Source organism: Triticum aestivum, chromosome 1D (genome assembly GCF_018294505.1).
Source record: "Triticum aestivum cultivar Chinese Spring chromosome 1D, IWGSC CS RefSeq v2.1, whole genome shotgun sequence".
NCBI classification, from domain to species: domain Eukaryota; kingdom Viridiplantae; phylum Streptophyta; class Magnoliopsida; order Poales; family Poaceae; genus Triticum; species Triticum aestivum.
Genome location: NC_057796.1, coordinates 162,721,301 through 162,865,479, shown reverse-complemented (window position 1 = coordinate 162,865,479; position 144,179 = coordinate 162,721,301). Strand labels below are relative to the sequence as shown.

General features: G+C 45.9%; 3 protein-coding genes across 3 annotated transcripts; 2 read left to right on the top strand and 1 right to left on the bottom strand.

Annotated features, from left to right (window-relative positions):
• The first annotated feature begins 33,007 nt into the window (after window positions 1–33,007).
• Window positions 33,008–51,832, top strand: LOC123180842 (probable prolyl 4-hydroxylase 7). The gene is made up of 7 exons (XM_044593000.1): window positions 33,008–33,268; window positions 33,360–33,417; window positions 33,515–33,619; window positions 50,541–50,598; window positions 50,690–50,865; window positions 50,971–51,031; window positions 51,241–51,832. The coding sequence occupies exons 1-7, from the start codon at window positions 33,138–33,140 to the stop codon at window positions 51,540–51,542; spliced, it is 891 nt and encodes a 296-aa protein (XP_044448935.1). The 5' UTR covers window positions 33,008–33,137; the 3' UTR covers window positions 51,543–51,832.
• Window positions 51,833–52,181: 349 nt separating this feature from the next.
• LOC123158264 (glycerol-3-phosphate acyltransferase RAM2) lies at window positions 52,182–55,645 on the bottom strand. The gene is made up of 2 exons (XM_044576325.1): window positions 54,758–55,645; window positions 52,182–53,213 (listed from the first exon to the last, which is right to left on the bottom strand). Exons 1-2 carry the CDS (start codon window positions 55,643–55,645, stop codon window positions 52,329–52,331), a joined length of 1,773 nt encoding a protein of 590 aa, XP_044432260.1. The 3' UTR covers window positions 52,182–52,328.
• An 8,874-nt stretch (window positions 55,646–64,519) lies between these two features.
• On the top strand, window positions 64,520–91,235 carry LOC123158253 (proline-rich protein 36). Its single transcript, XM_044576319.1, has 8 exons — window positions 64,520–65,027; window positions 87,220–87,284; window positions 87,733–88,167; window positions 89,408–89,479; window positions 89,573–89,631; window positions 89,830–90,143; window positions 90,238–90,377; window positions 90,925–91,235. Exons 1-6 carry the CDS (start codon window positions 64,520–64,522, stop codon window positions 89,861–89,863), a joined length of 1,173 nt encoding a protein of 390 aa, XP_044432254.1. The 3' UTR covers window positions 89,864–90,143; window positions 90,238–90,377; window positions 90,925–91,235.
• The last annotated feature ends 52,944 nt before the right edge of the window (window positions 91,236–144,179 follow it).

Sequence of the window (144,179 nt, the reverse complement as noted above, 5' to 3'; positions counted from 1 at the left end):
AAAACACATATCATGTGGTGAATAAAAATATAGCTGCAAGTAAAGTTACCGATGGAAGTAGACGAAAGAGGGGATGCCTTCCGGGGCATCCCCAAGCTTTGGCTTTTTGGTGTCCTTAAATTATCTTGGGGTGCCATGGGCATCCCCAAGCTTAGGCTCTTGCCACTCCTTGTTCCATAATCCATCAAATCTTTTACCCAAAACTTGAAAACTTCACAACACAAAACTTAGCAGAAAATCTCGTGAGCTCCGTTAGCGAAAGAAAACAAAACACCACTTCAAGGTACTGTAATGAACTCATTATTTATTTATATTGGTGTTAAACCTACTGTATTCCAACTTCTCTATGGTTTATAAACTCTTTTACTAGCCATAGATTCATCAAAATAAGCAAACAACACACGAAAAACAGAATCTGTCACAAACAGAACAGTCTGTAGTAATCTGTAACTAACGCAAACTTCTGGAACTCAAAAAAATCTACCAAAATAGGACGACCTAGACAATTTATTTTATTGATCATCAGCAACTGGAATCAATATTTTATCACGTTATGGTGATTTTTAACAATTGTTTTCGTGAACAGAAAGTTTCTGGAATTTTCAGCAAGATCAAATAACTCTCATCCAAGAAGATCCTATAGGTTTAACTTGGCACAAACACTAATTAAAACATAAAAACAAATCTAACCAGAGGCTAGAACAAATATTTATTCCTAAACAGAAGCAAAGAGCAAAAACCTAAAATAAAATTGGGTTGCCTCCCAACAAGCGCTATCGTTTAACGCCCCTAGCTAGGCATAAGAGCAAGGATAGATCTAGGTATTGCCATCTTTGGTGGGCAATCCATAAGTGTCTCTCATAATAGATTAATAAGGCAATTTAATTTTTCTTTCTAGGGAAGTGTTCCATGTCGTTCCTTAATGGAAATTGGAATCTAATATTCCCTTCCTTCATATCAATAATTGCACCAATCGTTCTAAGGAAAGGTCTACCAAGAATAATAGGACATGAAGGATTGCAATCTATATCAAGAACAATAAAATCTACAGGCACATAATTCCTATTTGCAACAATAAGAACATCATTAATTCTTCCCATTGGTTTCTTGATAGTGGAATCCACAAGGTGCATGTTTAAAGAGCAATCATCAAATTCGCGGAACCCTAACAAATCGCACAAAGTTTTGGAATCATGGAAACACTAGCACCCAAATCACACAAAGCATAGCATTCATGATCTTTAATTTTAATTTTAATAGTAGTTTCCCACTCATCATAAAGTTTTCTAGGGATAGAAACTTCCAACTCAAGTTTTTCTTCATAAGATTGCATCAAAGCATCAACGATATGTTTAGTAAAAGCTTTATTTTGGCTATAATCATGAGGAGAATTTAGCACGGATTGCAACAAGGAAATACAATCTATCAAAGAGCAATTATCATAATTAAATTCCTTGAAATCCAAAATAGTGGGTTCATTGATATCTAAAGTTTTGACCTCTTCAATCCCACTTTTACAAATTTTAGCATCAAGATCTAAAAACTCCGAATTTTTGGAATGCCTTCTAGGTAAAGGTAGCTCATATTCAGTCCCATCATTATCAAGATTCATATCGCAAAACAAAGATTTAATAGGAGACACATCAATAACTTTTAGATCTTCATCTTTATTCTCATAGAATTTTTCTGGTTTAGCGGCCATCTTATTAACTAAGGTGTCCTGCTTATCCGAGATTTCAGCAATTAGTTTCTCAAGATGAGCAATCTGAGATTTCAAACCATAAAATTCTTTAGACATATCATCGAGCTCTTTATTCATATATCCCATAAATCCTTTTTGTTCTTTAAGCTCATTTCTAAAGAAATTATTATGCTCAAATTGTAAAGTCATAAAGTTTCTGACATTGTTTTCAATCTCCTCTATCCTTTTAAGGTGAAGATCACCGAATCTAGGTGGAGACATCGTGACAAGCAAGCAATCCAACACACAAGCAAACAAGAAGCAAGCGAAAAAGAGGGCGAACGGAAAGAGAGGGCGAATAAAACGGCAAGGGTGAAGTGGGGGAGAGGAAAACGAGAGGCAAATGGCAAATAATGTAATGCGAGGGATAAGGGTTTGTGATGGGTACTTCGTATGTCTTGACTTGTGCGTAGACTCCCCGGCAACGGCGCCAGAAATCCTTCTTGCTACCTCTTGAGCACTGCGTTGGTTTTCCCTTGAAGAGGAAAGGGTGATGCAGTAAAGTAGCGTAAGTATTTCCCTCAGTTTTTGAGAACCAAGGTATCAATCCAGTAGGAGACCACGCTCGAGTCCCACGCACCTACACAAACAAATAAGAACCTCGCAACCAACGCGATAAAGGGGTTGTCAATCCCTTCACGGCCACTTACGAGAGTGAGATCTGATAGATATGATAAAGTAATATTTTTGGTATTTTTATAGTAAAAAGTAATAAAGATGCAAAGTAAAATAAACGGCAATGGAAATAGCTAAGTGTTGGAAGATTAATATGATGGAAAATAGACCCGGGGGCCATAGGTTTCACTAGTGGCTTCTCTCAAGAGCATAAGTATTATGGTGGGTGAACAAATTACTGTCGAGCAATTGATAGAATTGAGCATAGTTATGAGAATATCTAGGTATGATCATGTATATAGGGATAAACTCATTCTGCATCTACTACTATTACTCCACACATCGACCGCTATCCAGCATGCATCTAGAGTATTAAGTTCATAAGAACAGAGTAATGCTTTAAGTAAGATGACATGATGTAGAGGGATAAACTCATGCAATATGATATAAACCCCATCTTTTTATCCTCGATGGCAACAATACAATACGTGCCTTGCTGCCCCTGCTGTCACTGGGAAAGGACACCGCAAGATTGAATCCAAAGCTAAGCACTTCTCCCATTGCAAGAAAGATCAATCTAGTAGGCCAAACCAAAGTGATAATTCGAAGAGACTTGCAAAGATAACCAATCATGCATAAAAGAATTCAGAGGAGATTCAAATATTGTTCATAGATAAACTTGATCATAAACCCACAATTCATCGGTCTCAACAAACACACCGCAAAAGAAGATTACATCGAATAGATCCCCACGAGAATCGTGGAGAACTTTGTATTGAGATCCTGGAGAGAAGAAGCCATCTAGCTAATAACTATGGACCCGAAGGTCTGAGGTAAACTACTCACACATCATCGGAGAGGCTACGGTGTTGATGTAGAAGCCCTCCATGATCAATGCCCCCTCCGGCAGGACGCCGGAAAAGGCCCCAAGATGGGATCTCACGGGTACAGAAGGTTGCGGCGGTGGAATTAGGTTTTCGTGGATGCCTCTGATGGTTTGGGGGTACGTAGGTATATATAGGAGGAAGAAGTACGTCGGTGGAGCAACATGGGCCCCATGAGGGTGGAGGGCGCGCCTGGGGGGTAGGCGCGCCCCCTACCTCGTGCTCTCCTCGTTGCTTTCTTTACGTGGACTCCAAGTCCTCTGGATCACGTTTGTTTCGAAAATCACGTTCCCGAAGGTTTCATTCCGTTTGGACTTTGTTTGATATTCTTTTTCTGCGAAACACTGAAATAGGCAAAAAATAGCAATTTGGGCTAGGCCTCCGGTTAATAGGTTAGTCCCAGAAATAATATAAAAGCTTATAATAAAGCCCATTAAACATCCAAAACAGAATATAATATAGCATGGAACAATAAAAAACTATAGATACGTTGGAGGCGTATCAAGGGTCTCTAGAGACAGCCTAACTGAAGTATTTCGAATTACATGGTCCTAGCCCAATATAAGGTGAAGCAACACCTATAATAGCCTCTCGTCGAAATTTATGAAGTACCATCTTGTATATTTCGTCCAAGCCTTAACGCACTCATTATGGTGGCTTGAAAGTCCTAAAACCATCACTTGAAACTCCGTTCTTGTTCCCTTGCGCATGCCATCATCTCCATGCTTGATCTTGCTCCAATGTTTGTCCTTCTTGTCCAAGCTAGGCCCTTCATTTGTAAGCAAAATAAATGTATTCAATTTAGGCAGCATCATCTTCTCATGAACATTAGAATCGTTACCAAGAAATGAAATTACCTGATAATCTAATTGGTGTGCGTGAGCTCTAGTAATAGGTCCAATATATGTAGCTGTAGGGATTGTAGGTGTAACTGTAGTTTTTATGTCCTCGTCAAGGTGGAACCCTAAATCAAAGAGGAACTCAAGAAGAGCTCTCAAATATACAAGATCCAATCACACATATGCTAAATCCACATACACAAAGAGGAGATGCAAGGATCCAAAGTCAACACAAGAGGATACATAGGGTAACTAGTTCATCCCAATCCTTGAAGGAGAGATGTCTTGAATCCTAGAAGGATCTTCCCATGAAGGGGCCTTGAATCCACTTGGGGGATCTTCTCACATGGAGGTCTTGAACTCCATGGGAGCGGTATGTGGATGAGCAAAGCTCTATCTCAAATGAGCTCTAACCTTTGCTAACCCTAGCTAGTAGGAGGTGGGGGTCCTTATATAGTAGTCCACGAGATAGAAGGGGAGAAGAGGGGATACATGGCCTCTTGGCCGGTTTAGGCATACACAGGTGCCGGATGTACCGGCTGGGGGGCGGATGCCCGCGGCTCCCGTCGGGCCGGATGTCTGGCCTGGAGATGGTCTAGGCTCGGGTGCTCCCTGTTGACATCAGGCCGGATTTCTGGGCTTGGGCCAGATGTCTGGGGCCATCGGGTCAGATGTCCCGTGCGGGGCCGGATGTCCGGGCCCTATAGCTCTTCAGCTGCTCTTAGGCTGCAACCTCCAGGCGCTGGATGTCCGGGCCAAGGGTCGGATGTCCGGCCGTTGTAGACTTGCAGTTGTTCCTCTCGTCGTGCTCCTTCATTCGTGTACTTGTGGACTTTGTCCGTGATTGCGAGCATCTCCGAGAGGGTCGTCTTGGTACTTAAGCACACATAGCATTTTGGATTGAGGTAGTAGCCATAGCTCACGTGGATCATACATAAGCTGATTAAGGAGAGATGTCACCTCGGTCTCGATAGTTCTTGCACGTGCTTGTGTCATCAGCCCACTTGGCACTTAGGGAGACGAAGGTGGATCCATGGGGATGACCGTAGGATGCTCCGCGTGATCCACGTGAGGGTCGTCTTAGGGAGACGAAGGTGGATCCATGGTTTTCAAAGACATGGCAAGTATTATTATTTCAACCATGGCGAGTTTTGTATGTGTATACATGACATGTTATTTTGCCTTTTTTGATATAATCATGACATGATATTTTTTCTGATGTTTTTGCCATGGGCAGCTAAGTTTTGTCCTACATCTATATGTGTAGTCATCATTGCCAAAAAAAATCCTTTTTTTGCTATCCCACCTTAAGAGCATCAACAATGCGGGGCGCTAAGGGTAGGCGCCAGGATTACTATCCTCCCCGATTGGAAGTTGGGCTGGCTAATCCTGGCGTCAAGCCCGGCATCGACGCAAACTCTGGCCGCGAGCGCTTAACCTTTTTTTCCTTCCGATGAGTTAGAACATGCGTCCAACGACCAATTTTACAGCTGGGTCAGTGGTTAGCTAGCGCCTATAGTTAGCGGCCAGCGTTGTGTTAGCGAACGCCTCATGATTTTTCAATTTATGAAAGTTATTTTATTTTCCTAAGCGCCTATCTAAGCGCTTTGCATTGAAGATGCCCTAAGTTTTGTAACACATGACATGACATGAAAAAAAATTATAGATGTTTCTGCCATGTACATCTTAATTTGTATTATATCTATGTTCTTTACACGACAAATTTACTTTGCTTTCTATCTATAAACTAGCCATGGCAAATTTCTGATGTTTCTACCATGGGCACATTTAATAGTTCTACTGCATTTTTAATAACTATTTCTTCATGGAAAATTATTGCATTTGACCATGGCAAATTTTATTGTATTAACCATGGCATTTCAACTTGTTGCTACCATGGCAATCTGTTTTTTTAACTTAGCATGTCGATTTTTGCCATGTCATTTTTTTAATAATGTGTACATAATTGCCTTGATTTAACAAAAACATAGGAAAGTGAATTTTATTATCTAGATCATCGTATTTTTGTTTTCAATGGCATGGCAATTATATTATTTCAACCATGGAAATTTTTCTATGTGTGACTTCTATGTTCTGACAGAGAAAATATAGCACATGAAAATTTTATTATAAGATAATGGCAAATTTTATTATCTAGATCATAGTAATTTGATTTGATTTAATTTTTAAGTGGCACCACGTTTTAATTATTCTGATGGTGGCACTTTTATGTGTGCGATTCTTATCTTCGCGACAAAGAAAATATATAGCATGACCATGTGACATTTTTTTTGAAAAAACTCAGACTTTATTCATTTGTAATAAGTAGTACATCGTTTGTGAGGATCATTACAATTTCATTTAAAGGCTCCTCAAACCAATCAGAAGTCAAAGAAAATCTAGCTAATCTAGCAAGCTCATGAGCTACTTTATTTACTTCCCTATTACAGTGCTCAAATCTAGCAATAACGAAATCACAAGCATAATGAAAACAATCATCAAAGATTGTTGCCGCCGCACCCGCCGATTGTCCTCCATCATTCATAGTATCAATCACCTCCAAATTATCTGAATTTATAATAAGGCGATTGCATCCCGACCGTTGCGCCAGTGTTAGACCGAATTTTAGAGCTAAAGCTTCCGCCATCAACACATCTGCGCAAAAATCTATTTTCTCATTCCCTCCAGCTATGAACCTGCCTTTGTCGTCTCGAAGGACCGCTCCCATGACCATGTGACATTGTACAACACGTGACACAGAAATTTAGGGAAATTTGTTTCATTAGTTACTTATGGCTTCTTATTAAGACAAATAATGCCAAATTTGTTACGTGCTCTTGTGTTCACTTTTTTATATATCTTTTGCCACGGATCAGGGCAATTTGGTTTGTGTATAACATGTGTATGATGGCATTTCTTGTTGGGTTCTTAAGAAAATATAGGTAAATTTTGTGTTTGAAACACAAAATTTTGTTTTCATAAACTTTTTGTGTTTTCCCGCATTTTGCTTGTTTTCTCAGACAATACCATGTCAAATTTCTAGAGTATGTTTTTATATTGTACTATAGCAAATGTATTTTCTTCTACATTGTCTTTTTTGTATCACAAATTACCTTTTTTTATGACAGTGAACCGCTCTATCGCCTTCCCCTCCCTCCCGCGACGCTCCCGCGGGCGTCCGGGGAGCCAACCCTACCGTCGCCGCCGGCCCCCTCCTCTACTCCCTCCTCCATCATCGCCGCCGGGGGGTGCGAGCGGGCGAAACCCGCTCGTCGCTGGCGGCGGCGGGTCTCTCTCGTCTCCGCGCACGGGTGATGCGGCGCAGGCCGGATGCGGCGCTCGGCGCGGCAGCTCGTGGCGCTCCGCCGTGGGCCGGCGACGGTGCGTGACGGTGATGCGACGGGCGGCGCGGAGGTGGTGCGGGCTGGAGGCTGGTGGTGGCAGCGGCGTGCCCAGATCCGCCTCTGGCGCCGCGGGTCACGGGCGACCTGGGTCGTGGTCGGCCTCCCCTGCCGTGGCTCATGGGCCGGGGGTGGCAGCGGGTGGATGCATACGCCGTTGCCCGGCCAGGCCCTTGCGGCTGGTCGGCGACGCATGGCGGGGGAGACTCCCCTGGTGGCCATCCATGGACACGACAGCGAGGGCTTTGCTTCCTCCTCTCCGGCGACGGGCTGCTGCGGTGGTCTCGCACGGGGCCGGACCGGTGGCGGGATGGGACAAAACTGATGGTTATGGGGGGCTGGTTGGAGGGACGGGGGATTGATGTCTACTACGCAACTTTATTCTTGTAGACACGTGTTGGGCCTCCAAGCGCAGAGTTTTGTAGGACAGTAGCAATTTTCCCTCAAGTGGATGACCTAAGGTTTATCAATCCATGAGAGGTGTAGGATGAAGATGGTCTCTCTCAAACGACCCTGCAACCAAATACAAGAAATCTCTTGTGTCCCCAACACACCCAATACAATGGCAAATTGTATAGGTGCACTAGTTCGGCGAAGAGATGGTGATAAAAGTGTAATATGGATGGTAGAAATATATTTTTATAATCTGAATAAATAAAAACAGCAAGGTAGCAAATAGTAAACGGGAATAAAAACGGTATTGCAATGCTTGAAAATGAGGCCTAGGGTCCGTACTTTCGCTAGTGCAATCTCTCAACAATGCTAATATAATTGGATCATATAACCACCCCTCAAAGTGCGATGAATAATCACTCCAAAGTTCCTATCTAGCGGAGAATATAAGAATAAATCGTTTGTAGGGTACGAAACCACCTCAAAGCTATTCTTTCCGATCAATCTATCCTAGAGTTCGTACTAAAATAACAACAAGCTATTCTTTTCGATCGATCTAACCAAGAGTTCGTACTAAAATAACACCAAAGCAAATTCAGATTCATAATACTCAATCCGACACAGAGAACTTCAAAGAGTGCCCCAAGATTTCTACCGGAGAAACAAAGACAAGAACATGCATCAACCCCTATGCGTAGATTACCCCAATGCACCCGGGTATCCGCGAGTTGAGTGCCAAAACATATATCAAGTGAATCAATACGATACCCCATTGTCACCACGAGTATTCATATGCAAGACATATATCAAGTGCTCTCAAATCAATAAAAGTATTCAATCCGATAACAACGAAATCTCAAAGGGAAAAACTCAATTCATCACAACAAGATAGAGAGGGGAAAACACCATATGATTCGACTATATTAACAAGGCCCGCAATACATCAAGATCGTGACATCTCAAGAACACGCAAGAGAGAGGGAGAGAGAGATTAATCACATAGCTACTGGTACAAACCCTCGTCCCCGAGGGTGGACTACTCCCTCCTCATCGTGGTGGCCGTCGGGATGATGAAGATGGCCACCGAAGATGATTCCCTCCTTTGGCAGGGTGCCGGAATGGGGTCTAGATTGGTTTTCGGTGGCTACAGAGGCCTGTGGCAGCGGAACTTCTGATATAGGTTAACCCTGAGGGTTTCTGGAATATTTGGGAATTCATAGGGTAAAGAGGGGGTGCGGGAGGCCACCGAGGTGGGCACAACCCACCCAGGCGCGCCCTGGTGGGTTGTGCCCCCTTCGGGGCACTCCCCAGGTGCTCCTCTGGTCCATTGGTGGTCTTCTGGTCCATAAAAAATCCACAAAAAGTTTTGCGGTGTTTGGACTCCGTTTGATATTGATTTCCTGCGATGTAAAAAACAAGCAACAACAACTGGCACTGGGCACTAGGTCAATAGGTTAGTCCCAAAAATAATATAAAGTTGCTATAAAATGATTGTAAAACATTCAACAATGATAATAAAACAGCATGAATGCTTCATAAATTATAGATACGTTGGAGATGTATCAGCATCCCCAAGCTTAATTCCTACTCGTCCTCGAGTAGGTAAATGATAAAAGAAATAATTTATGAAGTGTGAATGCTAGCAAAGTGCATAAGTTTGATCAGTGATGGTTTCAATCACTTTTCCTAGCATCATAACAGCAATTATTTCTAATAAAACTTCTCATGTTATAGTAGCAACCAATTCACATGTTAAGGTTCAAACAATGAATTATCTTGAAACTGAACAACCTATGTTCTCAGTCACCAAGCAATTGTAATTCAACTTATTCAACAGAGTTTAAGTAAGAGCTCCACATACTCAACCATCATATAGTCTTCTATGATTGCTAACACTCACCACATACACATGAGCAAAACGTTTCAACAGGACACATATAAAGATAGGGGCTTATAATTTCGCCTCCTAACGTATTCACCTCAAGGATGATGTCAACAATAATAACTCTGCTACCCATATCCAACTGGATATATGTGCCTAGATCTTTCCTCACCACATGATGCTTGCCAAAAGAGAAAAATAAAAAGGAATAGAGAGAAAAACTTTGACTCTTTACATAAAAGTAAAAGATAGGCCCTTCGTAGAGGGAAGCAGAGGTTGCCATGCGCTTATTTGTTTGTATGCTCAACCCCTTAGTGCAAAAGAACGTCACATTATATTGCCCCTTATGATAGCAACCTTTATTATGCAATCCGTCGCTTTTATTCTCTGCCATCACAAGTTCGTACAACGCTCAATTTTCTCTTACACCAAATGAGATAACACTTTTAGAAGCAATATTTATTACCTTATTGCATCGATGACAACTTAACTGAAGGATCTTATTCAATCCTTAGGTAGGTATGGTGGACTCTTGAAAATAAGATTTGGGTTTAAGAGTTTTTGGATGCACAAGTAGTATCTCTACTTGGTGCGGAATTTTTGGCTAGCAAAGATGGGGGGCAAGCACCACATGTTGAAGGATCTATGACAATATAACTTCTATGTGAATATGAACAAACATAAACCATTACGTTGTCTTCCTTGTCCAACGTCAATAATTTTGGCATATAATATTTTGATGGGGGCTCACAATCACAAAAGATTTCCAAGATAGTGTATTTGCATGCGAAAGTTCTCTTCCTTATACTAACTATTCGTGAATTGCTTGTATGACCAATATTGTGATTGTCAAGCCTCAAAAGATTTCACTTTCTAAACCCAATGTGAATCTAACACTAGGCATGATATGATTTCAACTTCATGACATTCAATTTATTCAACAATTTACTCATAGGATATAAGTGAAGCACAAGAGTAAATGACAAGCTACTCCAAAAAGATATAAGTGAAGATCATGAGCATAATATTCCTTTCTCTCAAATTAATTTAAGTGAAGAAAGAGAGAATTTCTTCAAAAATACTAAAGCACACCGTGCTAAAAAAGAAATAAGTGAAGCACTAGAGCAATTCCATAGAAAAGAGCTTCGTTGACGGGATGTGAATGCCGCTTACTTAGCCTCCCTGGCAACTATTTGAGGACTCTATTTTATTTAAAAACTTTCAGATCTAAGTACTTTATTAAAACAGCAAGCAAAACAAAATAAAATGACAATCCAAGGATAGCACACATCATGTGAAGAAGCAAAAACTTAGGCTCAACCGACTAACTGATAATTGTTGAAGAAAAAAGGTGGGATACCTGCCGGGGCATCCCCAAGCTTAGATGCTTGAGACTTCTTGAAATATTATCTTGGGATGCCTTGGTCATCCCCAAGCTTGAGATTTTGTGTCTCCTTAATTCCTCTCATATCACAGTTCTCCTAAATCTCAAAAGCTTCATCCACACAAAACTCAACAAGAACTCGTGAGATAAGTTAGTATAAACCAATGCAAAAACCTTATCATTCTCTACTGTAGCAAATCACTAAAATTATAATTCAACATTGCATACTAAATGCCTCTGCATATTTAATACTCCTATCCTCAAATAGAATCATTAAACAAGCAAACATATGCAAACATAACAGCAATCTGCCAAAACAGTACAGTCTGTAAAGAATGCAAGAGTATCAATACTTATTCAACTTCAAAAAAATTGGAAATTTTACCACACTGTAGAAAATTTATCAGATCTTATTTTGCAAAAAAATTCAAAATTTTATTACATTCTGACTTTTCTAGGGAATTTTTGCAACATGGATAAACTTTCTGTTTTGAAACAACAACTCATATACTTGCAAGATAAGCATGGTAAAGGCTATCCTTGACACTTTTATTGAAATAAAAGATGCAAAACATTATTCTAAATAACAGCAAGCAAATTCTAAAAAAATAAATTGATGCTCCAAGCAAAACACATGTCATGTGACGAATAAAAACATAGCTCCAAGTGCGGTTACCGATAATGTTGGAGACGAAAGAGGGGATGCCTTCCGGGGCATCCCCAAGCTTAGTTACTTGGATCTTCCTTGAATATCACCTTGGGGTGCCTTGGGCATCCCCAAGCTTAGGGTCTTTTCACTCCTTATTCTCCTCATATCGACATCTCACCCAAAACTTGAAAACTTCAATCACACAAAACTTAACGGAACTTCGTGAGATAGGTTAGTATGATAAAGAGCAAACCATTTCACTTTGGTACTGTCAAAGACAAGATTCATAATTGTTTCCACACAATGCCTAATGTAGCATATAATTTCCACAATTTATATTGAGCAATGTAAGCCGTAGAAACTAGAAAACAAGCAAACTATGCATTTAAAACAGAATTTGTCAAAAGCAGAACAGTCTGTAATGATCTGGATAACTACCATACTTCTGCTACTCATGAGAATTATTTTCGTGAGTGCAAAAGTTTCTGTTTTTCAGCAAGATCAAATCAACTATCACCCAACATGATCCCAAAGGCTTTACTTGGCACTTTATTGAAACAAAAGCAGTAAAACATGATCAATACAGTAGCATAATCATGTGAACACAAAAACAGTAAGTAAAAGTGTTTGGTTGTCTCCCAACAAGCGCTTTTCTTTAATGCCTTTTAGCTAGGCATGGTGAGTTCAATGATGCTCGCATAAAAGATAAGAATTGAAACATAACAAGAGCATCATGAATCACATGAAAAGCACATTTAAGTCTAACCCACTTCCTATGCATAGGGATTTTGTGAGCAAACAACTTATGGGAACAAGAATCAACTAGCATAGGAAGGCAAAACAAGCATAACTTCAAGATTTTTAACACATAGAGGGGAAACTTGATATTATTGCAACTCCTACAAGCATATGTTCCTCCCTCATAATAATTTTCAGTAGCATAATGAAGAAATTCAACAATATAACCATCACATAAAGCATTCTTTTCATGACACAAAAGCATAGAAAACTTATTACTCTCCACATAAGCAAATTTATTCCCATCAATAGTGGTGGGAGCAAACTCAACTAAATAACTATCATGTGATTGAAAATTAAAATCATGGTGACTGGTTTCATGGTTATCATTATTCAATATAGCATAAATGTCATCACCATAATCATCATAGATAGCAACTTTGTTGTCATAATCAATTGCAACCTCTTCCAAAATAGTGGATTCATCATTAAATAAAGTCATGGCCTCTCCGAATCCACTTTCATCAATATAATCATCATAAATAGGAGGCATGTAATCATCATAATAAATTTTCTCATCAAAACTTGGGGGGACTAAAAATATCATATTCATCAAAATATAGCATCCCCACGCTTATGGCTTTGCATATCATTAGCATCATGGATATTCAAAGAATTCATACTAATAACATTGCAATCATGCTCATCATTCAAATACTTTGTGTTGGAAATATGCCCTAGAGGCAATAATAAATGGTTATTATTATATTTCTTTGTTCATGATAATTGTCTATTGTTCATGCTATAATTGTAATGTCCGGAAATCGTAATACATGTGTGAATACATAGACCACAACGTGTCCCTAGTAGGCCTCTAGTTGACTAGCTCATTGATCAACAGATAGTCATGGTTTCCTGACTATGGACATTGGATGTCATTGATAACGGGATCACATCATTAGGAGAATGATGTGATGGACAAGACCCAATCCTAAGCATAGCATAAAAGATCGTGTAGTTTCGTTTGCTAGAGCTTTTCAAATGTCAAGTATCTTTTCCTTAGACCATGAGATCGTGCAACTCCCGGATACCGTAGGAGTGCTTTGGGTGTGCCAAAGTCACAACGTAACTGGGTGACTATAAAGGTGCACTACGGGTATCTCCGAAAGTGTCTGTTGGGTTGGCACGGATCGAGACTGGGATTTGTCACTCCGTGTGACGGAGAGGTATCTCTGGGCCCACTCGGTAATGCATCATCATAATGAGCTCTATGTGACTAAGGCGTTAGTCACGGGATCATGCATTGCGGTACGAGTAAAGAGACTTGCCGGTAACGAGATTGAACAAGGTATTGGGATACCGACGATCGAATCTCGGGCAAGTAACATACCGATTGACAAAGGGAATTGCATACGGGATTGATTGAATCCTCGACACCGTGGTTCATCCGATGGGATCATCGTGGAACATGTGGGAGCCAACATGGGTATCCAGATCCCGCTGTTGGTTATTGACCGGAGAAACGTCTCGGTCATGTCTGCATGTCTCCCGAACCCGTAGGGTCTACACACTTAAGGTTCGGTGACGCTAGGGTTGTAGAGATATGTGTATGCGGAAACCCGAAAGTTGTTCGGAGTCCCGGATGAGATCCCGGACGTCACGAGAGGTTCCGGAATGGTCCGGAGGTGAAGAATTATATATAGGAAGTCAAGTTTCGGCCACCGGGAAAGTTTCGGGGGTTACGAGTATTATACCGGGACCACCGGAAGGGTCACGGGGGTCCACCGGGTGGGGCCACCCATCCCGGAGGGCCCCGTGGGCTGAAGTGGGAAGGGAACCAGCCCCTAGTGGGCTGGGCGCCCCCCCATGGGCCTCCCCCCATGCGCCTAGGGTTGGGAACCCTAGGGTGGGAGGGCTTCCCACTTGCCTTGGGGGGCAAGGCACCCCCCTTGGCCGCCGCCCCACCCTAGATGGGATCCCTGGCCGGCGCCCCCCCTCCCAGGGGGCCTATATAAAGGGGGGGAGGGAGGGCAGTAGCACAACAGCCTTGGGCGCCTCCCTCCTCCCCTGCTACACCTCTCCGTCTCGCAGAAGCTCGGCGAAGCCCTGTCGAGACCCGCTACATCCACCACCACGCCGTCGTGCTGCTGGATCTCCATCAACCTCTCCTTCCCCCTTGCTGGATCAAGAAGGAGGAGACGTCGCTGCACCGTACGTGTGTTGAACGCGGAGGTGCCGTCCGTTCGGCACTCGGTCATCGGTGATTTGGATCACGGCGAGTACGACTCCGTCATCCACGTTCATTGGAACGCTTCTGCTCGCGATCTACAAGGGTATGTAGATGCACTCCTTTCCCCTCGTTGCTAGTACACTCCATAGATGCTTCTTGGTGAGCATAGGAAAATTTTAAAATTATGCTACGATTCCCAACAGTGGCATCATGAGCCAGGCCTATGCGTAGTTACTATGCACGAGTAGAACACAAAGCAGTTGTGGGCGTTGATGTTGCCAATTCTTCTTGCCGCTACTAGTCGTTTCTTGTTTCGGCGGCATTGTAGGATGAAGCGGCCCGGACCGACCTTACACGTACGCTTACGTGAGACAGGTTCCACCGACTGACATGCACTAGTTGCATAAGGTGGCTAGCGGGTGTCTGTCTCTCCTACTTTAGTCGGAACGGATTCGATGAAAAGGGTCCTTATGAAGGGTAAATAGAAATTGGCAAATCATGTTGTGGTCATACGTAGGTAAGAAACGTTCTTGCTAGAAACCTACAAACCACGTAAAAACTTGCAACAACAATTAGAGGACGTCTAACTTGTTTTTGCAGCAAGTGCTATGTGATGTGATATGGCCAGAAGATGTGATGAATGATATATGTGATGTATGAGATTGATCATATTCTTGTAATAGGAATCACGACTTGCATGTCGATGAGTATGACAACCGGCAGGAGCCATAGGAGTTGTCTTTATTATTTTGTATGACCTGCGTGTCATTGAATAACGCCATGTAAATTACTTTACTTTGTTGCTAAACGCGTTAGCCATAGAAGTAGAAGTAATCGTTGGCGTGATGGCTTCATGAAGACACAATGATGGAGATCATGGTGTCATGCCGGTGACGAAGATGATCATGGTACCCCGAAGATGGAGATCAAAGGAGCATAATGATATTGGCCATATCATGTCACTATTTGATTGCATGTGATGTTTATCATGTTTTTGCATCTTATTTGCTTAGAACGACGGTAGTAAGTAAGATGATCCCTTATGATAATTTCAAGAAAAGTGTTCCCCCTAACTGTGCACCGTTGCGAAGGTTCGTTGTTTCGAAGCACCACGTGATGATCGGGTGTGATAGATTCTAACGTTCGAATAGAACGGGTGTTGACGAGCCTAGCATGTACAGACATGGCCTCGGAACACACGCAATACACTTAGGTTGACTTGACGAGCCTAGCATGTACAGACATGGCTTCGGAACACGGAGGACCGAAAGGTCGAGCATGAGTCGTATAGAAGATACGATCAACATGGAGATGTTCACCGATCTTGACTAGTCCGTCTCACGTGATGATCGGACACGGCCTAGTTAAATTCGGATCATGTTTCACTTAGATGACTAGAGGGATGTCTATCTGAGTGGGAGTTCATTAAATAATTTGATTAGATGAACTTAATTATCATGAACTTAGTCTAAAATCTTTACACTATGTCTTGTAGATCAAATGGCCAATGTTGTCCTCAATTTCAACGCGTTCCTAGAGAAAACCAAGCTGAAAGATGATGGCAGCAACTATACGGACTGGGTCCGGAACCTGAGGATCATCCTCATGGTAGCCAAGAAAGATTATGTCTTAGAAGCACCGCTAGGTGAAGCACCAATCCCTGAGAACCAAGACGTTATGAACGCTTGGCAGCAGCGTGCTGATGATTACTCCCTCGTTTAGTGCGGCATGCTTTACAGCTTAGAACCGGGTCTCCAAAAGCGTTTTGAGAAACATGGAGCATATGAGATGTTCGAGGAGCTGAAATTGGTTTTCCAAGCTCATGCCCGGGTCGAGAGATATGATGTCTCCGACAAGTTCTTCAGCTGTAAAATGGAGGAGAATAGTTCTGTTAGTGAGCACATACTCAGAATGTCTGGGTTGCACAACCGCTTGTCTCAGCTGGGAGTTAATCTCCCGGATGACGCGGTCATTGACAGAATCCTCCAGTCGCTTCCACCAAGCTACAAGAGCTTTGTGATGAACTTCAATATGCAGGGGATGGAAAAGACCATTCCTGAGGTATATTCAATGCTGAAATCAGCTGAGGTAGAGATCAGAAAAGAACATCAAGTGTTGATGGTGAATAAAACCACTAAGTTCAAAAGGGCAAGGGTAAGAAGAATTTCAAGAAGGACGGCAAGGGAGTTGCCGCGCCCGGTAAACCAGTTACTGGGAAGAAGTCAAAGAATGGACCCAAGCCCGAGACTGAGTGCTTTTATTGCAAGGGAAGTGGTCACTGGAAGCGGAACTGCCCCAAATACTTAGCGGACAAGAAGAAGGCCGGCAACACCAAAGGTATATGTGATATACATGTAATTGATGTGTACCTTACCAGTACTCGTAGTAGCTCCTGGGTATTTGATACCGGTGCGGTTGCTCATATTTGTAACTCAAAACAGGAACTACGGAATAAACGGAGACTGGCGAAGGACGAGGTGACGATGCGCGTCGGGAATGGTTCCAAGGTCGATGTGATCGCCGTCGGCACGCTACCTCTGCATCTACCCACGGGATTAGTTTTAAACCTCAATAATTGTTATTTAGTGCCAGCTTTGAGCATGAACATTGTAGCTGGATCTCGTTTAATTCGAGATGGCTACTCATTTAAATCCGAGAATAATGGTTGTTCTATTTATTTGAGAGATATGTTTTATGGTCATGCCCCGCAGGTCAATGGTTTATTTTTGATGAATCTCGAACGTGATGTTACACATGTTCATAGTGTGAATACCAAAAGATGTAAAGTTGATAACGATAGTCCCACATACTTGTGGCACTGCCGCCTTGGTCACATTGGTGTCAAGCGCATGAAGAAGCTCCATGCAGATGGACTTTTGGAGTCTCTTGATCATGAATCATTTGACATGTGCGAACCATGCCTCATGGGTAAGATGACCAAGACTCCGTTCTCCGGAACAATGGAGCGAGCAACCAACTTATTGGAAATCATACATACCGATGTGTGCGGTCCAATGAGTGTAGAGGCTCGCGGAGGATATCGTTATGTTCTCACTCTCACTGATGACTTAAGTACATATGGGTATGTCTACCTAATGAAACACAAGTCTGAAACCTTTGAAAAGTTCAAGGAATTTCAGAGTGAAGTTGAGAATCAACGTGACAGGAAAATAAAATTCTTACGATCAGATCGTGGTGGAGAATATTTAAGTCACGAGTTTGGTGCACACTTAAGGAAATGTGGAATAGTTTCACAACTCACGCCGCCTGGAACACCTCAGAAAACGGTGTGTCCGAACGTCGTAATCGCACTCTATTGGATATGGTGCGATCTATGATGTCTCTTACTGATTTACCGCTCTCATTTTGGGGCTATGCTTTAGAGACTGCCGCATTCACTTTAAATAGGGCTCCGTCGAAATCCGTTGAGACGACACCGTATGAATTATGGTTTGGGAAGAAACCTAAGCTGTCGTTTCTAAAAGTTTGGGGATGCGATGCTTATGTCAAGAAACTTCAACCTGAAAAGCTCGAACCCAAGTCGGAAAAATGCGTCTTCATAGGATACCCCAAGGAAACTATTGGGTATACCTTCTACCTCAGATCCGAAGGCAAGATCTTCGTTGCCAAGAACGGGTCCTTTCTGGAGAAGGAGTTTCTCTCGAAAAAATTGAGTGGGAGGAAAGTGGAACTTGATGAGGTGATAGTCACCCCTTCCGAACCGGAAAGTAGCGCAGCGCGGGAAGATGTTCCTGTGGTGCCTACACCGACTGGGGAGGAAGTTAATGATGATGATCATGAAGCTTCGGATCAAGTTGCTACTGAACTTCATAGGTCCACAAGGACACGTTCCGCACCAGAGTGGTACGGCAACCCTGTCCTGGAAATCATATTGTTAGACAACGGTGAACCTTCAAACTATGAAGAAGCGATGGCGGGCCCGGATTCCGACAAATGGCTAGAAGCCATGAAATCTGAGTTAGGATCCATGTATGAAAACGAAGTATGGACTTTGACTGACTTGCCCGATGATCGGCGAGCCATAGAAAACAAATGGATCTTTAAGAAGAAGACGGACGCGGATGGTAATGTGACCATCTACAAAGCTCGACTGGTCGCTAAGGGTTATCGACAAGTTCAAGGGGTTGACTACGATGAGACTTTCTCACCCGTAGCGAAGCTGAAGTCCGTCTGAATCATGTTAGCAATTGTCGCATACTATGATTATGAGATATGGCAGATGGACGTCAAAACGGCATTCCTTAACGGCTTCCTTAAGGAAGAGTTGTATATGATGCAGCCGGAAGGTTTTGTCGATCCTAAGGATGCTAACAAAGTATGCAAGCTCCAGCGCTCAATCTATGGGTTGGTGCAAGCATCTCGGAGTTGGAACATTCGCTTTGATGAGATGATCAAAGCGTTTGGGTTTACACAGACTTATGGAGAAGCCTGTGTTTACAAGAAAGTGAGTGGGAGCTCTGTAGCATTTCTCATATTATATGTGGATGACATATTGTTGATGGGAAATGATATAGAATTCTTGGAAAGTATAAAGGCCTATTTGAATAAGTGTTTTTCAATGAAGGACCTTGGAGAAGCTGCTTATATATTAGGCATCAAGATCTATAGAGATAGATCGAGACGCCTCATTGGTCTTTCACAGAGTACATACCTTGACAAGATATTGAAGAAGTTCAATATGGATCAGTCCAAGAAGGGGTTCTTGCCTGTATTGCAAGGTGTGCAATTGAGCAAGGCTCAATGCCCGACCACGGCAGAAGATATAGAAAAGATGAGTGTCATCCCCTATGCCTCGGCCATAGGGTCTATTATGTATGCCATGCTGTGTACCAGACCTGATGTAAACCTTGCCGTAAGTTTGGTAGGAAGGTACCAAAGTAATCCCGGCATGGAACACTGGACAGCGGTCAAGAATATCCTGAAGTACCTGAAGAGGACTAAGGATATGTTTCTCGTTTATGGAGGTGACGAAGAGCTCGTCGTAAAGGGTTACGTCGACGCTAGCTTTGACACAGATCTGGATGACTCGAAGTCACAGACCGGATACGTGTATATTTTGAATGGAGGAGCAGTAAGCTGGTGCAGTTGCAAGCAAAGCGTCGTGGCGGGATCTACATGTGAAGCGGAGTACATGGCAGCCTCGGAGGCAGCACAGGAAGCAGTCTGGATGAAGGAGTTCATTACCGACCTAGGGGTGATTCCCAATGCGTCGGGCCCGATGACTCTCTTTTGTGACAACACTGGAGCTATTGCCCTTGCGAAGGAGCCCAGGTTTCACAGGAAGACCAGGCATATCAAGCGTCACTTCAACTCCATTCGTGAAAGTGTTCAAAATGGAGACATAGATATTTGTAAAGTACATACGGACATGAATGTAGCAGATCCGTTGACTAAACCTCTCCCTAGAGCAAAACATGATCAACACCAGGACGCAATGGGTGTTCGATTCATCACAATGTAACTAGATTATTGACTCTAGTGCAAGTGGGAGACTATTGGAAATATGCCCTAGAGGCAATAATAAATGGTTATTATTATATTTCTTTGTTCATGATAATTGTCTATTGTTCATGCTAAAATTGTACTGTCCGGAAATCATAATACATGTGTGAATACATAGACCACAACGTGTCCCTAGTAGGCCTCTAGTTGACTAGCTCGTTGATCAATAGATAGTCATGGTTTCCTGACTATGGACATTGGATGTCATTGATAACGGGATCACATCATTAGGAGAATGATGTGATGGACAAGACCCAATCCTAAGCATAGCATAAAAGATCGTGTAGTTTCGTTTGCTAGAGCTTTTCAAATGTCAAGTATCTTTTCCTTAGACCATGAGATCGTGCAACTCCCGGATACCGTAGGAGTGCTTTGGGTGTGCCAAAGTCACAACGTAACTGGGTGACTATAAAGGTGCACTACGGGTATCTCCGAAAGTGTCTGTTGGGTTGGCACGGATCGAGACTGGGATTTGTCACTCCGTGTGACGGAGAGGTATCTCTGGGCCCACTCGGTAATGCATCATCATAATGAGATCTATGTGACTAAGGCGTTAGTCACGGGATCATGCATTGCGGTACGAGTAAAGAGACTTGCCGGTAACGAGATTGAACAAGGTATTGGGATACCGACGATCGAATCTCGGGCAAGTAACATACCGATTGACAAAGGGAATTGCATACGGGATTGATTGAATCCTCGACACCGTGGTTCATCCGATGGGATCATCGTGGAACATGTGGGAGCCAACATGGGTATCCAGATCCCGCTGTTGGTTATTGACCGGAGAAACGTCTCGGTCATGTCTGCATGTCTCCCGAACCCGTAGGGTCTACACACTTAAGGTTCGGTGACGCTAGGGTTGTAGAGATATGTGTATGCGGAAACTCGAAAGTTGTTCGGAGTCCCGGATGAGATCCCGGACGTCACGAGAGGTTCCGGAATGGTCCGGAGGTGAAGAATTATATATAGGAAGTCAAGTTTCGGCCACCGGGAAAGTTTCGGGGGTTACCGGTATTGTACCGGGACCACCGGAAGGGTCACGGGGGTCCACCGGGTGGGGCCACCCATCCCGGAGGGCCCCGTGGGCTGAAGTGGGAAGGGAACCAGCCCCTAGTTGGCTGGGCGCCCCCCATGGGCCTCCCCCCATGCGCCTAGGGTTGGGAACCCTAGGGTGGGGGGGGCTTCCCACTTGCCTTGGGGGGCAAGGCACCCCCCTTGGCCGCCGCCCCACCCTAGATGGGATCCCTCGCCGGCGCCCGCCCTCCCAGGGGGCCTATATAAAGGGGGGGAGGGAGGGCAGTAGCACAACAGCCTTGGGCGCCTCCCTCCTCCCCTGCTACACCTCTCCGTCTCGCAGAAGCTCGGCGAAGCCCTGCCGAGACCCGCTACATCCACCACCACGCCGTCGTGCTGCTGGATCTCCATCAACCTCTCCTTCCCCCTTGCTGAATCAAGAAGGAGGAGACGTTGCTGCACCGTACGTGTGTTGAACACGGAGGTGCCGTCCGTTCGGCACTCGGTCATCGGTGATTTGGATCACGGCGAGTACGACTCCGTCATCCACGTTCATTGGAACGCTTCCGCTCGCGATCTACAAGGGTATGTAGATGCACTCCTTTCCCCTCGTTGCTAGTACACTCCATAGATGCTTCTTGGTGAGCGTAGGAAAATTTTAAAATTATGCTACGATTCCCAACACTTTGTGCCAAACATTTTATTGACTTCTTCTTCTAACAATTGAGCACAATTTTTCGATCCCTCATTTTCAAGAAAGATATTATAAAGATGATCAATAATATGATGCAACCTCAATTCCATTTTTATGTAGTTTTCTTTTATAAACAAAACTAGTGATAAAACAAGAAACTAAAAAGATTCAATTGCAAGATCTAAAGATATACCTTCAAGCACTCACCTCCCGGCAACAGCGCTAGAAAAGAGCTTCATGTCTACTACTCAACTTTATTCTTGTAGACACGTGTTGGGCCTCCAAGCGCAGAGTTTTGTAGGACAGTAGCAATTTTCCCTCAAGTGGATGACCTAAGGTTTATCAATTCGTGAGAGGTGTAGGATGAATATGGTCTCTCTCAAACGACCCTGCAACCAAATACAAAAAACTCTTGTGTCCCCAACACACCCAATACAATGGCAAATTGTATAGGTGCACTAGTTCGGCGAAGAGATGGTGATAAAAGTGTAATATGGATGGTAGAAATATATTTTTATAATCTGAATAAATAAAAACAGCAAGGTAGAAAATAGTAAACGGGCACAAAAATGGTATTGCAATGCTTGAAAATGAGGCCTAGGGTCCGTACTTTCGCTAGTGCAATCTCTCAACAATGCTAATATAATTGGATCATATAACCACCCCTCAAAGTGTGATGAAGAATCACTCCAATGTTCCTATCTAGCGGAGAACATAAGAATAAATTGTTTGTAGGGTACGAAACCACCTCAAAGCTATTCTTTCCGATCAATCTATCCTATAGTTCGTACTAAAATAACAATAAGCTATTCTTTTCGATCGATCTAACCAAGAGTTCGTACTAAAATAACACCAAAGCAAATTCAGATTCATAATACTCAATCCGACACAAAGAACTTCAAAGAGTGCCCCAAGATTTCTACCGGAGAAACAAAGACAAGAACGTGCATCAACCCCTATGTGTAGATTACCCCAATGCTACCTCGGGAATTCGCGAGTTGAGTGCCAAAACATATATCAAGTGAATCAATACGATACCCCATTGTCACCACGAGTATTCATATGCAAGACATATATCAAGTGCTCTCAAATCCATAAAAGTATTCAATTCGATAACAACGAAATCTCAAAGGGAAAAATTCAATTCATCACAACAAGATAGAGAGGGGAAAACACCATATGATCCGACTATATTAACAACGCCCGCAATACATCAAGATCGTGGCATCTCAAGAACATGAGAGAGAGAGAGAGAGATTAAACACATAGCTACTGGTACAAACTCTCAGCCCCGAGGGTGGACTACTCCCTCCTCATCGTGGTGGCCGCCGGGATGATGAAGATGGCCACCGGAGATGATTCCCACCTTCGGCAGGGTGCCAGAACAGGGTCTAGATTGGTTTTCAGTGGCTACAGAGGCCTGCGTTGGTGGAACTTCTGATCTAGGTTAACCCTGAGGGTTTTTGGAATATTTGAGAATTTATAGGGTAAAGAGTGTTGGGTAACGTAGGAGAAATTCAAAATTTTCTACGCATCACCAAGATCAATCTATGGAGTACTCTAGCAACGAGGGGAAGGGGAGTGAATCTACATACCATTGTAGATCGCGATGCGGAAGCGTTGCAAGAACGCGTATGAAGGAGTCGTACTCGTAGCGATTCAGATCACGGTTGATTCCGATCTAAGCACCGAAGAACGGTGCCTCCGCGTTCAACACACGTGCAGCCCGGTGACGTCTCCCACGCCTTGATCCAGCAAGGAGAGAGGGAGAGGTTGGGGAAGACTCCATCCAGCAGCAGCACAACGGCGTGGTGGTGATGGAGGAGCGTGGCAATCCCGCAGGGCTTCGCCAAGCACCGCGGGAGAGGAGGAGGAAGAGGGATAGGGCTGCGCCAAGAGAGAGAGGTTCTCGTGCGTTGGGCTGCCCCTTTGCCTCCGCTATATATAGGGGGAGAGGGAGGGTTGCGCCCCCACCTAGGGTTCCCTCCCCAGGCGTGGCGGCAGCCCCCAAACCCATCTAGGGTGCGGCCAAGGGGAGGAGAGGGGGGCGCCACTAGGGTGGGCCTTAAGGCCCATCTGGACCTAGGGTTTGCCCCCTCCCACTCTCCCATGTTCCTTGGGCCTTGGTGGGGGGGCGCACCAGCCCACCTGGGGCTGGTCCCCTCCCACACTTGGCCCACGCAGCCTTCTGGGGCTGGTGGCCCCACTTGGTGGACCCCCGGGACCCTCCCGGTGGTCCCGGTACATTACCGATAACACCCGAAACTTTTCCGGTGACCAAAACAGGACTTCCCATATATAAATCTTTACCTCCGGACCATTCCGGAACTCCTCGTGACGTCCAGGATCTCATCCGGGACTCCGAACAACATTCGGTAACCACGTACATACTTTCCCTATAACCCTAGCGTCATCGAACCTTAAGTGTGTAGACCCTACGGGTTCGGGAACCATGCAGACATGACCGAGACGCTCTCCGGCCAATAACCAACAGCGGGATCTGGATACCCATGTTGGCTCCCACATGTTCCACGATGATCTCATCGGATGAACCACGATGTCGGGGATTCAATCAATCCCGTATATAATTCCCTTTGTCTATCGGTATGTTACTTGCCCGAGATTCGATCGTCGGTATCCCGATACCTTGTTCAATCTCGTTACCGGCAAGTCTCTTTACTCGTTCCGTAACTCACATCATCCCGTGATCAACTCCTTGGTCACATTGTGCATATTATGATGATGTCCTACCGAGTGGGCCCAGAGATACCTCTCCGTTTACACGGAGTGACAAATCCCAGTCTCGATTCGTGCCAACCCAACAGACACTTTCAGAGATACCTGTAGTGCACCTTTATAGCCACCCAGTTACGTTGTGACATTTGGTACACCCAAAGCATTCCTACGGTATCCGGGAGTTTCACAATCTCATGGTCTAAGGAAATGATACTTGACATTAGAAAAGCTCTGAGCAAACGAACTACACGATCTTGTGCTAGGCTTAGGATTGGGTCTTGTCCATCACATCATTCTCCTAATGATGTGATCCCGTTATCAACGACATCCAATGTCCATGGTCAGGAAACCGTAACCATCTATTGATCAACGAGCTAGTCAACTAGAGGCTTACTAGGGACATGGTGTTGTCTATGTATCCACACATGTATCTGAGTTTCCTATCAATACAATTCTAGCATGGATAATAAACGATTATCATGAACAAGGAAATATAATAATAACCTATTTATTATGGCCTCTAGGGCATATTTCCAACAGTCTCCCACTTGCACTAGAGTCAATAATCTAGTCCACATCACCATGTGATTAACACTCATAGGTCACATCACCATGTAACCAACATCCAAAGAGTTTACTAGAGTCAACAATCTAGTTCACATCACTATGTGATTAACACTCAATGAGTTCTGGTTTGATCATGTTATGCTTGTGAGAGAGGTTATTAGTCAACGGGTCTGAACCTTTCAGATCCGTGTGTGCTTTACGAATGTCATCTTGTGGATGCTACCACACGCTACTTGGAGCCATTTCAAATAATTGCTCTACTATACGAATCCGGTGTACTACTCAGAGTCATTCGGATTAGTGTCAAAGTTCGCATCGACGTAACCCTTTACGACGAACTCCTTTTCACCTCCATAATCGAGAAAATTCCTTAGTCCACTAGATACTAAGGATAAGTTTGACCGCTGTCATGTGATCCATTCCCGGATCACTATTGTACCCCTTGTCCAACTCATGGCAAGGCACACTTCATGTGCGGTACACAGCATAGCATACTGTAGAGCCTACGTCTAAAGCATAGGGGACGACCTTCGTCCTTTCTCTCTCTTCTGCTGTGGTCAGGTCTTGAGTCTTACTCAATACTCACACCTTGTAACACATCCAGGAACTCCTTCTTTGCTGATCTATTTTGAACTCTTTCAAAATCATGTCAAGGTGTGCATTCTTTGAAAGTATCATCGGGCGTCTTGATCTATCTCTATAGATCTTGATGCCCAATATGTAAGAAGCTTTTATCCAGGTCTTCCTTTGAAAAACTCCTTTCAAACAAGCCTTTATGCTTTCCAGAAATTTTACATCATTTCGGATCAACAATATGTCATTCACATATACTTATCAGAAATGTTGTAGCGCTCCCACTCACTTTATTGTAAATACAAGTTTCTAACAAACTTTGTATAAACCCAAAAACTTTGATCACTCCATCAAAGCGTATATTCTGACTCCGAGATGCTTGCTCTAGTCCATGGAAGGATCGCTGGAGCTAGCATACCTTTTAGCATCCTTAGGATCGACAAAACCCTTCTGATTGTATCACATACAACCTTTCCTTACGAAAACTGGTAAGGAAACTTGTTTTGACATCCATCTGCCAGATTTCATAAATGCAGCTAATGCTAACATGATTCCGACGGACTTAAGCATCGCTACGGATGAGAAAATCTCATCGTAGTCAACTCCTTGAACTTGTGAAAATACTCTTTGCCACAAGTCGAGCTTCATAGACGGTAACATTACCGTTCACGTCCGTCTTCTTCTTAAAGATCCATTTATCTCGGATTTCATGGCTTCTAACCATTTGTCGGAATATGGGCCCACCATCGCTTCTCCATAGCTCGTAGGTTCAGTATTGTCCAACAACATGATATCTCAAATAGGATCACGTACCACTCTGAAGTAGCACACATCCTCGTCGTCCTACGAGGTTTGGTAGTGACTTGATCCGAAGTTTCATGATCACTATCATAAGCTTCCACTTCAATTGGTGTAGGTGCCACAGGAACAACTTCCTGTGCCCTGCTACACACTAGTTGAAGTGACGGTTCAATAACCTTATCAAGTCTCCACCATCCTCCCACTCAATTCTTTCGAGAGAAACTTTTCCTCGAGAAAGGACCCGTTTCTAGAAGCAATTACTTTTGCTTCCAGATCTGAAATAGGAGGTATACCCAACTGTTTTTGGGTATTCTATGAAGACGCATTTATCCGCTTTGGGTTCGAGCTTATCAGCCTGAAACCTTTTCACATAAGCATCGCAGCCCCAAACTTTTATGAAACGACAACTTAGGTTTCTCTAAACGGTGTCGTCTCAACGGAATTGCGTGGTGCCCCTTTTAAAGTGAATGCGGTTGTCTCTAAAGCCTAACCCATAAACGATAGTGGTAATTCGATAAGAGACATCATGGTGTGCACCATATCCAATAGGGTGCAGTTATGATGTTCGGACACACCATCACACTGTGATGTTCCAGGCGGTATTAATTGTGAAACACTTTCCACAATGTCTTAATTGTGTGCTAAACTCGTAACTCAGATACTCATCTCTATGATCATATCACAGACATTTTATCCTCTTGTCACGACGATCTTCAACTTCACTCTGAAATTACTTAAACCTTTCAATAATTCAGACTTGTGTTTCATCAAGTAAATACACTCATCATCTGCTCAAATCATCTGTGAAGTAAGAACATAATGATATCCACTGCATGCCTCAGCACTCATTGGACTGCATACATCAAAATGTATTACTTCCAACAAGTTGCTCTCTTGTTCCATCTTACTGAAAACGAGGCCTTTCAGTCATCTTGCCCATGTGGTATGATTTGCATGTCTCAGGTGATTCAAAATCAAGTGAGTCCAAACGATCCAATTCATCACAACAAGATAGAGAGGGGAAAACACCATATGATCCGACTATATTAACAAGGCCCGCAATACATCAAGATCGTGACATCTCAAGAACACGAGAGAGAGAGAGAGAGAGATTAAACACATAGCTACTGGTACAAACCCTCAGCCCCGAGGGTGGACTACTCCCTCCTCATTGTGGTGGCCGCCGGGATGATGAAGATGGCCACCGGAGATGATTCCCACCTTCGGCAGGGTGCCAGAACAGGGTCTAGATTGGTTTTCGGTGGCTACAGAGGCCTGCGTCGGTGGAACTTCTGATCTAGGTTAACCCTGAGGGTTTTTGGAATATTTGAGAATTTATAGGGTAAAGAGTGTTGGGTAACGTAGCAGAAATTCAAAATTTTCTACGCATCACCAAGATCAATCTATGGAGTACTCTAGCAACGAGGGGAAGGGGAGTGAATCTACATACCATTGTAGATCGCGATGCGGAAGTGTTGCAAGAACGCGGATGAAGGAGTCGTACTCGTAGCGATTCAGATCGCGGTTGATTCCGATCTAAGCACCGAAGAACGGTGCCTCCGCGTTCAACACACGTGCAGCCCGGTGACGTCTCCCACGCCTTGATCCAACAAGGAGAGAGGGAGAGGTTGGGGAAGACTCCATCCAGCAGCAGCACGACGGCGTGGTGGTGATGGAGGAGCGTGGCAATCCCGCAGGGCTTCGCCAAGCACCGCGGGAGAGGAGGAGGAAGAGGGATAGGGCTGCGCCAAGAGAGAGAGGTTCTCGTGCGTTGGGCTGCCCCTTTGCCTCCGCTATATATAGGGGGAGAGGGAGGGCTGCGCCCCCACCTAGGGTTCCCTACCCAGGGGTGGCGGCAGCCCCCAACCCATCTAGGGTGCGGCCAAGGGGAGGAGAGGGGGGGCGCCACTAGGGTGGGCCTTAAGGCCCATCTGGACCTAGGGTTTGCCCCCTCCCACTCTCCCATGCGCCTTGGGCCTTGGTGGGGGGGCGCACCAGCCCACCTGGGGCTGGTCCCCTCCCACACTTGGCCCACGCAGCCTTCTGGGGCTGGTGGCCCCACTTGGTGGACCCCCGGGACCCTCCCGGTGGTCCCGGTACATTACCGATAACACCCGAAACTTTTCTGGTGACCAAAATAGGACTTCCCATATATAAATCTTTACCTCCGGACCATTCCGGAACTCCTCGTGACGTCCGGGATCTCATCCGGGACTCCGAACAACATTCGGTAACCACGTACATACTTTCCCTATAACCCTAGCGTCATCGAACCTTAAGTGTGTAGACCCTACGGGTTCGGGAACCATGCAGACATGACCGAGACGCTCTCCGGCCAATAACCAACAGCGGGATCTGGATACCCATGTTGGCTCCCACATGTTCCACGATGATCTCATCGGATGAACCACGATGTCGGGGATTCAATCAATCCCGTATACAATTCCCTTTGTCTATCGGTATGTTACTTGCCCGAGATCCGATCGTCGGTATCCCGATACCTTGTTCAATCTCGTTACCGGCAAGTCTCTTTACTCGTTCCGTAACTCACATCATCCCGTGATCAACTCCTTGGTCACATTGTGCACATTATGATGATGTCCTACCGAGTGGGCCCAGAGATACCTCTCCGTTTACACGGAGTGACAAATCCCAGTCTCGATTCGTGCCAACCCAACAGACACTTTCGGAGATACCTGTAGTGCACCTTTATAGCCACCCAGTTACGTTGTGACGTTTGGTACACCCAAAGCATTCCTACGGTATCCGGGAGTTGCACAATCTCATGGTCTAAGGAAATGATACTTGACATTAGAAAAGCTCTGAGCAAACGAACTACACGATCTTGTGCTAGGCTTAGGATTGGGTCTTGTCCATCACATCATTCTCCTAATGATGTGATCCCGTTATCAACGACATTCAATGTCCATGGTCAGGAAACCGTAACCATCTATTGATCAACGAGCTAGTCAACTAGAGGCTTACTAGGGACATGGTGTTGTCTATGTATCCACACATGTATCTGAGTTTCCTATCAATACAATTCTAGCATGGATAATAAACGATTATCATGAACAAGGAAATATAATAATAACCTATTTATTATTGCCTCTAGGGCATATTTCCAACAAAGAGGGGGTGCGGGAGGCCACCGAGGTGGGCACAAGCCACCTGGGCCCCCAGGCACGCCCTGGTGGGTTGTGCCCCCTCGGGGCACCCCCAGGTGTTGCTCTGGCCCATTGGTGGTCTTCTGGTCCATAAAAAATCCACAAAAAGTTTTGCGGTGTTTGGACTCCGTTTGATATTGATTTCCCGCGATGTAAAAAACAAGCAAAAAACAACAACTGGCACTGGGCACTGGGTCAATAGGTTAGTCCCAAAAATGATATAAAGTTGCTATAAAATGATTGTAAAACATCCAACAATGATAATAAAACAGCATGAATACTTCATAGATTATAGATACGTTGGAGACGTATCAGGGCTGTGCCGCCGAGGTGCCCATCGCTAGCACAAGGTTGTTGCCTGTCGTGGCCATGGGCCACTCCTCCCCCTCCCTCCTTCCCCTTCCTCGTTTGTTCTCGGTTCCAGCGTTGCTTGAGGCGGGGTGGTTGGCCGGCGGTCTCTAAGGCGGTTGGGGGCGGATTTGTTTAAAGTCACGGCCTTTGGTGCTCCTCGGAGTGGTCTGGATGCAGGGTGGCGACTCTGGCGGTGGGATGCGCGCTGCTCGTGGGCTGACCGCGCGGCTCGGGTGCGGGTGGGCAGCCCTGGTCGCTTGGGCGGCATGGGTACGGGTGATTGGCGGAGTGGGGTTGCAATGGAGGGGTAGGAGCACCAGGGTTCACCACTTGCCCAGTCCCGATACTGACCAACGAAGGAGGCGTCCATGGACGTCGTTCTCCTCCTTGTAGGCCCCGTCGTGGTGCTCCGACCTCTTTCGTGCCACTTCGGGTAAAAGCCTGATCTTCAGGATCAGACGGTGACAGTTTCCTACGGTCGTATCCTTCCTGAAGGCATCGTCTTGGAGTCCCCGCTCCGACCGTGTCCGTCTACCGCTCCTCGGTGGATTGCTCATCTTCATGGTGGTCTTCGGCTTATCATTAGGGTGCTTGGTCGTCGTTGGGGTGGTGTTTTCGGTGCTTGGCATCTTTAATCTCGCTTTGGGTGTGTGCGTTGAGTGCCGTGATGGAGTGCGTTTGTATCTTCTTGCTTGAATGTTGTGGTGATGGTTGCTTTATATATAAAGAGTGGGGAAACCCTTTTTCGTCAATAACCATTTTATGATGTTTTTCAAGGAAATCAGCTAATTGGGTCGCGTCAAAATCTGGCTGTAGTGAACGTGTGGAGAACAAATTTTTGTTCGGATATTGGCGCTCAAGCTTGAGTCAACGAAGTCGGCATAGACGTTTTCTTAGTCGATAGGAACATCTCCTCTCACTGAATGTATATTGTCGGAAGTCCTGAAATAAATCCAAGAAAATGCGACCACCAATGCAAGCCTAGGACTTGAACTCTGATAAATTTGTTCTACCACAATAAACCTAACCATCCGAGCTACTCTAAGTTCGAACCCACATATATTTTACTAGTACTAGTAGACATAGACTAAGAGTCGAGGGTTCAATTCCGACTAAGTCCAGTGCCTCTTTGATTCGCAGGATTCTAAAAATATAAAAATAGGAAACATATAGGATTGGAGTGTCATATCACTTAAATTCAATAGAATTAGCAAGGACTGTTTGATGCCACACACACAAAGAAAAAAGAATTGTAAACAAAGTTGTAGTGGATGTTAGATTTCCTATGAGATATAATACAAAAGATTACAAAGGATTTTTTATTGAATCCAATCCTAAGAATTAAAGGATGGACGTAGGAAAAAATTTATAATAATTTCAATTCTCCTAAAATCCTATAAGGCGTGTTTGGTTGGGGGTAATTAGAACTAGGGAATGAGAATTAAAGGGTACGAGACTTTAAATCTATTGTTTGGTTAGAGGAAATGGGAATTCATAAGGGAATAGTTATGGGACTTGAGACTCCAACTCTCCCACCGTTTTTTGACAGGAATCTTAACCCTTTATCATAACTTTTCGTTAGTTTCCCTTGTCTAGTTCCTGATCAATTCCCATGAACCAAACAAGGGAATACAATTTCTATTCAAATTCTCCCATATAATTCCTATCATGTGTCAAACAGAGGCTGAAAATAAAATGGCTCACCCCATGTTTAATCTCAATACAAATCCCTATTTTAAACTTGCACTTCCCTTCCCAAATATTGCCAAACACGTTGATAGAGTTTCTTTGAATCAATCAAAGAGATTAATTAATTCAAAGAGCTAAACTAGAACATCTCCATTAGAAGATGCAAATCTGAAGATGAAAAGGAGATGTAAAAATTTACATCTCCAAAAAGTGATTTTTACATCTTCGAAAAATAAGCAACTTTAACAGATGATGTATATTGGAGATGTAAACGAGCAACCCCAATAGATGATGCAAAATGGAGATGTAAAAACCAGTGGGCGGCGGCCGAATCAGGGCGGTGGTTGTGGGGACGGCGGCAGCGCGACGCAATTTGGGGCAGCAGCATTGAGCCGGCGAAGGTTGTGCGTGGGGGGCGGTGGAGGAGCACCGGAGGGGCGGCTGGGTGAATCGGGATGGCGGCGACGCGAATCGGGGCGCCGGAGTAGCGGTGGAGGAGCGACGATTCGAAGCGGAGGAGCGGTGTAGGAGCATCGGAGGAGTGTCGGAGGGGCGGCGGGAGCTCGGCGCTGCGGCCGGCCGGCTTCGCATGGCGGGAAGAACGATGGAGGCGGGCGGCCGTCGGGGTGGGCGGCGTGGCGCGCCTCCCCTACCTCCGACGGTGGGTTGAGGTTAGGAACAAGCCCAGCCCGTCCACGGCCGCGCCGTGGAAGCCATTAAGGCAGCCGGACCTCCGGTGAAGCTTCGATTCGAAGCGGTGGCCGAAATCGAATCGGCGGCTCCGGGGGACAGTCGGTGCTACTTCGGCGAGGCAGGTGGCGGGGGACAGGCGGGCGAAGTCAGAGGTGGGCGAGCCTGCGGCGGCGGCCTCAATTTTGGGCGAAATCGGACAACGACGGAGTTAGACGGGTGGCGGGCGAGGAGCGATCACACGGAAGCTAACTGAAGGCAGTTTGGTGGTTGGCGCGCAGCTGTCTTTTTTACATCTTCGATGGGTAAAGATGTATATTTGCATCACGAAGTGTTATATTTTACGTATTCGAAAAGCGGAGATATAATTTTTTTATCTACATCATCTATTAGAGAAGGGTTTTTGGCCTCGAAAATGCAAAAAATAGTTATTTTTGCATCTACATTTCTGTTGGAGATGCTGCTGGATGTTTGGAATAGACTTCACTCATCCACGAGCTGCCCTAGCACCACGGGCTCCCGGTCTTCATCTCTGACTCCTCCCTCCCGTCCTCCCCTCCATCTCGCCGGGCCATGGCTCGTCTCCTCCTCGTCGTCCTAGCGCTTCACCTCACCGCTGCCAGAGCCTTCGCCGCGTCAAGCGTCGGCGGCCGTAACGGCGACTTCGACCCCTCCCGCGTCGTCCAGCTCTCGTGGCACCCCAGGTGAGGATCTGATCTTCCTTGCTTCACCTCCCTCTGAGCCTACGCAACGTACAACTCTGATGGCTGCCTCTTTTGTGCGCGTGGCCGCTAGAGCGTTCCTGCACAAGGGGTTCCTCTCGGACGCGGAGTGCGACCACATGATCGAGCTGGTGAGTATGGCCGCCCCTCGATCTCGTTGTCTCGAGGGAGATTTTTCCTTTTTGGCTGGATAATGGTTGATTGATTCGGCTCTTGCGTGGTCTGTAGGCGAAGGACAAGCTTGAGAAGTCGATGGTGGCGGACAATGAGTCGGGAAAGAGCGTCCAGAGCGAAGTGCGGACCAGCTCCGGCATGTTTCTTGAGAAGAGGCAGGTCAGCACGAATGGACCTTGTGATTTCTTTGTTCTTGCTAATCTTTCGCAGATTTTATTGCTTGGGGGCTTGATAGGTGCCTACTTTGGATTTGATTTATATCACGATCTCGATACACAAGCGAAATTAATACAATTGTTATAGAATTATTCAGATACATAACAAATACATCTTTTTTTGTTTCTTCTGACAAACTTGAAGTTTAAATTTAAAGGGCATTAGCTCCACTGAAAGTGACATCATTAATCCTCCCTGGAAAGTTTCAAGTTGATTTGATGTCTTACTGAAGTCGTGTTGTTGCACTGAATGTTTCATTTCTTATTTGTTGTGAATGCATCTTTTGTCAAATGTTGGCTGAGCTATAGTCTAGAAAGCACAAACATTTCCCTTGTAGGACTGTATGCAAAGTTTGCCACTTTACTGATTATTAGTGATTACTACTTTATTGACTTCATTTGTATACACATCTGAGATATGGATTGTGGATGACCATTAGCAGATTTGCCATAATATGATCTACAAAGTGGATGACAAACTTCAGTTTTGATTGGATGGCTGATGCTTCTTATCCTTGGTATATCATGTATTTTATTGAAGGTGGTCGTTCCCTCAGCAGAGTGTGTCCCTAAAGTCCATTTTATATTATTGTTTTTCATTAGAAATGTGATATAGGCCCAAGCCTAGGAGTGGCCCGATCTTCAACAATTGGAGGTGGATTTCCGGAAGAACACGAGGGAAATCACAAGGAACACAAGATAAACTAGCACAGATCAACACACATGTTGCAACACAAGATACACATGGATAAATAGTTGATCCAAATCATCCACAAGAGAGAGATGGAACAAGCTAGGGTTCTTCCCCTAAGTCCTAAGACATGGAGGTCTTGAATTCAAAGTTGTCACCGATGAATTAAGCTTATGTGTCATACTTGAGGCTTTGGGAGAGAGTGATTGAGCATCATTTGAGAAGAAAAACGAACATCACAAAAAACCAATTTGGTTTTATGCTAGGGAGACCGGTTATAGATGCCATTTTCCTCCTACTACGCCAGCTTATGGAAAGTTATAGGGAGCGAAAGAAGAATCTTTGTGGTTTTCATCGATTTGAAGAGGGCATATGAAAAGATACCAAGGACAGTTATTTGGTGGGCGATAGAGAAACATAAAGTACCAAGAAAGTACATCACCTCATCAAGGATATGTACGATAATGTTGTGACAAGCGTTTGGGCAGGTGATAGTGAGACCGATACCTTCCCAATTACGATAGGACTGCATCAAGGATCGTCCTTGAGTCCATATTATTTTGCCTTAGTGATGGACGAGGTCACCCATGATATACAAGGAGATATCCTTGGTACATGTTCTTTGTTGATGATGTGATGTAGTCCTAGTTGACGAGACTAGATTGAGTGTCAATAGGAAAATCGAGTTGTGGAGACGGACTTTAGAGTCCAAGGGGTCTAAGCTTTACTAGGACCAAGACCGAGTATATGAGGTGTGACTTTTGCGGTGTTAGGTGCGAGCATGGAGAGTTAGTTTAGGACATATAGTGCCTAAGAGGGACACCTTCCGATATTTGGGATCAATGCCACAAAGGAACGGTGGTATTGATGATGATGTTAGCCATAGAATCAAAGCAGGGTAGATGAAGTAGCGGGAGGCATCTACCATCCTCTATGACTAGAAGGTCCACCAGAAGCTCAAAGGCAAGTTCTGTAGGACGGTGATCAGACTTGTGATGCTATATGGAGCGAAGTGTTGGCCTAAAAAGAGAGAACACATCCAACAAATGAGTGTCACTGAGATCACATGCTAAGGTGGATGCGTGGCATTACAATAAAGCATCAAATTAGAACTAGGCAATACAAGGTAAGGTAGGGGTGGCACTGATTGAAGAGAAGCTTGTCCAACACCCTCTAAGGTGGTTTGGACATATCCAACGGAGGCCTGTAGAAGCACTGGTGAATAGCAGTATTCTAAAGAAAAGCGAAAAATTGGGAGGGGTAGGGGACGACCAAAGTTGTCTTGGGAGGAGGCAGTAAAAGGAAATTGAAGGACTGGTATGTACCCAGATATTTGGCTCTTGATAGGACTGCATGGAACGTAGCAATCAATGTACTCGAACCTTAATTTCCTTTCCTTCACTTTGCTTACTTGTACTTGTTCACTTCTTTTTGGGTTCTTGTAGGTTTCTGTTGGGTTTCATCTCTAGCCTACCCCAACTTTGCTTGGGACAAAAGGCGTTTGTTGAGTCATATTGCCCGAGCTTTAATAGTGGTCATTCTCAAGCTTGCAACTGCGATTGTTTAAAACTTACTAGATGAACGGAACGTCCAGTATTGCTAATATGTGTGCGCATAACCACATGTGACGGAGCTTCCTTTCTGCGCCAAAGATCTTGTTAGACCTAGTTTTGTATAAGTTAGTAGGACCAATAGGGGCAACTCCAACGTGGATTACAAAAACAGACCTCACCAAATGTCTGCGGACTTGTCTGCCGACAGGTATAGGGGCGGGTGCCATCCAACCGTAGGCACCAAATGTCCGCCCCATTCCAAATGGATCTTTAAGAAATAGACGACTCATGCTAAACTGGATGATTTTGTTAAATTTTGTTATATTACAACAAAAATGGACAAAATTTAACAAAGTTTCAACTAAACCGAATGACAATTTAACTAAACCTAAGCTAAACTAAGCGAGGTACCGGGCGGTGACCTCATAGGCATTGCCTCCAAGGGCGCCAACACCTCCATCGTCATCGTCATCATAGCTGCCGCCACCATTGTCGTCATCCTTCTAGTGGCAGAAGGCCCGGTAGGCGTCACGGCAACCCTGATCTGCCGCCGTTGCTTGCAGACGCTTGGCCGCCTTCGCTGGTCAGCAACGGTCGGACGTGGAGCGCTTGTAGTCGCCCGCCGTTGCCTTTGAGATAGGTCAAACGCTCGGACTCGGACGTGGAGCGCTTGTAGTCGCCCGCCGTTGCCTTTGAGATAGGTCAAACGCTCGGACTCGGACGTGGAGCGCTTGTAGTCGCCCGCCGTTGCCTTTGAGATAGGTCAAACGCTCGGACTGGTCAACCCCACTTTGAGGAGCTGCTGCTGATCTGGCGATGACGGGGTCCTGTATCGATCAATGGCCCATGCCTTCGCGAGCGCAGGGTTCGTTGGGACCTAGGGCGGTTCGACCGCGCGAACGATGCCGGATGTTGCACATTGCGCTGCTCCCGCCGCGCCGCCTGGGAGCTGTCACTGTGGAGGACAAGCTGCCGCCTCCACCTTCGCCTCCATCACCGAGGTAGTAGGCTAGGCGGCTCGTCAATGGCGATCGGGCACTATTGGCCCCTCATCCTTAACAGCAATTGGGCACCACTGGCTCTCGGATTGCCGATGGGATGAAGACAGCTGCGCTATGGGGATAGTGGCTCCTTCATGCAACATCCGTTTTGGGCGCCGATGTTACGCGAGAGCTGCGGGGATGGTGGCGCCAGACCGCGGTTGTAGCACGACCGCTCGAGAAGCAACTCCATCTGCTGCATGAACTCCTCGTCTGTTGTGGCGTCCTCGGCGAGGAGTGGATGCTGCTGCTCCTTGGTCGACGCCAGCGGGCTCGGAGGACGCGGTCGGCGGTGGCAGGAGCCGAAGCTCCCCCCTGCTCTGCCCCCCACGGATCTGGAGGGGGTCGCGGAGAACCACTTCGAGCCATCCTACTTGCCTATCGCTGCTGCCGGAGCTGTAGTTCTGCGGATTCGGGGGAAAGGAGCAGAGAGGGGAGGCGGCGGTGTAGGGTTTACGTTCGCGGCCGGCTGACTTAAATAGCTGGGGCAGGCGGACCGACTCTGCTTCAATGCGGGCAGTGGTGGCTTCTTGGCCGACACGCCTGTGTGAATGCTGGGTAGGCGGTTGGCCGGTCAGGAGGCATGAATGTGTGTAGGAAAATGTCCTGTCATGTCATCCGGTCATGTTTGCTTTGACCGGTATGAATGTGTCGCAGAGAGCAGAGCAAGGTTTCTAGGCGGAGCGGAGAGAGGGTTTTATGATGTAGGTTCGCGGTGTCGGAGATCTACATGGCAGACGTCCGGATGCCTATAACCTCCCCTACATTTAGTTCCGGTTTGTGGGATTTCGGACGTCTGGACCGGTCCGGACAAATTTGGTGACTGCCGTTGGATGGCAAAAAATGTTCGGACGTTCCGGACATTTAGGGGCGATTTATTGATCCGTATTGGAGTTGCCCTAATAAGCTATCTCGCCTGTTAGCACATATATATAGAGTAGTCAGCGGATATATATATATATATATATATATATATATATATATATATATATATATATATATATATATATATATATATGAATATATATATATATATATATATGTTCGTGATCCCTTTGGCCACATACGGAATTAGTAGAATGCTACATAAGGCATGTCTTATAGTAGTTGCCTCTGTTTTAAGTACAACTTGTAACATTGAAAGATCGAGGCAAATTGACTAGAGGATGAATAGGAGATTTTATAATTCCTATCCGAAAGCAGAGTAGTCAGCGGAATTGAAGAGAAGAACTGATACGGAGTAAACAGTCTGAAGAAACAGAGACAGTTCTAGACAACATCGGTAACAAATGCATCAATGGGTACACACTGTAATGAGGGAACAGATGCAAATAGCAGCAGAGGTAAGCATATATGCACTTGTAAACTAGAACTTACACTTAGCAGAAAACAGTAGCAAGAAGGATTCAGCCCTAAGTCAAATGCAAAACAGTATATACATGACAAAAACAGTGCACGAACAGACACGTAAAGGAGCGAGTAAGATATAGAACCGGGTTGCAGTTGAAGACACATGATTTGTTTACTGAAGTTTAAGTTGGCAACAACAGTACGTCTTCATTGGAGAGGCTGAGCACACTGCTCCGAAGTCACACAAGGCTACCTTTATTCTCCTTGAGCTATGTTTGTCAGAACTCGCCCAATTACTTATGGTAGATATTGCGTTGATCTCGAACCGATGCGAAGTTGTTTGTTGTGAATCAACACTTTGGATGCTCACCAATTGACGCTTAATCGTCTACAAGATGCCAATTCTTCAAGAGTAATAAGCAGAGTTTCAAGGCTCAATTGTTCTTGGGGTGATGCTCAATCACAACTCAAACTGGTATCTCCTCATTTAGTATTTTTCTCAGAATATGAGAAATGAGAAACTCAATGCATACATAACAGAATCCACCTCAAACCGGAGGGGGTAGTGGGCTATTTATTTCCTTGGCACAGAAAACTAGTTGTTGGTCGGAAGTTCTTCAGCCAACGGTCTGGGATCGAACTGTAGCTCACAACAGTAATCTGGTTCACTCTGAGGAACCTAGAGCAACTCCAAGAACTTGAGTTCCCTAACTCCTTGATGAAGCTAATAATGGTGACATACCGAAGAACTACACTCCTGAGTACTCAACCAAGCTGATTCCTCAGACATATTCAACTATGCCACTGAAGCTAGTATATTCATCTAAAAGGAGATTTTTAAAGTCCTTTGTGTAGACGGTTGGGCTCTAAGAGCATCTACAACCGGACAAAGCAAATATATCCGTGCACGACTCGTTCGCGGCCCCTGCAACCACAAGCCCTTTTTAAAATCTCAAATCCATGCAAGCAGTGGTGGAGCTACAGCAAGGCCGAGTGGGCCATGGCCCACCCAGTCCATGAGTTTTTTCTATTGTATACCTACTGTTGGGCCATGCAAAATAAGCCCAGATACGTATTTCCTTCAGCCGGCCCGCCCAACTAATTGGGCCAAGCTCCACCACTGCATGCAAGCACATGCACATTGATCATTGGACGGTACACACAAATAAAATGTCGATCACTGAACAATACACACAAATAAAATTTATTTGAAGAGGAAAATAATGTTCAAACATAAAATCTATTCGGAGTGCATAATTCAAACATAAAATACAATGATTTTCAGTGTGGATCCACATATGCTCCACAAGAACATTGAGTAGTTGCACGTGCGCCTGTGTATCTTGAAGTTATCAATGCATCTCTAAAAAGTTCACAACATGCTCTGCATCTTTGTTCCGAGAGGCGTACATGTACTCTGGGCTTCTCAAAATCATGTGTGCGGCTGCGGGCTGCCCCTTCGCCCTCATTCTACACAATCATGTTGTGCAAGATTACACAACATGATGTAGGAGGGAACCCTATACGGCCGATCTTTCACGAAAGGAGCGGATCCCAACGATGAACATGAAGAACACGAGGGGAAACACGAGGGAAAACACGAGACAATCACTCAAACCAACAAGATTAGGTCACACATATCCTAGATCCGAGTACACGTAGAGATCACACGGTCCAAATCCAACAAGGGACGATACATAGGGTAACCGGTTCTTCTCCGTGAGGAGGTCTTGAGGTCTTCCCGTTAGGGGTCTTGAATCCAAGTGGATCTTCTTCGAAGAGGTATCGGTCTCTCTCGGAGGAGCAAATCCGGATGGATGAGCGAGGCTCTATCTCACATATGAGCTATCACAACGCTAACCCTAGAAAGAGGGAGGACGAGGAGTATATATAGTCTAGGTGGGCGAAGGGGTACATGGGCCTCGGCCCTTTACTGTGCACAGACAGACGGGGCCGGATGTCCGGCCGTCGGGCCGGATGTCCGGGCCTTCAGGAGGAGCCGGATGTCTGGGCTGGCGTGGTCGACCTCGGTGCTCTCTGGATAGAGGGTGCCGGATTTCCGGGCTTCGGGCCGGATGTCCGGGCTGGGCCGGATGTCCGGGGCCTGTAGGTACTTGGCGGCTGGGCGGCTGCTGTGGGTGATGTTCCAGGGGCCGGATGTCCGGGTCCTGGAAGTTGCTCTTGACTCCTTCCGTTGGTTCTCTTCGTCCATGAACTTGGGGACTTGTCCGTCTTCACGTGCATCTTCGGGAGGGTGCTCTTGGTACCTAATCATGCACAACATCTCGGACTTTGGTAGTAGCCATGTCTCGAATGGATCATATGTGATATCACTAAGGAAGTCACCTCGGCCTCGAGAGCTCTAGTTCGTGCTCGTGTCATAGGTCCTCTTGGCACTTGGTGAGACGATGGTAGGTCCATGGGGATGACCATAGGATGCTCCGCATCATCTCCCCTCCCTTGGGAAAGATCCGACCTCGGATCGAAGTCTTCATCACCATGGTAGGGAGAGAGATCTTTGACGTTGAAAATGTCGCTCACGGAGTACTTGTCGCGTGGGATGTCGATCTTGTAGGCGTTGTTGTTGTAGCGTGCAAGCACCTTGAAGGGTCCATCGGCTCGTGGTAGAAGTTTGGACTTGCGTTCGTTGGGGAAGCGGTCCTTGCGAAGGTGTAGCCACACAAGATCTCCAATGTTGAATATCATGGGTTGCTTGTTGACGTTGAGCTTGGTCGCGAGTCGTTGTACTTGGTGCTTGATGGTGTGCCTTGTATCTTCATGCATCTTCTTGAGGTAGTTGACTCGGGCACTCGCGTCCATGTTGGTGCGCTCTTGTAGTGGTAGAGGAAGAATGTCCAATGGGGACAACGGTTGAAACCGTAGACGACCTCGAAGGGGGACTTGCCGGTAGTCGAATGTCTTGCGCGGTTGTAAGCGTACTCGGCGATGGGTAGACACTCCTTCCACTCCTTGATGTTCTTCTTGATTAACACGCATAGTAGAGTGGAGAGTGTACGGTTCGTCACCTCCGTTTGGCCGTCGGTTTGTGGATGGTATGCCGTGGAGAATAGTAGCTTGATTCCGAGCTTGGCACATAAGGTCTTCCAAAAGTAACTCAAGAACTTGACGCCGCGGTCCGAGACAATCGTCTTTTGCACTCCATGCAAGCGCAAGATTTCCCTACAAAAAAGATTTGCAATATGTGAAGCATCGTCTATCTTGTTGCAAGGAATGAAATGAGCCATTTTGGAGAAACGGTCCACAACAACAAACACGGAATCCTTTCCATTTCTAGTTCTAGGCAAACCAAGCACAAAGTCCATACTAATATCTTCCCATGGGTGATATGGAATAGGAAGTGGCATGTAAAGGTCATGAGATTGAGCTTTAGACTTAGCTTTGCGACATGTAGAGCATCTAGTGGTGAAACGTGAGACGTCACAGAACATCTTGGGCCAAAAATAGTTCTTGGAGAGCGTAGCAAATGTCTTGTCGCGTCCAAAGTGTCCCATTAGTCCTCCTCCATGAGATTCTTGCAAAAGCAACAAACGAAGAGAAGACTCGGGGATGCATAGTTTGTTAGCTCTCATAAGATAATCATCTTTGATGTAATAGCGTTACCAAGATTTATGCGTCAAACATTTGGCATAAGGAATAGCAAAAGTAGGATCATGCGCATACAAGTCTTTTATGTGCTCAAAACCAGTGACATTCAATTCAAGTTTGGTAACAAGCATGCATATGTGGGAAAGGGCGTCCACCACAACATTTTCCTTACCTTTAATGTATTTGATGACATAAGAAAATGACTCAATGAACTTACTCCATTTAGCATGACGCTTGTTCAACTTAGTTTGACCCTTAAAGTATTTAAGCGTTTCATGGTCGGTATGGATGACAAATTCATGAGGGCGAAGATAATGTTCCCATTCATGCAAAACTCGCACTAAAGCATATAGCTCTTTGTTATAGATGGGATAATTGAGTTGCGCTCCGGAAAGTTTCTCACTAAAGTAAGCAATTGGGCGCTTCTCTTGCGTTAACACACCTCCTGTGCCATTACCACTAGCATCGCAATGAATTTCAAAAGGTTTGTCAAAGTTGGGTAATGCAAGCACGGGAGCATGAGTAAGCAAATTCTTGAGCTCGTTAAATGCGCTATCTTGAGATGATCCCCAAACAAAGGGTGCATTCTTCTTACTCAAAGCATGTAAAGGAGATGCAATTGTGCTAAAATCCTTCACAAATCGATGGTAGAAACCGGCTAAACCAAGGAAGCTACGCACTTGTTGCAAGTTGGTTGGTTGTGAATAGCATTGATCTTAGATTCATCAACATGAACACCCTTAGAAGACACAACAAAACCCGAGAAAACAAGCTTATCAACACCGAAAAGGCATTTGTCCATATTAGCATAAAAGCGCTCTTTCCTAAGGGTTTGCAAAACGGTCCGAATATGGGTGACATGTTCTTTGAGGGATTTGCTAAAGACAAGAATGTCGTCAAAGTAGACCACAACAAATACACCAATATATGGTCGAAGAACAAAATGCATGAGTCGCATGAAAGTACCGGGTGCTTCGGATAAACCCATTGGCATAACAAGCCATTCATATAAGCCAAATTTGGTCTTAAATGCGGTTTTTCATTCATCACCTTCTTGGATGCATATTTGATAGTAGCCACTTTTAAGATCAATTTTAGAGAAAATGGTGGCTCCGCTAAGCTCATCTAGCATATCATCTAGGCGTGGAATGGGGTAACGATAACGCACGTAATAGCATTGATAGGACGACAATCGGAACACATGCGATATGTACCATCTTTCTTGGGAACAAGGATTATCGGCACGGCACAAGGGCTCAAACTTTCTCGTACATGGCCATTGTCGATGAGTTGTTGTACTTGCCGTTGGATCTCCTTAGTTTCCTTGGGGTTGACGCGGTAGGGAGCCTTGTTAGGAAGGGGTTCTCCGGGGATGAGGTCGATTCGGTGCTCGATTCCTCGTAGTGGTGGTAGACCCGGAGGTAGCTCGTCGGAGAATACATCTTGGAGTTCCTGCAATAGAGAAGATAACACTAAAGATAGATTGTGAGAGTTGTTAGTTTTTGGTGTCTCGTCCTTGCACAATAGGACATGGTGCATGACACTTGATGAGTTCTCACACACTTCTCTCATCTCATGTTTGGTGGCAAATAGGACTAAGTTCTTCTTGTCGCTCATCGTGGAGGCACTCGATTTTGGCTTGTGGCGCTCACTCTCTTTTGGGTGGTTCGCTCTCTCACTATTTTCTCCATGATGGGTGGCTTGCTTGTCGGTGATCACTTGGCTTGGAGACATAGGTCGTAGCACATACTCCTTTCCTTTCATCTTGAACCTATAGTGGTTTGTAGGCCCGTTGTGGATGACGCCTCGGTCAAATTGCCATGGCCGTCCAAGGAGGTGGCAAATGGACATCGGAATGACATCACACTCCAAGATGTCTTCGTAAGCTCCGATCTTGAAGGAAACTTGTACCCTATGCTCGACTTGGATAGTGCCGGAGTCGCTTAGCCATTGAACTTTGTATGGGTGCGGGTGCTTCATCTTGACCAATTGGAGCTTGGAGCATAGTTCTTCACTTGCTAGGTTATGGCAACTCCCTCCATCAATGATGACCTTGACGGACATTCCATTGATGCCGGCCTTGGTGTGGAAGATATGGCATCTTTGGTCTTCTTCTTGTTGATGTTGAAGAGTCAAGACCTTGGAGACAATGAGAGCGGGGCTCGAATCTTCGTCACAAAAGACTTGGTCATCTTCATCCTCGTTCACTTGCCGGTGCATGGCCACTTGCTCAAGGGCTTCCATTTCTCCTTCACTCATGGAGTCATATGTACCATCGTCGTTGAAGATCATGGTGCGCTTGTTTGTACACTTGAAAGACTTGTGGCCTCGGCCGCCGCATGTGAAGCATTTGAAGGAACTTGTCTTGATGGTCTCATCGGTTGGGGTAGATGATGATGAAGCTCTCGGCTTGTAGTAGGAGGACGACTTGAGGTTGTCGAAGTTTTCTTGGAACTTGACTTGTCGCCGTTGCTTGTAGATGGCTTGGTTGAGGTAGAAGGTGTTGTAGTCGTTGAAGCTTGGTTGTTGGAGAAGCCATAGGGCTTGGATGAGAACTTGGCATACTTGAAGTCATCTTGCACTTGACGTTCCGCTTTGGTAGCTTGATGCACTAGCTCAATGAGGTTCGAGTATGGTTGGAAGTCGGCTATCTTCTTGATAGGATGATTGAGTCCATTCAAGAAACGTGCCATAGTTTGCTCATCATCTTCCGTGGCATTGGCTCGTATCATGGCAATCTCCATTTCCTTGTAGCACTCTTCAACGCTCTTGGTTCCTTCCTTGAGGAGTTGGAGTTTCTTGAAGGGGTCGCAGTTGTAGTAGGTTGGTACGAAACGTGCTCCCATGACATCCTTCATTTGCGCCCAAGTTGTGATGGGTGGTTCACCTCTTGTCGCTCGGCGCTCAATGACTTGTTCCCACCAAATGAGGACGTAGTCTTGGAACTCAAGGGATGCCATCGCGATCTTCTTCTCTTCCTCATAGTTGTGCAAGCGGAAGATTTTGTCAACCTTCAATGCCCATGAAAGGTACTCTTCGGGATCATTGCTTTCGGAAAACTTGGGCATGGTGAACTTTAGCTTGCCGTAACATTGCTCTTCATTGTGTTGGGGTCGGGGATGATGACGTCCTTGGCGAGGAGGATTGTCTCCCTCAACTTGCTCTTATCTTGAAGGATTTCCATTATCTTCTTGCTCTTGATGAACTTGATGTTCTTGTCGAGCTTGTGGAGGAGCTTGTCGAGCTTGACGATGCATGCGAGCTTGGTATATTTGTTCTTCAACTTCATCACGAAGCGCTTCTTGTTGCTCACGGGCTTGGCGGTTGCGCGTGGCTACGGCTCGACTTGAATCTCGGAGGGCACGTTGTGCCTCAAGTGCTTGAGCTTCGCGTAGTTGTTGTTCTTGGCGTTGTGCCTCGGCATCTTGTGCATCTTGGTGTTGTCGCGCACACTCTTCCTCTTGTTGTTGGCGTTGACGTTGTCGTTCTTGTGCTTGCGCGAAGGTAACTTGGTTTTGACGGCGTCGATGTTTTTGCGCGCGAGCTTGCTCTTGAGAGTCGTTGTCGTGTAGAGGATTGCGGTTTGCTTGACGGTCTTGGCGCGCAGCTCGTCGAAGAGTGTTTGATGTCGGGGTACTTGAGCCGGAGATGGTATCGTCGGAGTGTCGACTCGAGCGGCTCTGTCTTGAGTAGGACGAAGTGGTAGAAGAGCGGATGACCAACAAAGCACGAATCTCGTCCATTCTTGCGTCATTCTCTTGTTTGTGGTCGTCGAGCTTGTTGTCGAAGTAGTCTCTTGTACGTTGCTCGGAGAGTCGCAAGTCGGTGGTGAGGTTGTCGATGCGTTCGTTCATTGCTTGTTGCTTTTGATGCAAAGCTCATTGTGTACTAAAGAGGTGGCTCTTTGTGACGTAGGAGGACATGTCGTCGTCTTGCTCGATGAACAGTGGGTTGGTAGAAGTATTTGGCCTATCCATCATTCCAAGAAAAATATGTGAGTGGGAGAAGGAGAAGAACTTATACCAAATGTACCTTGACCGATGTTGAAGATGGATCAATGATCACTCAAATGTGGAACAAGGAAATAGCACAATTGGTACCAATTCTTGTCGGTTTCTCACGCCTACACAAGTAAAAGCTTATGGTGGAGCTTGGTTAGGATGGTGGCACAATATTTGATGCAATTGTTAGTGAGCTTCAATAATGTTGGAAAAGATTCACAAATTTGCAAATGCAACAAGTAGACCAATAGCAAGATATGGTACACGGAAACACACACGCAAATAGATAAGTGGGGTCGTGCAACCAAGGAATGAGCCGAAATGTGTAATCCACGAAAATGCTCTTGTTGCACAACTCTAGAGAGACGCTAGCACGATTGCACAATAGGCGAATACGAAACTTGTGCATAACCTAAGGGGCAGCCCCAGTGCATGTAGCTCCCGCTTGCGCAGGGTCTGGGGAAGGGTCCGACCACTTTGGGTCTATTGTACGCAGCCTTCCCCTACATTTCTGCAAGAGGCTGTTTCCAGGACTTGAACCCGTGACCTCATGGTCACAAGGCAGCAGCTTTACCACTGCGCCAAGGCTCCCCTTCGAAACTTATGCACAACCTACTAAGCAAAAATGCAACGACTTCTATCCCAAGTATGCTATATGCATGGTTTGCCGATGATATGATCCAAGATGATTGAGTATGGCAATCTTAATGTAGTAATGATGCTATGGTTCTTGCTTATAAGCTTTTTTCTTATCTTTCCCTTTTGCTTAAAAGCTTGTTTGGCTCTTTCTCTTTTGAGCTCTTTTCTCATGCAAAACTTCACGAACCAAGATAGCAATTGTGTATGCGATGACAACTTTGTGACACAAAAGATGATATCAAGATATGTACCAAGATGATATGGTATGTATGCTATGGGAAATATGATCACTAATGTGCGCAAGTGACGTTGCTGGCAATACTCAAAGGCTAGTCTCGATAGGTAAGATACGGAAAATTGGGCTATGGTGGTTATCAATGCAATGGCAAGAATGTATAATGATATCACGATACCAAGATGAGGTTACCGTTGATGTTGGTTGTTTGTAAGCAAGAACGGATGACGGTGTCAAAATGGTGAAGTGGTCGTTGTTGATGACGAGACCGTGGCGAAGATGAGCGGCGGTGATGTTGATGTCGAACCGTACCTAAATAGCCGAAACACAATAGGACACGCGAACCGCAACTCAAATTCTCAAAGAAAAACGTGTCAAAATTGTCATAATTGGTAGTGTGTAAGCGATTGTGGTGTTTGCGGAAAGCGGTGGTGCTATGCGGAAGTGATGGTGGTATGCGGAAGTGTACGTGGGCACCCGAGTAAAATTTGGCGAGAGTTAGGCGGGAAACGGGGCAGTGGATGGAAGTGATGCTGTCAGGGGCCGGATGTCCTCTGGATCCGTGGACGAACTCGAAGAACTCCGCGTGGAAGAGGCAAATTCGGGGCAAAATTTGGGGGATTTTGTGGATGGAAATTGGGGAAAAGATGGGGAAAAGCTAGATCTACCCGCAACACACGAAATCCGCGGATCAAATCCAACAAAACTTCATCACAAAAAATTTGGGCGGCTATTTTTGTGGAGAATTTTCGAATTAGGGGCAAAATCAACAAAACAAGGCTAGAAATCAAAGAAGGGAGGCTCCGAAATCGTGATCAACGTGGCTCATGATACCAAGATGATGTAGGGGGAAACCCTATATGGCCGATCTTTCACGAAAGGAGCGGATCCCAACGATGAACACGAGGGGAAACACGAGGGAAAACACGAGAGAATCACTCAAACCAACAAGATTAGGTCACACATATGCTAGATCCGAGTACACGTAGAGATCACACGGTCCAAATCCAACAAGGGACGATACATAGGGTAACCGGTTCTTCTCCGTGAGGAGGTCTTGAGGTCTTCCTGTTAGGGGTCTTGAATCCAAGTGGATCTTCTCCGAAGAGGCGTCGGTCTCTCTCGGAGGAGTAGATCCGGATGGATGAGCGAGGCTCTATCTCACATATGAGCTATCACAACGCTAACCCTAGAAAGAGGGAGGACGAGGAGTATATATAGTCTAGGTGGGCAAAGGGGTACATGGGCCTTGGCCCTTTACTGTGCGAACACAGATGGGGCCGGATGTCCGGGCGTCGGGCCGGATGTCCGGGCCTTCAGAAGGAGCCGGATGTCCGGGCTGGCATGGTCGACCTCGGTCCTCTCTGGATAGAGGGTGCCGGATGTCCGGGCTGTGGCCGGATGTCCGGGGCCTGTAGGTACTTGGCGGCGGCTGCTGTGGGTGATGTTCCAGGGGCCGGATGTCCGGGGTCATCGCCAGATGTCCGGGTCCTGGAAGTTGCTCTTGACTCCTTCCGTTGGTTCTCTTTGTCCATGAACTTGGGGACTTGTCCGTCTTCACGTGCATCTTCGGGAGGGTCCTCTTGGTACCTAATCATGCACATCTCGGACTTAGGTAGTAGCCATGTCTCGAGTGGATCATATGTGATATCACTAAGGAAGGAAGTCACCTCGGTCTCGAGAGCTCTAGTTCGTCCTCGTGTCATAGGTCCTCTTGGCACTTGGTGAGACGATGGTAGGTCCATGGGGATGACCATAGGATGCTCCGCATCACAACAGGTCATCACCTACCACAATGTCACCGGATCACACATCATTGCAGCTCCAGGAACAATACCCCAACGAGCTTGGAGCACTCCAAATGCCTCCACATCCTTGCTAGCACCTTCTTGCATTTATGCAAAGAGACATCGTTTGTTACCTTGGGGATCGGGTATAGTCTTCACAAACACCGCCCACTAAGGATAGATACCATCGGCAAGGTAGTACCCCATGTTGTGGTCATGCTCGTTGATGGTGTAGTTGCACGTCGAAGCATCTCCATCACAAAGTTTCTTGAACAACGGAGATCACTGAAGCACATTGATGTCATTGTGAGACCCTGACATGCCAAAGAAAGAAAGCATGCCAAATCCACAAGTCCTTTGATGCCACTGCTTCAAGTACAATGGTGGTCTCTTTGGTGCGACCTTGATACTGCCCGCGCAAACCTGTCGGGTAGTTTTTCCAGTGCCAATGCATGCAATTGACTGAACCAAGCATACTTGGAAAACCTCTTGCCCCTCCAATTGCCAATATTTTTTCCCTATCCTCAGCATTTTGTTTGCCATGGCCTCAATGCATGTGCGATCCATCTGGATGTACTCATCAACAACATCTGCAGCTTTACCATCGCAAGCATGCTCATAGCAGCCTTGCATTTCTGCAAAAGAGAGAATGATAGTTGCCCGCAACAATCCTTCCTCAGCATGAAGTAAGGATCATACGCCCATCCACTATGTGCAAGAACAAATGAGTGCTCATCCGGAAGCGACGCCGACGCCCCCTCCCCCCTATGAAATACATGTATTTTTTAAAATTAGTCGTTGTAGAGACTCTGTGCGCCACTTATCCTATCCCGGGCAACAACTATCTGGCCCTTTATCGAACCCTTGAAGTTGAGAACATGCTCCTGTTTCTTCATTTCTTCCTGGATGCTCATCATCATAATTATGTCAGCATCTTCGTCGTCATATATCTGAATTGGACAAATCAGTGAATTCTTCGAATATATAGTCATCAAGCTCCTTGTAACCAAAATCATCATCCGAGGAATCCATCGCTTGCCTGCAAATGAGCAAAAGAATCTCAAAAACAGCTCGGTCATTTTGTCGAACATATGACGGGTAAGGTGTATGTCTGGCGGAGCAGGACGTACCGGGGCGGCAAGGATGGCTGAGAGGGGTTTGGGGCCTGTGGTGGCAGCGCTGCGGGTTGGGGATGGCGCAGACTAGGTAGGACAGAGGAAGAGGGCGGGTCAGGCGAGGGTTGGGGACGATTTGGAGAGATTTAGGGTGGGTCTGGCCCTGTCGGATCCGACATGGCGGATGCGTCCGGGCAGCCCAAAATCCGCCCCACAGGGTTTGAGGGGTGCCAGACAGCCCAAACATATGCGCTGGTTTGGAGGGTCTGGTTGGTGGTGTTTTTTTTTGTTTGGGAGGTGATGGCTATCCGCCCGGACAGGGGGGGGGGGGGGGGGGGGGCGTAGGGGCCACCTGGACGCGTCAAACAAGATTTGGAGTCAGAGTTGGAGTTGCTCTGGTTTGGGGGGTCTGGTTGGTGGTGTTTTTTTTGTTTGGGAGGTGACGGCTATCCGCCCGGACATATGGGGGCGGAGTAGGGGCCACCTGGACGCGTCAAACAAGATTTGGAGTCAAAGTTGGAGTTGCTCTAACTGAGCCCCCCCCCCCCCCCCCTCTCAATACTATGACTCAAATGAAGAAGCAACAGAAGAACTAGAAACAAAAGGTTCACTACAGTTTTTTTTTTCAAGCGGCAGACCAAATCCTTCAACATTATTCGACTTAAATCATTTCTTCAGGGACTACCAATCCGTGTATATATAACAAACACTTTAGTCCCTTAACTGTTTGTTATGAATGATCAAAAAACACCAGGGGACACTAGATGCACCAACAAACATCATATTTTAACTAAAACAATATTTAACCCCGCAAAAAGAACATTTTAACTAAAACAATCATTTGGCAGGATGAAGTAGTAGCAAGGATAGAGGAGAGGATTGCTGCTTGGACTTTCCTTCCGTCGGGTACTTTGACTTAATCTAACCATTTCATCTTGCTTTTTCTGTTTCTCTCAGAAGTTTGTAATATTATGTCAATTATTCTTTCCATGCTCAGAGAATGGCGAGTCCATTCAAATATTACACTATAAGAATGGTGAGAAGTATGAGCCACACTATGATTACTTCCATGACAAAAATAACCAAGCTCTCGGTGGTCACCGAATAGCAACAGTGCTCATGTATCTGTCTAACATTGAGAAGGGTGGAGAGACCATCTTCCCTAACGCAGAGGTAATTTCCTTGCTCTTTCTTTCCTGACTTTCTTCGGTATCCGTAAAAAAAAAAGAAAAAGAACTTTTCTTAGGTATCCCATGCACTAATTCAGATATTCTGCAGGGGAAGTTAACACAACACAAGGATGAGACGGCATCTGAGTGTGCTAAAAATGGATATGCAGGTACGGTCGACAGGGTCTAAAGATACTGAAGTACTTTTGAGATCCTTGCACACCATATTATTACCTCTGTACCCCTTTTTTTTATAGCTTCAGTACTCAGTAGAGCTTAGTTCTTCGATGTGCATCTTAATTTTGCATATCTTACTGGCTCCATATGCAATGACAATTGACGTTATTGTGAAGCTTAAATTGTTTGTTGTCGTATGCAGTAAAGCCCGTAAAAGGTAACGCCCTGCTGTTCTTCAGCCTCCACCCTGATGCAACGACAGACCCTGACAGTTTGCACGGGAGCTGCCCCGTCATCGAAGGCCAGAAGTGGTCCGCCACGAAATGGATCCATGTGAGGTCCTTCGAAAACTCGGGCAAGCAGGGAGGTGGGTGCGAGGACGAGAATGTCCTCTGCTCGCAGTGGGCTGCCGTTGGGGAGTGCGCCAAGAACCCCAACTATATGGTGGGCACCAAGGAAGCTCCTGGCTTCTGCAGGAAGAGCTGCAACGTCTGCGCGCAGTAAGTTAATTCTTAATCCACCCATCCACCATCGTCACACGGCATCGATAAATTATTGGCCCAGTAGCGGGCCCAGGGTGTGTGTGACTGCTCATAGATAGCATGTGTGACCTGGAATGGAATTAAATGTAAGATCTATCATCTTGTCGTTCTTACAAGAAACTGCAGCTGGAGAAAGAAAAATACACTATACTCGCTAAGAACTTTGTCTTTTGGGGCTGCTCAGAACTTTCTTGTTTACCCGTTTTAGCCGAGCAATCAAATTAATGACGATGGATCGAGCAATCTTGTTCCCTTGGGTTAGTGTCGTCTCCTTGGACCTCAACGTTGTACTATGTTGTTCTGGCGGGACAAGAAAGCAAGATGGCAGCACAAAATGGAAAAGAAAACGATCTGATCTGATCTTATCTTCTTGACGTGGTCTTTACTTGTTGAGCTGTTGGTTCGCTGAGTGGGACGGAATCTACCAAACCGAATAACTTTGCTTTTATATGTCCTGAGCTGTTGCCTGCAGGTGGATGCTGACACGAGCACGAATAATTTCCTGCCCCCCATTTTCTCATCTATTATTCCTTTTCTCAGTTTGTGTAGTAAAACTGCATTCAACTCCCAGCTGGTACAATGGTAACATGCTCAGAGAAGATCACAAATGGAGTACGTAATAATCAAAGAGGATAAGATAATTACTGCCGGTGCATATGCACATCCACCCACACAAGCAAATCAAATAATTAAATATGGATATGGTAAAACACCAGAATTAGCCACGGGGCAAGTAACATTCATTTAGCTAGCGTGCTTTGTTCATGGGCTTGACGTCCACGATGCCGTCGTTGCCGGCCAGGGCCCGGTACTTGTCCTTCCTGGTGAGGCTGGTGCACTGGTAGGAGAGCGTGGCAGCGATGAGCCTCTGGATGTAGTTGGCCACCTCGTGGCTGGGCCTGCCGCCGCTGCTGCAGGTGAGCTCCGACGGCAGCTTGCTCAGGAACGTGACGGTGTACAGCGGGCTGGGGTTCATGAAGAAGTAGAAGGGGTCCATCCCCTTCCACCCCCTCGCCGTGGTGCCGTGGAACATGCCCATCCGGCTCTCCATCGCCACGGGGACCACCTCGTCGGTGAGCTCCGCGAAGAGCGCCGAGAACCGGAGCAGGAACGGCTCTCGGGACGTCGTCCCCTCGGGGCAGATGGCGAGGTCGCCCTCCTGCAGGAGCCTCGTGATCATGGCGGCGTCGGTGACGCGGTTACGGCTCAGGCGCACGGTCCGGATCGGCGAGAGCATCTCAGACAGCCTTGACAGTGAGTAGGTGACGGCCGCCACGGGCCGGCCGAGCGCCGCCGAGAGGAAAATGGGGTCCAGCAGCGTGCGGTGCGAGCAGGCGAAGAGCACCCCGGTGCGGCCCGCCGTGCTCCCGGCGCGCGGCGGCGGGCTGCCCTTGACCACGACGCGCACGCCGAGCGCCCAGAAGGCGTAGTAGACCCAGGGCATGGGCAGCAGCGCCCCCGCGGCGATGCGGAGGCACGCGAGGACGAAGCCCGCCGGGCACCACAGCACGGTCAGCAGCGCGGCCAGCGGCGTCGGGCGGAGCGCCAGGCGGCCGTCGTGGAAGATGACCTGCCTCCGCAGCTGGTCCATGCTAACGGCCTCCACCGGCGCCGACGGTACGATGTACGCTTCCTGCCACACACGGGAGCAGAGCCCCCACGTTCATCAATTCCACAATTAAAGAGACGCTCAAGATTACTGTACTGTTAAATACTCGTGCAGTGCGCACTAAAATGTATTAATCACGTGCAACTAGGACGCCATCATGGTTCATGTCTGTCCGGCCGTATAGCTATTTTTGTTTGGCTTAACACCAAACACCAAACACGTATCACCTCTAATTTCATAATAAATGTCACAGGTTTGAATTAAAACCAGTTCAAAAGTGCGACACTTATTTTGAAGCGTAGTGAGTAGTACCTAGCTATCTCGTGACTAATATTTTCTTGTTATCCCGTAGGAAAGGTATTTCGTGTCGTATGCTGCCGTTAAATATGATATGATGTTGTAACCTGTGGGCATGCACTATCTACCAGTCTTTAGATTTAACTTTGTTCTATCCAACTAGGTGCACCAAGCGCTGACCGTATGTGTGTCCTAACTGTATCTTGTTCTTACTTATTACTCCCTCCGTCTTAAAATAAGTGTCTCAATTTTGTACTAGCTCTAGTGCAAATTTATACTAAGTTCAAGACACTTATTTTGGGACGGAGGGAGTATCTAGCAGTAGTAGCACGTACAATCTTTAATTTTCTTCTACCTTTTATTTTTAAACAATAAAGTTATTACTGGTAGTACTACAGGAGTAGTAAATCGAAACCACCACTTACGGACTTACTACCTACCAACCTACCAGGTACGCTGGCCGTGTAAATGTAATTGATGCTGCCGGAGCTTTTCTTTAATCAATCAATGTTGCGTAGCGCGTAGGTAGGGGCAAGCAAAGCCGTGTCGGGTCCTTCACCAGCACGCTCATAACAGCGGGCATGGGAGCCAAGATGTCATCCAACCAACCATACTGTTTGCGTGTAATCTTAGTGCATCTGTTAGTGCACAATAGGGATAGTTGTTAGTAACTAATTTTGAGCCTAACCTAGGCTCAGTTGTAGATCAATGATCACCTTACCTTAATCCACGCTCGAGCTACGCATTTGGCACGGTGTGATCAAGAATGAGTAGTTTTACGGTGATTGGAAGGCACTAGTTTTGGGCCACTTTGTTATGCAGCAAGCAAATCAACAAGTAGTTTCTACGTAGTACGGCAGTGTGGGCCATCTTGTACCAACAGTCTAGAAATTAATATTGCACATGCATATAATAGAGCTGAGCCCGACACCGTATACCCCTACCACACATGCGTGATGCGTACAGCATAGACTCACTTCGCACTTTAGTATGGCAGAGACGCAGGCATGGCCCCAATGTATGTACCACGCCTTAAAATTGCAACTCTGTTTCAAACGCGGCAACGAATGTGCATTGTGGAGTTTTTCTCAAACATTAATTAACCACTTAGGCAGTGAACGTACTGTACAGTACATGCACTACGTCCACTCCTTGCATGCTAAACCATCCAAAGTTAATTCTGATACTAGTAGTGGGGATGCTACGAAGAATTACACTATGTATATGGAAGGAGTAATTAAGAGATACGTAATTACCAGCTAGGGGCTAACCTTGCATTGGCACATGAAGGGGTAATCGGACCGGCGGTCGCCGAGGCCGACGTCCGGCACGTCGCCATCCTCGTCAAATATCTCATGCAGCGCCTCGGCCTTGCGTCGCCCGACGAGCACGCCCCGGCGCGTGTGCACCATCCCAGTGGCGCGGCCGCGCCACGTGGCGAGCTCGGTGCCTGCCACGGCGTCGGCTCCGAGGCACTCCCTCAGGAACGGCTCCGCCATGATCCGCGGCGTGGAGGTGAGCACGACGCGGCGCCTGGAACACGCCGAGAACACCCGCCACGCGCCCGGGTGCACGTCCGCGGCGTAGAACCGCGGCAGCACGGCCTGCGCCGCGGACTCGATCGATGACACCCGCGCTCCCGCCGTGGCCGCGAAAACGAGCACTCGGACAGCCGCAGCCTCCGATGCGGCGATGCCCAGCAGGGTGGCTAACGGCGCGAGGAGAAGCAGGAGCAGGAGCCGCGGCCACCCACCGGTCTCGAACGCCACCAGCGCGTAGTAGGGGAACGGGCTGCGAGACCGCAGCAGCGTCCCGTCGAGGTCGGCTGCCACGGCGTGCGAGCCGCGCCCCGACGCGTCGCATTTGTCCACCGACGGGAACGGCTCCACCCCGGCAGCCGCAGCTGCGAGCAATGACTCCATCTTGGTTCTCCTCGCCTCGCCTCGCCTCGGAGCTGGGTAGTGCCTGTGAGCTGCGCTTGCTTCCACGAGTTCGAGCCGCTGCGCCAGTCTAGCTCTGTGCTTTTGGGTTGAGTCGAGCCTGTTTCTGTGCGCGGGCGCGCCGGAATTTATATAGTGCCGCGAGGGGGGCGATTGTGCTCTGTTCGTGGTGGTGAAATATACGGTTGGTTGGTGAGCGGTAGGGGTATTGTGGTACATTACAATATGTATATGTTTATATTTGTATATCTGGTAATACGAGTCTCATTAGAGTAGAGCATTTTGAAGCTCGGTCTCCATGAAGGCCAGAATTTTTGATAAATTTAAAATTCAAACCTCTCAGTTTAACTCTTTTTAAAATAAGTGTACAAGCATACAAGGATGTGATGTGTATATGCGTAAAATTTGAGGATGAAATACCTTAAAATGCGAGCTGTGAAAAAAAATCATGAACTTTGAGTATGAATAGTGCATTTACTGAAATGCCACATATTTTTTTAGCACTCATTTAACGTACATGGTCCTTACACACTTGTACATTATATCTCTAAATATATATGTATTTGTTTAGAAAATAAAAAATAAAATGTACAAATATGTAGTTTGATCATTTCAAATTCGGCCTTCGTGGAGGTCAAGCTCCATTCAACATTTTCGATCTCATTGCTCCTATAAAAAATGGTGGAGTACCCACTTTCCGAGAGCCCCCTCCTCCGAGCCTCCGCAAACGAGGAGGCCATCCGCGTCGTCTGTTGCACGAGGGCCTCCCGTGGCTAGCTCCCTGACGATTCCATGACCATCCGATTTGCCCCGCGCCCCCCGCATTAGGACGACTTCCCGGGGGGTCCATGACGGGTGGGCCATGGGTGCGACCGGCGCCATAGTAGTGTGTGCCGTCCCGCACCCGATGGCGAGGCCGGGTCCTTCTGTCAGCATCGCGTGCCCCCTGCCGGGTTGCGTCGCTAGCGCCAGTCGGCCGCCTCATGGGAGCCTCCGCGAGCGAGAGCGCCCTCCACGCTGTTTGTTGCTTGAGGGCCTCCCGCGGTTGACTCCCTGGCGCGTACCGCGCCGTCCAATCGGCGCAGATGCCCACACCCGGCCGGGCTCTCTCTGGGGTCCATGAGGGGTGGTCCACAGGCACGACCAACTCCAGCTCTCTGTGGGGATTTTCGTCGCACTCTCGTTGCTAGATTTAATTGCCGAGATTATGGAACTGTTAATCGGATCTTATTTAATACACATGAACACTATTTGATTTGATGCGGAAATTAGTGGACAATAGAGTGATTATACCTCAGTTTGAAGAGGCCATCTTGTGATAGAGGCAAAGGTGTCCCGTCTTTCGATGAGACGGTGGCTATCGTTTTGGAGGAAGTCGACTTTGACGATCCGACTACGAACGTGCGAGGACGTCGCGCCTTAGCAATCGCTAAACCAACTCCGATAGGTTATTGACCACGCCGGAGCACGATCAACCTGACCACGAAGGTCTATTTCCTGCAGGCAAACGAAGAACAAGCAAGAAACTAAGATTGCAATCTGGATATTGCGAATATAAGAGGAAAGCTTTATTGATCAAAGGTGGGGTTCCGTGACGCCTTTGTCTGGTCGTTGAACACAAACGAAGTACGCGAAGTTGCAGCTATGGCGAACTTTAATCTAAACAAAACCCAAAGTCTAAACGATGCCCTAAGGGCTGTATATATGGAGGAGAGAGGGGGGAATTTCGTGGCCCTTGGAGGAGGGGTCCGAAATCAACCCTAACTCTTGTTTCCCCACACATACGGACTCTAAAAACTGTCTATAATCAAGTATTTCGAAATTACATGGGCCTGGCCCAAAAATAAGGTGACGCAGCACCTAGAATAGCCTCTGGACGAAATTTATGAAGTGGCATCATGTATATTTCGTCCAAGGCTTCATGCACTCATTATGGTGGCTTCAAAGTCCTAGAATCATCACTTGTAACTCCGTTCTTGTTTCCCTTGCGCATGCCACCATCTCCATGCTTGAACTTGCTCCAAGGTTCATCTTTCTTGTCCAAGATAGGCCCTTCATTTGTAAGAAAAACAAATGTATTCAATTTAGGCAGCATCATATTCACATGAACATTAGAATCGTTACCAAGAAACGAAAGTACCTGATAATTCAATTGGCGTGCGCGAGCTCTAGTAATTGGTCCAGTATGTATAGCAGCAGGGGCTGTGGGTGTAACAATGGTATTGATGTCCTCATCATCCTTCCCTTCTTGAAATGAAGTCGTCCTCGACGAAAGCTCATCTTCCTCTCCCAAATAAGGCTTCAAATCTGCAATGTTAAAAGTGGGACTAACCCCAAAATCTGCAGGCACCTCAAGTTTATATGCATTATCATTTATTTTCTCTAACACCTTAAAAGGACCATCAGCACGTGGCATTAGTTTTGATTTGCGTAAATTAGGAAATCTATCCTTACGCAAATGTAACCAAACAAGATCTCCAGGTGCAAACACAACATGTTTTCTACCCTTATCTCCAGCAAGTTTATATTTAGCATTCATACGCTCAATGTTTTCCTTAGTTAACTCATGCATTTTTAAAATTAATTCAGCACGTTTTTTAGCATCAAAATTAACCTTCTCCGAAGATGGAAGAGGCAACAAATCAATAGGTGCACGAGGTAGGAAACCATACACAATTTCAAAAGGGCACATCTTAGTAGTAGAATGCAATGAACGATTGTAAGCAAATTCAATATGAGGCAAGCATTCTTCCCACATTTTCTTATTATTCTTCAAAACAGCCCTAAGCATAGTAGACAATGTTCTATTGACTACTTCAGTTTGTCCATCAGTTTGGGGGTGACAAGTAGTACTAAAAAGCAGTTTAGTCCCCAACTTAGCCCATAAACATCTCCAAAAGTGGCTAAGAAATTTAGTATCACGATCTGAAACAATAGTATTTGGCACACCATGCAGGCGAATAATTTCACGAAAGAACAAATGAGCAACATTAACAGCATCATCGCTTTTATGACATGGTATAAAGTGTGCCATTTTCGAGAATCTATCCACGACAACAAATATGCTATCCCTCCCCTTCTTTGTTCGAGGTAAACCTAAAACAAAGTCCATAGATATAAACCATGAGGATTTAGTCGTGACTTAGCTTTTTGACATGTAGTGCAACGAGCAACAAAACGCTCAACATCACGTCTCATCTTTGGCCAAAAGAAATGTGTAGCAAGTATATCCTCCGTCTTCTTCACGCCAAAGTGTCCCATTAATCCTCCTCCATGCGCCTCCTGCAATAACAAAAGACGAACGGAGCTAGCTGGAATGCATAGCTTGTTAGCACGAAACACAAATTCATCATTAATGATGAACTTGTTCCACGTTCTTCCTTCTTTACAATTCTGCATTACATCTTTAAAAGCAGCATCATGCACATATTGATCTTTGATGGTCTCCAAACCAAATATTTTGAAGTCAAGTTATGAAAGCATGGTATATCGACGAGACAATGCATCAGCAATAACATTTTCTTTACCCTTCTTGTGTTTAATGACATAAGGGAAAGTCTCAATGAATTCAACCCATTTAGCATGTCTAGGATTCAGTTTAGCTTAACTTTTAATATGTTTCAAAGATTCATGATCAGAATGTATAACAAATTCTTTGGGCCATAAATAATGTTGCCATGTTTCTAAAGTCCGAACAAGAGCATATAATTCTTTATCATAAGTAGAATAATTCAGACTAGGCCCACTCAATTTTTCAGAAAAGTATGCAACAGGTTTGCCATCTTGTAATAACACACCTCCTAATCCAATTCCACTAGCATCACATTCAAGCTCAAAAGTCTTATTAAAAGCAGGAAGTTGGAGTAAAGGAGAATGTGTCAACTTATCTTTCAATACCGTGAAGGCTTCTTCCTGTGCGGTACCCCAAACAAAAGGCACATCCTTCTTTGTAAGCTCATTGAGAGGTGCAGCAATGGTGCTGAAATCTCTCACAAAACGCCTATAGAATCCAGCGAGGCCAAGAAAACTCCTCACTTGTGTGACCGTTTTGGGCTGCGGCCAACTCTCAATAGCTTCAATCTTGGCTTTATCAACTTCAATTCCCTGTGGAGTAACAACATAGCCAAGAAAAGATACTCGGTCGGTCAGAAGGTGCACTTCCCAAGGTTACCAAACAAACGTGCATCACGTAGAGCAATAAAAACAGCACGCAAATGTTCCAAATGTTCCTCCAAAGATCTGCTATAAATCAGTATATCATCAAAATAGACTACCACAAATCGTCCAATGAAAGCACGTAAAACTTCGGTCATTAGTCTCATGAAAGTACTAGGTGCATTAGTTAACCCAAAAGGCATGACTAACCACTCAATAAACCAAACTTAGTTTTAAATGCTGTTTTCCATTCATCTCCCAATTTCATACGAATTTGATGGTATCCACTACGCAAATCAACTTTGGAGAAAATTGTAGAGCCACTCAATTCATCAAGCATATCATCTAGCCTAGGAATAGGATGACGATAACGAATAGTAATATTATTAATGCCTCTACAATCAACACACATACGTGATGTACCATCCTTTTTAGGCACTAGTATAATAGGAACAACACAAGGACTAAGAGATTCTCGTATGTAACCTTTGTCGAGCAGCTCCTGTACTTGACGCATAATCTCTTTCGTCTCCTCTGGATTGGTACGGTATGGTGCACGGTTGGGTTGCGATGCACCGGGAATTAAGTCAATTTGATGCTCAATCCCTCGAATAGGTGGCAATCCCGGTGGCACGTCTTGTGGGAAGACGTCAGCGAACTCCTGCAAAATGTTAGTGACAGCAGGGGGCAAAGAGGAAGGCACGTCCTCGAATGAAAATAATGCCTCTTTGCACACAAAAGCATAGCAAACAGATTTGCTAAAATCTAGCTCATCAATATCAGATTTTGTGGCAAGTAAACATGCACTTTTCAATTTAATTTCAGAAGCAACACTAGATGGTTTATTATTAGGTTTCATTTGTTGCTCAAATTCTTTTGCCACAATCTGATTTTCACTCTTATTTTTCTCCTGTTTTGCTTTATTAGCTCTATTAATATCATCTTTCAAAATAGATTCAGGAGTCATAGGAAGCAAAGTAATGTGGCTATCCTTATGAACAAGAGTATACTGATTATTTCTACCACATCACAATCAACATAATCAGCATATGTAGAGATACTGAAATGCACACGAACAGTACGTGTTACCTTAACCTTGCCGCTGTTGTTGAACCATTGGATGTAGTAAGGATGTGGATGTGGTCTTGTGGTGAGAGATAGCTTCTCCACCATCTCCATGCTAGCCAAGTTGTTACAGCTCCCTCCATCTATGATGACGTGAACAGAACGTTCCTTCACAACTCCCTTTGTATGGAACAAATTATGCCTCTGATTTTGCTCAGCTTGTGTGACCTGCACACTCAAAACACGTTGAGCAACTAAACATTCATACCTGCCAGCATCTTCAGGAGCCATGTATTGCGTCTCATGATCAGAATCATCTCCACCGTGTTTTTCACGTGTAATAAGAGCCAAAGTCTCCTCATCATAGTCACTAGCGGACTCATACCCACCATCCTCAATAGCAATCATCACACGCTGAGATTTGCATTCTCTCGCCAAATGTCCTCTTCCCTTACAACGGCGACAAATAATATCACTTGTGTGCCCTGTTGATGCCATGGAAGAAGAAGAGCTCTGCGCAGGCCCGACAGGTGTGCTCTTGGCAGAGAGTGGTGGTTGTGCCTGCTTGCTTGTAACACGGCTGGAGGTGGCACCTGATGGAACTACTGGTGTAGTGGAAGTAGAGGATGCATGTGGTGTCCATGATGAAGATCGACGTGCAGAAAAGTTAGTTCGCGCCAATGCCTGTCGATCCTGCACTTCACGTTCAGCTTTACAAGCAAGATGGAATAAACGAGTGATACTATTATACTCCTTATACTCTAGAATGGTCTGAATCTCTCTATTTAATCCACCCATAAAACGTGCAAGCATAGCTTCATTCTCCTCAACAATACCACATCTAATCATGCCAGTTTGTAATTCCTGATAATATTCTTCTACAGAATTTTTTCCTTGTCTTAGACGCTGCAGTTTTTGAATTAATTCACGTTGATAATATGGTGGAACCCAACGAGTACGCATAGCAGTTTTCAAAGCAGCCCAAGTAGCTGGAATAGGATATAACCTACAATGTTCAGACCACCAAACACATGCAAAGCTAGTGCAAGCACAAACAGCAGCAGGAACACGTCTCTCCTTAGGATATTGTAAACATGTAAATCATTGTTCAGTTTCTAACTCCCAAGTAAGATATATATCAGGAACATATCTACCCTGAAATGGTGGAATATTCAATTTCAGTTTAGGGAGAAGGTCATGATCTCGTAGCTGAGGGGGAGCCCTACCATTGCCATTATTTGCATGTGGACGACCTGGTGGTTGTGGTGCTGGTGGTTGCACGTAGTTCTGATTTTGATCAACCTCATCCTCGTAATCTCCCGCCTAATCATCCTCCTCCGCATCAGCAGCAGGAGCCACAGAAGTATCAACAGCAGCACCAACAGTTTGGCCAAACGCAAGAGGGACACGGCTCGCTCGGCGGAGGGCTGTTTCGTGACGTGGAGGTAGTCGTTGTCATCGTCGTCGTCGTCGTCGTCGTCGTCGTTGTTGTTGTTGTTGTTGTTGTTGTTGTTGTTGTTGTTGTTGTTGTTGTTGTTGTTGTTGTTGTTGTTGTTGTTGTTGTTGTTGTTGTAGAGGTGCGTTAGGTGCAGCCGGTGGTGGTGGTGGAAGACGCGCGAGCAATTCATTGAACTTGTTATCGAGCTTTGTTTCGAACGCCTTCTCAATGCCATCTATCTTCTCCATGGCCTCTTCAAATCTATTTGGCACATCTTCCACCTGTCCACTCATCATTTGCTGAAACTTATCATGTAACTCTTTGTTTGTCATGTTCTCCCAGTCAGTCTCGTCGGCTTGTGATCCTGTCATGGTTAGCAGCAATAGAAACACACAAGAATATGATCCTACAGACTACTAGGAAGTGGTGGGGATGGTGTGGTGGACAGTCACAAATCCGTCAAGCGAATCTCAAATTCTTACCAGTTCTTACCAAGCAGCAGGTGGTGACCAGCAACCGATGTAGTCAAAACTCTCAAAGCTTGGATAGAGCGATTACCAGGGAGAGTCAAACGCACGACGTAGATGTATGTGGAGCTGGGAAGACTTATAATATAGTAGCAAAAAGGGTCAGCAATAATCAATTCAGATATGCAAAGTTGAATAAACGCTCAACGACGGTACTGTGCTGGTCCTAGGCTAGACCGTACTAGAGACGCGAGCCTAGAACACTAACAAAGTCACGGCGCTGCACGTAAACAAGGGAAAAGCACACTCTGAATTTTTTTTCGCTCTGTTTTTTTGGCGCTCCTCTTTTTTTTTGCAAAAAATCACTATAATGGCGAGTGTCTCAAAACTCTTCCCAGGTCAAACTGACAGGATGGGCATGAATTTTTTTTTACTTTTTTTCGGAAATCAGGGCAGCGAAGACGAAAAAGTGCGACAAAAAATCACTATGATGACACGTGGCTCAAAAGACTCAGAAAAGCCTAAAAACAGGATAGGGAAAAAAATATTTTCGGCTGCCAAAATTTTGGCCTAAAAACTGCCCGGGGGTCTCCAGACTTTTTTTTTCCGAAATCTACTCAGGCAAGGAAACACGAATCGGAAATTAGACGGATCTCGAAAACAAACCTAATATGAAAGTAACTCGGATTGGTGGTGGATATATGGTGGTAGGATATGGCAGCGGTGGTAGTATATGGTAGCGGTGGTGGTATATGGATACAAATTGGTGGTGGTATATGGATACGGATTGGTGATTTTATATGGAGATGGATCGGCGGTGGATAAGCGGTGGTGGTAGATGGCAGGGGCGATGATGATGGTGCGGCGGCGGCGTGACAACTTATGACCAGAACTCGAAACTCTAAAAGACTAGACTCTAAGACCAGCAACTAGACACGACGATGCAACCGCAAATTCTACAAAGCAAAATACTGAAAAGACTATGCAAAGGCTCAGACTGGTTCGGATATGATGAACTAACCCTAATTTTTTTTGGCTTTTTCGTGGACTGTAGGTATGAAGAACAGACACAATCTAAACTACGAAAAACTGAAAAATCTCACCGAGCAACCTGGAAATCTGATACCACTTGATAGAGGCAAAGGTGTCCCGTCTTTCGTGTGACGCCCGGATAATTAAGCTACAGTAATCCCTCGTTAACGATGCCACGTCACCCTATTACTGTTGATAAACTCTCGATGTTTCAGGACCGAAACAAATTCAAAATTTAAATAAAAGCAAACAACAAAAGTTTTCAGATGTTAAAACTAAAATGTTCGGATCGTGACAAATATTGCGTAGGTAGTTATGGTGAAGAAACAACATTTTTATAAAAAGTTTAAATGCACTTAAATGATTAAAACAGTAGGTAAAACTATTAAATAAATGCCTTTGATATTTTATAAAATCATAAACTATTTTATCTTGAGGTAAAACTTTTTAGGGTAGTGGGTTGTTTTGGAACACTAATTTGGAGCTATTGTCATGTTTTACTGAACTAAGAATAAAGTGTAACTAAAATAAAACAGAAAAGGAAAAAGAACTAAAACTAAAACAAACAAAAAAAAGAAAACAAAATAAAAACAAAAGCCCCCCCAACTGGACCTGGCCCAACTGGGCCAACCCCAGGCCCAGCCGGCCAGCACCATCCCCCCCCGGCCGAAAGGCCCAGCTCCACCCTGGCCCATCTGGCCTACCTTATCCCCTCACCCCCACCGACAGCCACCCCCACTCCCCCCCGAAATATCTCCCCTGCCTCCCCTCGATCTGGATCGGGGAGGGCTCGACCCCGCCGCCGCTGCCTCACCTCGCCCCCGCTGCCGCCGCCAGGTGCCGCCCCGACCCCGTCGACGCCATCACCCCGGATCGCTGTCGCCGTTACCTCCTCGCCCTCCTCTCCCTCGCGCGACACCACCAGAAGCCGCGGCCATGCCTCATCGCCGTCTCGACGCCCTCGCCCGAGGACCTCGCCGGAGCTCCCTCGCCGGCCTGCCTCCACTCCGTCCGCGCCGTCCCCGTTCCCCCCACCTCGAGCATGCTGCCCCGTCCCTACAGCCCCGCCGTGAGCGCCCTCCTCCTCTCCCCTCTTCCCCTGTCACCGCGCGCCCGAGGCCGTGCTCGCTCGCGGCCTTCCCGCGCTCGTCGCGCCTCCTCTGGATGGCCATCGCGCCCGAGCCGTTCCCCGTCGTCGCCTCGCCGTACACGGCCCGCCCGCCGCGCCTGGCCGCGCACCGCGCCGCCGTTGCCTCCCACCGGCGTTGGCCTCTGGCTTCGCCCCGCACCCTCGCCCCCGTACGCGCCCGTGGCCGTGCGTGGCCGCCTCTGCCCGTCCCCTGCTGCGGCTCTGCTCCGGCCAAGCCGCCGCACGCCGTCGCTCGCCCCCGCCTCCGCCTGCCGCGGCCGGCCGGCGAGCCTCGCCTCGCCGCGCCCCGACGGCGTTCGTCCGCCGCGCCCCCTCGCCAGTCCCGTTCGGGCGGACGCCCGACGCCCGGCGCCCGTTGCGCCCATTGCGCCCGAACCACCTCGGCCTATGGGCCACTGCCAAACGGGGCCCAGCCCCAGAACGAATAATAATAATAATAAAAATTAATAAATAAATTAATAATAATAATAAAAATAAGAATAAATTAATTAATAAAATAATAAATAAAATAAATTAATAATAATAATAATAATAAATTAATTAATAAAATAAATTAATAATAATAATAAGAATAAATTAATTAATAAAATAATAAATAAAATAAATTAATAATAATAATAATAATGATAGGAATAAATTTAATTAATAAAAATTAATAAATAAATAAAGAAAATAAAAATAAAAATAATTATAATTAATTAATTAATTAATTAACTAAATTAATTAAGTTAATTAATCCTGTTTAATTTAATTAAACAGTAATTATTTAGCTAAGCACTAATTAACCTAAACAGTGAATGACAGGTGGGTCCCACTGGACCCACATGTCAGTTTGACTTAGTCAACCCCTGTTGACTGCTGATGTCAGCATGACATCATGCTGATGTCATAAATCCAAGTTTCGAATTAAATTAAATAATTAATTAAATTCCAGAAATTAATAAAATCTTTAGAAAATCATATCTTTTAATCCGTAACTCGGATTAAAATATTTTCAACATGAAAGTTGCTTAGAACGACGAGACGAATCCGGATACGCAGTCCGTTCGTCCACCACACCTCCCTAACCTATCGAACTCGCAACTTTCCCCCTCCGGTCCATTTGTCCGAAAAACGCGAAACATCGGGAATACCTCCCGGATGTTCCCCCCTTCACCGGTACCACCTACTGTCGCGTTAGGACACACCTAGCACCGCTCATTGTCATGTCACGCATCGTCATGCTTATGTTTGCATTGTATTTACTGTTTCTTCCCCCTCTTCTCTCCGGTAGACTACGAGAGCGACACTGCTGCTGCCCAGTTCGACTACGGAATCGACGACCCCTCCTACTTGCCAGAGCAACCAGGCAAGCCCCCCCTTGATCACCAGATATCGCCTATTCTTCTCTATACTGCTTGCATTAGAGTAGTGTAGCATGTTACTGCTTTCCGTTAATCCTATCCTGATGCATAGCCTGTCATTGTTGCTACAGTTGTTACCCTTACCTGCTATCCTACTGCTTAGTATAGGATGCTAGTGTTCCATCAGTGGCCCTACACTCTTGTCCGTCTGCCATGCTATACTACTGGGCCGTGATCACTTTGGGAGGTGATCACGGGTATATACTATATACATTTATACATGACACATGTGGTGACTAAAGTCGGGTCGGCTCGAGGAGTACCCGCAAGTGATTCTGATGAGGGGGCTGAAAGGACAGGTGGCTCCACCCCGGTAGAGGTGGGCCTGGGTTCCTGACGGCCCCCGACTGTTACTTTATGGCGGAGCGACAGGGCAGGTTGAGACCACCTAGGAGAGAGGTGGGCCTGGCCCTGGTCGGCGTTCGCGGATACATAACACGCTTAACGAGTTCTTGGTATTTGATCTGAGTCTGGCCATTTGGTCTATACGCACTAACCATCTACGCGGGAGTAGTTATGGGTATCCCGGCGTCGTGGTATCAGCCGAAGCCTTCGTGACGTCAGCGACTGAGTGGCGCGCGCCGGATTGGACTGGAACGCCACTAGGCTAGGTCTGCTTCCGGCCGCGTACGCAACGTGCAGGTGTGCATAGGGCGATGGGCCCAGACCCCTGCGCGCTTAGGATTAGACCGGCGTGCTGACCGCTCTGTTGTGCTTAGGTGGGGCTGCGACGCGTTGATCTTACGAGGCCGGGCATGACCCAGAAAAGTGTGTCCGGCCAAATGGGATCGAGCGTGTTGGGTTATGTGGTGCACCCCTGCAGGGAAGTTTATCTATTCGAATAGCCGTGTCCCTCCGTAAAAGGACGACCCGGAGTTGTACCTTGACCTTATGACAACTAGAACTGGATACTGAATAAAATACACCCTTCCAAGTGCCAGATATAACCCGGTGATCGCTCTCTAACAGGGCGACGAGGAGGGGATCGCCGGGTAGGATTATGCTATGCGATGCTACTTGGAGGACTTCAATCTACTCTCTCCTACATGCTGCAAGATGGAGATGTCCAGAAGCGTAGTCTTCGACAGGACTAGCTATCCCCCTCTTATTCTGGCATTCTGCAGTTCAGTCCATTGATATGCCCCTTTACACATATACCCATGCATATGTAGTGTAGCTCCTTGCTTGCGAGTACTTTGGATGAGTACTCACGGTTGCTTTTCTCCCTCTTTTCCCCTTTCTATACCTGATTGTCGCAACCAGATGCTGGAGTCCAGGAGCTAGAGATCCCGAGGATGATGCTACAAGGAGTTCGGCTTCGAGGAGTAGTTAGGAGGTCCCAGGCAGGAGGCCTTGCCTTTTCGATCGTTGCTACTTTGTGCTAGCCTTCTTAAGGCAAACTTGTTTAACTTATGTCTGTACTCAGATATTGTTGCTTCCGTTGACTCGTCTGTGATCGAGCACTTGTATTCGAGCCCTCGAGGCCCCTGGCTTGTATTATAATGCTTGTATGACTTATTTTTGTTTTAGAGTTGTGTTGTGATATCTTCCCGTGAGTCCCTGATCTTGATCGTACACATTTGCGTGCATGATTAGTGTATGGTCAAATCGGGGGCGTCACAAGTTGGTATCAGAGCCGACTGCCTGTAGGAATCCCCCTTTCCACACTCCTTGGCCGAAGTCGAGTCTAGACATTACAAAACTTTTACTAACATGGCTGTGTGTCTTACGGGCCCACGTCGCCATTGGGTGGTATTAGGATCTTTTACTCCTTTTCTATACTCTGGGACTCTGATCTCTCTTCTATTCGGGTTAAGTGAATTTTACTAAATCTAACATTAGGATCTCGTTATCACTTTCACCCGGAGAGCCCCTTATTACTAATGATCGTCTGCTGCACGTGAAGACCCTGAAGATACTCTCCGCTGATAACCCGAGAACTTGTGTTCATCGCTTTTGCAATTCCCTTTCATCGATAAACTCCTATGGATAACCACGTATACTCGCCACTCATACAATGTTTCCCAGTTGATCTTGTTATTACAAGATACCCCGAAATTCTCTCTGTTGTTCCGAGAATCCTTTGAGCTTACTGCCTTGCTGTTCTTTGTCACCTGAATACCCCTACCGATAATTCTCGCACTTACCGAGTATCCGGTCATCCCCAGTTGATTCAAGTATTCCACAATAGTCTTCAAAATACTATTCGATCTTCCTAAAATCCTCAGGAGCCTATTGCTCTTGAAATTCTTGTTTGCTTGCATTATGGTTAATCCCAGAAGTCTCGTAATCTTATTGGCATCTCTTGTCATTATCATTTTGAGTCCGTTGATTCAATTTGTTGCGAATGCTCACAATCCTCAATCATATCCTAGAATTCATTCTTCCGGCTCAGACGTCATTTAAAACGTGAGCTGGATCTCGACCTATCAAATTGCCATCGATTGTACCCCTAAGCCTACTCAACTTATCCATCCTTGATCAGAGCGTTGCTTCTGACCCCCTGATTTGGAAATCATAATTCTTGTGCTTTTGAACTTTGAGTTAGTCAGTTGTTTCTATAATCAGATCTCCTTGCATTCTTCTTCCTCTGCTTGAGTACCGATGCTCACATCAGATCCCTTGGGGACCATCGGTTCTTTTGTCGTATTTTATCCGACAGTGTCCTTCATATTGAATAGCCCTGTGAGCCTTTCCATGGGTATATAATGCCTTTGGTAAATTGTATCATCTGTTTTTGAACAATGCTCTTCTTTCGAGCTTGTAATATTTACTCCGAAGTTTGTGGTATATGTTCCTAAGATGCCTTGATGGGTTGAACCTATGCCTTTCATAATATGTGTGAACTCGAAAGTTTTCATGAGTCATACTCTTCTGGTATTTTGCCAGATAAAAATTTTCAACACTGCAACTTCATCAAACGCGAGAAGTGAATGAAAGGTTATGCATTGAAGAAGTGGGAGTCGACCTTGAACTTTGCGTTCATGCCCATGGACACGATGTAGATCTTATCATTAAAGCTTTTCTTAAATTAATTATTCCCTTGGTATAAGTTCATCTTATATCTGGGATCTGGCCTTTTGCAATCGTGGTTCCGACCATGTTCTCCTTTAAGCACCATTTCTCGTACAAGTTAGGCACTTGTCTTCTGCAGAGCAATACCCCAGTCCAACCTCTACTTTGGTTTGTCGTCGAGTATTACCCCCCTGGTATCTCGAGATTATCACGGAACGGCATAACTTCTTATGAGTTCTCCATCAAGTATTACATTCTCATTGACTCCAATTTTTCACGGGTCCGAGTTATTAAACACTCAAGGACATCGATAACTGAATCGAGTCCGCATCACGATTAAACAACTCTTAGTAATCTCCTTTGTTTACGAGTTCGTACTCGATCACGTCATCCCTAGCCTGCTCGGCTATGTCATTATCGTGCCGATTTTAACTGTGCTACCTGGTCATTATTCCCGGAGCACCACTTTCGACGCTGAGCTAAGCTAACGTCGATTTTCCTCGTCATATCATTTCGCCTTGAACAGCAAGCTTGATTTAGAGTTTGTGTCGTACCCCTGGTTCCAATAAATTTTTGCTTCATCATTCCTTTGACTTAATGTCATCGCCGATCGATTACCTCGTCATAAATTCTCGCTACAAATGTGTCGTGAACATCATCAACATTCTGAGCTCTTCCAAGATATCTATCGAATTCTGGATTGAGATTAGGATTTGTCACTCCATGTATGGGAGAGGTATCTCTGGGCCCTCTCGGTAATCACTGGTGCGTGTCGGTCCTAAACAAACGATTTTAACCCCTTTCCGCGACGACATTTGGAACCGTCGTCAAGTGAGTGTGTGCAATAGGGTGTCCTTCCCACACGACCCAAAAATCGTCGGGGATAGGCCCTCCCGGGACCCAGGCTGGGGCCGTGTGCGATCGGGCGAGGCATCGAAACCCAATCATTTCCGTAGGTATGTACATCCCACACGGTAATCCGAGAAAAGCATTTCCGTAGGTATGTACATCCCACACGGTAATCCGAGAAAATCATTTTCGTAGGTATGTACACCCCACACGGTGAATCCCAGAAAAACATTTCCATTCGTATGTATATCACACACAGTCAATCCAAGGAATACGTTTCCGTTCTTATTTACATCCCACACAGTCAATCCAGGGAAAACGTTTCCGTTCGGACGTACATCCCACACAGTTTTATGTGTAGGCTCGTGTGTGAAAGGTGTAACTATCACACACGGTCTTCCTTGGTTAACTGTTTGCTTTTATCAACTATATCACACACGATTTGATAAAGAAAACTGTGTGGCATTGGGCTATCCATCGCAAGCGCTTTTACTGCTAGAACCGTTTGCAAAGGTCCATGACACATTTAGCAGGTTTATTAGTTTACAATTAATAATTCCAGTATTACGCAAATTCGCATTTCATATCGAACAACTGTTTGCCAATTTCATATCAGGCACATAAATATATTATAACATCACAATACGGTAGCTACATGAAACCAACACGGTACAACATATAGCTAGTTCAACTTCATAAGAACAATATATTCATTTCCCTAACCGAGATCATCCAGGCTCGTCTTATCCACCTCTGCTTTCAGTTCAGTAAGAACCTGTTTTGCACGGGCCAATTGGGAAAGTGCCTCCTCCTTCGCCAACACCATCTTAGCAAAGTCTGATTAAAAAAAATCTGAGCTCATTCTCCACCTTCAACTTTTTATCCCGCATCTTGAAATATGCTTCAGCGTTGACAAGACTTTCTCTAAGCCTACTTGTGTTCTCTTCCTCATACATGCTCCAGAGCTTCGTTAGGCACATCTTCAAAGACTGTGGCCACTCTTGATCAACCCACTCCAAGTAAGAACACTTCCGTTCATCCTGTAATATTTAAAACTAGATCAGTAACAATTGTAGGGGAAATGAGTTTATAGCAACATAGAAAATCACCAATGCTTATTTTGAAAAACTGAAGAAACATGTTAATTATGACATATCTTCTCAAAAAGATCAATGTGCAAATGAAATAATTGGTACTGAGACAACAACCAAATTCTGAAACATCAGAAGCTATAATTAACTACAACGACGCTACAAGTTCTTACTCATGTACAATAAATAACAAATTAAACTTTTTATGAGGAAGGTAAATATAACTGCAACAGCATAGTGACAGTGTTTGGATGACAGCAAATTGATACTAACACGTGTGTACATGCACAAATTTAGTAACATAGAACTAATAGCACTAAGTCCGTCCACTATGTATGCAAAAACTGGGGTAAAGACAACTGTTGCTACATCTCGCACCGGTGCCCTGCACTGGCGAGCCGATGCAGCGGGAAAAAAATTAGGGACTCGGACTCCGGAGCACGTAGTTGCTCCGATGCCCAGTTCCTTCGTGCCATAAAGATTTAGTATTTTACTGCTTGGCTGCTTGGATGTGTGGACCAAAGTTGGCTGCACAAATTGCTGAAGCGGTGCCAAATAATTTTCTAATGGCACCGCTGATGAGATGGCAACAATTTAAGATACTAGGTACAAACTGTGACACTGTCTTAGGATGCGTTTGGTTGAAGGTGTGGTATGAATGGGCTGGGACTATGACAGTGTCTGAATCACATCTAACAAATGATTTGTAACAACGAAAGAGGGTCTAACCTTCTCTGCACATGCCAGAAACTTCCTCCCACAGTCCATAGAATCAAACGCAACTAGCTTCATGCATGGAGATTGATGGTGACAACGAGCAGATAGATCTTCAGCCACCCCGCTCCATTCGTTGCCACTGATGGTCTTAGGGAGCTACAAGAGGAAGAAACGACTCAAATTGACCTTCGGCTAAAAGTCCTTCATTCCAAGTCATAACCCGAGAGAGAGAAGAGAGGCATACCCGGGTGGTGAAGGAGTAGTAGCCGGAGGAGGAACCACTGTTTGAAGAAGACCATGGCGACCCCGGCGGTAGGATGCGAGACGGCGAGAGCGAGGAAGCGGCTATAGCTTAGCAAGGAAGGAAGGAAGGAGGAAACATGGGAAATGTGACTTTTGGTCGGGGAGAAAAGGGGGTGGGGAAGGGGGCGGGGGTAGATATTTCGGCGGTAGGCCAAAATTGTGGAAATGTGGAGGGAAACTTTGCGCGCGGTGCCGCCGGACCATTCACTTTGAACGATTGTGTGCATCGCAAACGATTCTTCTGCTTTACGCGCATGGGATGAGTTTGATAATTCAAATTTTGGTATCAAGGCATGGGCACATTCACTTTGAACCCGCGCGGTGCCGCCGGACCATTCACTTTGAACGATTGTGTGCATCGCAAACGATTCTTCTGCTTTACGCGCATGGGATGAGTTTGATAATTCAAATTTTGGTGGAAATTTCCCCGGGTACGTCATTGCATAATTTAACATCACTTGCTAATTTGGGCACATGAAAGAGCGTATAGCAGACATACCACACTTACTGAATCGAGAGATTTTAGTAATTACACAGAGCCAGTTAACCTAAACATTGCTCTAACAAAAGACCAGCATTAAAAACAAAGCCTAAGTACGCATAATTAAAAATCCACAGCCGCGCCGGCCTATGCATCACCGATATGAGATGAGACGTCGATGACTTGTCCTAGCGATATGCCGCCGTTGGTGGACTCCGCGTCCCCCCTGCTGAAGTCGACCGCGTCCTCGTCCTCGGCGCCGCCCTCAAGGTTGTAGTACTCATAGTAGTGGCTGCGCCAGAGCTCGTGTTGGTACTCCACCGCCGATTCCTCGACGGAAAAACTCTTCTCTACCTTGACCTCGGCCACACGCAACTCCTCCCCCCGGCGCTCCTCGATCTCCGCCGCCTCTTGCATCTCCAGCTCCCGCTCGGCGACCTCATGAGGAAGCAGGTGCTCCATGGCCACCGTCTCCTTTTCATACGTGGGTTGCATGCTGGAGTCCGAGGTGGCCTGGAATATCTTGGCATGTGCATCCTCGATCTTGGCGTGGATGGCCTCGACCCGGGCCAGGGCGACATCAGCGGCACGGACGACAGCTCGAGCACTCTCAGCGTTTGCAGCCGCCGTCGCAGCAGCAGCTGCAGCCGTCTCGGCTGCTGCAGCTGCCCTGTCCGCTGCCGCAGACGCCCTCTCGGCGGAAGCAGCCGCGCTCAATGCGGATGCGGCGGCACTCTCGGCGTAGGCGGCCGCGCTCTCGGCGCAGGCGGCGGCGCTCGGGAGGGAGGGGGAGCCATCGTACGGGCCTTCACGAAGCGTTTCCACGATGTCATCTTTGCAAGAAGGGGGTGCGGTAATGGGGATCGGGATTCGTGTATTCGAGGGTTGCCGACACTAGAGCAGACGAGCCGGCGAAGCTTAAGGAGGGAGACTTAAATAGACCCAGATATTTTCATCGCAAACGGTTCCTAGAAAACAACTGTGTGTGATGTTGTAGATATTTTTTATTAGCTGTGAAAGACGAATTTGGAATAAATTGCCAACGGATAGTGTTTTAAAGGAACGAGAAATTTTGTAGTACTAATACAACTGTCATGTCAAATTTTGGAAAAATTCAGGGGTCATTTGACCTTGTAAGACATTTAAGTGATTTTCTAGCCATTTAACGACCGTAATTGAAATTTGAACTGCATGTACATGCAACAGCTAACCATAACGGTTTGAAAACTCATATTTCGTGTACTTGTGTGCAATTTAATTCCGTGTGCAGTAAATTGGAAGGAATTTTCAAACATATTGGTCTAACGGCTATGACACAATTAAGTATGGAGTGACATGGCATTTTAATTCAAAAAAAATCAGAAACACATGAAACCTTGGTTGATGTAATGTCATGCCAGCAAGATGATGTGGTAAAAAGATTGGCATGTTTGACCAAACTTTGGACACACAACCCTCACAAACCGAAGCAACTCACTAAAAGGCTCGTGGTTCCGAGAGGGAACAATGCATGTTTGATGACAAACGGGAGATAGCTTCTTCTTACAGCCTTCAATTTTTTTCTACGTCTAACGTGCACTACTACAACTGTAATATGAAATTTTTGAAAATTCTAGGGGTCATTTGACCTTTTAAAGACATTTAAGTGATTTTCTAGCCATTTAATGACCGTAATTCAAATTTGAACTACATCTACATGCAACGCCTAACCAAAACGGTTTGAAAAATCATATTTGTGTACTTGTGTGCGAGTTAATTCCATGTGTAGTAAACTAGAAGGAATTTTTAAACATATTTGTATCACGACACGGACACATATGCATGAATACGTATGCATGGAGTGGCATGGCATTTTAATTCCAAAAAAAATCAGAAACACATGAAACCTTAGTTGATGTAATGTCATGCCACCAAGATGATGTGGTAAAGAAATTGGCATGTTTGACGAAAGTTTGGACACACACCCCTCACAAACCGGAGCAACTCGCTAGAAGGTTCGTGGTTCCGAGAGGGAACAATGCATGTTTGATGACGAACGGGAGATAGATTCCTCTTATGGCCTTCAAAATTTTTCTACGTCTAACGTGCACTACTACAACTGTAGTGTGAAATTTCGGAAAATTCTAGGGGTCATTTGACCTTTTAAAGATACTTAAGTGATTTTCTAACCATTTAATGACCGTAATTCAAATTTAAACTACATCTACATGCAACGCCTAACCAAAACGGTTTGAAAAATCATATCTGTGTACTTGTGTGCGAGTTAATTCCATGTGCAGTAAATTAGAAGGATTTTTCACACATATTGGTCTCACGACATGGACACATGCATGCGTATGCATGGAGTGACATGGCATTTTAATTTAAAAATAGAAAAATGATTAGAAACACATGAAACCTTGGTTGATGTAATGTCATGCCACCAAGATGACGTGGTAAAGAATTTGGCATGTTTGACGAATGTTTGGACACACACCCCTCACAAACCGGAGCAACTCGCTAGAAGGTTCGTGGTTCCGAGAGGGAACAATGCACGTTTGATGACGAACGGGAGATAGCTTCCTCTTACGGCCTTCAATTTTTTTCCTACGTTTAACATGCACTAATACAACTGTCATGTGAAATTTTGGTAAATTTCAGGGGTCATTTGACCTTTTAAAGACATTTAAGTGATTTTCTAACCATTTAATGACCGTAATTCAAATTTGAACTACATCTACATGCAGCGCCTAACCATAACGGTTTGAAAAATCATATTTTTGTGTACTTGTGTGCGAGTTAATTCCATGTGCAGTAAATTAGAAGGAATTTTCAAACATATTGGTGTCAAGGCATGGGCACATGCATGGAGTGCAGGCCATGGCATTTTAATTCCAAAAATTAAAAAATGATCAGAAACACATGAAACCTTGGTTGATGTAATGTCATGCCACCAAGATGATGTGGTAAAGAAATTGGCATGTTTGACGAAATTTTGGACACACACCCCTCACAAACTGGAGCAACTCGCTAGAAGGTTCATGGTTCCGAGAGGGAGCAATGCATGTTTGATGACGAACGGGAGATAAGTTCCTCTTACGGCCTTCAAATTTTTTGTACGTCTAACGTGCACTACTACAACTGTAATGTGAAATTTTGGAAAATTCTAGGGGTCATTTGACCTTTTAAAGACATTTAAGTGATTTTCTAACCATTTAATGACCATAATTCAAATTTGAACTATATCTACATGCAACGCCTAACCAAAATGGTTTGAAAAATCATATCTGTGTACTTGTGTGCGAGTTAATTCCATGTGCAGTAAATTAGAAGGAATTTTCAAACACATTAGTCTCATGACATGGACACACATGCATACGTGTATGTACGGAGTGACATGACATTTTAATTCAAAAAATAGAAAAATGATCAGAAACACATGAAACCTTGGTTGATGTAATGTCATGCCACCAAGATGATGTGGTAAAGAAACTGGCATGTTCGACGAACGTTTGGACACGCACCCCTCACAAACCAGAGCAACTCGCTAGATGGTTCGTGGTTCCGAGAGGGAACAATGCATGTTTGATGACGGACGGGAGATAGCTTCCTCTACGGCCTTCAATTTTTTTCCTACGTTTAACATGCACTAATACAACTGTCATGTGAAAATTTGGTAAATTTCAGGGGTCATTTGACCTTTTAAAGACATTAAGTGATTTTCTAACCATTTAATGACTGTAATTCAAATTTGAACTACATCTACATGCAATGCCTAACCATAACGGTTTGAAAAATCATATTTTTTGTGTACTTGTGTGCGAGTTAATTCCATGTGCAGTAAATTAGAAGGAATTTTCAAACATATTGGTGTCAAGGCATGGGCACATGCATGGAGTGCATTCCATGGCATTTTAATTCTAGAAAATGAAAAAATGATCAGAAAAACATGAAACCTTGCTTGATTTCACCAAGATGATGTGGTCAAGAAATTGGCATGTTTGACGAACGTTTGGACACACACCCCTCACAAATCGGAGCAACTCGCTTGAAGGTTCGTGGTTCTGAGAGGGAACAATGCATGTTTGATGACGAAAGGGAGATAGCTTCCTCTTACGACCTTCAAATTTTTTCCTACGTTTAACGTGCAACTGTCATGTGAAAATTTGGTAACTTTCAGGGGTCATTTGACCTTTTAAAGACATTTAAGTGATTTTCTAACCATTTAATGACCGGAATTCAAATTTGAACTACATCTAATGCAACGCCTAACCAAAACGGTTTGAAAAATCATATTTTTGCGTACTTGTGTGCGAGTTCAAAAATCATCAGACGATGTAAATATTTGGTGTTCAAAAAACAAAATGTAAAGATCTGGCAAGACAACCGGCCCCCACACGATTGGCACTCTATCTCGCGGCTCGAGGTTTGGTAGGTGATTGTCGGGGATCATTAATCAGACACGGTTCTGTATTGGAAACCATCAGCTATTATGTTCACACACGGATTCGCTGCATGAATTGTGTGTAATTCAAACTACAGTACTCGTAAATTCCAGCGACCGGCGTGTGTACTGTCCCCGTCGATCTAGATTCCGGCCGCCAATAAATACTACCTTGCTCACGTCGTCCGGCCTGTATTCTCATCTACATCCTCCCCTCGCTCGCCCTCTCTCTCTCTCTCTCTCTCTCTCTCTCTCTCAAATCACTGCCATGGCGCTGTCAGTCTGCCCACGCGCCGACGAGGAGTCACCGCCCCCGAGGACGCTCACTCGATTAGCAGCGACGAGGACCCCTATGCGCTGCCTGACGAGGTTGCGCCGGACCCCCCAACTTTGGATTGGTTTTGGGGCCAGTACAATCTTTGTCTGTGGAAGTCGCTGCCGCCGGCTGAGAAAGCCAGGCAAGTGGCGTTCAAGAAGGAGATGGCAGAGGAGGAAGCCAGGTACCTGGCGGCCTGTGAAGCCCCTGATGCCTCCTGGAAAAAGGAGGCGACGAAGCTTTGGGGGCGGGCGCATCGTCGTGCCGAGGAGGTGTACGAAGACGGGTACTTCGCGAGGAAGGTCATAGGCACTCGGCGTGTCGTCACTGCGTGGAGGTGGGCTGATAAGCTCCAGCGTGCCACCGACGAGGAGCTCCGGTGGGCGCCCAACGAAATGGCAAGATCGGCCGCGCGCGTCCGCCAGCAAGAGGCAGATCGGTACGTCAACAGCTACGAGGTGAAGGAGTCGGAGTACTGCCTCCGCACTGGGAAGATGCCGCGCACCAGGGAGCTGCTGGCGAGGGGCTGCCGGAATACTGGCCCCAGGAGGGATTATTAGTTTTACTATTGTTCATATTCAATTTTATGCATTGTACCTAGTAGTTAAGTATCATCACGTATATGTGATGATATTATATATATACATATATATATTCTCTGATGATCTAATGAACAATTAATATATATATATATATTATGAATTCCATTTTCTATCTGTTTTTGTATACTAATTTGAACCTAGCTGTTATCATCCACATATACAGAATGGGAAGCGTATACACACACATTGAAACAGAGCAATAAACAGAGCAATACTATGATTGCTGTGAATACATAGCTATCCACGTCGAAATGACTTTTCAAAATAAAACGTGTCCATGAGACCATGACCAGCAGCCCTTGCCTAGGGTAGCTCGTGGCTCTGCCTGAACTCGTGCAGGCGTTCGTCCAAGTGGTCGACACGCTCGCGGTACATCTGGAGGGCGATCTCGAGCTCCAAGTGTTGGGGAACGTAGTAATTTCAAATTTTTTCCTACGCACACGCAAGATCATGGTGATGCATAGCAACGAGAGGGGAGAGTGTTGTCCACGTACCCTCGTAGACCGAAAGCGGAAGCGTTAGCACAACGCGGTTGATGTAGTCGTACGTCTTCACGATCCGACCGATCAAGTACCGAACGCACGGCACCTCCGAGTTCAGCACACGTTCAGCCCGATGACGTCCCTCGAACTCCGATCCAGCCGAGTGTTGAGGGAGAGTTTCGTCAGCACGACGGCGTGGTGACGATGATGATGTTCTACCGACGCAGGGCTTCGCCTAAGCACCGCTACAGTATTATCGAGGTGGACTATGGTGGAGGGGGCACCGCACACGGCTAAAAGATCAAACGATCAATTATTGTGTGTCTAGGGTGCCCCCTTGCCCCCGTATATAAAGGAGCAAGGGGGAGAGGTGCGGCCGGCTAGAAGGGGCGCGCCAGGAGGAGTCCTACTCCCACCGGGAGTAGGACTCCCTCCCTTTTCCTTGTTGGACTAGGAGTGGAGGGGGAAAGATGAGGGAGAGAGGAAGAAAAGGGGGGGCGCCGCCCCCCTCTCCTTGTCCTATTCGAACTAGGGGGGAGGGGCGCGCGGCCCTGCCCTGGCCGCCTCTCCTCTCTTCCACTAAGGCCCACTATGGCCCATTAAGCCCCCGGGGGGTTCCGGTAACCTCCCGGTACTCCGGTAAAATTCCGATTTCACCCGGAATACTTCCGATATCCAAACATAGGCTTCCAATATATCAATCTTCATGTCTCGACCATTTCCAGACTCCTCGTCATGTCCGTGATCACATCTGGGACTCCGAACAACCTTCGGTACATCAAAACATATAAACTCATAATATAACTGTCATCGAAACTTTAAGCGTGCGGACCCTACGGGTTCGAGAACTATGTAGACATGACCAAGACACGTCTCCGGTCAATAACCAATAGCGGAACCTGGATTCTCATATTGGCTCCCACATATTCTACGAAGATCTTTATCGGTCAGACCGCATAACAACATACGTTGTTCCCTTTGTCATCGGTATGTTACTTGCCCGAGATTCGATCGTCGGTATCTCAATACCTAGTTCAATCTTGTTACCGGCAATTCTCTTTACTCGTTCCGTAATACATCATCCCACAACTAACTCATTAGTTACAATGCTTGCAAGGCTTATAGTGATGTGCATTACTGAGTGGGCCCAGAGATACCTCTCCGACAATCAGAGTGACAAATCCTAATCTCGAAATGCGCCAACCCAACAAGTACCTTTGGAGACACCTGTAGAGCACCTTTATAATCACCCAGTTACGTTGTGACGTTTGGTAGCACACAAAGTGTTCCTCCAGTAAACGGGAGTTGCATAATCTCATAGTCACAGGAACATGTATAAGTCATGAAGAAAGCAATACCAACATACTAAACGATCGAGTGCTAAGCTAACGGAATGGGTCAAGTCAATCACATAGTTCTCCTAATGATGTGATCCCGTTAATCAAATGACAACTCATGTCTATGGCTAGGAAACATAACCATCTTTGATCAATGAGCTAGTCAAGTAGAGGCATACTAGTGACACTCTGTTTGTCTATGTATTCACACAAGTATTATGTTTCCAATTAATACAATTCTAGCATGAATAATAAACATTTATCATGAAATAAGGAAATAAATAATAACTTTATTATTGCCTCTAGGGCATATTTCCTTCACCAAGTTGGCTATTTCATCGGAGATTACCAGCGCGAGGATGCGACGACAATGTTCCTCTACTGCGCCCAGGTGGACACCTGGGCCAAGGAGGCGGTCGAGCCTATGGACCGGCACGTTGGCATCCAGCGAGCTGCGGACAAGGCGAACAGAGGCACCCATGCGAACGGCGCAGCGGGCGTCCGGTGCAAGTACGACACGGCCGGCCTCTGGTGCAAGTACGGCGCTGAGGGCCTCTGCCCACTCCTGGCGAGGAATGGGGGTACTGACAGGACGTGTACGTAGCTGCGACGCCGTGTCGACAGCAGGCAAGCGCCGATGGATCCTCTCTTGATGTGCGGTGCGCCGCGCCTCTCGCTCTGCAGCGCTCCAATGGTCTCGCCGTGCGGCGAGCCGCAGCCTATTGGCGCGGATGCGCCTAGCTTGCTCTGCGGTGCGCCATCGATCATGTTGTGCGGCGAGCTGCAGCTTGTCGGCGCTGACATGCCTATCTTGATCCGTGGCGCTCAAGCGCCATGCGCCAAAGGTCTGCTCAACCCTGGCGATGACGCGCATCACGGCGTCGTCCATCGCGTTGCCGGGGAGCGCCTCGGCCTCGATAGGCCGTGGCGCCTTCTCGTTTTCCTCGTCGACGAGGTTGATGGCAGAGGCGGCGCTTTGGTGGGTTGGCATGCTTGGAAAAGGTGGATGTGCTATAGGCCGTGCTTGTCACCTCCGTGCGTCGCGCGCCGCCTATGCGCAATAGAGCAGGGTGGCGGGAAACAGGTGAGGAAATGGCGGGAAACGGTGGCGTGTTCATAAAACGCCGCCAATTAATGGAAACATAGCATAGAAGGAACATCGAGCTAGCACAAGAAGTAGATGATGATCAGATAAACACGGACCACACTAGGGAACCCGTCGGTGATGAATTCATCAATCCCAAACGATTGAACTAGCAAGCGTTTGCCCACAACACACACAACCTATTCCATCACAAACAGGTCGGATGGATGAACTGTATGCCACGTATCGCACATTGTCAAAAAGTAATGCGGTAGACCTTCTTTAACATGTGTTAAAAAAAAACAAGGACCTCGAGGTTAAATTAGTTGAGGGAACAACTAATTTCCCATCCAATCACCCATCTGATGGCTGCTCCAGCCTGAGCACACTTAACTTGATAGTTTTCTTACATGAGCTACTAGTGGAACAGCTAGTCCTTGCTGGTAGGAATGCCTCTTCGCATCCTTATGGCGTATCCGGATGACCGCCCGTGCCACAATGGCCAATAGATGTTCTGTAGACAGAGCATATCACATATGTCATATTAGAAGCAATTGTCTGTGTTATTATCGGTCTTCGCAAACATTTTTGATTACAAACCTGTTTGCCGCGTATCACACACATCTTGTTATATTGAACCATTTCTGTTCTCTTGCCTAATCACAAACAGTTCATCCGAGTGAACCGTATGCTGTACATCGCACACACCTTGATCGGGCTGACCGTTTCTTTTGTGTTGCCTAATCACAAACAGTTCATCCGAGTGAACCGTATGTTGTACATCGCACACACCTTCATCTGGCTGCCCGTTTCTTTTGTTCCTCCTCATCGCAAACGGTTGATTGAATTGAACCGTATGCCCTGCATCGCACACGCAACTAAAATCTGAGCCGTGTTTGATGCATCCTCCATCGCAAAACGTTTTGCACCTTTTTGACGGTTTTTTACACCACCGTTTGCGATTATGGCATCGCACACAGTTTCATCGAAGGGTCTCTGATCGTAATGTCGCGTTAGCAGCATCCTGCAGTAGTGAATGCTCATCACTATAAGCCTTGCAAGCAATTAGCGGGATGATGCATTACAGAACGAGTAAAGAGACTTGCTGGTAACGAGATTGAACTAGGTATGATGATACCGACGATCGAATCTCGGGCAAGTAACATACCGATGACAAAGGGAACAACGTATGTTGTTATGCGGTTTTACCGATAAAGATCTTCGTAGAATATGTAGGAGCCAATATGAGCATCTAGGTTCCGCTATTGGTTATTGACCGGAGATGTGTCTCGGCCATGTCTACGTAGTTCTCGAACCTGTAGGGTCCGCACGCTTAACGTTCGATGACGATTTGTATTATGAGTTATGTGATTTGATGACCGAAGTTTGTTCGGAGTCCCGGATGAGATCACGGACATGGCGAGGAGTCTCGAAATGGTCGAGAGGTAACGATTCATATATAGGACGATGGTATTTGGACACCAGAAGTGATCTGGGTGATACCGAGCCACGGGAAGGGTTCCGGGCAACCCCCGGCAAAGATATGGGCTTAATGGGCTAAGTAAGGGAACACACCAGCCCACAAGGGGCTGGTGCGCCCCCTATAGGGTCAACCACGTGGGGAGAAAGGGAAAGGAGAGGAGGAAAAGGAAAGTATGAAGTAGGACTCCTACTTCCTTCCCCTCCCCCTCCTTTGTTTCCCCCTTGTCCAAATATGGTAGGGGGGCCGAATTGGACTAGGGGCCCAAGTAGGATTCCTCCTACTTGGGCGCGCCCTAGGCTGCCTCCCTCCCTCTCCCTCCTTTATATACGCGGGGAGGGCACCCCTAGAATACACATCAATTATTCGTAGCCGTGTGCGGCGCCCCCCTCCACAGTTAACACCTCGGTCATATCGTCGTAGGGCTTAGGCGAAGCCCTGTGCCGGTAACTTCATCATCACCGCCGCCACGCCATCGTGCTGACGCAACTCTCCCTCGGCCTCAACTGGATCAAGAGTTCGAGGGACGTCATTGAGCTGAACGTGTGCTGAACACGGAGGTGCCGTACATTCGGTACTTGGATCGGTTGGATCGTGAAGATGTTCGACTACATCAACCGCGTTACTAAACGCTTCCGCTTTTGGTCTAAGATGGACACACTCTCCCCGCTCGTTGCTATGCTTCTCCTAGATAGATCTTGCGTGATCGTAGGAAATTTTTTGAAATTGCATGCTACGTTCCCCAACAGTGGCATCCGAGCCAGGTCTATGCGTAGCTGTTATATGCACGAGTAGAACACAAAGAGTTGTGGACGATAATAGTCATACTACTTACCAGCAACGTCTTACTTTGATTCGGCGGTATTGTTGGATGAAGCGGCCCGGACCGACATTACATGACCACATTCATGAGACTGGTTCTACCGACGTGCTTTGCACACAGGTGGCTGGCGGGTGTCTGTTTCTCCAACTTTAGTTGAATCGAGTTTGACTACGCCTGGTCCTTTTTGAAGGTTAAAACAACACACTTGACGAAAAATCATTGTGGTTTTGATGCGCGGGTAAGAACAGTTCTGGCTAGAAGCCCGTAGCAGCCACGTAAAACTTGCAACAACAAAGTAGAGGACATCTAACTTGTTTTTGCAGGGCATGTTGTGATGTGATATGGTCAAGAGGTGATGAGGTATAAATTTTTGTATGAGATGATCATGTTTTGTTAAAGTTAGGGACTGTCTATTCTACATCCGGATGAAATCCAATTTGCTTTCATCCATATTTTCCATCCAACTAACGGTTGACAACTGTCCCCTGTCCCGTTTCCCTTGTCCTCGGTTTTCTTTTCTTCCCCAGCTTTTAAACAGACTAACGGGTCCACAACTAAACTTTACCAACCCGGATAGAAAAGCAGCTACAAACAGGAAATCAAAGAAGCACACTGATACAGCCAAAAGCTACTCCATGACCGAACAGAAAAGCAGCTAAAGCAAAACCAAAAAGGGAGGAGGAAAGGACCAGAAGATGTCACCTACAAAACAGGAAAATGGGGCTGTCTATTACAAATGATATTACCACCAAGAAAATAAGTGTAAAATCCACTAAAAACCACACTAATTTCTACCATGCCCACTAAGAATTACAGTGTAAGATGCTCGCAAATTTACCAATTATGAGTTGGGTGCTTTAACCATTCAGCCATGGATGCTTAACAGGGATCATCGTACATCGTAAATAACCAATTTTCATATAAAAAGACATATCATAGAAAAATGAAATCGAAAATATTCCGAGATGGCAAATATTCGGAGATGACTATGAAAACACCTCTCTGGATCGTCGAATTGAAAGATGACGCTGCAAAATGCACTAAAATGACACTGTAAATCCACCAATAATCCAAATAGTTTGCTAAGATTAAACATTAATAATTACAGTGTAAGATTAAACATACGACCCCTACTAAAATAAAAAATACTGCTATGCTCAGCTTGCATGTTACTTTGCATTGCCTCACTTGCTGAACCGCACTTGGATTGCATGCTAGTAAAAAAAGAACTCAGCCACCATTTGTGCTAGGACCTCGCACATGCTGAACCTCACTTGGCATTGCCTCCCTACACACAGAAATTCAAAGAGACCCAGAATATTAGTAAAAAGAAAAGAGAAGCTAAAAGGAGAATAAGAAAATGAAACAAATGACAAGGAAAGTAAAGAACATACATCACGAAAGAAATTAGTTACGAAAGACTAGCGCAACTGTTCATGGGGCTGAAAAACATGTCATTCACATATCTGATCCTAAGATTTGGAATGTCTGCACTGCATAAAAGGTTTGCCATCTGAGTTCTTGGTGTGAATATCTCCATATACTTAAATGTGAAGACACCACAATCATCGTTGAAAAGATACAAAAGAACACAAATAAATAAATAAACCTTTCATACAAATCTATATAACAAATAAAAAATGAACATGAAAAGGCAGACCGAGTATCTTGCTTAAGGACATCTGGGTACAACACATCGAACTCTTCGAAGTTAATCCTTTTATGCATCATAGGAGTGATGTAAGTATCCTAAAGCCCGATGAAATTATGAATCTGTGTTGCAACTAAAAAAATTAGGAAATGCATACCAAACCAATTTACTGTACAAAAGACTCAAGAAAAAAATACTAAAAGTGCACTAGAGCAAAGAAATGGATACTAGTACAAATGGTGCTAAAATTTACAAGTAAAACCACTAAGAATTGCGCTATAAAGCCCACTAACAAAACCAATAAAATAGTTATAGTGTAAATCAATGATAGTTACACAGTAAAAATCCAAAAAATGAGACTTACACTGTATATCCACTAAGATATTACAGTGTAGATACTTTGAGATTTACATTGCATCAAACAAGAAAATTACAGTGAGAATTACACTTCCACTAAGAGAGTTACACTAAAAGATATTATAGTGTATCAAAACAAGATAATTACACTGCATCAAACAAGACTATTACAGTGTAAAATCATTTGAGAGTTACACTAAAAAATTACAGTGCAAAATACTTTGAGAATTACACCGTATCAAATAAGAAAATTACAGTGAGAATTACACTTCCACTAAGAGAGTTACACTAAAAGATATTACAGTGAAAAAAAACTTTGAGAATTACACTTCCACTAAGAGAGTTACAGTGTAAATCTTTTGAGAATTACACCGTAAAAATCCAGTGCAAACTCTTACACTGTAAAACAAGATAATTACATTGCAAACCACTAAGAGAGTTACAGTGTAAATCTTTCGAGAATTACACTGTAAAAATGCACGAAAGATACAATGCAAATTCTTTGAGAATTACACTGTAAAACAAGATAATTACAGTTGCATTTGAGAGAAACAAGTATAATTACATTGCAAACCGCTAAGAGAGTTACAGTGTAAATCTTGTGAGAATTACACTATAAAAATCCCCTAAAAGATACAGTGCAAATCCTTTGAGAATTACACCGTAAAACAAAACATAATTACTGTCTAAAATACTTTGAGAATTACACTGTAAATCTTTTGATAATTACACTGTAAAAAGTACACAACTCACTAAGGAATTACAATGCGAAATACTTTGAGAATTACACTGTAAAACAAATGATAATTACAGTGTAAAAAACTTTGAGCATTACACTGTAAATCTTTTGATAATTACACTGCAAAAACTTTGAGAGAACTCACTAGGAATTACAGTGCAAAATCTTTTGAGAATTACATTGTAAAAACAAGATAATTAAATTTGCATTTGAGAGAAACAAGTATAATTATAGTGCAAACCATTTTGAAAGTACACAACTCACTAAGGAATTATAATGCAAAATCGTTTTGAGAATTACACTGTAAAACAAGAAAATTACATTGCAAAAATCAATTGAGTTATTGTGAAGTCCTAAAAAATTAGATTTACACTGTAAAATACCACTGAGATATTGTGGGAAAACAAAAAAATGGGAACTACAAAGTAAAAGAGGACTAGAACAAAGCAGGAGCATTAAAAACTATTCGTGTAGTAAAGAAAAATTACCAGCTCATCACGAATATCTCTGTGATACGATGAGTTCTCTCCATAAGCCGAATCAAGAAACACAAAAGCTTTATCTTTGATACAAACGACAAATGAGAACCAGTGCTCATCAAGACCAATAGGGAAGTACAACTGAAATTAAGAACCAAATCAGTAAAAGAACATCTAAAAATGCAGGAAACAAACAAAATAAAAATGGAAGGAATACGGGGCAAACAGTAGACTAGTTTGGTTGTTGGGTAGGTGATGCTGAGCGAGGAGACAAGCCGTACAAGCAACGCAAAGGGATCTGAACTGAAACAAAAAGCAGCCCATCCGATAGGGACATGCACAGGGACCTGAACTGAAACAAACAACAGGCGAAGTGAAATAGATAACTAGCCGAATTCAACCGGACAATCTAGCTCACAGGACAAACGAGATCTGACACTAGAAGTGACACATTACTCAAATTTACAGTCCCGGACCACTTTCACGGATGCGAAAATCCAACACTGAACTAGCGCATGCAGGCACAACACAGAACACCTACATGCTAAACAAAAATAGAATTACAAAACCCACTAAGAATTACAGTGCAACATGCCTAACAATTACACTAAATACACTGTAAATCCATTGGGGATTACACTGTACAATCCACTAGAAACTACAGTGTAAACCCCCTAAGAAAATACACTGGAAAATCTACTAGGAATAACAGTGTAAAATCAGTCACAATTACACTGTAAATCCATAGCGAATTACACTGTAAATGCACTAGAAATTACATTGTAAAAACAAATGAGAAATATCCACTGACAAAAGAACAGAAACACAACAAATTCTACTGACCACTGCTACAGGAACCATCCACAGTACAATCTGCTACAGAGTTCTTTCACAGGTCGGTGCTACAGGACCAGCTACAGTACATAATCTACGGTGCGTGATCTTGCCTGTCCGTTTTCAATCCAACGGCCAAGTCGGCAAGGCACCACACTGTTCACCGGTGCCTTGGCTCAGTCAAGGCACCGGATCTCAGTCCATCGCGGTTGTTCCAGGGGACGCGTGTGTGAATGGTAAAGAGGAAACGACGAGGATCCTGATATAAGTATCTAGGGAGAACATGAGGCTTCTCAGAGCTTAGCGACTCTCGGCCGTCGGATCGATTTTTTGATGCGTTGTGGACCGTTCGATCTCACTCCTGGTCGATATCAGCCGTTGGATCAAAAAAGGTTACTGCTACAATGAATAGTAGACCGTTGTATGCCCTCCAGTGTGCCATCGCCTGTAATTTCGCTGCCCCGCCGAGGGCATTTCTGTAATTTTGCATACAGGGGTATAAAATGTGGGCCACTGCCATGGGATGACCTAAGCCGCCTCCTCCCTCCCGCACCCGCGCCTCCCCCGCGCCCAGCTCCTCCCGCCTCACCTCTCTCTTCCTCAAAACCCTAACCTGCGCCCGCCTCCCAGCCCCGCCGCCGCCGTCGCCTCCTCTCCTCTTCCTCCCGCCCGCGCCTCCCTGCCCCGCTCCCGTCCAGGGCCAGCCCCACACCGCCGTCATCTCGCCTCCGCATCCTCTTCCTTCCTCTCCTCCCCATGGGACGACGGCGGCAAGGACGGCGCGCTGCGCCCGCCCCCTCCGCTCCACCAGAGCCCTCCCCGTCCCCGTCTGCGCCCTCGAGCTCGAGGACCCCCGGTCGCCCTCGGCCTCGACGTCCTACCGGGTCCTGCTCGCCACCCTCGCCTGCGCCGCCCTCGGAGCGCTCGCCTCCGCCCCCTCCACTTCGTTTCCTCCGTGCTTCGATCTGGTACCTCCACTCCTCTCCATCTCCCCCCTCTCACCCACCCCCTCGCCATGCGAGTGTGTGTGTGTTTGTGCAGCGCTCGGTTTGGTCGGTCGCTGGTTCCTCCGAGCAGTTGGTCCATTGAGCCCTGGGAGACCTTAGGGGTTAGGGACGGACCCAGCGATGTGAGGGATCGAGCAGCGGCAGTAGCGGCGCTCTTCAACTTTTCTGGTTATGCTAGATACTAATCTACAATTCTATATATGCCATGCTATTTGGCTACCCATTTTCTTGATCTACTTGAATTAGTACTACAGAGATGTCTGATGTACGTGTGTGTGTGTGTGTGGTTTTGCTATTAGGACAATCAAGGAGGTTCTGTTAGGAGAATTTCCTTTTGTTTCCATGGTTAATTAATCTTGGGAGTATTCAAAAGCATGCCATCATTGCTATTAGGAGGGTCAAGGAGGTTCTGACAGTCTTTTTTGTTTAGTGTATGATGGTCACATTTGTATTGACATCAATATTCAGATTTAATATGTTTATTGGGAGACCTTACTTCTATAACTAGATCATGAATATCTTTTGATCTTCTAAGAAACAGTTCTCCTGGATATTCCAATTTATACCTGCTCATACATCTGTTATATTACAAAATCATGAATATCTTTTAATCTTCTAAGAAATAGTTGACCACGTCAGCCCACTCCACATCGCATTGAACTATATGCAGTTTACTTTTATCATAAACCATGTGGCTTAAGTTAAGCTTGGCGGGTCACTGATTACTTAGTATGGCAGCTCTTGTCAAAAAAATAGTATGGCAGCTTAGTATTTAGTGCTTACTGTATTAGTCAGTCAAGTATGCCGAATACCCTGTTCTGAAAGCACACACATGATATTTGAAGCTTTACATACACTTGGATGGTAACATAACACCCATGCTTTGAATTTTAAAATGCCAAATTGGCAATGCTCCTTAACTACCATATCTGCTCTGTAATCTCTGACTTGATCGATGGAAAAGATTTGTTTATGGTTTCTGTAATCTCTATCGGCTATTCCCATAGCAAAATACTTGGAAGGTTTAGTCTTAGGGAATTCTTCATATTTATTTCCCGTTTGAAAGAGAATCCCTCTTCCCGCACCTCTAAGATCTGACTATGATTCTTCATGACTTCACTTTTTACACTATCTAGCGAAGAAATACCGAGTTGCTGGTTACTTTCTTCCACTGACTATGATCTGCCACATTCATCTATAGGTATATCAGCGTCAAATGACAAAAGAATGCCTCCAGAAAGTTTGTTCATCAGGCACAAGCGAACGACAAAATGTAGGATCAAGTACATAAAGTTATCTTTTGCTTTTTTATCCTTCAAACAGCCAAGTAAATTGATTTCTCATGGCTCTGTTTTCACTTTTACAGTGGAATTCTCTTTCAACAGAAGATCTGCATGATCTTTTTACTCTTCATGAACAAGTCAGGTGAACTTTGCTTCTCATGGCCCACTGTAGCATTTTCTTTGTGAAACATGTAAAGTTAAAACACTGATTTCGTATCTCATTCATTATTATTCCATAGTATCCAAATGATATTACATCTGTTGTATTAACATGATTGGATTTTGTGTTTTCTTTTGCTACTAAATAATATTTGCTTACAAAATCTTATTCCGGTTTCAGTGCGAGAGAAAGTTGCATGCTATATGAGTGTTAAACGCCATCGAGCGATCTGAACAGAGCCGTGGCTCGAGTCGTTTTCGCTGTCCTGATCCATGGGTCAGGATTGATGCTTTCCGGTAACTCCGACAGCAGCCGAGTAAACTCCGACATTAGCCGAGTAAACGCAAGCATGGGTCACTGGGAGCAGCTGTCTCCTACCTCTCGAGCCTGGATCCATCTTTTATCGAGAGCGGCAGCCTCGGCGAGCCACCGTCTGTGAGAAGGGACCTGCGGATACCCGTGAAGACGGGGTTCCTGCTGCAGCCGATTAACAGGTGCAGATTTGTGTTACTGATGTGCACAGTTCCGCAAGGATTTGTTTCCGCATTTCTGCATCTAACCTGAATTTTGGTAAATGGGGTTATGTAGACGCACCATGAGGGAAGCAGTGTGGACGGCCAAATCTGTGCGGCAGAAGTGGGGGCAGAGCCAGCGATTGGGGATTCCGCTCAGTCATCTGATTAATCCATAGAACAGATCGATCCCAAATTGCCTGGATAGACTAGAAGGTATGTCAGATTCCCGGTCATATAGTGTTTGGCTGAATTACATCTTGCAGATTTGAGTAGAAAGTGCCACCACTTTTCGGCAGAAATGTAGTTAATAGAAAATATTAAAATAACAAGGTTGGTGTTTGTTGCCATGGGTAGCGGGGATTTTAGCAAATAATTAAAATTGTTGGATGATGCCTGTGTGGCGCTTCGGCCAATCTATATTTTTAATCCGTAAGCAGTTAGTTGTTCCTGATGAAAAGAATGTGATTATGGATCAAATAAACATGGTTACAATTAATTCATAGTGTTGTGTTACGTGGGGAGGGATTGTTAACTGTATTTATTTTATTTTGGAATCATGCCTGCATCATTATTTGAGAAGAATGTGGTGGGCAATCTGTTGCATGAACTTATTGTGTATGAACACTTTTATTTGCACACAGAGTTAGGATTTGGGCCACCGACCCAGGCAGGGCGCATGTGTATACTCAATTTGATAGGTGTACTGTTACATTTAGTTGGTTACTGACTTTTTATAATAATTTTGTATTTTTTCCATCAGGTATTCATGTGGTATAACTATCACGTGCCTGATCATATTCCTGTGGTACCCTGCAACTCATGTGCTTGTGTTGAACATTACATGTGCTTAAGATTTATTAAACCATGGAATAGATATGGAAAATTAGCATAGAACTATAGATACTGTTTAGGCCTTGTGTACTTATGTTCAGATTGAAAAATTCATGTATCATGTCCTTCTGTAAGAAACTTTCTAATCCAAATGATTGGAGTGCTATCGTTTGGCCATACAAAAGCATAGAGGAATTGTAAGTAATGTGGTCGATGCTCGATAGTATCAGGTTCGTGTGAGGCAGTCCCTATGAAGTACATCGACAAGACAGATGAATTGTGGCACTTATTAGTATGCTTCCTGATTATGGCTCCGTAGTTGGCTCTTTTGTATTATGTTCCGTTCTTATTACCTCCTCTTATGTGTTCTTACTTTTGGTATCGAACTTCGTGTCGAATGGTTATCTTTTGCGGTCGTATGAACGCACCGAGCTTGATCCTGCCTTATAAACTTATGTTGATCTTAAGCTCTATCACAATTAAATGTTTCTTTACTTTATTATCCTCTATAAGTGCAAATGTTATACCTGGTTTCTACTAATATAGTGTTATATGCTTCGGCAAAATGCTGGGACCGGCAGCCTCGCGCGAAGGCGCGATTCCGATCTAGTGGAAAGAGATAGGAGGAAGCGACGGACGCAGGATAGCGAGGGGAGCGTAACGGGTCGGATTGAAAAATTCAGCGGGCCCGATAAGAAAAGTCAGCGCCCAAAAGAGGACAGGAAAAAAAGAAAAACCACGAATCACGACACAACAGAACGTACGACTCAGAAAACGGATGAAGATGAATAATTTTCATCCGGATGAAAATTAGCAATTGCGTAAAGTTATCGGCAACTAGCAGGAGCCTTATGGTTGTCTCTTTATCGCATAAGATGCAAGCGCCATATAATTGCTCTACTTTATCGCTATGCGATAGCAATAGTTGCAAAAGCAATAGTTGGCGAGACAACCATGTGACGACACGTTGATAAAGATCAAGATGATGGAGATCATGGTGTCATGCCGGTGACGACGGAGATCATGACGGTACTTTGGAGATGGATATCAAAGACACAAGATGATGATGGCCATATCATGTCACATATTTTGATTGCATGTGAGGTTTATCTTTTATGCATCTTATTTTGCTTAGTACGACGATAGCATTATGAGATGATCCCTTACTAAAATTTCAAGGTATAAGTGTTCTCCCTAAGTATGCACCGTTGCGACAGTTCTTCGTGCTAAGACACCACGTGATGATCGGGTGTGATAAGCTATACGTTCACATACAACAGGTGCAAGCCAGTTTTGCACATGCAGAATACTCGGGTTAAACTTGAAGAGCCTAGCAAATGCAAATATGGCCTCGGAACACTGAGACCGAAAGGTCGAACGTGAATCATATAGTAGATATGATCAACATAGTGATGTTCACCATTGAAAGCTACTCCATCTCACGTGATGATCGAACATGGTTTAGTTGATATGGATCACGTGATCATTTAGATGACTAGAGGGATGTCTATCTAAGTGGGAGTTCTTAAGTAATATGATTAATTGAACTTAAATTTATCATGAACTTAGTCCTGATAGTATTTGCATATCTATGTTGTAGATCAATTGCTCGCGTATAGCCTCCCCGTTTTATTTATGATATGTTCCGAGAGAAAACTAAGTTGAAAGTTGATAGTAGCAATGATGCAGACTAGGTCCGTAATCTGAGGATTATCCTCATTGCTGCATAGAATAATTATGTCCTTGATGCACCACTAGGTGACAGAACTATTGCAGGCAAATGCAGACGTTATGGACGTTTGACAAGCCTGGTATGATGACTACTTGATAGTTTAGTGCACCATGCTTTACGGCTTAGAACCGGGACTTCAAAAATGTTTTGAAACGCCATGGAGCATATGCGATGTTCCAAGAGTTGAAATTGGTATTTCAGACTCATGCCCGAGTCGAGAGGTATGAGACCTCTGACAAGTATTTTTGCCTACAAGATGGAGGAGAATAGCTCAACCAGTGAGCATGTGCTCAGAATGTCTGAGTACTACAACCGCTTGAATCAAGTGGGAGTTAATCTTCCAGATAAGATAGTGATTGACAGAGTTCTCTAGTCACTATCACCAAGTTACTGGAACTTCGTGATGAACTATAATATGCAAGGGATGACAAAAATGATTCCCCGAGCTCTTCGCGATGCTGAAATCGGCGAAGGTAGAAATCAAGAAAATCATCAAGTGTTGATGGTTGACAAGACCACTAGTTTCAAGTAAAAGGGCAAGGGAAAGAAAGGGAACTTCAAGAAGAATGACAAGCAAGTTGCCACTCCCATGAAGGAGCCCAAAGCTAGACCCAAGCCTGAAACTGAGTGCTTCTACTACAAAGGGAATTGTCACTGGAAGTGGAACTGCCCCAAATACTTGCCGGATAAGAAGGATGGCAAAGTGAACAAAAGTATATATGATATACATGTTATTGATGTGTACTTTACTAGTGTTCATAGTACCCCCTGGGTATTTGATACTGGTTCAGTTGCTATGATTAGTAACTTGAAACAGGAGTTATAAAATGAACAGAGACTAGTTGAGAGCAAGGTGACGATGTGTGTTGGAAGTGATTCCAAGGTTGATAAGATCACCATCGCACACTCCCTTTACCTTCGGGATTAGTGTTGAACCTAAAATAAATGTTATTTGGTGTTTGCGTTGAGCATAATATGATTGGATCATGTTTATTGCAATACGGTTATTCATTTAAGTCAAAGAGTAATTGTTATTCTGTTTACATGAATAAAACCTTCTGTGGTCATACACCCAAGGTGAATGGTTTATTGAATCTCGATTGTAGTGATACACATATTCATAATATTGAAGCCAAAAGATGCAAGGTTAATCATATAGTGCAACTTATTTGTGGCACTCCCGTTTAGGTCATATTGGTGTAAAGCGCATGAAGAAACTCCATGCTGGTGGGCTTTTGGAATCACTTGATTATGAATCACTTGATGCTTGAGAACCATGCCTCATGGGCAAGATGACTAAGACTCCGTTCTCCGGAACAATGGAGCGAGCCACTGACTTATTGGAAATAATACATACCGATGTATGCGGTCCGATGAGTGTTGAGGCTCGCGGCGGGTATCGTTATTTTCCGACCTTCACAGATGATTTGAGTAGATATGGGTATATCTACTTAATGAAATACAAGTCTGAAACATTTGAAAAGTTCAAAGAATTTCAGAGTGAAGTTGAGAATCATCGTAACAAGAAAATAAAGTTTCTACGATCTGATCGCGGAGGCGAATATTTGAGTTACAAGATTGACCTTCATTTGAAACAATGTGGAATAGTTTCGCAACTCACGCCACCTGGAACACCACAGCGTAAAAACTGTACTTTATTAGATATGGTGCGATCTATGATGTCTCTTACCGATTTAACACTATCATTTAGGGGTTATGCATTAGAGACAGCTGCATTCACGTTAAATAGGGTACCGTCTAAAAATTCGTTGAGACGACACCGTATGAACTGTGGTTTAGCAAGAAACCTAAGCTGTCGTTTCTTAAAGTTTGGGGTTGCGATGCTTATGTGAAAAAGTATCAGCCTGATAAGCTCAAACCCAAATCGGAGAAGTGCGTCTTCATAGGATACCCAAAAGAAACTGTTGGGTACATCTTCTATCACAGATCCGAAGGCAAGATCTTTGTTGCTAAGAGTGGATCCTTTCTAGAGGAGGAGTTTCTCTCGAAAGAAGTGAGTGGGAGGAAAGTAGAACTTGATGAGGTAATTGTACCTTCTCTCAAATTGGAAAGTAGCTCATCACTGAAATCAGTTCCAGTGATGCCTACACCAATTAGTGAGGAAGTTAATGATGATGATCATGAAACTTCAGATCAAGTTACTACCGAACCTCGTAGGTCAACCAGAGTACGATCCGCACCAGAGTGGTACGGTAATCCTGTTCTGGAAGTCATGTTGCTAGTCCATGATGGACCTACAAACTATGAGGAAGCGATGATGAGCCCAGATTCCGACAGATGGCTTGAGGCCATGAAATCTGAGATAGAATCCATGTATGAGAACAAAGTGTGGACTTTGGTGGACTTGCCCGATGATCGGCAAGCCATTGAGAATAAATGGATCTTCAAGAGGAAGACAGACGCTGATAGCAGTGTTACTATCTACAAAGCTCAACTTGTCGAAAAGGGTTTTTGACAAATTCAAGATGTTGACTACGATGAGATTTTCTCACTCGTATCGATGCTTAAAGTCTGTCCGAATCATGTTAGCAATTGCCACATTTTATGAAATTTGACAAATGGATGTCAAAACTGCATTCCTTAATAGATTTATTAAAGAAGAGTTGTATATGATACAACCAGAAGGTTTTGTCAATCCTAAAGGTGCTAACAAAATGTGCAAGCTCCAGCTATCCATCTATGGACTGGTGCAAGCATCTCAGAGTTGGAATATACGCTTTGATGAGTTGATCAAAGCATATAGTTTTATACAGACTTGCGGCGAAGCCTGTATTACAAGAAAGTGAGTGGGAGCACTACAACTTTTCTGATAAGTATATGTGAAGGACATATTGTTGATCGGAAATGATGTAGAATTTTTTGGAAAGCATAAAGGAGTGTTTGAAAGGAGTTTTTCAAAGAAAGACCTCGGTGAAGCTGCTTACATATTGGGCAACAAGATCTATAGAGATAGACCAAGATGATTGATAAGATTTTTCAATGAGTACATACCTTGACAAGATTTTGAAATACTTCAAAATGGAATAGTCAAAGAAGGAGTTCTTGCCTGTATTGCAAGGCGTAAAGTTGAGTAAGACTCAAAACACGACCACGGCAGAAAATAGAAAGAGAATGAAAGTCATTCCCTATGCCTCAACCATAGGTTCTATAAAGTATGCTATGCTGTGTACCAAACCTGTTGTGTACCTTGCCATGAATTTGGCAAGGGGGTACGATATTGATCTAGGAGTGGATCACTGGAAAACAGTCAAAATTATCCTTAGAAGACTAAGGAGATATTTCTCAGTTATGGAGGTGATAAAGAGTTCGTCGTAAAGAGTTGCGTCGATGCAAGCTTTTACACCGATCCGTATGACTCTGAGTCTTAATCTGGATACATATTGAAAGTGGGAGCAATTAGCTAGAGTAGCTCCATGCCGAGCATTGTAGACATAGAAAATTTGCAAAGTACATACGGCTCTTAATGTGACAGACTCATTGACTAAGCTTCTCTCACAAGCAAAACATGATCACACCTTAGTACTCTTTGGGTGTTAATCACATAGCGACGTGAACTAGATTATTGACTCTAGTAAAACCCTTTGGGTATTAGTCACATGGCGATGTGAACTAATCACATAAAGATGTGAACTATTGGTATTAAATCACATGACAATGTGAACTAGATTATTGACTCTAGTGCAAGTGGGAGACTGAAGGAAATATGCCCTAGAGGCAATAATAAAGTTGTTATTTATATTTCCTTATATCATGATAAATGTTTATTATTCATGCTAGAATTGCATTAACCGGAAGTTTAGTACATGTGTGAATACATAGACAAACAGAGTGTCCCTAGTATGCCTCTACTAGACTAGCTCGTTAATCAAAGATGGTTAAGTTTCCTGACCATAGACATGTGTTGTCATTTGATCAACGGGATCACATCATTAGAGAATGATGTGATGGACAAGACCCATCCGTTAGCTTAGCATAATGATCGTTTAGTTTTATTGCTATTGCTTTCATCATGACTTATACATGTTCCTTTGACTATGAGATTATGCAACTCCCGAATACCGGAGGAACACCTTGTGTGCTATCAAACGTCACAACGTAACTGGGTGATTATAAAGATGCTCTATAGGTGTCTCCGATGGTGTTTGTTGAGATTAGGATTTGTCAGTCCATGTATCAGAGAGGTATCTCTGGGCCCTCTCGGTAATGCTCATCACTATAAGCCTTGCAAGCAATGTGACTAATGAGTTAGTTGCAGGATGATGCATTATGGAACGAGTAAAGAGACTTGCCGGTAACGAGATTGAACTAGGTATGATGATACCGACGATCGAATCTCGGGCAAGTAACATACCGATGACAAAGGGAACAACGTATGTTGTTATTCGGTTTGACCGATAAAGATCTTCGTAGAATATGTAGGAACCAATATGAGCATCCAGGTTCTGCTATTGGTTATTGACCGGAGATGTGTCTCGGTCATATCTACATAGTTCTCGAACCCATAGGGTCCGCACGCTTAACGTTCGATGACGATTTGTATTATGAGTTATGTGATTTGATGACCAAAGTTTGTTCGGAGTCTAGGATGAGATCACGGACATGACGAGGAGTATCGAAATGGCCGAGAGGTAAAGATTCATATATAGGACGATGGTATTTGGACACCGGAAGTGTTTTGGGTGATACCGGGTCACCGGAAGGGGTTCCGGGCAACCCTCGGCAAAGATATGGGCTTAATGGGCCAAGTAAGGGAACACACCAGCCCACAAGGGGCTGGTGTGCCCCCTATAGGGCCAGCCACGTGGGGAGAAAGGGAAAGGAGAGGAGGAAAAGGAAAGTATGAAGTAGGACTCCTACTTCATTCCCCTCCGCCCTCCTTCCTTTCCCCCTTGTCCAAATATGGTAGGGGGCGCCGAATTGGACTAGGGGCCCAAGTAGGATTCCTCCTACTTGGGCGCGCCCTAGGCTGCCTCCCTCCCTCTCCCTCCTTTATATACATGGGGAGGGCACCCCTAGAACACACATCAATTGTTCCTAGCCGTGTGCGGCGCCCCCCTCCATAGTTAACACCTCGGTCATATCATCGTAGTGCTTAGGCGAAGCCCTGCGTTGGTAACATCATCATCACCGTCGCCACGCCGTCGTGCTGACGGAACTCTCCCTCGGCCTCAACTGGATCAAGAGTTCGAGGGATGTCATCGAGCTGAACGTGTGCTGAACACGGAGGTGCCGTACGTTCGGTACTTGGATCGGTTGGATCGTGAAGACATTCAACTACATCAACCGCGTTACTAAATGCTTCCCCTTTCGGTCTACGAGGATACGTGGACACACTCTACCCGCTCGTTGCTATGCTTCTCCTAGATAGATCTTGCGTGATCGTAGGATTTTTTTTAAATTGCATGCTACGTTCCCCAACATTAATTTATGGTAATTAATATATTAACCATTTAATCATTTAATTTTCTAACATTCTCCCATTTGATTGAATGGTTAATATCATTAGTCCATACTTCAACAAAGGCATCACACCAAGATAATGTATTCACGGCAATAGTATAATCATTACCCAAAATCTATAGTGATGCGGAGCATCCTACGGTCATCCCCATGTACACTACGACTACTCCCCAAGCCACAAGAGGACATACAATGAGACCTCGACCATACGCCATTGGACACAAGCTAAACTCGCTCCTCTCCGAACTATCACTTTCCACATGTGAGACATGGCTACTACCTCAAACATATGTGCAATGCATGACCACGAACCAAGAGGAAGACCATGGAATAGCTAGGAGCATTGGACAAGACGGTGAGGACACCAAGCGCGAGGAACAAGAGAAAGGGCTGACTTCAAGTCACAGCCACCGGACGTCCGACGCCTAGAGGTTCAGCCACCCAGGACAACTATAGCCGACGCACCCTACAGCGCCCGGACAACCGCCAGACGCCGGACGTCCGACACTCATCAGCCACCGGATGACCGACAACGTCCGGATATCCGGTGCCACATGTCTAGAGAAGAAACGTCGGAAGTCCGAAGACATCTGGACGTCCGGACGCCCACGAGCCAACGGACGACCGTTACCCACCGGATGTCCGGTACCTGCCTGCGTGCAAAGACTCGGGCCAAGGCCCATGTACCCGTTTCGCCCCTCACTTACCCCTTCGTGGCCCTAGACTATATATACTCCTCCACCTCCACCATTTTAGGGTTAGCAAAGTGATAGCTCATTTGTATGTGAGCTTTGCTCCTCTACCACTCCTCCTCTTGAGAGAGAGAGAGAGACCACTCCCATGGAGTTCAAGACCTCCATGTGAGAAGATCCCTAGTGGATTCAAGACCCCATATAGGGATCCTCCATGGATTCAAGGCCTCCTTCATGGAGATGAACTAGTTACCTCTTGTATCCCCCTTTGTTGCATTTGTACCTTTGTATCTATCTTTGTGTGTTTGGATCTAGCACATGTGTGATTGGATCAAGTCAATTTGAGTGTTTTCCTCTTGTGTGTTCTTCGGGAATCCCACTCCAAATTGTGAAAGATCGGCCCCTAGGGTTCCACCCTACATCATCTTGGTATCATGAGCCATGGTTGATCACGAATTTGGAGTCCCTACCCCCGTTTTCCAGCCTAATTTTGTTTTGTTCTTCCCCAATTTAAAAAATCCCCACCAAAAATAGCCCCTTTTTTTGCGATTTGTTGGTTTGATGATGTTTTATTGATTTTGATCCATGGATTCTTAGTGTTTCGAGTGGATATAGCTTCTCCACAAGTTTCCTCACTTTCCATCCACGAAATCACCTCAATTTTGACCCCAAAATCTTCAATTTCCTCCCAAAATCGCGTCTCGAATCTCGGATCTCGAGTTGACCCCGACCCACCGGACGACCGACGTTTACCGGACGTCCAGACCCTCACGAAGCACCGGATGACCAACACCTTCCGGACGACTGGTGCCACCAAACAGAACCGAAATTAACGGATTTCCTGACCTTCCGGACGTCCGTCCACCGGACATCCTACACTTACCGGATGTCCGTTACGTGTAGATATTAACTTCAACTGGTTTTTGTTTCGGCCATAACTAATTCCGGACTTGGATTTTGACGTTCTTTAGCTCGTTTTGAATCTATTGACATCCCCCTTCACACAAAAATGCAACCACCATCATTTGACTTCATTAATTTTTGGAACTTTGGCATCTTTGACTAGGGCCTTCACCACATCATCCGCTATACCACCACCGACTTCCGCAACCTAACCCATTTTGTTCCCCATAGCAGTAGTGGTTGCTTGAGTAGTGATTCGAGAGTCTCCTAAGGTGTTTCGGCTACTTAGGGACGGTTACTTCTTCATTGACCACCACCATAACTTCCGCATAAGCTTGCCCACCATACACTTCCGCCACCTAAACTTAACCCAATTTTGTTTGAGCTTGTTTGAGTTGTGGGTTGTGTCTCCTAAGGTGTTTCGGGTAATTAGGGACTGTGACTTCAACTCCGACTCGCATAACCCATCATTGCACTTCCACAATCCCTTTGAGCCTCCATAAAACCACCACCGCTTTTTGCTACCACCATTTGACATTTGCCTTTGGAGATTTTGAGTTGCAGTTTTTCCGTTTCCTAGGGTGTTTCGGCTAACTAGGAACGGCTCAACATCGACAACACCGCCGCTCAACTTCGCCAAGGATTCGACATCGGCCACCTTCACCATTTTGACACCCTAACCGTACACAAGAACGGTAACCTCTATACCATCTTGGTATCATGGTATCCCATCATTGTACATTCTTCTTGCCATAGTATTGATAACCCCTAGCCCATTTTGCATCACTTGCCTATCGAGACTAGCCATTGAGTATTGCCGGCAATGTTACTTGTGCACATTAGTGATCATCGATCTACACCTTCCATTGCATACATACCATATCATCTTGGTATCCTCATCAAGGTATCATCATATCATATCTTGTGTCACAAGATTGTTCCCGCATATACACAATTGCTATCTTGGTTTGTGCATTTCGCATAGTGGCCATAACAAAAAAAGAATAAGCTTTTAAGCAAAAGAGTGAACAAAGAGCTTGGCAATAGCCATAGCATCATACCACATTGCATATAAGATTGTCATATCCGATCATCTTGGATCAAATTTAGAGAGACACCAAAACATCATACATATAACATACTTGGGATAGAAACTTGATACATTTTGCATCTTATAGGTTGTGCACAAGTGTCGTATCCGCCTATTGAGCAATCATGCTAGCGTCTCCCTTGAATTGTGCAACATGAACATTTTCCGTGGATTCCACATTTTGTGCTTACTCCTTGGTTGCATGACTCCATTTATCTATCCGTGTGTGTGTCTCCGTGTGCCATATTACTATTGGTCTACTTGTTTCACTTGCGAATTTGTGAATCTATTTCAACAATATTGACTCTTGCTAACATTTTGCATCAAACTTTTGTGCCACTATCCTCACCGAGCTACTCCATAAGCATTACTTGTGTAGGTGTGAGAATTGACAAGAACCGGTACCAATTGTGCTAATTCCTTGCTACACTATTGAGTGATCATTGATCCATTTTCAACATTGGATAAGGTACATTGGTCTAGTTCTTTCCTTTCTTCCACTCACATTTGCTCGAGCCTTGTGATGGATAGGCAAGGCCTTTCATCTCCAGTCTTTGACGACAACGACGACGTGAACAACTACGTCACCATCACTCACAGCATCGAACTACAACGAGCAATGCAAGGCACACAATCTACCTTGCGCAAGCGCATCGACAACCTCGCCACCAACATAAGACAATCTGAAGCACGAACAAGGGACTACATCGGCGACACGTTCGACTACCACAACGAAAGGATGGACAAACACATGGAGGACATCTGACAAGCGTTGTTTGACTACAAGTCTTCTTCCCCTTCGTCATCTTCAAGGAGGCTGTGAGCGAGTCGCAAATCTTCAGAGCGCCCATGCGATGCAAGCGCAATTTGTCAACGTCCACATCTACATGGCAACCATCGTCACATTCATGATCTACATCGTCATGAAGGGCAAGCCACCTCCAAGCATCATGTGCACGACGACGACGAATGACATCTACTACGAGCTCAGTCATGACAACGACATCATCAACATGAAGATGCTCGAGACGCGCAAACCTACAAGTCCCAACAAGCTCTACATCAAGCTACAACCAACCTTCATGAGCACAAGAGAAGACCGCGAGACAAGCACCACCAAGAGGAAGCTTCGGCTACCACAACCACTTCGGCATCTTCCCCAAGTGTTATCAAGGCATCTTCGCCTTTGGACGTACGACATCTTCTCCTACTTCCCATGAGTATGCCTACATCGACATCATCAAGTACAAGGCGACCACCTACAAGCGAGGGCGACACTTCCATCTTCAGAAGCCCCTCAAGGAAGATGGCCGAGCATGGGAAATTCCCTTCGGTCATGGAGACGATCCATGAGGTGCCACATCATGTTAAATTGTGATCCAAATCTAGTACCGTGTTGGACTAGACGTAGTACACATAGTGTGGGCCTTTGCGTTTGTACTGATGCATACGAGTACAACTCATTTACTTATCCTCCAAGGACTCTCATGTATTGCCCTCATATATACCCCATGTAGTCGCACCTAAAAGAGTCTGTCGTCTCGTGCTTGTAATACTCCTCCATCATAGTGATTGCGCCTTCGTGCCTCCATGGTTTCCCGCAAGGGTTTCCACGTAAAAATCGGTGTGCTCTCGTGTCTCATTTATCTCGTTTTATCTAACAAGTGGTATATAGAGCCAAGTTTGCAGATACGAGATTTGAGACGGGAGATTAGGGTTTAGTTCACCTCCGCACGTGTCTCCGATCTGAAGTCAAATCGACTTCCGCTGTGCCGCTGTACTTAACCGAGACCGACAGGTGTACGCCGTATTGTGCGCTTCACGAGCCGTCAAATCCCTGAAGACCGCTGCCGTTCTGCCGAGTTGCTGTTGTTGCCCGTTCAGTCCCGAGGCTCCAAAGCAAAGCTCAAGTCGCCAAGTCGCCGTGTTCGTGTTGCTGCTGCTCCCCGTGAAGGTTCAAGTCCCGAGGAGATTTGATCCATCGTTGCTGTCACAACTACTACTCATGCGAAGAAACTTTCGGTCAAGTACTACTAGTTGACTGCTTGCTCACGGCTACAGGAGTACTAGTACTAGTTGGCTGATCTAGTACTAGTTGCCACGAATTGCTATGCTCACATCCAACGACTACCAGGTGCTATCTATTCTAGTTGTTTGATCCGCATATTAAACTCTGTCAAGAATTTTCTACCGGCTGATCTAGTACACAGTTTTATCTACTCATGGCCGCCATGAAGTATGATATTCCGCTGCTGGATTGTGACACAAGATTTACCCTATGGCAAGTCAAGATGCGGGCGTTGTTGGCACAAGCTGACTATGATGATGCACTGGATAGTTTTGGGATGAACCGAATTCAGGATTGGATTGATGAGGAGAAAAGAAGGGATCATAAGGCATTGTCACAAATTCAACTCCATTTGCATAATAATATTTTGCTGGAAGTCTTGAGCGAGAAAACTGTCGCCGCTCTATGGATAAAGTTGGAAGGCATTTGCATGACTAAAGATCTTACAAGCAAGATGCATTTGAAGCAAAAATTATTCCTGCACAGGTTACCCGATGGAGGTAATGTTTTGAATCATATTTCTGAACTTAAGGAGATTATATCCGATCTAGCTGCAATGGAGGTTAAATATGAAGAGGAAGATACTACTTTAATGTTACTTTGTTCATTGCCAAGTTCTTATACCAATTTTAGAGACACCATATTATACAGTCGTGATACTCTCACGCTTAATGAAGTTTATGAAGCTTTGTACTCTAAGGAGAAGATGAAATTAATGATGCCTCATGATGGTTCAAGTTCATCCCTAGCAGAGGGATTATCTGTTCGTGGTAGGACAAAGGAGAAGAACTCACATAATGGAAATAAAGGCAAAAGTAAAACCGGCTATAGGGGCCGGTCACAATCTAGAGACAAGAAATATTGCAGATATTGCAAGAGAGACGGGCATGACATCTCAGAATGTTTCAAGTTGCAGAACAAAGAGAAAAGGAAAGGTAACAAACAAGGTGAAAATTCTGCTAACGTTGCTCGTGATGATAGTTCCGATGATGCTCTTGTCGTTTTTACTGGATGTGCTGAAACCAATGATGAGTGGGTACTTGACACTACGTGTACTTTTCATATGTGCCCGCATAGAGATTGGTTTACTACTTTTGATTCTACTACTGCTGGTGGTTCCGTTTTGGGTCTTGATAATTCACCATGCAAGATTGAAGGCATAGGTTCCGTTCGAATCAAGATGTTTGATGGCACAATCAGAACTTTGACAGATGTTCGGTATATTCCGATGATGAAGATAAACCTTATCTCTATGAGTGCCCTTGATGCAAAGGGGTACAAGTATTCAGGTGGAGATAGCGTTTTGAAAGTCACCAAAGGTTCCCTTATTGTGATGAAAGGTGACTTAAGTTCGACCAATGGTCTTTATTACCTTCGAGGTTCTATCGTTTCAGGTAACGCTACTCCAGTTATTTCAAAGAATTATGATTGTGATGTTGCTAACCTTTGGCATATGCGTCTTGGACATATGAGTGAACTTGGTTTAGCAGAGTTAAATAAGGGTCTTCTTAATGGATATGAACCTGGTAAATTAAAATTTTGTGAGAATTGTATCTTGGCAAGCACAAGAGGGTGAAGTTCAACACTTCGACTCATACAACCGAAGGTATTCTTGATTATGTTCATTCTGATTTATGGGGACCATCTCGCAGAAAGTCACTAGGTAGTGCTAGTTACATGCTGACTATTATTGATGATTATTTGAGAAAAGTTTGGCCTTATTTCTTGAAGCATAAATATGAAGCATTCTCAGCATTTAAGAAGTGGAAGATTATGATTGAGAGACAAACTAAAAATAAGGTAAAAATACGTCGCACTGATAATGGTATGGAATTCTGTTCTAAGCAATTTAAGAATTATTGCAAGTCTGAAGGCATTGTCAAACACTACACAGTTCCTTATACTACTCAACAAAACGGTGTTGCCGAGCGTATGAACAGTACCATTATTTCCAGAGCCCGTTGCATGTTGTCCAATGCAGGTTTGCATAGGCATTTTTGGGCTGAGGCCGCTTCCACTGCTTGTTATCTCATTAATCGGTCACCATCTATTGCTCTTAATAAGAAAACTCCAATTGAGGTATGGTCTGGTTCACCTGCTGATTATTCACAGTTGAGAGTTTTTGGTTGCACTGCTTATGCTCATGTTGATAATGGAAAATTGGAGCCTAGGGCTGTTAAGTGCATCTTTCTTGGTTATAAGTCTGGTGTTAAAGGTTTTAAATTGTGGAATCCTGAAACCCAGCAGGTTGTTATTAGGAGAAACGTTATCTTTTAATGAATCTGCTATGTCACATGATGTTCCATCTACTAACGTTCCTATTGAGAGTGAACAACAACCTATTGTTCAGGAGCCTACTGTTTAGGTGGAGCATGTTATTGATTCAGGTGATACATCTGATAAGGAAAATGTTGATGCACATGATGAACCCGTCGTTGATGATGAACATGTCATTCCAAATCAGCCTATTGTTCCATCCAGTTGGAATCTCGCACGTGACAGAGTTAGGCGGGGGATTAATAAACCTGAAAGGTCAATTGAAGAGTGCAATATTGTTTCTTTTGCTTTATCTGTTGCAGAAGAAATTGAAGGTAATGCTGAGCCTTATTCCTATTCCGATGCTATTATTTCTGGTGATAGTAGTAAGTGGATAACCGCTATGCATGAGGGATAGAATCACTTGAAAAGAATGACACTTGGGATTTAGTAAAATTGCCTAGAGAGAAGAAACCTATTCGTTGCAAGTGGGTTTTCAAGAGGAAAGAAGGTCTTTCTCTTAATGATGAGACAAGATATAAAGCAAGGTTAGTTGCTAAAGGTTGCAGTCAAATTTTAGGTATTGACTATAACAAAGTCTTTTGTCCTGTTGTGAAGCATAGCTCTATTCGCACTTTACTTGCCATGAATGATTTTGAGCTTGAACACTTGGATGTTTAAACTGCATTCTTACATGGAGAATAAGAAGAGGATTTTTATATGGAACAACCTGAAGGTTTTGTTAGTCCTGGAAAATAAAAGCTTGTCTATAAGTTAAAAATCTCTTTATTGATTGAAGCAATCCCCTAGACAGTGGTACAAGAGATTTGACACCTTTATGCTCTCTCAAGGTTTCAAAAGGTCTAATTATGATAGCTGTGTTTATTTGAAAACTGTCAATGGTTTAGCTATTTATTTGCTCCTTTATGTTGATGATATGCTAATTGCTGCAAAGAGTATGTCAGAGATTAATGAACTAAAGAAGCAATTGAGTAATGAATTTGAGATGACGGATTTGGGTGCAGCAAAGAAAATACTTGGCATGGAAATATCCAGAGATAGACCGTCTGGAAACGTATATCTAAGTCAGAAGGGATATATTTATAAAGTTCTTTGTCATTTTAATATGCATAATGCCAAGCCAGTAAGTTCTCCATTAGTTGCACACTTCAAACTATCATCCGCTTTATGTCCTAACTCAGATGCCGACATTGAGTACATGTCTAGAGTTCCCTATTCGAGTGTTGTTGGTTCACTTATTGTAACATCCCAAAATTCTAAATTTTGGAATGTTATATTAAATGATAGTTTTGATTGTTTGCTTGATTGTGATGTGTGAAATTGAGTGAAATTTGAAACTTTTTGAAAGTTAAATGAGAGGGAATAAAAGGACTTTCCCAAACTTTCATTTTTGCATTTATGATCTCCATGAATTCAAATTCTTTTCAAATACAAAACCCTAGAGAGAAGATGACATGACTTCTTCCATTTAAATAAATAAAAAGGGGTTTTTTTGAAAATATTTGAATTTCACTTGGAAATATTTCAAATTCAGAAACTTTAAGAAACTCAATGATTTTCATGAGAGAAGATAAAATGACTTCTTCAAAACATATGAAATATGAGTTGGAAGTTTAAAAGAATCAAATTTAAAGTCCCTTTAAAATTATTTTTCAACTTGGAGTTATTTGTTTTTTCTCAAATTATTTTTCTCCAAAAATAAAATATATGGAAATTAGGATAAAACTACATTAGAAAATTGGAGAGAAATAAATTTGAAATTATTTCGTATTTTCTAAAAATGATTTTATGAGGTTTTATTGCAACTATAGCACTCTTTGCTTTATTTAATTTTTTGTGGGTCTTATTTGACGCTAGATGAATGTACATGTTATGGAAAATCTTTTTCTAAAAATTTTGATATATAATATGCCTATATAAAATTTAATTTGTATTTCCGTTATTCAGTTTTTCCTTTTCTGTTTCTATTTAAAAAAAAAACTGCGTGTGCGGCCTATAACTATCCGTCGCCCACATGCGCAACATAGTCTGCAGACAGGCCCGTAACTGTTATTTATTTATTTTTTGGTTATGCTTAGAGAAAAAAAATATTATTTTCAGAAATATTTCTTTTTCTTAAAAAAAGTTCAAAAAAAAAAACTGCAGCGCGCGTGCGCTGGCCGGCCGAACAGTTTAGCCGTGCATTTTTCTTTCTCTATTTTTACGTCTACGTTTAGTCCCACGTTGCCTAGCCTTTGATCCTTAAACCTCTTTTCCACCTATAAATATAGACCCATAGAGCGTCCAAAAATCATGCGATTCAGGTTAAATCAATATTTTGGTTTGACTAGATTCATTAAAAAATATATTTTTCTCCTCTCCGGCGGGACTTCTGGAAGTTGTCTCCTCTCTCCGAACTCGTCTTTTCTCTACCTTATAAAGGTTTCTTTCTTCGTATTTTTTTTATAGTTTCGTAGTTTATTATTTCTAGACTAGTACGGTAGAATAAATAGATTATCAATTAGGCTCTGTATTGATACATTAGACCTAAATTTTTTTAGTCATAGCTATTTTTCTTCCGTAAAACAGCTTGGACCTGATTTTTCAAATAGCCATAACTTTTTACTCATTCATCTAAATTAGATGAAACCAGCGCCTATAGTTTCGTCTTGTTTTCACTTATCCATTGAACCTGTCACATCAACCTTTTGAAATTTTCAAATTTCGAAATTTGTTTAGATTCATATTCAAACTTCTTTTGATCATAACTTGAGTTCCGTAACTCCGATTTGGTTGATTCTTTTTACAAATCGAAGCTCTTGACCTAAACTTTCCGATAAGACCAAATCCAGCTAATTTTGGTATTGTTAGAAATTGTTTTCTGTTGCAAGAGTTTATTACTTGTTTTCGAAGTTTTCCGAGATCTTTTCTTCGATTATTTTGCATGAGTGCTTATGTATGCAATTGCTTACTCGCGATAGATTGACCGAAGTGTGACGAATAGAACTATGAGGAGTTATGAGTGCGAATCATCTTCATCAACAGTACACGGCAAGTTCACACTTTGATCATACTTTTCATACCCAGTTTTTATGCATTAGTTTCAACCCTCAAACATTGCATGAGTAGGATTGATAACATGTGGGTATTGGGAAGTAGTTGATGAGGTAGAACCTATTGTCTTATATTCAAACCTTGGTAGTTACTACGTTATGCTTACTGCTATGCTATGCTCATAGATGTGGTTTGGTTCTGAGAGAATTCATGAAAGATGTGAGAGTTATTGTTAACTAAGGTTTAACTTAAGGTGGCTACTTTAATACACATCTGGGTGGATTGGTTGGGGCACCCTGGAGCACCCAGTGGTTTGCCCGGGCACCTGGAGAACCCAGTGCTTGCCCAAGGGGATCCCGGAGTACCAGTGTGATCACCCTATGGAATGCCACCCAGGCTCAAAGGGATCATAAGATTATTCATGCTAGAAACTTCCGTGTGTAGCCACAAGCCATTATGGGCTCTGGCATAGTTGAGTATGTTGTGTGACCTCTTTCAGTGGTAGGCTAGCAGATGTAGGGGATATAGGTGGTACTGTCTACCTAGAGTAAAGAGTTAATGCTTCTGAAAGACTATGTCTTGATCATCCGTTTCTCAAACATCATGTAGTGCGAGAAATTCAACGGAGGAGATCGAGTCTTGTGGGAAAAAGTGCGCAAACCTCTGCAGAGTGTATAAACTAATCATGGTTAGCCGTGTCCCCGATTATGGACATCTTGAGTATCTGGTTCTTGAATTATCATGTTGATCTCATCACGTTACTTAAATAATTTGTTGGGTTATTGATGTTAATTTGGGATTGAGTTGGAGGAACCTTCTCAATGTTTTCAACAAACTTTGTAGTTAAATAAAATATATTCCTTTGTTGTAGGGAAAAATTAGCTTTATGCAAAATTAAACTTAGAGCCTCCGCCAGCTAAATATGCATGTAGTGATAGCCATTATTCAGCATTGCTCTACAGTGTGAAATTGCCAGTACATTCAATGTACTGACCTACATGGCTGCAACGCCTCATGTTGCAGGATTCTTACGACGAGTAAGTGATACTTTAGGGTTATGATTTCTACAATCAACTTTGCCGTTGGTGTTGATGGGAATCCACAAACTTGTTGTTACTTCCACTATTTGGATTGAGGTAATAGTATTTACGTTACTTTATAGATGTGATTTACCTCTGTTATAAATCCTCGAGTACTGTGTGTGTCGGCATACCGATCCAGGGATGGCACTTAAGCACAGAGACTTGATCCATTCGGGTCGGGTCGCTACACTTATGTATGCCATGGTTTGCTCTCGTCTGGATTTAATCCTGGAAAAGAGCATTGGAAAGCAGTTTAGTGGATTTTCAGATACCTGCGAGGTACTTCTAATGCTTCTTTACAGTTTCGGAAAACTGGAGATGGACTTGTTGGTTTTGTTGATTCGGATTTTGCTGGTGATTTGGATAAGAGAAGATCGCTCATAGGTTATGTTTTCACCATTGGTGGTTGTGCTGTGAGTTGGAGAGCAATTTTGCAGTCTATTGTGGCTTGTTCCACTACTGATGCCGAGTATATGGCTATTTCTGAGGCATACAAAGAAGCTATCTGGTTAAGACATTTATACACTGAGCTTTGTGGAGATTCATCTTGCCCCACCATATTTTCTGACAATCAAAGTGCAATATATCTTACAAAGAATCCAATGTATCATGAGAGAACAAAGCACATTGATGTCAGATTTCACTATATTCGAGATGTTGCTGAAGGATATTTGAAGGTATGCAAGATAAGTACTCATGATAATCTTGCTGATATGATGACAAAGCCAGTTCCTACCAATAAGTTTGAGATTTGCTCAGGCTTAGTTGGTATTTATCACTAGTCCTATGGACTTTGACGCACAAGGTGTTTATGCTGATTTGGATGGAGTTATTTACTTTCTTAGACTACTGGAGGGAATTTGGCTCAAGGTGGAGATTGTTAAATTGTGATCCAAATTCTAGTACAGTGTTGGACTAGACGTAGTACACACGGTGTGGGCCTTTGTGTTGGTACCGACGCGTACGAGTACAACTCGTTTACCTGTCCTCCAAGGACTCTCATGTATTGCCCTCATATATACCCCATGTAGTCGCACCTAAGACAGTCTGTCGTCTCGTGCTTGTAATACTCCTCCATCATAGTGATTGCGCCTTCGTGCGTCCGTGGTTCTCTCCCGCAAGGGTTTCCACGTAAAAATCCGTGTGCTCTCGTGTCTCGTTTATCTTGTTTTATCTAACACATCATATGGGCCTCATACAAGACAACTACAAGACGGTCGAGCAAGGGCCATCCCCTGCGACCACTGCGGCGAGCACAGAGCTCTTCAATAACACGAAGACGATGCCCCAATGGAACTCCAAGTCAAGCTAAGAGACCGCACATGAGACCTTCTCTTTGGTCTCTGAGAAGAGCGATGATTTGCCACATCCTACGACATTCATCTTTGGAGGCGTTATGGATGAGGAGGTTGAGCACGGGACTATCCCTTCAATCAAGGCCACGATAGGAGTTGAGCATGGAGACATTTGCACCTACATCTCTCTGACACCCACATATGACAAGATGCCCCAATTCCCATGTGAGGAGAGCCACCACCCCATGAGTGATAGGAGTGACTCCACCATATGTGACATTGAGTGCATTTCCTATGAGAGGATGAGAGCGACCACCACTAGCCCCACGCACGAGAGTATGCCACACATCCTATGGAGGTTGAGAGCCATTTGAGTGACTCCACGAACCATATGAGTGAGAGCATCCTACCGGGAGTGAGTGATCCACAACACTTAGTGAGTGAGGTAGTTGAGATGGCACGTGAGGCCACTATGCTTTCTAACGACTTAACCTATACTCCAAGTGTGTTTTCCTTTTTGGTGCTAGATCTCCAATAAGACGAAGCGCCAATCCTCGACGAGTCCATACCCCCAATGGACAAAACGATGGCCATGATGGACGATATTGCACCCCCACATGGTACCATCAAGTTGATGAAGCTATTGACCAAGTGTCAATTTTTGCAAGCTCACCTACAACACATGAGCAGAGCTCTAAAGGTAATATAGGTGATGGACCTTCACTTGTCCCACTAGTGGACTATCTTGCAAATGATTGCTTGCATGATGTTGATCACCCTATGGATTCACCACATACTATGTCTTCTACATGCTTAGATGTGCCACCCATTTATGATGAATATGATGATGAGCATGTTTAATTGCCTAATTGTGATGCTATGCTCCATAGGATATCATGTGAAAATTCTATTGGTCACATTATGTTTAACGATCCATTAAACTTGTCATATGCTATGAGTGAGATCTCCCATATTGCATCATTACAATCTCAACATAGTAACTATGCATGCCCCATTAAAATAAATCCCATTTTCACTTATGGCATAGATGACGAGATCATGGTTATTGGATTTTGCTTCTCTTGCGATGGTATTGCTATGCTACCTTTGCAAAATGTATGCAATTCATCTCATATGCCATGCCATGAAAATTATTGTATACTGCATGATTCCATCCCTTGTGTGCCCCATATGCATACAATTCATGACAATGCTCTATATACTACTAGCGATGCATTACTGATACGTCCATTTTACATCATGCTTTTATATCGATATTTATTGCATTATGGGCTGTTATTGCACATTATGTCACAATACTTATGCCTATTCTCTCTTATTTTACAAGGTTTACATGAAGAGGGAGAATGCCGGCAGCTGGAATTCTGGGCTGGAAAAGGAGCAAATATTAGAGACCTATTCTGCACAGCTCCAAAAGTCCTGAAACTTCACAGAAGTTATTTTTCGAATTAATAAAAAGTACTGGCGAAAGAATCCATCAAAGGGGGCCCACACCCTGGCCATGAGGGTGGGGGGCGCGCCCTACCCCCCTGGGCGCGCCCCCTGCCTCGTGGCCCCCCTGGCAGGCCTCCGGTGACCATCTTCTGCTATATGAAGTCTTTTACCCTGGAAAAAATCATAAGCAAGCTTTCGGGAAGAAACTCCGCCGCCACGAGGCGGAACCTTGGCGGAACCAATCTAGGGCTCCGGCAGAGCCGTTCTGCCGGGGAAACTTCCCTCCGGGAGGGGGAAATCATCGCCATCGTCATCACCAACGATCCTATCATCGGGAGGGGGTCAATCTCCATCAACATCTTCACCAGCACCATCTCCTATAAAATCCTAGTTCATCTCTTGTATCCAATCTTTGTCCCAAAGCCTCAGATTGGTACCTGTGGGTTGCTAGTAGTGTTGATTACTCCTTGTAGTTGATGCTAGTTGGTTTATTTGGTGGAAGATCATATGTTCAGATCCTTTATGCATATTAATACCCCTCTGATTATGAACATGAATATGATTTGTGAGTAGTTACGTTTGTTCCTGAGGACATGGGAGAAGTCTTGCTATAAGTAGTCATGTGAATTTGGTATTCGTTCGATATTTTGATGAGATGTATGTTGTCTTTCCTCTAGTGGTGTTATGTGAACATCGACTACATGACACTTCACCATTATTTGGGCCTAGAGGAAGGCATTGGGAAGTAATAAGTAGATGATGGGTTGCTAGAGTGACAGAAGCTTAAACCCTAGTTTATGAGTTGCTTCGTAAGGAGCTGATTTGGATCCATATGTTTCATGCTATGGTTAGGTTTACCTTAATACTTCTCTTGTAGTTGTGGATGCTTGCAATAGGGGTTAATCATAAGTGGGATGCTTGTCCAAGAAAGGGCAGCACCCAAGCACCGGTCCACCCACGTACCAAATTATCAAAGTAACGAACGCGAATCATATGAGCGTGATGAAAACTAGCTTGACGATAATTCCCATGTGTCCACGGGAGCGCTTTTCTCTATATAAGAGTTTGTCCAGGCTTGTCCTTTGCTACAAAAAGGATTGGGCCATCCTGCTGCACCTTATTTACTTTCATTACTTGTTACCCGTTACAAATTACCTTATCACAAAACTATCTGTTACCGATAATTTCAGTGCTTGTAGAGAATACCTTACTGAAAACTGCTTATCATTTCCTTCTGCTCCTCGTCGGGTTCGACACTCTTACTTATCGAAAGGACTATGATAGATCCCCTATACTTGTGGGTCATCAAGACTCTTTTCTGGCGCCGTTGCCGGGGAGTGAAGCGCCTTTGGTAGGTGGAATTTGGTAAGGAAAAATTTATATAGTGTGCTGAAATTTACTGTCACTTGTTACTATGGAAAGTAATCCTTTGAGGGGCTTGTTCGGGGTGAGCAAAGAGTTGCTCCTCAACCTACTGAACCTACTGAAAATGTTTACTTTGAAATTCCTTCGGGTATGATAGAGAAACTGCTAGCTAATCCTTTTACAGGAGATGGAACATTACATCCCGATTTGCACCTAATCTATGTGGATGAAGTTTGTGGATTATTTAAGCTTGGAGGTATGCCCGAGGATGTTATCAAGAAGAAGGTCTTCCCTTTATCTTTGAAGGGAGAGGCATTGACATGGTTTAGGCTATGTGATGATATGGGATCATGGAACTACAAACGATTGAAATTGGAATTTCATCAAAAGTTTTATCCTATGCATCTTGTTCATCGTGATCGTAATTATATATATAATTTTGGCCTCGCGAAGGAGAAAGCATCGCTCAAGCTTGGGGGAGGCTTAAGTCAATGTTATATTCATACCCCAATCATGAGCTCTCAAGAGAAATGATTATTCAAATTTTTTATGCTCGGCTTTCTCTCAATAATCGCTCCATGCTCGATACTTCTTGTACTGGCTCTTTTATGATGAAGACTATTGAGTTCAAATGGGATTTATTGGAAAGAATTAAATGCGACTCTGAAGATTTCGATCTCGACGAAGGTAAGGAGTCAGGTATAAAACCTAAGTTTGATTGTGTTAACTCTTTTATGGATACCGATGTTTTCCGAGAATTTAGCACTAAATATGGACTTGACTCTGAGATAGTAGCTTCTTTCTGTGAATCCTTTGCTACTCATGTTGATCTCCCTAAGGAGAAGTGGTTTAAATATAATCCTCCCATTGAAGTAAAAGTAGTTGCACCTATTAAAGTTGAAGAAAAGACTATCACTTATAATGATCCTATCGTTCCTACTGCTTATATTGAGAAACCACCTTTCCCTGTTAGAAGAAAGGATCATGCTAAAGCTTCAACTATGGTCAACAAAAGTAATACTAGGACACCCAAACCCCCTGAGCAAATTAAAGTTGAACCTAGTGTTGCTATGGTTAAATATCTCTTGGTTGATAATATTGATGGGCATGTTATTTAGTTTTGCAATGAAGCTGCAAGAATTGCTAGACCTGATGCTAAAAAATAAACATAGACCTGTTGTAGGCATGCCTGTTATTTCTGTTAAAATAGGAGATCATTGTTATCATGGCTTATGTGATATGGGTGATAGTGCAAGTGCAATACCTCATTCCTTATACAAAGAAATTATGCATGACATTGCACCTGCTGAGTTAGAGGAAATTGATGTTACAATTAAGCTTGCCAATAGAGACACTATTTCACCAGTTGGGATTGTTAGAGATGTTGAAGTCTTGTGTGGGAAAGTTAAATATCCTACTGATTTTCTTGTTCTTGGTTCCCCACAAGATAGCTTTTGCCCCATCATATTTGGTAGACCCTTCTTGAATACTGTTAATGCTAAGATAGACTGCAAAAGATGTTGTTACTATTGGTTTGGGGGATATGTCTCATGAGTTTAACTTTGCTAAATTTCGTAGACAACCCCGTGACGAGGAATTGCCTAGTAAAGATGAAATTATTGGTCTTGCTTCTATTGCCGTGGCTCCTAATTATCCTTTAGAACAATATTTGCTCGACCATGAAAATGATATGTTTATGAATGAAAGAAGGGAAATAGATGAAGTATTCTTTAAACAGGGACCTATTTTGAAACACAACTTGCGTGTTGAAATGCTAGGGGATCCTCTCCACCAAGGGTGATCCCATGTTTGAGCTTAAACCGTTACCTGATACTCTTAAATATGTTTATCTTGATGAAAATAATATATATCCTATTATTATTAGTGCTAACCTTTCAGAGCATGAAGAAAAGAAATTATTGAAAACTCTGAAGAAGCACCGTGCCGCTATTGGATATACTCTTGATGATCTTAAGGGCATTAGTCCCACTCTATGCCAACACAAAATAAAATTGGAGAAAGACTCCAAACCAGTTGTTGATCACCAACGACGGTTAAATCCTAAGATGAAACAAGTGGTAAGGAAAGAAATACTAAAGCTTCTGGAGGCAGGTATAATTTATCCGGTTGCTGATAGTCAGTGGGTAAGTCCTGTCCATTGTGTCCTAAGAAGGGAGGTATTACTGTTGTTCCTAATGATAAAGATGAATTGATCCCACAAAGAATTGTTACAGGTTATAGAATGGTAATTGATTTCCGCAAATTAAATAAAGCTACTAAAAAGGATCATTACCCTTTACCTTTTATTGATCAAATGCTAGAAAGATTATCCAAACATACACATTTTTGCTTTCTAGATGGTTATTCTGGTTTCTCTCAAATACCTGTGTTAAAAGAGGATCAAGAAAAGACCACTTTTACTTGCCCTTTCAGTACCTTTGCTTATAGACGTATACCTTTTGGTTTATGTAATGCACCTGCTACCTTTCAAAGATGCATGATGGCTATATTCTCTGATTTTTTGTGAAAAGATTGTTGAGGTTTTCATGGATGATTTCTCCGTTTACGGAACTTCTTTTGATGATTGCTTGAGCAACCTTGATCGAGTTTTGCAGAGATGTGAATAAACTAATCTTGTCTTGAATTGGGAGAAGTGCCACTTTATGGTTAATGAAGGTATTGTCTTGGGGCATAAAATTTCTGAAAGAGGTCTTGAAGTTGACAAAGCTAAAGTTGATGCTATTGAAAAGATGCTGTGTCCCAAGGACATTAAAGGTATAAGAAGTTTCCTTGGTCATGCCGGTTTTTATAGGAGGTTCATTAGGGACTTCTCTAAAATACCAGGCCTCTGACTAATCTCCTACAAAAAGATATTCCTTTTGTCTTTGATGCTAATTGTGTAGAAGCATTTGAAATACTTAAGAAAGCACTGATTTCTGCACCTATTGTTCAGCCACCTGATTGGAATTTACCCTTTGAAATTATGTGTGATGCTAGTGATTATGCTGTAGGTGCTGTTCTAGGACAAAGAGTTGATAAGAAATTAGATGTTATCCAATATGCTAGTAAAACTCTAGACAATGCCCAGAGAAATTATGCTACTACTGAAAAAGAATTTTTAGCAGTTGTATTTGCTTGTGATAAGTTCAGACCTTATATTGTTGATTCTAAAGTAACTGTTCACACTGATCATGCTACTATTAAATATCTTATGGAATATAAAGATACTAAACCTAGACTTATTAGATGGGTTCTCTTGCTATAAGAATTTGATTTGCATATTATTGATAGAAAGGGAGCTGAGAACCCCGTTGCAGACAACTTGTGTAGGTTAGAGAATGTTCTTGATGACCCACTACCTATTGATGATAGCTTTCCTGATTAACAATTGGCTGTCATAAATGCTTCTCGTGCTGCTCCATGGTATGCTGATTATGCTAATTACATTGTTGCTAAATTTATACCACCTAGTTTCACATACCAGCAAAAGAAAAAGATTTTCTATGATTTAAGACATTACTTCTGGGATGACCCACACCTTTATAAAGAAGGAGTAGATGGTGTTATTAGACGTTGTATACCTGAGCATGAACAAGAACAGATCCTACGCAAGTGTCACTCCGAAGCTTATGGAGGACACCACGCTGGAGATAGAACTGCACATAAGGTATTGCAATCCGGTTTTTATTGGCCTACTCTCTTCAAAGATGCCCGTAAGTTTGTCTTATCTTGTGATGAATGTGAAAGAATTGGTAATATTAGTAGACGTCAAGAAATGCCTATGAATTATTCACTTGTTATTGAACCATTTGATGTTTGGGGCTTTGATTACATGGGACCGTTTCCTTCCTCTAACGGGTATACACATATTTTAGTTGTTGTTGATTACGTTACTAAGTGGGTAGAAGCTATTCCAACTAGTAGTGCTGATCATAACACCTCTATTAAGATGCTTAAAGAAGTTATTTTTCCAAGGTTTGGAGTCCCTAGATATTTAATGACTGATGGTGGTTCATATTTTATTCATGGTGCTTTTCGTAAGATGCTTGCTAAGTATGATGTTAATCATAGAATTGCATCTCCATACCACCCACAGGCTAGTGGTCAAGTAGAACTTAGTAATACAAAGCTCAAATTAATTTTGCAAAAGACTGTTAATAGATCTAGAAAGAATTGGTCCAAGAAACTTGATGATGCATTATGGGCCTACAGAACTGCATATAAAAATCCTATGGGTATGTCTCCATATAAAATGGTTTATGGAAAAGCATGTCACTTACCTCTCGAACTAGAACATAAGGCATATTGGGCCATAAAGAGCTCAATTATGATTTCAAACTTGCCGGTGAGAAGAGGCTATTTGACATTAGCTCACTTGATGAATGGAGAACCCAGGCCTATGAGAATGCCAAACTATTTAAAGAAAAAGTTAAAGGATGGCATGACAAAAGGATACAAAAGCGTGAGTTTAATGTAGGTGATTATGTGTTGCTATTAAACTCTCGTTTAAGATTTTTTGCAGGAAAACTTCTCTCTAAACGGGAAGGTCCTTACGTTATCGAGGAGGTCTATTGTTCCGGCGCCATAAAAATCAACAACTTCGAAGGCACAAATCCGAAGGTGGTGAACGGTCAAAGAATCAAACATTATATCTCAGGTAATCCTATAAATGTTGAAACTAATGTTATTGAAACCGTAACCCTGGAGGAATACATAAGAGACACTTTCCAGAACGTTTCAGACTCCGAAAAGGAATAGGTATGTGGTACGGTAAATAAACTGACTCCAAAACAGTTCTAATGGCAATTTTTCTCCGTTTTGGAATATTTAAGAAAATAGGAAAATAAGAAGTAGTCCGGGAAGGACACGAGGCTTCCACGAGGGTGGAGGGCGTGCCCTACCCCCTGGGCGCACCCCTGCCTCGTGGGCACCTCGTGTGCCCTCCGGACTCCGTTTTCTTGCACGATACCTCTTTTGGTCGGTAAAAATTCATTATTTAATCTCCTGAAGGTTTTGACCACCGTACCACGCAAATATCCTCTGTTTTTGTTTCGAGCTGTTTTTCTGACAGATCTAGATCACCATGACGTCTCCAACTGCCCCCAAGGACAAGTTCTTTGAGAAGTTCATCAACCCCTACCTCGCGGAAGTGCTGCAACATCCTCAAACCATTGAGATGCGTGAGGGGTTGCTGCACATCCGCGATGTTGAGGGGCCAAGGAGGACCGGAAGCGTGGAGACAAGGCTTGAGGCAATGGAGCAACAAGTTTTCAAGTGTCAGGAGATGGTGGAGCATGGGCTCGAATCCAATCACATAATGATCACGGAGTTCACTAACAACCACAAGCTGGACGCCAAGGACATTAGGGAGGCCATCTTCAAGCTTCATGAGAAAATCGAGCACCTCCAAGCCCAGATCTATGACCTGCAAAACCAAAACTATGAGTATGAATATAGATTCAAGAGGATGAGTTTGGCTGCAGATTTAAGGATCCCGGAGACTCGATCATCCTTCTATGATGGCGAGCCTATGCCCTGGAAGAGGGACGACAAGCCTACATCATCAACAACTCCATCTCCTTCACCGGCAAAAGAGATATTGTCGGGTGGTAGGTGCGACATATGCCAACGGGTGGCTTATCATGGTGGGTGCCAGTAAGACGTCGCCGGTGCCTGGAAACGGGATAAGGCGAAGACATGCACGCCGGCGAATCTTACCCAGGTTCGGGGCTCTCCGTGGAGATAACACCCCTAATGCTGCTCTGCGGGGTCTCCGCATGATCACTAGATCAGAAAGAGTAGCTACAAATGCTCCTAGAGCTGTCGGGTTCAAGGGAGAAGAAGAGCAAGGCTAGCTCTTGCTTTTCTCTCTCTATGGTGTGTGTGTACTCTAAGAAGCCAACCCTTTGCATGGGTGCCCCGGGGGTTTATATAGGCCTACCCCCCAGAGGGTACAATTGTAATCCGGCTGGGCGCGGGTCCTAGTCGTCAGTGTCTACGCTCGCCGGCTTCTCCGCCGGCCGTTGGGGCCCGCCGACTGGTGGGTCCCGCCAGCTGCCGGCCTCTTGGTCGACAGGCCGGCCCCACTGCCTAGGGGTCTTGTCGGCGGCTGCTTACTGTAGCCTCATCTCTGATGACGAGGGCTTCGTCGAGGTAAGCGTGGCTACAGTGTGGCGCCTCGAGGGCTCTCACTGTAGCCTTACCTCGTCTTGTCTCCTTAATGTGGCACATGCTTCGAGGGAGGGGAGTAGCCGGCTTCTGGGAGCCGGCTACGCCCTTGGCCGACTAGGGGGGGGGGCTGGGCCGCCTTTGCGCCTCTCTCTGGCTAAAGGGGCCCGCCGCTCGTGGGCCGTACTGGCGTCTGTCGTGGATGACGTTGAGGCCAGCATGGCTACAGTACCGAGCCGGACGGGAGATGGCTGACCCGTACGGCGTCCTGTGGCCATGCTTGCCTCGGGCTTCGGGCGTAATGGGCCGCACTGTGGCCACACCCTGTCTTGTCACCGTTATGTGGGTGTAGAGCGGTCTTGGCCGGCTTCTTGGAGTCGGCGCCCTTCGTGGCCGGCTCTGGGAGTCGGCATCCTCTATGGCCGGCTTCCTGGAGTCGGCCATCCCGTGGTTATCTTGGGGGGAGGTTGCTGAGGCTGGGTCGCCTTCTGAGAGTCGGCTTCAGAGGTAGCCGACCGGGGAAGGCGGCCCAATGCTTTGAATGCTTGAAGGCTCAAATGGCCTGATAATTTTTGAAGAGCCAGGGGCAGTCGGTTAGGCTACCCGTGGCCATTTACTCCGACAGTAGTCCCCGAAGCTGACTGAGCTTCGAGGTTGGGTGGGAGTCGAGAAGCTCGGTCAGCTTTCTATCTTGACGAGCCGGCAGCTGGGAGCTGACTTTGGTTGGGCGCGCCGTCTCGGCCAAAAATTTTGGAGTCGGAGGGCGGGAGCTCGCCAGCGCGTGCACCGGGCCGCGGCCGGCCACTTGCCGCCTGCGAACCACGTGGCCTCTCTTGGCTAAAAAGCCTGCCAGCCCACACACGCGACGGGACGTCGCCGCAGGGCGGGGCCCGCCACGCCCATGCCCGGGCCCAGGCGCGGATTCTCTGCGGCCCGAAGCCGCCCGCACGTTTTCCTGCGGCGGTTTCGGCACGCTTTTAGGGCGTAATAATCGCGAGGCGTGGGGGGAGTGGGTGCAGTTAATCCCACGTCTCACCCCACGCCCTGCCTCCCCGGCTTCACCATGCGAAGCTATAAGTAGGGGGAGGGGGAGAGCGGCAGGCTCTCGCACGGTCCTCTTCTTTCCACCATCTTCTTCCTCCTGCCCTTTCTTGCAACAGCGCCTCGCCGCCGCGCTCTTCCACCACTCGCTCCTCCGCCGCCGCGCTCTTCCACCACTCGCTCCTCCGCCGCCGCGCTCGCTCTCGCCAGCCCCACGCCACGATGCAGTACGACGGGGATTGGGACGGCTCCAACGTCCACGAGGATCACGTCGAATTCCTTCGCAAGACGCGGCGGCTGCCCGGTGCGGACAAGGTGGAGGTCCGTCTCACGCCGGCGAAGGAGATTACGCCAGAGCCGCGGGAAGGCGAGCGGGTAGTCTTCCGCTCGCATTTCTTGCGCGGCATCGGCCTGCCCGTGAGCGCCTTCTTCCGCTCTTGGCTCGAGTTCTACCAACTCCAGCCGCACCACCTCCCCCCGAACACGGTGGTGCTGCTGTCCGCCTTCGTCACCTTATGCGAAGGCTACCTCGGCGTCCTCCCTACCCTCGAGCTCTGGGGGGAGTTCTTCCAGTCCAAGCTAGGCACGCGCATGCAAGGCGTGCCGGCTCAGAGTGGCACCTTTATCGCGATGCGGAGGGTGGCTGCCGACAACCCCTTCCCCGTCATCACGCTGATCCAGTCGGTGAAGCTATGGCAAAAGTCATACTTCTACGTGAAGAACGTCGCCCCGCAGGGCGACTACATCAATCTGCCGGCTTACGTAGCCGGCCCACCGGCGGGCAGGCGGCCCCAGTGGTCCTACCGGGCCGTGACGCTGACGCCGGCTGGAACCGCAGCCGTCGCCCGAGTGTGAGCGATGACCCAATCGGAGGGCTTGTCGGGGCCCGACCTGCTGGCCGCCTTCGTCACGCGCCGGGTACTCCTGCTCCAGAGCCGCCCTCATCTGATCTGTCAGATGAGTGGCCAGCTCGATCCGAGCCGGATGTGTACCAAAGACATGCCGCACGACGAGGTGGCCTATATGCTGAACTACCTTGCGAACTGCAAACTCTCCGCAGAGTGGCAGTTCGGCAAGGAGCCATATTGCCGAGCCAATCCACCGCCTACGGTATGTTCTCCTTGTCTCTTCTTCTTCTCTCAGTTTTGTCACCGAGTTCCTTTTGGCCGACTCTGACTAGTCGGCTTGTTTTCGACAGAGCCCTCTTCTTCGGCCTGCAGGCGGGTCGGACGCGGAGCGCCGATTCGTCCCCGACCGGACGGAGCACGATCTGGAGGACCCCGACTTGGGGGTGGCCGCTATGGACGACAACACCGAGGCGGGCGGTGCCCAAGCCGGCGGCGAAGCAGGCGGCTCCGGGCTTGGAGTCAGCTTCGACGACTGGCCGGACGATGACGAGGCCGAAGTCGTCCCGCGCCGTCAGCCGGCGTCTGGCCGCGGCGCGGGTTCCTCCGTTGCGCCGCCTGCTCGGGGCGGCGGGCAAAAGCGTCGTGCCGCGCAGGGTTTGTTCGGTAGTCGGTCGAAGAAGCCCCGAGGCGGGGCAGCGGCGACTAGGCGGAAGGAGGCGGCCGCGAAGGCGGCTCGCTTCCGCAAGGCGGTGAAGCAACCGCAGATGGTGTCGGCGTAAGTTCAAACTCCTTCGTGTACTCTTTTTTCTTTTCTCTGGTGGCTCCTGAATCCTTGTCTTTTTCTCCAAACAACCAGAGCTCCATTGTCGCTCGAGCGGGCGGCTGCCGCCTCCGTTGTTGAGTCGCCGAGGGGATCTGGGAGCACCACTCGCCGTGTGGACCCTCGTGCCGACCTTCAGGCGGCGACGGAACGGAACGCGCGGGAGGTGCGGGAGGCACGGGCACGGAAGGCGGCGGCGAAGGCGCGCGCTGACGCTGCAGCCAAGGCCCAAGCGGAGGCTGCAGCTGCGGCGATGGCGGAGGGGGCCTTGTTGGTCACCCCACTGCGCGTCGCAGCACTTGGGGCCCCGGAGCCTCCGCCAGAAGAAGCCGGCGGTGACCAGCCGGGGTTGGAGAGGGATGACGACGTCGTCATCCTGGAGAGGGCGCCGGTGCCGACCCCGCCGACTGGAGCGGCTCAAGGTGGCCGGCCTGATCTGCCGCCTGCGCAGTCGGCGGGGGGCGAGCCGACCGCGAGGACTGAGCTGGCGGTCCGGACGCCGCCGAGCCGGCGAGCGGGGAAGGCTGCGTCAGAGCCGCAGCCGGCCGCGGGCTCCAGCTCGTCGGCCCAGGATGTGGAGGTGGCCAGCGCCACCTCGGGGTGGACGCCGGGCGGAGGGACGGCCGTGATGAACGTGGCCGCGCAGGACGTCCGGACCCGGCTCCAGGCCCAGGCTACGGCGCTGAGGCGATACACCGACGAATTCCTTGCGACGCGGGCGGCCAGCTGGGTTAGTCTTCTTATCTTGCTTCTTCTTGATCTTGGTTTCTTCCGTGGGGGCGCGTCAGCGCACCCACTGGGTGTAGTCCCCGAGTTCCGAGTCGGCTGCTGAGCAGGCGGCTTGGAACTTCTTAGTGGATTTGGCTTTGCTATTCTTGTTCTTACTTCGATCTTCTGCCTGTCTTGCAGGACTACCACAATCTTCGCGCGGCTGCCTTCAACTCCCAGGCTCGAGAGCTGACCCAGAAGACCGTCGACCTAACTGAGAGCTGGGGTAAGTGCTTTGTTCTTTATCTCACGTGGGGGCGCGTCAGCGCACCCACTGGGTGTAGTCCCCGAGATTCGGGCCGACTGCTGAGCAGTCGGGTCGGATCTTCCTTGACGACTTCCTCTTATTGTTTCTTCTTTTTCTGCCGTCCCTGCAGCGGCCAACGCCAGTCTGAGGGCACAGCTGGGAGGGTCTCAGACTGCCCTTCGTGCCAAGGAGGCCGAGTTTGCCGCCTTGGTGCAGGAACGTGACCGCCTGGCCAAGAGGTTGGCCGACTAGGAGGAGGGCCATAAGGCGGCTCTGAAGGCGGTGCAGGACCGCGAAGCCGCCCTCCAGGCCGAGTATGAGACAGAAGCGGCTGGCTGGGCTGAAGCAAAGCAGACTCTGATCAATGGCTATGGCCAGATCGAAGATCTGGTTGACGGTAAGCCGCCTACTTCTTCGTCCTTTCTTGCCGTCTGCCGCTTTTGGCTCGTTTTCTGACTTGGTGTTTTCTCTTCTTTCTCTTTATTTCTTGCACAGAGTACTTCCCTGGCTACTCTACCGCTGCCAGCCAGATCATCGAAGCCCGCCGCCAAGCACGAAGGCAGGCTGGCGCCGAGATTGCACCAAACGCGGGCCGTTCGCTGGAGGAGCAGCTCTTGGCGATCCAGGCCCGTCTCCAGCCGGCTCACCGACTGCTCCGCCGGCTTCAGCGTGCCGGGGCGCAAGTATTGGCCGCCCTCTGGCCCGGCGAAGTGGTTCCCCGCACCCCCAGTCGGACTACCGACTGGCTGGAGGTGGCAGTCGGCCGCTTTGAAGCCTGGAAGGCTTCGGCGGCTCGGTCCGGCGCCAGGCGGGCGCTGGAGTTCGTCAAGGCCTGGTATCCCGGCCTGAGTCTGGACCAGCTGGCTACCTGGCGGTAGCAAGCCGACACGGAGCTGGAGCCGGCGCGGCCGGCTATCATCCGGCGGGCTTCGGCGATCGCCGACTACACTGACACCAGCGCCTTCGCCCCTGAGGTAGATGACAACGGTGTCGCCCAGCCGGAGGAGTGGTTCGGGCTGAACCCGGCAGATGGTGAAGACTCGGCGGAGGAGATCGACTCCAGCGACGAGGGCGAGGAGGAGGAGGAGGAGGCTGAAGACGCCGAGCCGGATGGTGGAGCTGCCGACCAGCCTCAGCCTGACCGCGCCTCCAGCACCACGTCACGCGCGGGTGCGTCGCCTGCCACCGGTGGTGACCAAGCCGAGACCCGCCAGCCGGCCACTCCTTCAGCCGGCGACGCCATCTCCACCGACCAGCCTGGCTTCCGCACCGCGCCTTAGTCTAGTCTGCTATCTTTTGTTTTCCTGTCTTGTCACTTTTGGAACAATATTCTGTTAAGTCTGCACAATTCCACCCACTGGGGGTGTATTCGAACTATGTCGATTGCCGGCCTGTTGGGGGCTTTATATGTATATATGACTATGCATGCGTTTGGCTTTTCCTCGTTCTTTGCTTTTCATCCTTCTGCTGTTTCCTTTGCCGCCCTCCCTTGGTTGCCGCCTCCCCAGTCAGACAGTTGCTCTGCAATCTGTGGCTGGAGAAGTGCTTGGCCAATTGGGAGGGCAAGTACTCTAGCTTTGTTGGATTATAGCTAAGTGTTTAGGAAGCCGGCCAGCCGGCTGTTCTGACAGCCGACAGGCGTGGTTGGAGGCCGTCTTTTCGCTATATAAGTTCATTAGTCCTTAGCCGTTTTTCGTGTGGGCATCCTTTCTGCCTTGGCTCTTGCTAGTCGGACAGTCGGTTCTTCGAGCTGCGACTTTCAACAAGAGAGGACTCGGGAGCCGGCACACTACTTGTCTGACTTCAGGTAGAACTTTTAATATAGCTTAAGGCGGCCAGTCCCCGGGCCGACTAGTCGAACCCGGTGCCAGACAAGAAATCAAATGTAATAATACATTCATGGATATGACACTCGTCACTCATAGATAAATAAAGGCAGTCCCCGAGTGCTCCTCGGGGAGCCTGTTGTTTCATACTTAATACAAAAGGGTAGCATGATACATACTGCTTTCAACTGTAAAATCTTCTCAGGAGGTTCGCGTTCCATGGTCGCTCCGACTCCTTGCCGGAGTCATCTCTCTTGCGTGCTCTTGGTTTTTGCGCGTCGATCAAGTAGTAGGAGTCGTTGCCTAGTGCCTTGCTGATGACGAAGGGGCCTTCCCAAGGGGCCGAGAGCTTGTGCTGGCCGGCTGTTCGCTGGATCAGCCGAAGCACAAGGTCGCCCTCTTGGAAGGATCTTGGCTTGACCTTGCGGTTGTGGTAGCGGCGCAACCCTTGCTGGTAGATGGCGGACCGGCTGAGTGCTAACAGCCGGCCTTCTTCTAGTAGGTCGACGCTGTCTTCTCTTGCTTCCTTGGCCTCCGCCTCCGTGTACATGGTGACCCGAGGCGAGTCGAACTCGATGTCGGTTGGGATGACAGCCTCGGCACCATATACAAGGAAGAACGGAGTGAAGCCGGTTGACTTGTTGGGTGTAGTGCGCAGACTCCAGAGGACAGCCGGCAGCTCATCGAGCCAGCAGCCGGCCGATCGCTCCAGTGGTACAACCAGTCGGGGCTTGATGCCGGAGAGGATGAGTCCATTTGCTCGCTCGACCTGGCCATTTGACTGCGGGTGGGCAACGGACGCTAAGTCCAGTTGGATGCCCTGCGTCGCGCGGAAACGTGCCAGTGCTCCTTTGGCAAAGTTTGTGCCGTTGTCGGTGATGATGCTGTGCGGTACGCCATACCGAGTAGTGATGTCGGTGATGAATGTTACGGCAGTCGGCCTGTTCAGCTTCTTGATTGGCTTCGCTTTGATCCACTTTGTGAACTTGTCCACAGCGACGAGCAGATGTGTCAAGCCGCCGCGGGCTGTCTTGAAAGGGCCCACCATGTCCAGTCCCCAGACGGCAAAGGGCCAGGTGAGGGGAATGGTCTTGAGTGCAAAAGCCGGCAGGTGTTGCTTGGAACTGAAGACTTGGCATCCTCTGCAGCTCTTGACTATCTCTTTGGCATCTTCCAAACAGTCGGCCAAAAGAAGCCGTGGCGGAAAGCTTTGGCCACAAGTGTTCTTGAGGCTGCGTGGTGGCCGCATTCGCCTTGATGGATATCCTTGAGGATTGCCACTCCTTTTTCTGGCTCGACACAGCGCTGGAAGACTCCAGTGACGCTGCGCTTAACAAGCTCTCTGTTGATTATTACATATGCTCCGGCTCGTCGTTGCACTAGTCTTGCTGAGATCTCATCAGCCGGTAGCTCTCTGCTGACTAGGAACTTGAGGATGGGCTGGGCCCATGATGGAGCTGTGACTTCTTCTTCTGTTAGGGCGGCCACCATGACTCGGGTGGGTGGGTCGGGAGGCGTGGAATTGGAGTCGGCCACCGCTTCTTGTGTTGCTGCAGTCCCCGGGCCGGGTTCTGAAGTCCCCGGGCCGGGTGCGACTACGGCAGTCGGCGGGCCAGTTGTCGAAGTCCCCGTGCCGCCTGCGGGGTTCCTCCAGTCGGATCCGACTGCATCTGGCACAGGCGGTACGAAGATAGAGTCTGACTTTGGAGACGGCTTGATGGACGGCTTGAGGAGGTGCTGGAGGGAGACGCCAGTCGGTATGGCCTGGTGGGTGGAGCCGATCCGTGCTAGGGCATCTGCTTGGTCGTTGTCGGCCCTTGGCACGTGAAGGAACTCGCACCCTTCGAAGTACCCGCTGATCTGCTGGACGAGGAATCGATAGCTCGCCATGTTCGCGTCCTTGGCGTCCCAGTCGCCAGACGACTGCTGGACCACGAAGTCTGAGTCGCCGTAACACAGGATCCGGCGTATGCCGAGCTCTTTGGCTAGCCGGAGCCCATGTACGAGCGCCTCGTACTCGGCCACGTTGTTGGAGGCGGCGAAGTGGATTTGCAGCGTGTATCTGAGTTTGTCGCCTTTGGGAGAGGTGAGGACGATGCCGGCTCCCAGGCCGGTGCGCATCTTGGACCCGTCGAAGTGCATCCGCCAATGGGTAGAGTCAGGAGCCGGCGGTAGGTACTGGGTCTCGGCCCAGTCGACGAGGAAGTCGGCCAATGCTTGGGACTTGATGGTGGTGCGGGGTTGGTAGAAGATCGTGTATGGTGCCAATGCAATGGCCCATTTAGCCACCCGGCCGGATGCATCCTGGCTGCCTATGATCTCGGCGAGCGGGGCGGTGCACACGACCGTGATGGGATGCTCTTGGAAGTAGGGCTTCAGCTTCTTGGCGGCGAAGTACACCCCATAGCACATCTTCTGGTAGTGCGGGTAGTTTTGCTTTGAGCTGGATAGTACTTCGCTTAGGTAATACACCGGCCTCTGGACTAGCTGGGCTCGGCCTTCTTCCGGGCGCTGGACCACAACAACTGTACTGACTATTCGGCTAGTCGCGGCAATGTAGAGGAGCATGGGCTCCTTCTCAGTCAGCGCTGCCAGGACAGGCGGAGTGGTCGGCATCTTCTTTAACTCATGGAAGGCTTGGTAATTCCACTCGAAGTGAGTGGACTTCTTCATGAGTCGGTACAGGGGGAGAGCCTTCTCTCCTAGTCGGCTGATAAAGCGATTTAGGGAGGCCAGGCACCCGGTGAACTTCTGCACATCTCGCAATTTGGTGGGAATCTCCATCCTCTCGATGGCCTTGATCTTTACAGGGTTGCACTCGATGCCGCGTTCGGAGACCAGGAAGCCTAGCAGCTGGCCGACTGGTACTCCAAACACGCATTTCTCGAGGTTGAGCTTGATTTGGAATCGGCGCAAGTTGGCGAATGTTTCTTTGAGGTCCTCCAGCAGGGTGCCACGCTTCTCTATCTTCACCACAATGTCGTCTACGTAGACGTGGGCATTTCTGCCGAGTTGCTTGAGGAGGCATTTCTGGATGCAACGCTGAAAAGTGGCACCGGCATTCCTCAGGCCGAATGTCATAGTCAGGTAACAGAAAGCTCCAAATGGTGTGATGAAGGCAGTCTTCAGGCGGTCTGCTGGGTCCAACTTGAACTGATGGTACCCTGAGTAGGCATCCAAAAAACTCAAAAGCTCGCATCCGGCTGTGGAGTCTATCACTTGGTCAATCCGTGGCAAAGCAAACGGATCCTTGGGGCAGGCCTTGTTCAGGCTGGTGTAGTCTATACACATACGCCACTTGTTATTCTTCTTCAATACCAGAACTGGGTTGGCAAGCCACTCTGGAAAAAACACTTCCATAATAAAGCCGGCGGCAAGGAGCCGGGCTATCTCTTCTCCTACGATTCTTCACTTCTCTTCGGACAGTCGGCGGAGGGGCTGCTTGACCGGCTTCGCGTCGGCTCGGACGTGCAATTTGTGCTCGGCGAAATCCTTCGGGACGCCCGGCATGTCCTTTGGGGACCATGCGAAGACATATCGATTCTCACGGAGGAAGTCGATGAGCTTGCCTTCCTATTTACTGTCCAGGTTTGCCCCAATGACAGCAAACCTTTCCGGGTTCTCCGGGTCCAGGGTTATCTTCTTGGTCTCTTTGGCCGGCTGGAAGGAGCCCTGCGCATCACAATCTTTGGGGTAGGGGGACAGGGCCGGCTGCTTGCCGGCCATGGCCACAACCCGCTCCAGCATCTTCTTCTCTTCTGCCACTACGAGGGACTCGGCCAGCCGGCTACTGGCCATGGCGCACTCGATGGACTTCTTGTAATCGCCGGCTACCATGATGATCCCCTTCGAGCTCGGCATCTTCATCTTTAGGTAGGCGTAGTGGGGCACAGCCATGAACTTGGCCAGAGCAGGTCGGCCAAGCAAAGCATGGTAGGGGCTCTCCAGATCCACTACCTCGAACCAGATCGCTTCTCGGCGAAAATGATCTTTGTCTCCGAAGAGAACATCCATCTTAATCTTGCCGATTGGGGAGCAAGACAAGCCAGGGACGATGCCATGGAACACGGTTCGGCTTGGCATAAGCTGCTTCGCCTTGATGTTCAGCTTCTCCATGGTATCGCGGTACTGTATATTGATACTGCTTCCGCCATCTATTAGGACGCGGGAGAATCGGGCAGCTCGCCTCTCCGTCGTGAGGGTGACATCCAAGACTAGTGCATAGGAGCCAGGGGATGGCATCACCTCTGGGTGGTCGGCCTGGCTCCAATTGATTGGCTTCTCTGACCAGTGCATGAACTCGGGGGTGCTAGAGGCGATTGCATTGACCTCTTGATGCTGACGGCGCCGACTACGCTTGTCATCGACGTAGCTGGTGAAGACGACGTAGGCGGCGTGCTCTTCAGGGAACTCATCTTGAATGGCTCCGACTGCCGGCCGAGCCACCGGCTGCTGGGGGGCTGGAGGCGGTGGGCCGGGAGGCGGAGGCGGCACCAGCCCTTCGCCCTTGGAGATTCGCGTGAGCCAGTGGCATTTTTGGGTCGTGTGGTTGGACGGCTTCGCGCCGCTGCGGAACTTGCAGGGGGCGTCGAGAGTCTGCTCGTAAGAGAAAGCGGGCTGCCAAGCCGGCCTGCCACCCTTCTTCTTGGGTGCGGGCCGCTCTTCGGGCTGCTCATCTTCAACTGTGGCCACCTGCCGACTGGTGGAAGGCAGCATGGGGGCCTTGCGCTTGTGATCGTTCTGGTAGGGGCGCCGATTGGAGTCGCCAGCCGGCGTCTTTGGAGCCGGAGCGAGCACCTTCCCAGAGGCGTCCACTCGGAGCTCGGTCTTCATCGAGGAATCGGCCGTGGCGTACTTGTCCGCGATGATCAGCAATTCGTCGAGGGTAGCCGGCTCGTCGCAGAGGAGTCGGTTCTTGAGGAGGGTGGCCTCTCGGCACCCGGCGGTGAAGTACTCGATGGCCTGAACCTCGTGCACCCCCTCGCAGGAGTTGCGGAGCTCGGCCCACCGCGTGAGGTAGTCGCGGGTCGACTCATTGGGTCCTTGGACGCACAGGGAGAGCTGGCGAGGCTTGGGAGGCCGCTTGTACGTGCTGGTGAAGTTGCGGACGAAGACTTCCGTGAAGTCCAGCCAGTTGTTGATGCTGTAGGGCTTGAGGCTGTTGAGGCAGGTGCGCGCCGTGCCTTGCAGCATGAGGGGGACGTACTTCACGGCTACGTGCCGATTGCCATTGGCTATGCTGACAGCGGTGGAGTAGTCGATGAGTCAATCTTCCGGCTTCACTGAGTCGTTGTACTTGGGCGTGTCTCTGGGGAGCGAGAACCCTTTGGGGAAGGGCTCGTCGCGGATGCGGGGGCCAAAGCATGGCAGGCCGACATCGTCTTCTTCTTCTAGCGCCAGGGATCGAGCGAGGCGGTCGATCCGGTGGCGGGCGTCGTTCTCGCCGACTCCTTCTCGGCGGCCTAGTCGGTCACCAAGAGTCGGGTGCGTGACAGGCGGCGGGGTGAGATGTCTCTCCCTTCGAGGCGGGGGAGGAGGCGGATTTCCTTGGTGCTCCACCGCTCGAGGGTGGCCTTCCGCGTCGCGCTCGATGGTGATACGAGTCCGGCTGCGGCTAGCAGCCGGCTCCTTGTCTTTCCTCTGGCGGGCGCCGCTCGCAGTCGGCGAGCGGGACATCGCGGCGTGCTCTCGGCGCGGGGGACGACTATCGGCGCGGGCGCCGGCTTCATGCCGTTCTGCAGTCGCGTCGATCAGCTGCTGGATCCGTCTTGTCATGTAGGGGAGCTCCTCGGTTCCCAGCCCATTTAGCTCTTCGGCGGCCGCCTGAGCGGCTCGCAAATTCTCGAGCGGGGTGGCGTAGACGGGGCGATCTGCCCCCAGCATGCTGGCGATAGCCGCGCCACGCTTCTGGACGAAGCCGACTCGGCTCGGCCCGCTAGGCGGCGGCGTACCGAAGGCGGCTCGGTCGACTTCGCGCTGGTGGGCCTCGGTGAGGCGTCTCATGGAGGCTATCTTCTGGCCTTCCGCGACGAGGGCGAGGCGGCGTGCCTCCAGGGTCTCGGCGTCGGCGTCGGCCGGGATGGGGACGGATAGGTCGTGCATCGCCGCTTGCAGGGCGTCGTGGGCGTTCTCGCCTGAGTTGGCGACGTGGCTGATGACCAACACTTTGGTGACAGCGCTGCTGCCACTGTCAGCTCGAGGGAGAGGATTGTCGAAGACCACCACGTCGGAGGGGTAGGCGTCGAGCGACGCCGTGTCGGAGTCGACGAGCATCGGGTTGGTGGAGCCGACCGACTCCACATCTGCAGCAGGCTCGCTAGAGACGTGAAGCTGGTCGAGGAGGCTGACGAGGCGGCTCTCAGGGTAGTCCGTGCCCGCGTCGGACGCGGGCTCGTCGGAGATGCGAGTCTCGCCGACCAGATCGGCGAGGCAGCTCGCCGCGTAGGCGTCGTCGACGCCTTGCAGCGCGTCGAGGCAAACGCCATCGGTCGCAGCAGGCTGGCTGCGCTTGCGGGGGAGGAAGAGGGTTCCCGTCCAGAACAGGTCTCCGGACGACGGTGCACCTGGCCCCACGGTGGGCGCCAAATGTCGGGTGGTAGGTGCGACATATGCCAACGGTTGGCTTATCATGGTGGGTGCCAGTAAGACGTCGGTGGTGCCTGGAAACGGGATGAGGCGAAGACATGCACGCCGGCGAATCTTACCCAGGTTCGGGGCTCTCCGTGGAGATAACACCCCTAATCCTGCTCTGCGGGGTCTCTGCATGATCACTAGATCAGAAAGAGTATCTAAAAATGCTCCTAGAGCTGTCGGGTTCAACGAGAAGAAGAGCAAGGCTAGCTCTTGCTTTTCTCTCTCTATGGTGTGTGTGTAACTCTAAGAAGCCAACCCTTTGCATGGGTGCCCCGGGGGGTTTATATAGGCCTACCCCCTGAGGGTACAATTGTAATCCGACTGGGCGCTGGTCCCAGTCGTCAGTGTCTACGCTCGCCGGCTTCTCCGCCGGCCGTTGGGGCCCGCCGACTGGTGGGTCCCGCCGGCTGCCGGCCTCTTGGTCGACAGGCCGGCCCCACTGCCTAGGGGTCTTGTCGGCGGCTGCTTACTGTAGCCTCATCTCTGATGACGAGGGCTTCGTCGAGGTAAGCATGGCTACAGTGTGCCGCCTCGAGGGCTCTCACTGTAGCCTTACCTCGTCTTGTCTCCTTAATGTGGCACATGCTTCGAGGGAGGGGAGTAGCCGACTGGGGGGGGGGGGCTGGGCCGCCTTTGCGCCTCTCTCTGGCTAAAGGGGCCCGCCGCCCGTGGGCCGTACTGGCGTCTGTCGTGGATGACGTTGAGGCCAGCATGGCTACAGTGCCGAGCCGGACGGGAGATGGCTGACCCGTACGGCGTCCTGTGGCCATGCTTGCCTCTGGCTTCGGGGGTAATGGTCCGCACTGTGGCCACACCCCGTCTTGTCACCGTTATGTGGGTGTAGAGCGGTCTTGGCCGGCTTCTTGGAGTCGGCGCTCTCCGTGGCCGGCTTTGGGGAGTCGGCGTTCTTCATGGCCGGCTCTGGGGAGTCGGCATCCTCTATGGCCGGCTCTGGGGAGTCGGCATCCTCTATGGCGGCTTCCTGGAGTCGGCCATCCCGTGGTTATCTTGGGGGGAGGTTGCTGAGGCTGGGTCGCCTTCTGAGAGTCGGCTTCAGAGGTAGCCGACCGGGGAAGGCGGCCCAATGCTTTGAATGCTTGAAGGCTCAAATGGCCTGATAATTTTTGAAGAGCCAGGGGCTGTCGGTTAGGCTACCCGTGGCCATTTACTCCGACAGATATAATCACATGGGTATGGGCACTCCCCTTGGCAACTGCCCAGCTTGGGGGAGGTGCCCCGGTATTGTATCACCATCACACTCCTATCTTTACCGTTTTTCTTAGTTCGATCCTTTTGGTAATATCTTGATCTAGTAGAATAAAGTTTTAGTATGATTTAGTTTTGAGTTTTGCTTTATGATCCTTCTATGTAATCAAGTCCGTGAGCTATATATAATAAAGATTAGTGTTGAGTCAAGGGCTTGATTACCTTGCTATGATCTTGAGACAATAAATAGAAAAAGGAAGAACAAAAAGAAATAAAGAGATCATATTGATCTTATGGAGAGTAATGACTTCACATATAAAGAGTATGATGAGTAAAAGTTGTTGAGAGTTGACAAACATAGTTTTGGTCATCGTTGCAATCAATAGGAAGTAATAAAGAAAGAGAGGTTCTCACATATAAATGTACTATCTTGGACATCTTTTATGATTGTGAGCACTGATTAAAATATGACATGCTAAAGAGTTGATGTTGGACAATGAAGACAACGTAATGGGTTATGTTTTCTTATATCTGAAATAAAGTATATTATCATGGATCATCCAACATGTTGAGCTTGCCTTTCCCCCTCACGCTAGCCGAATTCTTTGCACCAAGTAGAGATACTACTTGTGCTTCCGAATATCCTTAAACCCAGTTTTGCCATGAGAGTCCACCATATCTACCTATGGATTGAGTAAGATCTTTCAAGTAAGTTGTCATTGTTGTATGCAATAAAAATTGCTTTCTTAATATGTATGATTTATTAGTGTGGAGAAAATAAGCTTTATATGATCTTGTGATGTGGAAGCAATAAAAGCGACGGACTGCATAATAAAGGTCCTCATCACAAGTGGCAATATAAAGTGACGTTCTTTTGCATTAAGATTTCGTGCATCCAACCATAAAAGCACATGACAACCTCTGCTTCCCTCTGCGAAGGGCCTATCTTTTACTCTTGTCTTATTTCTTATGCAAGAGTCATGGTAATCTTCACCTTTCCTTTTTACATTTTATCCTTTGGCAAGCACCTTGTGTTGGAAAGATCCTGATATATATATATATATATATATATATATATATCCAATTGGATGTAACTTAGCATGAGCCATTATTGTTGACATTACCCTTGAGGTAAAAGGTTGGGAGGCAATACTATAAGCCCCTATCTTTCTCTGTGTCCGATTAAAACTCCATACCCATAAGTATTGCGTGAGTGTTAGCAATTGTGAAAGACTAAATGATAGTTGAGTATGTGGACTTGCTGAAAAGCTCTTATATTGACTCTTTCTGATGTTATGATAAATTGCAATTGCTTCAATGACTGATATTATAGTTTGTTAGTTCTCAATGAAGTTTCTGATTCATACTTGACATAGTGAATAGATTATTACTTGAGCATAAGAGATCCTATGACAATATCCATATATGTTGCTGTTATAAGAATGATCATGATGCCCTCATGTCCGTATTTTATTTTATCGACACCTCTACCTCTAAACATGTGGACATATTTATCATCATCGGCTTCTGCTTGAGGACAAGCGAGGTCTAAGCTTGGGGGAGTTGATACGTCCATTTTGCATCATGCTTTTATATCGATATTTATTGCATTATGGTCTGTTATTGCACATTATGTCACAATACTTATGCCTATTCTCTCTTATTTTACAAGGTTTACATGAAGAGGGAGAATGCCGGCAGCTGGAATTCTGGGCTGGAAAAGGAGCAAATATTAGAGACCTATTCTGCACGGCTCCAAAAGTCCTGAAACTTCACGGAAGTTATTTTTGGAATTAATAAAAATACTGGCAAAAGAATCCATCAGAGGGGGCCCACACCCTGGCCACGAGGGTGGGGGGCGCGCCCTACCCCCTGGGCGCGCCCCTGCCTCGTGGGCCCCCTGGCAGGCCTCCGGTGACCATCTTCTGCTATATGAAGTCTTTTACCCTGGAAAAAATCACAAGCAAGATTTCGGGAAGAAACTCCGCTGCCACGAGGTGGAACCTTGGCGGAACCAATCTAGGGCTCCGGTAGAGCTGTTCTGCCGGGGAAACTTCCCTCCAGGAGGGGGAAATCATCGCCATCGTCATCACCAACGATCCTCTCATCGGGAGGGGGTCAATCTCCATAAACATCTTCAATAGCACCATCTCCTCTAAAACCCTAGTTCATCTCTTGTATCCAATCTTTGTCCCAAAGCCTCAGATTGGTACCTGTGGGTTGCTAGTAGTGTTGATTACTCCTTGTAGTTGATGCTAGTTGGTTTATTTGGTGGAAGATCATATGTTCAGATCCTTTATGCATATTAATACCCCTCTGATTATGAACATGAATATGATTTGTGAGTACTTATGTTTGTTCCTGAGGACATGGGAGAAGTCTTGCTATAAGTAGTCATGTGAATTTGGTATTCGTTCGATATTTTGATGAGATGTATGTTGTCTTTCCTCTAGTGGTGTTATGTGAACGTCGACTACATGAAACTTCACCATTATTTGGGCCTAGAGGAAGGCATTGGGAAGTAATAAGTAGATGATGGGTTGCTAGAGTGACAGAAGCTTAAACCCTAGTTTATGAGTTGCTTCCTAAGGGGCTGATTTGGATCCATATGTTTCATGCTATGGTTAGGTTTACCTTAATACTTCTCTTGTAGTTGCGGATGCTTGCAATAGGGGTTAATCATAAGTGGGATGCTCGTCCAAGAAAGGGCAGCACCCAAGCACCGGTCCACCCACGTACCAAATTATCAAAGTAACGAACGCGAATCATATGAGCATGATGAAAACTAGCTTGACGATAATTCCCATGTGTCCTCGGGAGCGCTTTTCTCTATATAAGAGTTTGTCCAGGCTTGTCCTTTGCTACAAAAAGGATTGGGCCATCTTGCTGCACCTTATTTACTTTCATTACTTGTAACCCGTTACAAATTACCTTATCACAAAACTATCTGTTACCGATAATTTTTGTGCTTGCTAGAATACCTTACTGAAAACTGCTTATCATTTCCTTCTGCTCCTCGTTGGGTTCGACACTCTTACTTATCGAAAGGACTACGATAGATCCCCTATACTTGTGGGTCATCAATTACACAATTTTAGTCTCCATTGTGCTATACATAACAACAAACCTTTCATGATGGATGACATGTTTCTACATCTCGCATCTCATTTATTTGAGCATTGGATATTTTGTGCTAACCAACACATGCACGTGGGCATCATAATGGATGATGTGTACATATACCACGCACACACAATTTTTTTCCTTTGCCTTTGTTTTGTGTAGGCACTCAAGAATACTTGTCAACGTCACAATCCCATGAGTTGACAAAACGGGCTCTTGAGAGCAACGGCGATTTGGCATCCCGTGGATTATTCTTACCACTGTTCCTTTCGCGCAAGGACTACGCACATCTCTTTTACTTGGCTCTCACACGACTATGGGATGTTTACCACTTGTTACTTTATGCCCATTTTACCGTGTTCACTTTGCATGTTATGCTTGTTTCTATGCCTTTGCCATGCAATTGTGACCCTTGCTTGCATTTACCAATGATTCACCATTATACTACTCCTATGTGTATTTGCATGCTTGGTGGAGGTACTTGTTGCTATTGCCATGTTCTATACATGCCCTATGCTATTGTTGATTCTTGTGTTGGGAGAGTCATGATGTCCCATTGCTATTTACATAGTACTTCTTGCCAATACAATGATGATACATTGCTCATATCTTGTTTTCATGCTTGTGCTATGTCATGTGAATTATGTATGCCCACTATTTACCCACATGACATGACTGACATGATTACCTCTAGTACGTCGCATCTTCACACTACTAGCTTGCTTGACTTGATCACTATGATTGCTTGTTTTGTTGCATCACCCATGATCCATCTTTGCTCATTTCATTGGGTTGATGACATATATGTTCATGCTTATCACATGATTTACCTTGATGATTGCCACTTGTCTCCATTAGTTGCATCTCTCATATTCACTTGTAGTGAGTGCAACAATTCTATGCTCATTCATCTTGGAGACTTGGATACCTTACTTGTGATGCATGCTTGTTTGATCGTGCTTAATACATTTGGTTGTTCTCACATCTTATGCCTATATACCATGCCCTACACCCTTGTACTTTCTTATGATAAGAATGATGAAAACACTTGTTGGGTATTTCACCACACGAATGTTTGGTTTTTCATTTGCACTAACCTCGTTTGTTTTTCCGAGTGTTTTTCATGTTCTTTCACTTTGGAGGATTCACAAGGCGGTGTCATCATGAGACATATTAGTTATGTGAAGGCGTACACGATGTGCAACACCAACATATGCGAGAAATTCCTAAAGGTGAACTCCTTCCCTTTGAGCCATCCTCAAATATGCATATTGGATGGGTCATTCTTTCATTGTTGTCTCCTTTTCTTGTCTACATGATACATCTATTGGATGGAGCATATATCATGGATGACATATAAATACAAGATGCAACAAGGCAATCATAATGTGAGTCATTATGCATAAGATGCAAACTTGTTATGGGTGGTGTTGTACCATGGCTCGATGTCGTGGCATAAGTGATGGTCCGGTGGTGCTTCCAAGGTAGGTGCATTCACTAGGTTTGAGCACTCCTCAACTTGAAGGTCCATAGGGTCCATCTCCAATGTCAGAGATTGTGCACTTCCTTAGCAAATTTTTTGTGATCTTCCTTGATGGCATATTCATACATAATGATCAAATTACACACCATCAATTGCATGATAACATAATCACATTGCGCACCAATTTCCATGTTCATGCTCTTGATAAACCATCACACTATGACACCATTTTGCACAATGGTAGCATTTGCAGCTTTGTGCACCATGACCCCATGAATGCTTTACATATCATTCTATATCATTTAGTTAAGCATCATGTGCCTTGTCATGAACAATCTTGTCGCACGGACTCATACATACTTGATAGACATCTTATGTGTGCTAACCATTGTATTTCCAAGTGTCCCTTGTGTTTGCTCGTTTTGCATGTATACCATCCCAATGACATCTTGAAGTACTTTGATTGCGCCATGACAAAGAAGTCTGTCCGCGACTACCGTTTCCATGGTGATGAGGTTCATGATCTGAGGTCGGATCTTTCCCGGGGGGGGGGGGGAGATGATGCAGAGCATCCTATGGTCATCCCCATGTACACTACGACTACTCCCCAAGCCCCAAGAGGACATACAAGGAGACCTCGACCATACGCCATTGGACACAAGGTGAACTCACTCCGAACTAAACCATCACTTTCCACATGTGAGACATGGCTACTACCTCAAACATATGTGCCATGTATTGTTGGAGATATGCCCTAGAGGCAATCATGTGATGATGATATTTCCATATGTATTCATGAGTCCTTTGTATTGTCCTTTGAACATCATCAATGATATGTATCAACAAGTATGTGACTTGTTTGTGGAACTATGTATTGTATGATGATTGTTCTAATGGACCTAGTTGATAAGGTTATGCGGACACATATCCTTGACTAGTATACGACTCGGTTGATGACTATGTTTCACAAGTCATGTGCATGGAGATGCTAAACCGATAGTATGGACTCGGGGATGGAGATCACCGAGTCGGACAGACCCACTTTGAGACGCAGCGAGATATAGTCATCTGTTAGTCTCAAGTACAATGTCTATGCCATGTCCTAGACCTGAGGTCCTCACATGTTCTCGGGATGAGGATCGACTCACTTAGGGTCTATCAAACGCTACTCCGTAACTGGGTAGTTATAAAGGTAGCTTTCGGGCGAGTCGTGAGACATGCCGCGAGACATGGTTGACCAAGATGGGATTTGCCCCTCCTATTTGGAGAGATATTCTCTGGGCCCTCTCGAGTGATCAGATTCGGAAAGCATGGCCATGCGACTTGGGTTAAGTGTTAACCCAGTTCGGGAATCTGTATCACGATTTCAAGAAGAGAGGTCGAGCTATCACAAGGGTGACAAGTACTCGCCTTGAGCTCGACAACAAATATCGTGAGGCAAAAGGAATGTTGCATATGACACATTGTCGAGGTTCGTCAAACGAATTTACACACACATGGGAGTTGGCATGTTCTTCTAGGAGCCGCTACGAACTATCAACTTGGTCGTGTCCATGTGTACGTGAACCTATAGGGTCACACACTTAAGGGGTTGCAGCCCATTCGGATTGGATCCGAGTGGAAAATGGACGCAGACTCCTAGTGGGCTCAAGTGTTGAGCCCACCTTGGAGGTCTATATAAAGGGGAGTGGGCGCACCACTTAGGGTTGATCTTTTTCCTACCCTCGATAGCCGCCGCCACTCCCCACTCTCATGACGACCGGACCTAGCAGTCCGCTGCCGCTGCGCCCCGCACGTGTGGATACCTTGGAGGCATCACATCTGCGGTGCTTGGACAAACCGTTCGAGGGAACCGTGAGGTGCCGTTCGCGGGAGATCACTGTTCATGGGTCTTTGCTGTTCGCGGGAGATCGGCGACATGTGGAGGAGACGGCCCAAGAGACCGCCTACACACATCACCAACTCTACTTCCGCTGCGGCGATTGCGCATCTAGTGGTAAACCCGATCTCATAATCTATTTCCAGCAGCATGATCTTGGGTGCGCGGTAGAAAATTTTATTTGGCACTAGCATAGCATACAACGTGTTCCAACAGTGGTATCAGAGTCTCCGCTGTGTGGTGATAGATTCGATGATATGCATATGAGATATGTAGATCGGTTCAGGTGCGGGTCGATGAGATCGGCCGCGCACGACAGTGTTGAAGGTTGGTTTCGTGATCGCGACGCAGAGGTCGTGAGACGAGTTACCCCTACCAGTCGGTTTCCGCCATCGGGATAGACAGTGGAACGTAAATCCGGATGCAGGATGCGAAGATCAATGAGATTGATCGAATCGGAACGTAGATCAACACCGTGGAAATGTGATTTCCGCAGTGCTGAAATCTATTGGAGCGGTCTCGGTAAAACGGCTGTAACTTTTGCATACGAACTTCATTTTTGCTCCGCGACCTGTCAAACTGAAGCTAACGAAAAGATGGATTAGAGGAGGAAGTTCAAAATGAAAATTCAGAGCTTCTGGCTAGGCCAAAATCCTCTTGGAAAATAGAGTTTCTGGAGGTTTTATCTTCGACGGTGGAACGTCTGTCTCATTTTTGCAGGGAATGCTTGTGATTTTGTATAGCTCATGAATGTTGCTTGTACATTATTGTTTCATGAACTGCGTGTCATGAGTGCGGCAACCGGCAGGGGCCATATGGTTGTCCCATTATTGTATTAATGACCTGCACGTCAACATGAGAAGCCATGTAATGTAATTTACTTTCAGTAGCTATTAGTTTGTAATAGCATAGTATCTTATGTAACACTTGGCGGTTGACACCATGGCGTGGAGATGGAGATCACCACGAGGACAACCATGCATGGAGATCACCATGCACCGTGAAAAGGGGCTATACCATATCACACACATATATATATATATATACTGCCTGTGAAAGTTTATCCCTTTTATGCACCCATCTTTTGCATGATAGATGTATTAAGTAGGGTGATCCCTCAAAGAATGTCAAGTTTAAATGCCTCCCCAATTGCTGCACCTTCACACGTGAAGTATATTTAGTGGTGGGCCTATAAAATTAGGGTGCCACTAGATCTCCTTGAAGTGATGGGTTTGTGTCGGACACTTACACGCGAAGCATTAGTTGACTTGTCGTGGCTATCAAAACAGTTTTGGGCCACGAGGCATAGGAGTTGGTGCGGCATGAGATGTCCCCAACAACAAGAGTCGTATGGAGATACGATTACGAAGAGTTGCTTACCGAGTGATCTTGTCCTCTAGCGGTGATGCAAAAGATCACTAGTGGACATGTTGATCTTGGATCTTGAATCACTAAGTATCAACTGAGGGATGTTGATTTTAGTGGGAGTAATGATCTTATTAAAATGTTTAATATGAATTACTCTTCATGAATACATGTCTTAGTGTTTTGCATATTTCTGTTGTAGATCAATGGCACCACCTGCTCAAGTTACCCCTTTTGCGTTGAAATCAATCCTGGAAAAAGATAAATTGAATGAAACAAACTTTACCACCTCGTATAGAAACCTGAGAATTGTTCTTAGGCATGAGAAAAAGGAAGAAGTTCTGGAGAATCCTCTTCCAGAGGAACCTGCCGATAATGCTAATGCCACAACCAGAAATGCCTACCAGAAACTCATTGATGAATCAAATGAGATCAGCTGTCTCATGCTGGCTTCTATGGAGCCCGATCTGCTGCAGCAGTTCAAAAATATTGAGGCTTTCGATATGATCGAGAACCCCAAGAGCATGTTTCGAATGCAGGCTAGGACCGAAAGGTTCAATGTTGGTGATCCTTGATGGATTCTAAGCTGAAAGAGGGTGATCCATTGAGCCCGCATGTGATCAAGATGATCGGGTACATGCAAGCTCTGGATCGGTTGGGCTTCCCACTTGGGGATGAGTTGTCCACAGATACAATTTTGGGTTCTCTTCCAGATAGCTATGGGCCGTTCATCTCGAACTACCATATGCATGGGATGGAAAAGAAGCTCACTGAATTGCATGGGATGCTCAAAGTGGCAGAGCAGGATATCAAGAAAGGTACTCATCGTCAAGTGTTGATGGTGCAGAACTCGGGTAAGTTCAAGAAGGGCTGGTCCAAGAAAAGGGCGAAGGAAGGAGGCAACTCCAACTGCTGATGCTGCGCCTAAGTCAGGGACGGCCTCGGGGAGTATTTGCTTTCATTGCAAGGAACCCTGACACTGGAAAAGGAACTGCAGCAAGTGGTTTGCCGAGAAGGGCAAGAAGACTTGAAGTATGACTTCTTCTTCAGGTACACTTGTTGTATATGTTATAGACATTTATCTTGCTGATGTTTCTAGTAGCTCTTGGGTATATGATATCGATTGGTTGTTCACATATGCAACTCGATGTAGGGGCTAAGCAGAACTAGGAATGTTGCAAGAGGAGAAGTTGACATATGCGTCGGTAATAAAGCAAGAGTTGCTGCATTGGCCGCCGACACTATGCAACTTAATTTACCTTCAAGATTTGTAATGGAACTTGATAATTGTTATTATGTTCCTGCTTTGAGACGAAACATTATTTCTGCCTCATGTTTGATGAGACAAGGTTATGAATTCAGTATTAAGGACAATGGTTGTTCTATTTACTTGAATAATATGTTTCATGGCTTTGCACCCGTTGTGAATGGGTTATTTATCCTAGATCTTGAAGGTGAATCAGTCTATAACATAAATGTCAAGAGACATAAGCCTAATGTGATAAATCCTACTTACATCTGGCATTGTTGACTAGGACACATTAGTCAAAAGCGCATGAAGAAGCTCCATGATGATGGAATTATAACTTCGTTTGATTTTAAATCATTCGAGACATGTGAGTCTTGCCTACTTGGTAAGATGACTAAGACTCCTTTTGCAAAGAGTTGCGAGAGGGCGTCCGAGCTGTTGGAACTTATACATAGTGATGTATGTGGACCAATGAGCACGACAACCAGAGGTGGTTTCTAATACTTTATGACTTTTACCGATGATTTGAGTAGATATGGATATGTCTACTTGATGAGGCACAAGTCAGAAACTTTTGAAAAGTTCAAGGAGTTTCAGAACGAAGTGGAAAATCAACTAGGCAAGAAAATCAAACTTCTACGATCTGATCATGGTGGTGAGTATATGAGCCAGGAGTTTGATGATCATCTGAAGAGTCATGGAATAGTTCCACAACTGACTCCTCCGGGTACGCCACAGAGAAATGGTGTGCCAAAACGGAGGAATCAGACTCTGTTGGACATGGTCTGATCAATGATGAGTCAGTCGGATTTACCCTTGTCATTTTGGGGATACGCTCTAGAAACTGTTGCTTTCACACTAAACAGGGTACCATCAAAGTCCGTAGATAAGACACCATATGAGATATGGACTGCGAAGAGTCACAATTTGTCTTTTCTGAAAGTTTGGGGATGTGAAGCATATGTCAAGTGACTCTAGTCAGACAAGCTCACACCCAAATCGGACAAGTGCATATTCGTGGGATATCCAAGGGAAACCTTGGGATATTACTTCTACAACCGTGAAGAGGGCAAAGTGTTTGTCGCTCGACATGGAGTTTTCCTTGAGAAAGAGTTTCTTAATCGGAAGGCTAGTGGGAGGATGGTCTGACTCGAAGAAATTCGAGAACCACACGGGGACATTCCGATAGGTGATTCTGTCACAACGGAATTAGTTAGGGAACCCGTGGTGGAGTCAACGCCGGTTCCACGGAGGTCGGAAAGGTTACGCAATTTGCATGACTGCAATGTGTTGTTCTTGGAGAAAAATGAGCCGACTACGTATGCGGAAGCGATGGAGAGCCTTGATTCCGAGTTATGGCTTGAGGCCATGAGATCCGAGTTAAAGTCCATGGATGACAATCAAGTTTGGAACTTGGTTGATCTGCCAGATGGCGTTCGAGCCATTGAGTGCAAGTGAATTTTAAGAAGAAAACTAATATGGACGGAAATGACACAGTCCATACAGCTTGACATTCTTGTTATAACAACATATTTCAACTATGAGATATGGCAGATGGATGTCAAAATGGCTTTCTTTAATGGAAATTTAACCGAGGATGTGTATATGACACAACCCGAGGGTTTTGTCGATCCAAAGAAGTCTAGCATGGTATGCAAGCTTCATAGATCCATTTATGGATTGAGGCAAGCATCTCGAAATTGGAACATCTGTTTTAATGAAGCGGTCAAAGAGTTTGGCTTCATCAAGAACGACTGTGATCATTGTGTATTCAAAAAGGTCAGTGGGAGCTCAGCCACATTTCTGATCTTATATGTTGATGACATATTATTGATTGGAAATGATGTTCAAATGCTTGAATCTGTCAAGGACTCATTGAAAAATAGTTTTTCTATGAAGGACTTGGGAGAAGCAGCTTATATTTTGGGAATCAAGATCTATAGAGATAGACCGAGAAGGCTTATGGGATTAAGCCAGAGTGCATATATTGACAAGGTGTTGAAGCGGTTCAACATGCAAGATGCCAAGAAGGGTTTCTTGCCCATGTCACATGGC

Coding starts and splice junctions, on each gene's coding strand:
- LOC123180842 (XM_044593000.1), top strand. CDS start 33,138: ATGGCTCGTCTCCTCCTCGTCGTCCTAGCGCTTCACCTCACCGCTGCC. Junction 33,269..33,359: donor CAGCTCTCGTGGCACCCCAG/GTGAGGATCTGA, acceptor CGTGGCCGCTAG/AGCGTTCCTGCACAAGGGGT. Junction 33,620..50,540: donor TGTTTCTTGAGAAGAGGCAG/GTCAGCACGAAT, acceptor ATCATTTGGCAG/GATGAAGTAGTAGCAAGGAT.
- LOC123158253 (XM_044576319.1), top strand. CDS start 64,520: ATGCCTCATCGCCGTCTCGACGCCCTCGCCCGAGGACCTCGCCGGAGC. Junction 65,028..87,219: donor CCTCGCCGCGCCCCGACGGC/GTTCGTCCGCCG, acceptor CCACTGCTACAG/GAACCATCCACAGTACAATC. Junction 88,168..89,407: donor TTCCTCCGTGCTTCGATCTG/GTACCTCCACTC, acceptor ATTCATCTATAG/GTATATCAGCGTCAAATGAC.
- LOC123158264 (XM_044576325.1), bottom strand. CDS start 55,645: ATGTACCACAATACCCCTACCGCTCACCAACCAACCGTATATTTCACC. Junction 53,214..54,757: donor CCTTCATGTGCCAATGCAAG/GTTAGCCCCTAG, acceptor CGTGTGTGGCAG/GAAGCGTACATCGTACCGTC.